A 144,179-nucleotide genomic window follows, 5' to 3' on the forward strand; every position below is an offset into this window, starting at 1 on the left:
TGAACCTGCAACGTCCCAACACAAGGTGACGTACACTAGCTGCTCCTACCAGACAAGCAGAGCCCCAGTTTGTGCAAACTTCTTACCATGATGAGCCAGATCCTGTCCATCCACACGCAAGGCATAAGCCCGACATGATAATAAGGATAGATCAACCAAGCTCAGGATCAGTCCCTTTTAAGCTGGGTATCAGGTATCAGCTCTATGCCCATGTCAGAGTAGTTCTAATGTGCCAATGTAACACCAATGAATCAACCATAGTTACTGAAAGCTTCTACAAATCCCGATAGCTAGCTTGGAGAGCTTGAAACTGCACCTTTCTTCCAAATCTCAAATATAAAACTGAAGTTCATTGATAATCGGAAATGCAGTCATGTTACAAGGGTTGAACAGTTGTACTTCCTTTTTCAAAGTTATATTTTTATTATAAAACCTACACACATAACGACCATTTTTGGTGAAAAATCTTTACAAGATGCATTCAAGTAAAAACACAGAATTGATCAAACTTTCTGTGTTAGTTCCCATCATTTCTAGTGCCGCTTAATGTTTGCTTCTTCCTATGTTTCCTAATTGCTTCATGCTTCTTTCAATAAAACATTTCTTAAGCATCTTTCTTGCTTCACATGTTGCGAATCTATTCTCGCACCCACTTCTTACTCTGTTACTTGTAGGATCAAGTATAAGATTGCTAGTGTTAATAGAAGGCAACAGCCGTGATGGGATCCAAAACCACTAAAATCATCTTGAAACAGCCAGAGTTACAATTCAAAACAAAATAAATAAATAAACAAAACAATCTAGAACACATTATGATTTAGTAGTTGATTCTCACTTTTATCAATTCAAAATTTGTAACAATAGCTTATAAGGCTTCTATAAAAATTTACCGCTAAATGAAGAACACTAAGAAGAAGATGAATAGGGAACTACCCAGCCTCCCACCTTGCAACGAGATGGAATTCCATCATCAAGAATCAATAAGCCCTTGTCTAAATTTGAGCTTCATGACTTGCTTCCAAAACCACGTGGACTTGGCGTTGTTGCTGTTGAATCCACAAATTGCCTCCTGGATTCTGCTCTCTTCCTTCTTCTGGCCGACCCAGGAGGTGCCTGGCAAAGAGGAAAAGAAAAATATCCAGACTAGTAGGAATTTCTACTCAGAAATATAATGCAAATGTGCATGCGTGCATGCATTTAAGCATTTTTCACCAAAGTAAACCACTAGATGAGCATACTACACTGTGTATAGTATATGATGTCTGTGTGTGTGTGAGTGAGCACATGCATGTGCACATGCATACACGTATGCACTAGCATTTGTGGAGAAGGACAAACACGGGCGGCCACCATATAAACATTTGAGAAATACAACACTATCAAACAAAGAGGATGCACAAACCTTTTGTTCAGCTTTAAGTGCCTCTTCAAGATTGCTCAATGCGGGAATCGATCCACCTTCCATGGCTCCAAGCAAGTTCTTCATACGAACACGCATTTGGAACAGTTGGGCTACCAGTTGGTTCACCTGAGATTAGTGGTCATTAAGATAACAGTGCTTTTGTTAAAAAAAACAAAATCATTTCATAGCTAAAAACAACCATGATGAGTTTAATTAAGATAGCTGGACTGGTTAGAGTGGGACTATCCTAAAAGAGGGGATAAATGTTCAAATCCCATTAGATGCTATCCTGCCTATCCAAAAAAAGGATAAAAACTACATGTCTCACTAAAACTGATATGAAGCTAATCTACTTGGGGCAGGTTAGTGCAACAATATTCAAGAGAAAAGTTGTAAGGTCAAATTCGTAAGAGTACCTGTTGTTCTGTTTTCCCTGATTCAGCTGCAACTCTTTTTCTCCTTTCTGGTGATTCTGCTAACAATTCAGGTTTTTCTCTTTCCTCTGCAGGTTTGCAACAAATAAATGAAAGGCCAAACTCTCTCTCTCTCTCTCTGTCTCTCTCTCTCTTACACGTTTCATTTATAGATGCATTCCACCTATTGGAAAATTTGGCGTTTGACATAACGAAGTTACCAAGAGGTTTTCTTATAGCACCCTTTATAAGACCATTTTATAATTTTTTGGGGCATGTAGAATTTTGGAGTAATATAGGATCTCTGATTCATCACATTCTACTGGGATGTTCAGGGTTCTTATCACATTTCGTGTCCACCATAAGCAAAGTTTCCTGCAAGACTGGAGAATTCAGGTTGTAAATGTAATGAAAGAGGGAAAAACAACACAATAAAATGCCTCTTATGGGCTTACAAGAGCTCAAGAACAAGGACCACTTATGGGTCAATACATAAACACATTCACACAACCCACTAAAGGGCAAAAACACAAGTAAAAAATATAAATATTATTGAGAATCAGGGTGCTTGAGAAAGCATAACCCATCCAAGGAGTAACACCCCTTTATATATACATAAAGGCCCATATATAGTCATTGGGAGCTCCCAACGACTATATGTGGCTTTTTACCAAAAAGCCCAACACAAAATAGTAAAAAACAAAAAACAGAAAAATAAAGAAAAGAAAAAATATAAAATAACCAATGTGCCCCTAATGGGCACAACCTATTACACATCTATGAAAAGACCAAAATATCCTAATGGGTATTACTTATTACATCATATATATATATATATAAACATATTTATATGTATATATATGCATGCATATATACAATTTAATACTCTCTCTAAAACTTACAGTGTGATCACTGAAAGTTTGTCAAGTAAGGCTAAAATCGGGAAGAAGGAATCGCTTTTGTGAAGAAATCAATCAGCTGGAACTCCGATGCTGCATAAGGCAGGATAATAGTCTTCTTAAGGCATTATTCACGAACATAGTGACAATCCATTTCAATATGCTTGGTTCGTTCATGAAATGTGTAATTGCCGGCTATGTAAATGGCACATTTATTGTCACAACATAACCTTGAGGGTGATTGCATATGCACCCCCATGTCTTCTAATAATCTTCTCAACCATACAATTTCAGATGTCGTGATAGTCATGGTGTGATATTCAGTTTCGGTTGACGATAAAGACACCTGCTACTTTTTACATTTTCATGATACCAACGAATCACCTATAAACACACAAAAACCCGTAGTTGAGCATCTATCATTACCTCCCCAGTCAGAGTCAGTACATGCAATTAATTCAAGTAGAAAGGAAAAAGTCAAAAAAAAAAATCCTTTATAAACAAAACTTTGTAAATATCTAATAATGTGCATAACACTCATGTGCACAGTTATAGGTGAATGCTAAAACTGCATGAGAAATGTTAAGTCGGGTGATCATTAAATAAATAAGGGCCCAAATCATCTGTGGATAAGGAGTGGGGTCTTTCAAGGGTGTCCCATCATTAATCTTCATCTTTGCGTTGATAACTTCAGGAGTATCTATCCGCTCTTCATATGTAATGTCACACATAATAATCCCAGTGGTAAACTTGGATTGAGTCAGGAAATAATCACGAGCCGAATATGCTATCTCAATCCCTAAAAAATATCTAAGGAAATCTAGATCTATCATTTCAAAACTTTATTTCAAAATATTTTTGATATAACTAACTCTCTGTTTATCTCCTTTAATAATGATCATATCATCAATATAGATAATAAGAATAACAACACCTGCATCATATTGCTTAACAAACATAATAGTGTCTAAATCTATCATACCAGGCTTTAACAGTCTCTTTTAGACCATACAAAACTTTATGGAAGAACCTTTCATGCTGGAATTTCATATCCTCGTGGGGGATCCATGTATACTTATTTTTTTAATTCACCATTTAAGAAAATTATTTTTGACATCCATCTGATAGATGTATCAAACTATCAATTTCTAATGGCAGCTACAACTATAAGGGTTCTAACAGAGGTCATCCTAGCTACTGGTGCAAAGGTTTCATCGTAATGTATATCATACTCTTGAGCATAACCTTTGACAACTAACTTAGTATTATATCGTTCAAGGGAGTTATCACTCTTGGTTTTAACCTTGTACACCCATCTACAATTTATGTACTTTTTTCCTTTAGGTAAATCTACTATTTGTCATGTGTTAGATTTTTCTAAAGCATAAACTTTCATGTTCATGGCTTCTATTCATTCAGGATGGGTTTTGAATTGTTTATAAGAATTTATTTTAGCTAAGCAGGCTCTATATTAAGGGAAAAAAGACTCATAGGATACAAATCTATCTGAGAGTCTAGATTCCCTAGTGGATCTCCTAAGGGTATCTCTTAAGGGTATTAGATTCTTGTGACTTAATGCTAGAATATTTGTCTAAGGCATTGGGTTGACTATCATTGCCCCTTCTGCTATATTGAAGAATTGGATGGTTACTTCTATTTACATCATGAATTACATCATCAGGAATATTTAGTTGAGGCGCTATATTTAAAATATCAATACTTAAAGAATTTTCCTTATCTTTATGAAGCAATTCAAACAATAAAGAGTAATTACTAGCTTTCTTAGGTACATTTCGATCCAAGAAACTTTCTGTTTTAAAAAAAGTCACATTTCTAGAGATATAAAGTCCATCATTATGAAGATCATAATATTTAAATCTTTTTTTGGGTTTCTTCGTATCCGAGAAAAATACAAGAAATTGCACTAGGGGACAATTTGTTAATTTTGTTGGTAAGAACAAAGCATTTGCATCCAAAAATTCTCAATCTAGAATAATCAGGAAAAGTTTTGTAAAGTTTTTCAAGAAGGGTAATATTGCAAAGCTTGATAGAGGGAATAGGATTTATGAGATAAACAACAATAAGGGCGGCTTCGACCCAAAATTCCTTTGGGACATTTTTTTAAATGAGAAGTGTTCTAGTAGTTTATATGATATGCCTATGTTTTCTTTCTACTAAGCCATTTTGTTGAGGAGTATAAGCACAAGATTTTTTGTGTATAATTTCATTTAGTTCTAAATACTTTTTTAAATCATTTGACATAAAATCTCCCCCTGAATCAAAGCGGGCAATGGTTATATTAGACTTAAATAAATTTTTGACTAAGTTATGAAAGGATTTAAAAATTTTAAATACTTCATTTTTGTGCATAAAAAAATAAATCCATGTGTATCGAGAATAATCATCAACAAAGATTACATAATAAATATAACCACCCTTAGATACAATTGGTGTTGTACCCCATACATCTGAATGTATTAATTCAAGTAATTTATTAGCAAAAAAGGTTCTCTCGAAATGAATGACCTTCATTTTTCCAAGAATACAATAAGTGCAATCAAATTTTTTATTACAAAATTTTCTCAAATGGGGCACATTGGATAATTTAGATATGCTAGGATGACCTAGCCTTTGATGCCATAAAACAATATCAAAATCTTGTACATTGTAACAAAAAGTATTTTTGAGAATTATCAATCGATCCATGTAGTAGAGATCTTCTCTATGGCCTTCCCCAATCTGCATCTGAGACTGAAGATCCTGCACCAAACACTGGTCCGATGAAAAGGAGATTCTATGACCATGATCAGTTATTTGAGAAACGAAATGAATATTGAAATTGAGTTTTGAAACCAATCTAATTTTTAGTATAGAAAATTTTGAAGAATTTTTAAAATCACCAATCCCTGACATGGTTCCAACAGATTTGGAATCTCCATTGGTTTCATTCTTATCCTCGGATAATGCATTTACGCTTGCCGTTCTTCGCTTATCCTTTCCTTCAAATTTGGGCCAATAAGGCTTAATGTGCCCCAGTTTTTCACAGTTATGGCATATAATCTTCTTCCTTACTTTATCATTGTGTTGCCCCCCGAAGTTGGGTCTTGTGAAGTGAGGAGGTTTGTAGGCATTAGTATTGGCACTGGGTCTTTGGACCGCTAACACATCATCTTTAGGTTCCTTGGACTCGATCATGGTCTTCAATCATACTTTGGCCAATACTTCATGAGTTGGAGGCTCATCTTTCTCACAATGAGTGACGGTGACCCTCACATATTCGAATTCGGGTCTAAGGCCTTGCATAAATTGAAAAAATTGCTCTTCTAAGATTTGTTTTTATCTTAGACGAGCATCATTGTGTGTGTCCCAAATAGGCTCTAATTTCTCCATTTTGTCCCAAAGTCTTTTTAAGGATCAATATTACTCACGCACACTTTTGTTACCTTGCGTACACTTATAGATCTTGTTACATATTTCTCATTCATGAGCAACATCTCTTTGTGTATATGTTTGCTTGATAAAAGTTCAAGCCTCATTCTCTCTTTCAAATTTCAAGATATTCTCACATGGCTCCTCACACATGCTTCCCATTAAGAGAGAGAGCACTTTAGCATGACCTGATAGGTATTTTTATAATCCAAGAGAGTTTTATCTCTCTCATTTCCTTTGAGGGTCTCTTCTTTAGATGTACAATCTTCTCCCAGAACAACTTTGGTAAGAATAGGTTGAGGTTCCGAAGTAGAATCATCAACCAAGTGCCACAATTCTTTTCCAACTAGAATTCTCTTTACTGCGGTAGCCCACATGTTGTAGTTGGTCCTATCAAATTTGATGGAAACAACGGTCACAACTTCCTTGTGAGCCATGAAAGCAAAGAGAAAAGAAAAGGGAGATAAGAAAGGAGTTGAGGATGATTGATGGCACGCTTCCTAAAGCAATGAACTGGCGCTCCTTCGATCTTCACGGTCCACCATGCTATCTTTAAATATAAATTACAATCAAAGAGCATCAAAGCTTCGATACCATGTAATGAAAGAAGAAAAACAATACAATAAAATGCCTCTTATGGGCTTAAAGAGCATAAGAACAAGGACCACTTATGGGTAAATAAATACACACATTCACACAACCCAGTAAGGGGAAAAAACACAAGTAAAAAATATAAATATTATTGAGAGGGAGGGTGCTTGAGAAAGCATAACCCATCCAAAGGGTAACACCCCTTTATATACACACAAAGGCCCACATAGTGCCGTTAGGAACTCCCAAGGAGTATATGTGGCTTTTTACAAAAATTCCAACACAAAATAGTAAAATAAAGAAAAGGAAAAATACAAAATGACCAATGTGCCCCTATTGGGCACAACCTATTACACATATGTGAAAAGACCAAAATACCCCTAATGGGTATTACCTATTAAATATATATATATATATATATATATATATATATATATATATATATATATATATATATATATATATATATATATATATATATATATATCATGGTTGCCAGTTGAAGAAGCGGGACCGGGAAGCGAGGTACTTTCAAAATTTTAGGAAGCGGAGAGCGTGGGACCACTTAGGAGCAAATCGGGAATCGTCTCGGAAGCGACCCAGAAAGCGAACCGGAAGCGACCTAGGAAGCGAAGGGGAAGCGAAAAAAATAAAATAAAATAAAAAAATACAAAAAAAAAAATTGAAAAAATGGGGGAAGTGTGGGGGAAGCGCGCTTCCCATTAAAGGGAAGCATGTTTCCCATAAAAGGGAAACACGCTTCCCATTTAAAAAGGGCACTTCCCCGCGCATTTCGAAAGCGCGACGTTCCGCGCTTCCCCACGCATTTCGGAAGCGTGACGTTCTGCGCTTCCGAAGCGCGCTTCCCCACTTACCTAGGCGCTTCTGGTAACTCTGATATATATACAACTTAACAGTAAACAATGGTTAACATGTTTGTAGGCTCAATATGCAACCAATATTCTGATAAAGTAGTGTTTTGGGTCTGGATATCATACCAGACCCGTATCCACCTGTATAGTCATTATGTACCACTTTATATTGTTTTATTTCATTCCGGGTCTGGATATTGTACTAGACCTGGACCCATACTGTACACTCAAAACATATTAATATACCCTCTTTAGGTCACAATTTCACATTAAGGAAATCATGACAACCGCAACCCCTACTCTCATCTTCTTTTCTCTTTCTCACAAAATAGGTTCTGGTGAAGAATCTCACATGGTATCAGAGTCGAGATCCACATAGGGCTTGAAGGGGCTTCCAAAAGGTACGACCAGAGGTTTCTCTTTCGTTTTCTTCATCTCACCTTCTTTCGTTTTCTTCATCTCACCTCCTTTCGTTTTCTTCATGTCAACTTCTTCTCTTTCATTGTTCGGAGGATTCACGTCTCACGTGAATCCCTAAAATCATCACGTCTCACGTGAATCTCTTAAACTACCCTAATTCTTACTACGTTTCACGTGAATTTCCTGTTTCACGTGAATCCCTAAAGTCGACCCATCTTATTCTTCATTTGGGATATTCAGACCTAGTCGTGTTCTTGCACCAAATCTGAACATTTCATCTCTGTGCATTCTCCTTTCACGTGAACCGGAATATTCAGATATGAAATTGCATCAGATCTGAAATATTAAGTTTTTTTGTTCAGATTTTTTTTTTGACAACAGATTTCAATCTGTTTTTATTTCTATCAAGCGTCCCCCACTTTATAGCATATTTCTTCTTGCTGTCACCATCTGCGTTTTGCCTGAAAACACAGTTAGTTCCAAATTTTGTTCAACGTGTGAGAGCTCCTTATTGCGTCAATCACAAACCTTATAAAAAAAAGGGGGGGATGGGAAAATTTTAGGTCTGGTTTCTCTTTAAATCTAACAGTATCTGATCATCAGGTCCTAGAAGGTTGCTCAACTTCAAAAAAAAAAAAGGGGGCCGACCAGCAAACTTCTCTGGCAGTAGACTGGGCACTTCCTGAATAGCCTTGTTTAATTTTTGCATTTCACACTTCGTGAATATCCTTGTTAAATTTTTTATGGATTCTCATTCTTCTCAATTGAATCTTCCTTCGAGTTTCCTCAACCAGCTTGTTTATGAAAAGTTAACCACCTCAAACTTCTTGATTTGAAAGAGACAAATCATTCCCTTTATAAGGAGCCAAGGTCTCTTAGGTCATCTGGATGGAACCACTCCAGTCCCGCTATAATTTGTTACGAGAGAAGAGAAAGATGATAAAGGGGCAACTTCAATTGTGTATGTCAAAAATGCAGAATATCTTAACTGGGAAAGGAAAGACCAATCAGTAGTTGCATACATTACCTCTACATTATCTCAAGAGGTTCTTGTTGCAATTCTCGACAATTGTACAACCCTGTAACTTTGGGAGAAATTGGTTAAGACGTATTCACAAGTTTCACAGGCGAGTATGGTTTTTCTCAAGAGGGAATTTCAGCTATTGAGAAAAGATTCCATGACCATCATGGAATATCTCAACAAGATGAAGACTATCACAGACCAACTTGCAGTTATAGGATGTGCCGTGAGTGACAGTGATATGGTGCAGTAAACTCTGAGTGGATTGGGACCCGACTATAATATGATCGTCACTTCACTATTATGTCTGCCTGCCCTTCCTACTTTTGATGAGTTGAGAGCTAAACTGATTCAGTATGAAATGACTCTGAAGGGATTTTCTCAAGAAACACATGCTCATATAAATTCCCAAGAAGTCTTTGCCACAGGAGTGACTTATGGTCGAGGACGAGGGCAAGGGCGAAATGGACACGGAGGACGTGGATTGCTTCCCACTCCAAATATCTTGACTCATACTCAGGGACAAAGGCCAATCCCCACTTGCTTCCTCTGCAACAAAAGGGGGCATATCAAGGCGAATTATTGGTACAACCCTGAAAATAAAGGAAAGGCTCCACAGACAGAACAGAAAGCAAAGCCCACTAATATCAGAGACAATGGAGAGATTAAAGATTTGTTAATATTTGTCCTCTCAGAATTGAAATTAAAACAGAACGATCAAGGCACATGGTTCGTCAACTCAGGGGCAGCAACTCACCTGACTGGTGATGCAGGTAAACTTTTTAAACCTATCCCTTATTTTGGCAAAAGTAACATTGTCACTGGAGATGGATCCTATCATCCTGTTTCCCATGTTGGAAAATCTGTCATTCCCATGTCACATTCTACTCTTGAACTTACTGATGTACTTCATGCTCCAAATATCAAGAAAAATATTGTCTCTGTTTCCAAGCTTGTTGATGATAATCATGCTTCAGTCGAATTCACTCCCTTCTCTGTGCAGGTCAAGGACCTTCGCACGAGAGAAACATTCGCTGAAGGAAAAAGACGGGGCAATATGTATGTCTTTGAAGAAGCTCCATGTCATCCCGTCCGCCCTATTCATCTGGATTCGAAGTCTTCATTAGAGTCGTGTTCCTTCCCTTCAGCAAATGTTTTTAGTATTTCTGAATGTAATAAGCCTTTCTTATGGCATAGTCGATTAGGACATTGTGGGAGTCATTTTATTGAGAAACTTGTTTCTAATAATCTTATTCCAAAAGAAAGCCTCAACGTGGATGAGAAAAGCCAGAAATGTTCCAGTTGTTCTTTATGCAAAAGTCATGTATTGCCTTTTTCATTCTATTAATAAGAGAGCTTCAAAGCCTTTTGAGATGATATGTTCTGATCAGAGTTACCGGAAGCGCCTAGGGTAAAGAGGAAGCGCGCTTCCCCGAAACGCGCTTCCGAAGCACGAAACGTCGCACTTCCGAAGCGCAAAACGTCGCACTTCCGAAGCGCGAAACGTCGCGCTTTCGAAGCGTGAGGGGAACCGTCCCCCTTTTTTGGGAAGCGTGCTTCCCTTTTATGGGAAGCGCGTTTCCCTTTTATGGGAAACACGCTTCCCATTTATGGGAAGCACGCTTCCCCCTCGCTTCCCCATTTTTTCCATTTTTTTCGCTTCCCCTTCGCTTCCTAGGTTCGCTTCCTAGGTCGCTTCCGAGACGGTTCATAATTTTCTTCTAAGTGGTCCCACGCTTCCCCGCTTCCTACATTTTTGAAAGTGCCTCGCTTCCCGCTCCTGCTTCCCGTATCGCTTCCCGCTCCCGCTTCCTCAACTGGCAACTCTGGTTCTGATGTATGGGGACCTGCCCCAGTTGTCTCTGGATCTGGGAGCATATACTACCTAATCTTTGTTGATAGCTACTCTCGATACACCTGGATATATTTCATAAAAAATAAGTCGGAAGTTTTCCTGTTGTTTCAAAATTTTCTTTCCTTAGTAAAAAATCAATTCTCTGAGTCTATCCAATTCTTTCAATGTGATGGAGGTGGGGAGTTCTCATCTAGTGACTTTATTTATTTTCTTCAAAATAATGGGATAGGAAGAAGGGTGTCCTGCCCACACACACCTCAACAAAATGGGATTGCTGAGCGAAAACACAGGCACATCGTTGAAAGTGCCATGAGTATGCTCCATGATAGTAATCTTCCCATTAATCTGTGGACAAAAGCCTTTCATTCCGCCGTACATGTGATAAATAGATTGCCTATGGTTGTTCTAGAAAATAAGTCTCCTTATTACTGTCTTTTTGGAGCTCATCCTAGTTATTATGATTTGCGTGCATTTGGATGTGTTTGTTATGTGCATATTGATCGGTCCCTAAGAAACAAGTTTCAGGACAAGGCTCAGAAGTGTAGATTTGTGGGATATGCCGACGACTACAAAGGATACAGGTGTTACGATCCCGTCAACAGACGTATCAGAATCTCAAGAAATGTCATCTTTGATGAACACAATTTTGATCACAAAGTTGCCACAATGGATATGTCCTCTACCATGACCGAAGTTTATTATCCTTGGCTGAATTCAGAACTTTTTGCTAGTTCCAATGAAGTCTGCCCTCCAGATTGTGGGCAGCAGGAAAAAGAAATGTCTGAGACTATTGGCACATCGGGATCACAACATTGGGAAGAAATATCATTTGTATCGGGCAGATACAAGGGCATTTACTATGCTAGACAGAGAACGACAACGCCAAATCTTTCAAATCACACCTCAGCAGCTTCACCTACTCCCTCTCATACTCTTGAGGTCAGAAGATCCAATCGCATGCGACATCCTATTGATAGGTGGGTCAACTATAACAATTTCTCTTTGGACTTTCAATTCTTCTTAACTGCTCTGAATAAGGAAGATGAACCTATCATGTACTATCAGGCAACTACTTCCACTAAATGGGTAGAAGCCATGAATGATGAAATGCAAGCCTTACATGAATGTGGAACCTGGGAAATCGTTCCCAGACCACCTGACAAAAATGTTGTTGGATGCAAATGGGTCTACAAAATAAAGTATAAGCCAGATGGAACCATTGAACGATACAAGGCGAGACCGGTTGCAAAAGGATTCACTCAAGAAGCAGGACAAGACTATGATGAGATATTCAGTCCAGTGGTGAGAATGGGAACAATTCGAATTATTCTTTCCTTGGCCGTTGAGCATGGATGGAAGCTGAGTCAGCTTGATGTTAAAAATGCATTTTTGCATGGGGATTTGAAGGAGGAAGTCTATATGGAACAACCACCTGGATATCAAGAACAAAACTGTAAAACCCATGTGTGCAAGCTAAAAAGAGCTATCTATGGCCTAAAACAAGCATCTTGCTCTTGGTTTGACAGCTTCTCCCTTGAGATTCAGAAACATGGATTCTCACGCTCCCTATTGGATCACTCATTATTCATTTTTAGAAGTCAGAATGTGATCACTCTATTGTTAATTTATGTTGATGATATAGTTATCACAGGAAACTCTGAAGATCACATCAAAGAAGTAAAAGATCTCTTAGGTCAGAGATTCAAAATGAAAGATCTCAGAGCCTTGCGCTATTTTCTTGGCGTAGAAGTCGATAGCTAGGCTCATGGCTTGATTCTCACTCAACACAAGTATACGATAGATGTTCTCAACAAGGCAGGTATGAAAGACTGCAAACCTTTAGCCACTCCAAGTGTGCTCCACCACAAATTAAGTGCTCATGATGGAGACCTGTATGAAGACCCCACCAGGTATCGCAGTCTAATAGGAATGTTACAGTATCTCACATTTACTCGACCTGATATTGTTTATTCAGTCAATTAAGTGTCTCAATTCATGCATGCACCACGTACTGGGCATATGGAGGCGGTTAAGAGGATACTCAAATATTTGAAAGGGACCATTGGAGATGGGTTGATATATTCTTCACAGTCGTCTGGCAAGAATGTGCGTGAACTTATTGTATATTGTGACGCAGACTGGGCAGGAGATCCTGATGAGCGAAGGTCTACATCAGGATATTGTGTTTTTATTGGGAGAAACTTAGTCTCTTGGAGTAGTAGAAAACAAAAGGTTGTTGCTAAATCAAGCACTGAAGCTGAGTATAGATCCATGGCTGCCGCTACTGCCGAAGTCACATGGGTCAGGCACTTACTGACTGAAGTGGGAGAAACGATCTCTCCGTCTACCTTGTTGTGTGACAATCAAAGTGCTCTCAATATGTCATTCAATCCAGTACACCACAGTCGCGCTAAGCATATTGAGATCGACCAACATTTTGTGAGACAAAAGGTTGAAGAAAAAGAGATTGAGGCTGAATTTGTTAACACTGAAAGACAAGTTGCAGACATTTTTACCAAGGGCTTGACAAAAGATCGTTTTTGGACGCTTAAAGGCAAGTTGTTCATGGTTCAGAACCATGATCAATTTGAGGGGGGGTGATAAAGTAGTGTTTTGGGTCTGGATATCATACCAGACCCGTATCCACCTGTATAGTCTTTGTGTACCACTTTATATTGTTTTATTTCATTCCGGGTCTAGATATTATACCAAACCCGGACCCATATTGTACACTCAAAACATATTAATATACCCTCTTTAGGTCACGATTTCACATTAAGGAAATCGTGACAGCCGCAGCCCCTACTCTCATCTTCTTTTCTCTTTCTCACAAAACAGGTTCTGGTGAAGAATCTCACATTGCATACCGGTGCACACATGAGTAAGTGTTTATCTTTATGGAGATCCTCCAGAAGTAGAGAACCTGGTTTACTGAAACCTAACAATGTAGTTAACAAGAATCTACATTTTCCTACTTTGTTTTCTCCATTTTTGACAATATTGTGGTCATAGCTATGTCACATGACATGAATATGGCCATGTGTGGTATAACATGCTATATAAGATGGGTACATCAAAATGCCCAACATACCTGTGTGGATGCTGATACTTTAGGGTACTGGTACTGGGAGCTTTTAACTGCTTTCACATATTACATGTACTGCATATCTTAGATAGATATAATACATACATGCATACATATATATATAGGAAAACATAGAGCACAAATTATTATATACGAATAACACTACACATTGTATATGTGGAAGCGCCCAAAAGCACCCACCACCAGCATCCTGAAGTACCATGTTGACACAAGTATACTGGGCATTCAAGTACCAACATCACATAGGGTCACAGGAGCCCTCAGTTCTGCGACACTGGACTGGCAACTTCCAATTCTAGTGAACGATTTTTTTTTGTGATCAAACTAGGATTACATTCTATTGTAACCTGAGCAATTTCATTCAAGAGAAACACTATATGGTTTATATTAGTCACATAGATGGAAAATGATCTTGCAGGTTAAATGAGTTAGTGAACGTAAGGATCTATATACAATTCTAGTAGACTGTTAGGCAATCTCAAACTGCAGAGGGATGCAACACAATATTGACCAAATCAAAGGGGTATGCTATTCAGTGCAAATATCTAGGGAGGAGGCACCAAATGATTTGAAGCAAGAAACCTTTGGTCAAGCAACAACAGAATTTATGAGCTTTTCTTTGGATTGTTCCCAGTAGTGTAACTTATTTGAATATGGCATGACTGACAAAAGTATGATCTGAAGGAAAAACAAAACAAAACAAAACACACCTGGAGTCATTGCATTAATCATTGCTTCCATGATTTTCAAACTTTTCTCTGCTTCACGAATTTGTGCTGGAGTCACCTGTATCCATGCATAAACACAAAAATAACAAGCATAGCTATTAAGTTGATAACTAGGAGTAAATATTGTCATTGTTATTTACAAATTGAATAATTAATTTCTAGAGATTTATTGCCTCCCAATCAGTCAAGATGAAATAGACAAAAGGATAATTGACAAAAAAAAAGATGATGAAGAACTGAGACTAGGCATAGGCTGCCATTAGGGGTGGCAATCGGGTCAGGTTGGCGGGTCAGCATACCTCAACCCGAACCCGACCCGTTTATTAAACGGGTAACCCGACACGACCCGCCAACCCGCTTAATAAATTGGTTGGGTCGGGTAAACGGGTTGGCGGGTTAGCGGGTCAGGTTGGCGGGTTGGCGGGTCGGGTTGGGGGGTTGACCCGCCCGCCTAACCCATTTATTAAACGGGTCAGCCGAGTTGGCGGATTGGCATACCCCTAACACGAACCCGACCCATTTAATAAACGGGTTAGGCGGGTCGACCCATTTATTAAACGGGTTCGGTTTTGCCCAACCCGAACCCGCCTAAGAGTCGGGTTGGCGGGTCGTGTCAGGTTTTGCCACCCCTAGCTGCCATAAAGGAACATTGAAACTTATGGATTGTTTCTTCATTTAGATTGGAATTGTTACTTGAACTAAGAATAATTTTATGAGTTAGGACATAATACAAGATATAGTGTATTGACTTGAGAGACCAATGTACTCTTCACTGATGGCATTCCTAACAGCTCCCCAAAAATTGTGGTTGTGCATAACCATAGACAGTTTGTCTTTTAAAAACAACGCCATGCTGATTTAGAAGACTCTGTAGACAAACCTAAGATATGATGCTGATTACTGACAAACTAAGGATGAACCCCTTCTTCCTCTACTTTTTCACAAAGTGATAAACTTGTTACCCAGTCTTTTCATGTTGAGCATTCCAAGATATCACTCTCATACTTCATCCACTAAATAGAAGAGACACCGATTTTTAGATGAACAATGCAAACATATGTCTAATTCACAATACTTCAACAGTTATTTTAGAGCATCTCTTCCTACTTGAAAAGGAGATCAAGTGATTTTCAAGATAAAACAGTAGAGAAGGTTGTAGATCTAGCTGTCCAGTCAGCATATAATAATGAAACTACAACCAACATCAAGATATCCACCTACTTTGGCTTCATTATATATTAAACTGTTTCTAATCATTCCTTTAACACACCACAAAATCCTTTTAACCACCTTCATGTCACGAATTGCTGCATTTATCAATTAGAAATCATCCAAGATTTGCACATCACTGCGGTCTAACCATGCACATCATGATCCAGAACTTGGCCGTATTTTGTATAAGGTGAATCAACTGTATTCCATAAATGTTCTCCAGCATGATTAATCTAATAGAATAAAATGAAGCCCGGCTAGGATAGATCTGAAAGTCATCACAGAACTAGGATATGTGTATAGCCACCTTGATCATCCAATCTCACCCTATTCCCATGGTGAAATGCAACCATATCAATTGTTTGCATAATCTATTGTAACAACACCACCAAAATGTTCAGCATGTTTCTTTCAAAAAAAATATGTTCAGCATGTAAGCAAATCATACCTTTCCCATGCCTGGGATCATCCCAATTACACGGGTCATTGGACCCATTTGTGCAACAGCACGTGTTTGCTTCAGGAAGTCATTGAAATCAAATTTTGCACTCATTATTTTCTTCTGCAACTCCTCAGCATCTTCTTGATGCATCTAGTTATTAAACCAAATCGGAACAATCATATGTCTTCTCTGAAGAATATCATTAAAATAGGAAATGGAAATGTTACTTACAACTTCTTGTGCTTTCTCAACAAATGAAAGAACATCTCCCATTCCTAGGATGCGACCAGCCATACGATCAGGGTAAAAAGGTTCAAGGTCTTCCATTCGCTCTCCTCGTCCAACAAGCTTAATTGGTTTTCCTGATACCTGCAATGAACAAAGAATCAAACATGAGGGATTTTACAGATCATACTAAATTTTTTATCATGCCACTTAAACCAAATTATTGCATACATTGAAGTTCAAATAAAGTTAATGATTTTCCTTCTCATACAAACAAAATAACTCCTGCGTAATGAGCTACTGCTTTTTTCATACACAACTCAAACAATGTGATCCCAATATATTTTGGTGCCATAGGCATGATAAACAGAGAGAAGTAATATCTGGACTACCAATTGGTAATTTTAACTGAAGGAGACTGCAACTGTCCTCGGAAAAGTTCCAAAATTGTTTTTCTCATATCCCAGTTTACTTTTCCCCTAGGCATCCTTACAAAATTTTTGAGATTTTAGCTGTGAGTGAACCACATAAATCAGTAGAAAGAGTGCAACTCTTAATCCGAAAGAAAATGGATAATGATCAAACATTTGATTGATATCAACTGCACAAAAAGGGGCCAATGACAAAAAGATACACCTAGAAAGCAACAAATTATAAGAATATCAAAAAATAATGCTACTTACCCAATTTGATAACCAATAAAATGCCAAGAACCCTCCTTTTCCAATATAAAAATACATATGTAGCTACACATGATTCAACAAATATCAAATGTTTTACCAACTGATTATGAAGTCTTAGGTAAGTAAAAAACTCAAGCTTATCTCTGAATGAATCTAAAGTTGACCAAAATAGGTTAGAACCTAGACAGACTCTAAACCAATTGACTTGTCTTGAAAAAACAAAGTTTCTAATTTGTTTAAACCTTTTCTTTTATAATTATAAGTGCTTTTAACCATGGATGCTTCCAGGGGTTTGCTCTAAGGTCACAAAACATATATTACATGCCTTGCCTTGAACTGGAGAGCTTCCATCCTCACCAAACAAATTTACCATGTTGAAATAACACTGATCAACTTGACCCTAGTGAAAAGTATGTGGGGAAGAGGTGAGTTTAAAACATATTTCTCTACATGTACGTATTGTATGACATATAAATGCACTCTTCAATTTAACATTCAATATAATTTTAAAAGCATGCAATCTAGCATTGACAACTAGCAAAAAACAAAGCGAGTATGTTGGGTTAGTAGTCAATGATCTTACATTCTTTGAATGAAGTACAGGCAATAACCTAAGAAGTTAGCAGTTCACCTTAATTTCAGCTATCCATAACTAAATGAACTTTGGCTAATGTCTGCAGCAATTAAAAAGAAAAAAAGCAGGGTTTTCATCCAAGCTGTGATAAGTATCTCCTGTTTTCTAAACATATTGTTATTTTTCCTTCACATTTTTCCCCAAAGAACTGCTATAACATTAGGCATTATCAAAATATAAAAAAATGAATTTATCACAATATTATTGTGGTCATAATAGTACCATGAGAACTTTTGGTACCATCCCCAACTTGTAGGTCCATTTTCCTGTAACTTGCTACTTCCTTTCTCTCTTAAGTTTGCCAAGAATTTCTTGAGCCTTTTGTGAGAAAAGTAACATCTACAACTCCCAAAATATGATACCTATGGTATGGCTCCGAACTCATTAGTTCATTTTCCCAATGTGCATCAAGATGGGTACGGTTTTTGACCTTCTGTAGTCAGGACTCTTACTTTTGGAGTTTTTTCTTGTCATTACCTTTGGTGATTTGCTTTTCTTTCTTTAGGTGTTTATTTCATTGTTCTATCTTGAACCCTGAAAAATAAAAATGAGCATCACAAATGTGTGACCTGGAACGGAATAACACAAAAGTAAATAAATGTCACTTATGCACTTGCAAGGACACAAACAACTAAGAAGAATACTTGATCCAGCCACACTACCCACACAAGGGTCAAAACAAATGTTCTTGTATTGAATGAAATGCTCTAAAGGCATTGGAATATACATGGGCTTGAAGCCCTATTTACAATACATAAGAGGCAAAGGGAGCAGCCCAACTAGCTCCCAACGTTCAGCTCCAACCACTAGTTGGAGCTGCCCAATCACATCACATTATTACATAAAACAAAAAATAAAAATACACAGTTAGCCCCTAATAGGCTGACGCCTATTATTGTAAAACCCGGCCTTTTTGAGAAAAAAATGGACCCCGGTTGGATCCAGATCCAACCCGGATTCGGACCCAAACCCTCATCCCCTGCTTATAAATAAGCACGAAGGGGGTTTTCCTTTTACGCAAAAGAGGAACCCCCCCCCCCCACCACCACCACCACCATTTATCTCTCCCCGACGCCCCCCATCCCTCACTCCTCTCCTCCCTGCGTCTCCCCTCTCTTCACGACGTTGGCAACACCCAGCTGGCCTCCTCTCAAGTGAGTCCCCCCTTCTCTCCCTTCTCTCTCTGTTCTCCGATGAGAGCGCCCGCCATCCTGCCTTTTCCCCCTCTCTCATTTTTCCTCGTTTTTTGTAGGGAGGGGCGTTGCCTCCTCCCTGCACTCTCTCCCCCTCTCTGTTCTTTTTGTGAAGGGTGCCCGTAGGAGGTTCCCGACCTTCTGCCTCGCCCTCCCTCTTCTCTCAGTCTTCCTTGTGAGGATGCCGACAGGAGGTAGCCGACCTCTTGGCTCCCACTCTCTCTCTCGCTATTTCATTTCACAGGGAGGGGCGTCGCCCCTCCTTGCTCTCTCTCTCTCTCTCTCATTTAGCAGGGGAGGGGCGCTGCCCTCCCTGCTCGCTCTCTTTCTCTGTTCTCGATGACATTACGTCAGGAATAATCAAGATTCAAAGAAGAAGGCAAATTTCAACTTCTCCGCCAATGCCGGCCGCAGTGACTGCAAAAATAGCAAGGGCAACCATACAGGTCAGAAAGAAAAGTCTTCAAAGAAGAATGAAAAATTGAGTCAACAGAAAGAAAAGATAAAGCGGGATGGTTGGGGTGACGATCGCCAGTTTACTCCTCTTAAGCAGCCTCTCGATGAAATCCTTGAATATATGTTGACCAAGGAATTGGTAAAACTCCCCAGAGCCACAGATCCTCCCACAATCATGGAAAGATTCATGGACCAATTCTGCAAATTCCATCGGGCAGTAGGGCACGATACTGACCATTGTTTCATCTTCAAGAACATCGTTCAAGACTGCATTGATAAAAATCTCCTCGTTGAAGATGAAAAGAAGAACCAGTCATCCTGACTTAGCTTTTTTCTCAATCATTGATAAAACCCTAACCCCTTTATAAACTTTCTTAGAAGAGAAGAGAGAGTAGGATTAGATGTGTTGGAGGAGGCTCTCTCTCTCTCCCTCCTTCCCTCTCTTCCTCCCAACCGACCGGTGGCCTCCATTAGAAACCGAGTTTCTCTCTTCCGTGGGCTGTGGTGTAGTAGAGGGTACCAAGATTTTTGTGGGACTCTCCTCTACACTGTGAGCTTAGGAAGAGCTCCCTTCATCGTTTTCCAACAAGAAGGTGAGCAAAATCCCTTTGTAGTTCCATTCCTTCATGAAAAAATCGTGTGGTAGTATAAAGCCGCATTTTCCCTTCTTGCATCCCTTTTTTTTTGGAATGCAAGGGAAATGGCTGATCTTAGTCGTTCTTCCTTTTGTGAATGAATGTTTCTTTAAATCATTACAAAAAAAAGGATAAATGAGATGCTATGCATGCTAAAGGTTCATGCACGAGAACACACGATTTCCTTTGGTTCAAACTCGTTGCAACGCAATAGCCATGGCCGGACTTCTCAAAAAAAAAAAAATAGAGTGTGTGTGGGTGCGCCGTTTGAGGTTCACCGGGCAAGGGCTTTGGGTACCGAACCAACAGAAGTTCGGCCACCCCATGGGCATCGACCGTTTGAAATTCCACTAGAGGGGGGTGAATAGTGAAATACGATAAAGATCGATAAATAAAATAATCAGGCAATAAGGCACAACACATAAAACACAGAATTTATACTGGTTCGGTCAGTATCCAGACCTACATCCAGTCCCCAAGCAAACCACTTGAGCTTTCCACTATAACATCCGAGTCACCGGATAAATAGTACAACACCCTCTTCCTCAGAGGTCTTCTTCTCTCAACAGAGAAGGGGCACACCCTCTTCCATAGAGGTCTTCTTCTCTCAACAGAGAAGGACAACACCCTCTTTCACAGAGGTCTTCTTCTCTCAACAGAGAAGGGCAACACCCTCTTTCACAGAGGTCTACTTCTTTCAACAAAGAAGGAATACAGTGAATAACAGAGTTACAATACTTCCTATAGAACTTTCAGAATGATATGAATGCACGAATGAAGAATTCTCAGAATGTTCTGTTTGTCACTCAGAGGATACTCTTTGTCAAAGAGCTGGACTTGACTTTTTCTCTTTTCTTTCTTTTCTTTTTCTCTTTTTTTTTCAAGGCTCTCTTTTCAAATATCGAATAGGAATTTTTCTCGTTGTAAGCTCACACGTCTATTTCATTCCATTGTTTGAATAGTTTATTTGAGTGTGTTTATATAGCTTTTAAAAAGTAGTCGTTACATTTTGGAATTGTAACTTTTTGAAATGTGAAATGTTATGTCATTTCAAAAATATCTTTTAGAGAAGTTCGAGAATGCCTTTTTCCATAAAAGTAAAATAGAGGGTACACTAGTCGTTGTAATATTTTAGGTAATACATATTTTATGTAAAAAGTCTATTTCTTACAATAGTACATTGAACGTTGGGTTGTAGTTTTGTCTTTATTCTAATTAATGATTTGAGGTACATAAGTACTTCTTTACTTTAAATGAGTGTAAGTACAATGAGTGCTTTGAGATATTTATTTGTACATAGTCATGTCAAGTGTTTTCTTTATGTTGTGTTTTTCAAAGTCTTCAGAGAGAATGAGGACCAAAAGAAGGTCGACATTCTTTGAGAAGGATATTAACAAGGATTTGTTACAGGAGGTATTTAATGCTTTGTAAAGAGAATGATGACTTCAAGTAAGTCGACATTCTATGGTTTTGTAAAAAGGTAACTAGAGTCCTTTCAAAAACATATTTTATTTGTTTTTCTTTTGTGTAGCCGATTTATGTTTTTGTCTTCTTCTTGTATTAGAAACATTTCTTTAAAGAAGGTAACTAGAGTCTTTTCAAAAACATATTATATTTGTTTTTCTTTTGTGTAGCCGATTTATGTTTTTGTCTTCTTATATTAAAAAACATTTCTTTAAAGAAGGTAACTAAAGTCTTTTCAAAAACATATTATATTTGTTTTTCTTTTGTAGCCGATTTTATGTTTTTGTCTTTTTCCTACATTTCTTTTTCATGTTGTCTTGTATATAGTGTAAGGTACAATTATTACATGACAAAATATCTTTTTCATAAAGGGTTGTAAGAAGGTACAATTATTGGTTTTCAAAAAGGACTTTTTTGAAACTATCGTATACTTTTATGATATAGTGTTTATGAATGAGTATGTAATATGCAATATGCAAGTTCCTGAAGGTTCTGTTACATATGACTCTAAAGAAGAAAAAAGTCTTCATCTTGAGGTAGCCGATCTCTTTATTTGAACTTTAGGAATGCATGGCTCATCAAGCTTTTTCTTCAAGGAGTATGATTGCACCATAGTTGTACTTGAACAAGAAGTCTCCATCCTTATTGGGTTAGATATCCTTGCATCAAATACTCGTTAGATTTATGACAAAACATATTCAGTCATAATATAACATTTTTCAAGAGGACATATTATCATATCATATAAAATCAAATGAGACAGTGTATCATATTATGTGACATCAAAACAAAGTTTCTCAACATTCTCCCCTTTTTTGATGATGACAAAATATGCTCCCCCTGTCAAAAAGACATTATGCATAGAAATAATAGTATGATAAAATATTTGAAAAAGGTTTAAAGAGAGTATTTCTCCAATAATGGAGACAGGTTTTCTCCCCCTTTGTCATGGACAAAAAGGAAGGGATCAGAGTAAGAGAGTTATTACAGACCAAATATTACAGTCTAAAAGTAATTAAAAGTTATTACAGACCAAAAAAATGAGTTTATCTCGAAGGTGGAGGAGGTGAATATGTTCGGTCGGCACGATTCCGCTTGCGAGTCTGCTGCAACAGGGCTTGATTACGAAGGATACGATCCTGAGAGTGCTCGATATCCATCATAGCAGAAAAGTAATTGAAGGAGGATGTTGGATCTGCTTCATCAGAGTCGGGCATGTGCAGGGACCGTAGATTGAAGGTGGTATCAGCGAGGACCTGAGAGGGACGGAGGATGACTTCGTTGTGAAGGGGTACTTTGAAGTATTTGAGAATGGGAGTTATGAAACACCCAAAAAGAAGAGGCTCGAATTTTTGATAACGAATAAAAAGGTCGAAAAGAATGGATGACCAGTTTATCTGAAGAGAAGAAAAAATTGCGTAGATAAGAAGAGAGATTTTTTGAGGAACTAATCCCTGGCGGGGAAGCTTGGGATAGATGTTGTGGAGAAGAATATGGGCAAGTAGTTGAGCATGAGGTTGGAGATTCCTCATGTGCCATGGAAGTTGGTAGCAGTTGGTGCAGAGAAGTATTTTTCGAAGTACCGATCGTTCGATTGGTACTATGGTGTTAAGGTCGGTACCGGTGGAAGGTAGGTTTAGAATTCTACCTAGGTCGGAAGCATCGAAAATCATCAGCTTTCCTCGGACTTTGCTGGTGATTGTGGTTTGTTCATGATCAGTAGAGAAGTTGGTATAAAACAGTCGAACTAGTTCGGGATAATAGGCAGCTTGGGATGAAGATCCTAGTAGAGGTTTGAGTTCAGGGAGATAGGTGTCTAAGTCAAAGAGCATGAAATCGTCAAAGTTAACCAATTTACCTTCATGAATGGGGCGAGAGCATAGTAAGTTGTAATTGTGAAACAAATCTGGATACCTTAGATCTGCTGCAGTAATCACATTGTTGGAGGAGGAAGAGGCCATTGCAAGAGTTTGTAAGGAAAAAGGAGGACTAAGAAGGGCGAGTTTGAAGTGGGTAATAGTTTGTAGGATGATAGATAGACACGAGTGGAATTGGTGTGTGATGAACCAATCCATTAAATAGAGGAATGAAAATAATTTTGATAGGTTTTGAATGACATTGGAAGTGAGTGATTTTTAGATTTTAGTCAAATAAGAAAATCCGTGAGGAGTAAGTTAAGAGACTTGTGAATGACAAATCAAATCAATGTTTGAGGATAGTGTATTATATTAGGTTGAGAAGGACATAGTATTGAAATATATAGTATATATATAGATTTTACTATGGGTGAGTTTATCGACTAGTGAGAGAAGCCATTAATAGAGTATGGGGCAGAGTTGCCAGTCGAGGAAGCGGGAGCGGGAAGCGATACGGGAAGCGGAAGCGGGAAGCGAGGCACTTTCAAAAATTTAGGAAGCGGGAAGCGGGGGACCACTTAGGAGCGAACCGGGAAGCGTCTCGGAAGCGACATAGGAAGCGTCTCGGAAGCGACATAGGAAGCGAACCGGAAGCGACATAGGAAGCGAACCGGAAGCGACCTAAGAAGCTATAAATTTCTAAATTGTAAATTATAAGCTACAATGTTCTAAACTCTAAGTCTAACCTTAAAATTAACATAATCCACTACTTCACTTCATCATGCAAGATTCAAAATAAAAGTATACCAAAAAAATATTATAAGACCATGACAAAAAAGTAACATAAAAGTTTTTAAGTTGGACAACTCCAACTACATCATAAAAAAATAATAATAATTCAAGACTTCATTAATCTGTCATCTTTCTCTTCCCCTTCAAGTCAACAATAGATCGCGAACTTTCTGCATCATCACGTGCATCTTGTCCTCCACGACCATGTCTTCTGCTCCTTCCTTCATTTCCTATAATGAATACGTTAAAAAGTTAAAATGTTCAAAAACCATAATTTAAAATATAAAAAACACAATATCAACATACCTTGCCTAGGTCTCCGGCTAAAGAAACGATCAATCCGACCATGAGGAACTGATGGTCGCTCTTGTATATCTGCAGTTCTACTAGCTCTGATGGATTGATTTGTATCCTCTTGAACTTCATTTGTACGTATAATTATTGGAGGTAATGGAGCTCTTGGTTGTGCATCTTTATGTTTGGATTTGGAAATAGTGCTTGATTGTTGTGCACTATCATCCAAATCTCTCCATCGCATATCCTCTAATCTCAACGTATTTTCTTCTACAATAGGAAGTTCTGGATTGATATCCCATTTTCGACTAGGCCCTTCTTTATAGCGATTGTTGCACCTTTTATAACAAGAATATAAAATATGAATGTTAATAAACAATCAATGATAAAAAAATAGAAAAAAAATACCAAAACAAAAGTACAACACAGTTTAATTATACCTGTCAATCAATCGAAGATTGGAATGAATATACACTAAGGTATCAGCACGATCTTCATTGAGCCTATTTCTTTTAACATTGTGAATGTAACTATAGGTGCTCCACACTCTTTCTGCAGAAGATGTGCTAATAGGTTGAGATAAAACCTTAATGGCTAATGCTCTCAACTCCGGTGTATCACCACCATAAAAACGCCATCAATTAAGCACTGACATTGTAGGATTCAGTGCATCTATTCGTGCTGCATTTCGGCTAAATCTTCCACTTCTTGATGCAAAAGCCACAAGTTGTGACCTATAAAGTGTAGATAACTCTTCATTTCCAGAAGATATGACTTCAAGCGCAAGCATTGCACCGTCTAAGATATCATTATCTTTTTCTGCAAAAAAAAATGTTTAGTAACTATAACAAGAGAAATGCAAATGAAATAATAAAATAATTAAATCATTTAACTTTAAACTTTATTAAATAGATAGAATTAATTTTTTACCAGGAGAAACTCGTTTGACCCCTCCTGCTGCTGGGATTTTGAGATACTCCGACTCGTAATATTTTGGAGTAAGCATGTGGGCTAGACTATGGAGAGGCACATTCATTCTGTCCCATCTATTTGAGACAATCTTATGAATCTTTTCATATAAATCTGGTTGTCCTTTTAGATTGTCTTTGATTTCCCCCAACATGTTGTCCATGCCTTCATACACTTCACCAATTATAGGGCCTTCCTGATCACAAAATTTAATCATCTTATAGATGGGTTTTGTAATCAATAATGCTAAACGTACAGAATCCCAAAATTCTTCATCAAGAACAGTTGTTTCTGTTGTAACAGCCCTTTTTTTCATAATTTCATCCGTGCATGATTGCTTCCAATCACTCCATCTATCTGAAATTACTGTGAGCCTTAAGCTCTCCCTCACATCAAGCAAGCGTTTCAAAGTAGTATAATGTGAAGCAAACCTTGTTTTTGCAATCTTTATTAATTCTAATTTTTCATTGCTTCTAAAGATTGCTAGTGCTTTTGAATGATTTGTGATATACTTCACAATTTCTTTACTCTGCAAATATGTTTCTCCCAACCAATGAAACTCATGTGCCAAATCCTTGAAGATCAAATTAAGTGTGTGCACAACACAAGGTGACCAAAAAATATACTTGTACGTTTGTTTTAATTCTTCACCTGCTAACTTGCAATTTGCTGCATTGTCTGTAATCACTTGCACTACATTAGAAGGCCCCACAAGTTTAAATCCCGTTTTCAAAAACTCGGCAATGTTTGCAGCTGACTGTTGCACATTAGAAAAATCGCTTGCATATAAGAACATCGAGCCAAAACAGTTTGAGGCAAGTATATTTATCAAGTGTTTGTTCTTGATATTTGTCCAACCGTCTGAGACAATGGAAACTCCAAACTCCTCAAACTTTTCTCGAAATTCATTTAACTCCCTGTGAACACACTCTTTCTCACTGTCAAGCAACGTTGTTCGCGCTTTTTCATATGATGGGGGTTTATATCCGGGCACTTTACTAACTGCAGATATCATCTCTTCCCAATATGGTGATCGAAGCACATTGAAAGGTATGTCATTTGCACACAAAAATCTGATAATTTTGTGATCTACATCATCTCTTTCTACCTTTTTAAAGGTATCACGAATATCAACTGTTTTTCGGCTTCCACTAGATGATGTAGTAATACTAATAGGCTTCTTTGGAGTATCAATTCTTGATCTCCTCAACTCAAATGCACTTGATGAAACCTCCACTCGACGAACTTGCCTCTTAATTTTTTTTGCCAATTTTGCATTTTTTGCAACTTCAGGGCAAAAGGCAATCCCAACACTTTGTCCCTTTGGAGATCCCATGAGATGTGCAAAAACTCGAGTATATGACCCATGATAAATATTTTTGCAGTGCCTGCACATAAAAACTTGGGTTCCACCTTGCTTTCCTTGCCCACTCTTCTTTTGTTTCAATACATGGCGCCATAACACTGTTGTTTTATGCATGCTAGGTGGTTCATCATCTTGGTCATCTTCAGAATAGTAGTCATCCAAGTCATATTCTTCTTCATCTTCCTCATCAAAACAATTTTCGTTTCGGTCCTCAAACTGATATGGACAAGCAGAAGACCTCTTCTTGCCCTTCCCAACACCACTAGATGATTCATGCTCCAAATTGTACAAAGAATCGTCATCGTCATCAGAATTATCGTGATCATAGCTTGAGATGGTCATTAATGAAGCAAAGAACATGCAAATATATCTGCATCATAAAAGTATCAGAATCAACCTAAAACACTTAAAAAAAGCTATTATTAACAGTAAATAATGGAGAGTGAAGAACACAAAGCATGGGGATGTAAACAAAAGACTAAGCTAAAAAAGGGGGGGAAATTACGTGCAATCTGACTATCACTGAACTAAATACTCAAACAGGCACTTCAAGTTCTAATAAGAAACAAGCAACATAAATAACTGAGAATATAGAGAGCGAGAATAGTTTGATTGAACTGCTAAATCAGATCAAGAACATATAAATCCAGTTTTCTTTCAGGACTCCACTAAAGTTCAATACCCGACTCATTGGGAAATTCTCCAAGTACCCATCAACTTAATTTTGCACAAATGGAGAACATTAAAGTGCTACCAGCCTTGGCAAACATTGATCTCTGAGACAATAGACTTAGAACTGAGGTTCTAAATCATTACAGTTATCTTCTTCATGATAATGTTCATTTACTATTTGTACCAGGCACCAGCTCACATCCTCCAGCAGCTCTCAGCCTCTCACTGTACATCGGACTGAAGAAATAGCTTTTAAAATGTGGGAACAGCACACTCAAATGCTCTCCAATAAAACAATAATATTGCATATTATACCCGTTATACACCAATTAGTAAAAAAATTATTCATCAGTGTAGAATAGTTAAGATCATTAAAACCATCAACAATATCATGTTATCTCTAATGATACTTCCACCCCATCCGGTGCACTGATTTTCTTTGCCAACTGATGAAGTATAAAATGAACTTCCACATACATTATCACCATCATATCATAAACAACTGAAGAGTTAAATAAGAAGCTACAGCACATAATGGCCAATGCAAATTAACAATCCAGCTATATCAGAAAAGTTTTGTGACGAATGCATACCATCTGTTTAGATAAGAAGTTAATATTACATTGCTTACGCTATCAATAGACTAGTATCATGGAGACAATAAAAAACAACCCACTGCTTCATGCAGAATGAATAAAAAAAACGGCTGCGATAATGAATCAGAAACTAAAAAAACTACAAACAAACCCTTGATCTACAGTAACAAAAAAACCCTTGATAGTTATGAGAAATAGACGAGTCAAAAACCACAGTGGTTGTCAACATCGTCTGAAAAAAGGGAGAAAGGGGGGAGGACATAGGGCCACCCTCTGTCCCTATCGCCCACTGTGAGGAAAAGAGGGGGCGGAAGATAGAGGGTGTTCCTCTGTCTCCACCCGGCACCAGCACCAGCACCATGAAGAAGAAGTGCGAGACATGGGGGGTGCCCTTGCCTCAGCCACCAGCAGCCATGAGAGAGTCACGGACAGATATACACCCCGAAAAAAAAAACCCTGCGATAGATCTACACCGAGAAAGAAAAAAGAAACCCTTGAATTTGATCACTTTCCCCAAAACTACCCTATTGGATCCCACTGGTGGAGGGGAGCTCGCACGACAGAGAGATAGAGAGAGTGACAGAGCGTGAGAGAGGGGGATAGCGTACCTGAAGGTGAACATCTTCATCTTCGGAAGTCGGTGGAGGCCACCGGAATTTTTTGAGGTCGCCGGAACTCGGAGCTCGCCGAAAACTCGAGAGAGAGAGAGAGAGAGAGAGAGAGGAGTCAAAACGCGTGAAAAAACAAAACCCTAAGCCCCTTTTGATTTTATTTTTTCACGGGTTTTATAAAATACCCATTTTAACCTCGGTAAAAAATATAAATTCATGTGTAAAAAAAAAAAATTAAGGGCAAACTCGACCTTTCCATAATAGCGTCCCCCTTTAAAGGGGTACGCGTACCTCTTTAAAGGGGGACGCGTACCTCTTTAAAGGGGTACGCGTACCCCTTTAAAAGGGTACGCGTACCCCTTTAAAGAGGTACGCGTACCCCTTTAAAGGGGGACGCGCTTCCTCAATTGAACCTGCGCTTCCCCTCGCGTTTCGGAAGCGCTGCGTTTCGCGCTTCCGAAACGCGTCCCGGGGAAGCGCGCTTCCCCTATTCTATAGGCGTTTCCGGTAACTCTGGTATGGGGTGTCATGTTGAAGTAAAAAGAGTGAATGATTTTTGAAAATAATGGCCTAATAAAACAAGCAACTTTTTACTTTATGTGGAGGTATTCTAAATTCGTGAATGGAGAGTTTAGAATAGGACAACCCATGGGGTATGAGTGAGAGGCAATAATAGTTTTTATTTATATATATGGATAAGCGTGAAAAGGAGAGTGAAAGATATAAAAAGATGATACGGATATGTAGAGAAGAGAGAAAGGTTATAAAGGACAACATTTACTTGATTTAGATATGACATAAAGTAGAGTTAGAATAAATAAAGTTTTGCTTGGATACAAGACTTTAATGATTCTCGATTTTAGAGAGATATACAATGTAAGAGAGAGGCATGGTCACGGATGGAAAGAAATGTCATGATTGCTTATTTAATATAGAAATAGTTTTTATGGAAATAGGTCATAGGGTGATCATGTGATGTGTACTTTGAAAGATATGACATTTTGAAAGAAAAGAATGACTTAAAAAAATGTGTCATGATTAATGTGTTTTCATATTTGTAATTTTTATGAGTATACGTAAATATGAGGACACACTTTGACTTTGAATAGTGGTAAGAGAGATGATGAGACAAAAAGATATTCATGAGTGAAGAGTAATAATTCTTTTTATAGGAAGTATTTTTATGGATATGCGTGGAAGGAGTAAAAGTAGACATAAAGAAAAGTGAGATGACATATATGGATTTTCGAGTAGGATAGGAATAAAAAACAAGAGAAAAATTCATGATTGATATGAGATGAAAGACATAAAATAAAGTTATGATTGACATGAATTAATGTTTATTTGATAAACATATTTTTAAAGAAACTCGATTGGAGAGAGATATAAAATATATGAGAAGGAGCTACGTATAATATAAAGAGAGAGAGATAGATAAAAAAGGTGATACAAAATGTACTAATGGGTGGAGTACAAGTGTTTTTATGATACTTTTTGCAAAAGATGTAAAACATAAAGAGGTGATAATAGATAGTTCGTTAGGCTATGATATAAAAGATGATATAGTAAAAATTTACGTGAGATATAATAGAGTGTACGTAATCTATGATATAACAAATGATATAGCAAAAAAAATTACGTGAGAACATAGCAACTAGATCTTTTAGAAAAAGGTAAAAGAACAAAAAAAAAGTAATCATTCGATTTTAACTAATGAAAAGCATGAGTTCTCATAAACTAATATGTTATCAAGTAGAAAGGTGAAACAATTTATCGTAAGAGAAGTTTTCACAAAAGGACAAAAATAATAAAGGAGTTATGAGATGTTGTGATAGCTTTTAATATAATTGGTTTTTATGGATATGAGTGAAAGGAGATAGGACAAGGAGTCATAATGGATGTGTACTTGAAAGATGACAAGTTGAAAGACATAAAGCATGTGTCTTATAAGAGTTTAATGTATACGTGAATATGGAAACCTAGTTTGACTAACAAAAATCGATAAGAAGAAAAGCTATTTAAAATAAGATTTTAACAAAACTTATAAGAAGTATTATAATAAGTGTGATTAATTTATAAGTCACTTAGTTTGCATATTCCTAGTTCTCTTCTAATTCGTGTAAAGTCTTCATGTTTCAATGGTTTAGTGAATATGTCTGCTAACTGTTGATTAGTGGGTATGAATTCTAGTTTGATTATGTTGTTTAAGACTTGTTCTCTTAAGAAGTGGTGTCTTATTTGAATGTGCTTAGTTCGTGAGTGTAAAATAGGATTCTTAGATAAGTTTATAGCACTCGTATTATCACAGAAAATAGTTGTATTTTCAAAATTTAAACCAAAATCTTTTAAGGTTTGTTTCATCCAGATAACTTGAGTACAAGCTAGGCTAGCAGCAATGTATTCGGCTTCAGTAGTTGATAAGGATACACAGTTTTGTTTCTTACTGAACCATGATACTAATGAGTGCCCTAGCATATGACATGTTCCACTTGTGCTTTTTCTGTCAGATTTACTTCCAGCAAAGTCAGCATCGTTGTATGAGATTAGATCAAATGTAGAGGATTTTGAATAGAATAATCCAAAATCAACTGTCTTTTAAATATCTCATTATTCTTTTTACAGCTTTAAGATGTGATTCTTTTGGATTTGACTGAAATCTAGCACACAAGCAAACACTGAACATAATATCTGGACGGCTAGCAGTTAAATAAAGAAGTGATCCTATCATACCTCGGTATACATTTGTATCAACAGACTTACCATCTTTATCTTTGTCCAAAACAGTAGTAGTGCTCATAGGAGTAGATTTTGAAGCAGTTGAGTTCATGTTGAACCTCTTCAGAAGTTCACGAGCATACTTAGATTGATTGATGAAAACTCCATCCTTGGTTTGCTTAATATGCAGTCCAAGAAAGTAGGTGAGTTCTCCCATCATACACATTTCAAATTCTTTCTGCATGGACTTAGAAAATTCTTCACAAAGAGTGCTGTTAGAAGATCCAAAGATGATATCGTCGACATATATTTGAACAATTAGGGTATGATTATTCACTACTTTAACAAATAATGTAGAGTCTGCTTTGCCAACAGAAAAACCAGTTTTTAATAGAAAGGTTTTAAGTCTATCATACCAAGCACGAGGTGCTTGTTTTAAACCGTATAAAGCACGTTTGAGTTTAAAAACATGATCTGGGTATTGTTCATTTTCAAATCCTGGAGGTTGTTTTACATAAACTTCTTCATTTATAAAACCATTTAAGAAAGCACTTTTAACATCCATTTGATATAATTTAAATCCATATAGCTTGCATATGCTAAAAACATTCTAATAGATTCAAGTCTAGCAAAAGAGCAAATGTTTCATCAAAATCAATACCTTCCTCCTGGTTGTATCCTTGAGCTACTAGTCTGGCCTTGTTTCTTATAACATTACCTGTTTCGTCTAGCTTGTTTCTGAAGATCCATCTTGTCCTAATGATTGGATGATCCTTTGGTCTAGGTACAAGATCCCAAACATCATTTCTTTGGAATTGATTCAGTTCTTCAGTCATGGCTAGCATCCAGAACTCATCAATGATGGCTTCATCAATCTTCTTTGGTTCAAGTTGAGAAATGAATGCCATGTTTGCAATCCGTTCTAGCTGAGCTCTAGTTTGAACCCCCTTTGTTAGTTCTCCCAAAATCTGCTTTTGAGGATGATCTTTGATATCGACAAAGGTTCTTTGATGATCATCTTCATTAGACTTAGCTGTGTTATCTAAAAATAAATTTGTACTTTCAACATCATCATCATTAGTTTGTTTATGAACAGATTGATCAATAGATTCACAAAAACTAACATGCATAGATTCTTCAATAGTATTATGACTCTTATTGAAAACTATGTATGCTTTACTATGACTCGAATATCCTAAGAATATGCCTTCAACAGATTTAGCATCAAACTTATCCAGGCTATCTTTTGTGTTTAGGATAAAGCATTTACATCCAAAGACTTTAAAATAGTCTATTCTTGGAGTTCTGTCATAGAATAGTTTATAGGGAGTTTTATTTAATAAGGGTCTAATGAGAACTCTATTTGTTATGTAGCATGCAGTATTAACAGCTTCTGCCCAAAAAGATTTAGCAAGATTATTGTGTTGGAGCATAGTCCTGGCAGATTCCTGAAGGGTTCTATTCTTTCTTTCTACTACACCATTTTGAGGTGCAGCTCTAGGAAAGGCAAAGTTATGAGAAATACCATGCAAGTTACAAAAATTTTCAAAAAGTTCATTTTCAAATTCTCCTCCATGGTCACTACGGATTTTAACAATAGAACAAGATTTTTCGTTTTGTAATTTTTTACATAAGATTTCAAATTGACAAAACGTGTCACTTTTGTTTTTCAAAAATATTACCCAAGTAAATCTTGAGTAGTCATCTACAATAACAAAAACGTATTTATTGTGATTATGACTAGCTACTCTAGAAGGACCAAAAAGATCTAGGTGGAGAAGCTCTAAAGGTCTTTTACTTGAAATGATATTTTTTGATTTGAAAGATGATTTTGATAATTTTCCTAATTGACATGCATCACAAAAGTAATCCTTTTTAAAAGAAATTTTGGGTAACCCACGTACTAACTTATTTTTAGCCTATGTCACAGGGACTCGGCAAAACAGGTGCCGCACCCGCGTCGACGCGACGCGACGCGGGATCGCGTGCGGCACCGGGTGCGGTCAACACGACCCTAGGTGCGGTCAACGCACCCAGGGTCATTTTTGTCCAAATTTTTGGGCGAAAAAAAAATTCCCCCCCCCCCGATGAAAAGGAGGATTAGGGCAAAAAAAATTTTTTGCCCTAATCTCTCCTCTCTCTCCCCCAGAGCTCGAGCTCTCCCATCGCCGCCCCCAGCGCCGCCGCCCCCAGCACCGCCTCCCAGACTCCTCCTCTCGGCTCCTCCTCTCGGCTCGCAGGTATGTCTCTCACTGTCTTCTTGGGTCGGCTGGGGAGGGGCCGAGCACCCGCCCCCTCTCTCGGTCTCTTGTTGGGTCGGCAGGGGAGGGGTTGAGCCTCCCCTGCTCCCTCATTTTTCGGCACAGGAGTTGCCGAGCCCCTCCCCCATCTACCTCTTTTTTTTGGGTCGACAGGGGAGGGGCCGAGTCCCTCCTCCATCTGTTTTTTTTTTTTTTGGGTCGACAGAGGAGGGGCCGAGCCCCTCCCCCATCAGTTTTTTTTTTTTTTAGGTCGACAGGGGAGGGGCCGAGCCCCTCCCCCATCAGTTTTCTTTTTTTTTTGGGTCGACAGGGGAGGGGCCGAGCCCCTCCCCCATCAGTTTTCTTTTTTTTTGGGTCGACAGGCGAGGGGCCGAACCCCTCCCCCATCTGTTTTTTTTTTTTTGGGTCGACAAGTGAGGGGCCGAGCCCCTCCCCCATCAGTTTTCTTTTTTTTTGGGTCGACAGGGGAGGGGCCGAGCCCCTCCCCCATCTTTTTTTTTTTTTTGGGTCGACAGGGGAGGGGCCGAGCCCCTCCCCCATCTGTTTTTTTTTTTGTTTGGGTCGACAGGGGAGGGGCCGAGCCCCTCCCCCATATGTTTTTTTCTTTGGGTCGACAGGGGAGGGGCCGAGCCCCTCCCCCATCTTTTTTTTTCTTTGGGTCGACAGGGGAGGGGCCGAGCCCCTCCCCCATCAGTTTTTTTTTTTTGGGTCGACAGGGGAGGGGCCGAGCCCCCCTCGCGCTCGCTCTCTTGTTGGGTTGGCAGGGGAGGGGCTGAGCCCCCCCTTCTCCCTGTATTTTCGAATTGATTTGAAAATTGTAATGTATTTTTTTTTTGTGTTTTCAGGATAAAAATGACGGATAAAGGGAAAGGACTTGCGTCATCCTCATCCCAACATGTGAGTTCTGCTGCTAGTTTTGCTGATAGTTGCAGTGGGATTGATGATGTGGGGCCACTATGGGTACATGTAGATAAACTTGCAAAAACTGGAGAAGGAGGTGGTGGAAACAAAAGATTTCGATGCAAGCTCTGCGAAAAAGATTTTGTTGGGTCTTACACAAGAGTGAAGGCTCATTTGTTGAAGATACCAGGACATGGCATTTCAGCTTGCAGAAAAGTTGATGAGGCAATGCGAAGGCAATACAAGAAAATACAAGAAGAATATGAGAAGAGAAAGGCAATGGCCGATTCTTCTGCACTCAGTGTGCCATTTGCAAGCCACCAAGAAGATGCTGAAAAAAAAAAGAAAAGTCAATCTAGGAGGTAGAGGAACGATACAAGCAGCATTCAATACATATGGAAGAGAAGAATTGGATAGAAAAGTTGGGAGGTACTTTTATTCTGGTTCACTCCCATTTAATGCGGCTAGAAATCCTTATTGGAAGGATTTAGTAACATCCTTGGCAAATTGTAATTTGAGTGGTTATGTGCCTCCAAGTTCAGAAAAAATACGAACCACACTTCTTGCAGAAGAGAGGGCAAACGTGGAGAGGTTGCTAGAAATTAAAAAATATTCATGGGAGCAAAATGGAGTTTTCATTGTGTCTGATGGATGGACAGATATTCAAAGGCGTCCATTAATCAATTTCATTGTTTGTTCGCTTAGTGGCCCAATATTCTTGAAAGCAGTTGATGCATCTGGGGAATATAAAAATGCAGAGTATTTGAAGGGATTGTTTATAGAAGTGATAAAAGAAGTGGGTGATCAGAAAGTGGTACAAATCATTACAGACAACGCTTCGGTTTGTAAAAGTGCAGCGTTGAGTTTGGAGAGTGAGTACCCTCAAATTTTTTGGACTCCCTGTGTAGCACACAGCTTAAATCTAGCCCTAAAGAGCATATGCAACCCCAAAGAAGAAGAAAATTCGCAAGCATATGCTTTATGTTCATGGATTGAAGATTTAGAAAGAAATGTCAAAAGCATTAGGAATTTTGTTGTTAACCACCATCGTGCTAATGCTATATTTAATAGGCATTCTGATTTGAAATTGTTGAAGGTCGCTGAAACACGTTTTGCGTCCATCATTGTGATGATGAAGAGGATTAAAAGAGTGAAGAATGCTTTGATTAACATGGTGACTGATGAAAATTGGACATTCTATCGTGTTGATGATGATATGAAGGCTCAAGAAATTAAGAAATTCATTCTTGATGATGAGTTTTGGGACAGAGTGGTATACTTCTTTCAATTTACGCAACCTATTTGGGAAATGTTAAGAGAAGTTGATAAGGATGAGCCCATGCTTCACAGAGTTTATGAAATGTGGGATAATATGATTGAAAAAATACAAGCTATAGTTTTCATGCATGAAGAAAAAAATCCTGCATTGGATGATTCAGATTTTTTTAATCATATTCATTCAATTTTAGTCAGAAGATGGGATAAGAGCAACACTCCTTTGCATTGCATGGCACATTCTCTTAATCCAAAATATTATGCAAATAAGTGGCGGGCTGGTGGTATTGGTCGTGTCCCTCCAAATTTAGACCCAGAGCTATCAAGACATAGAAATATGTGTATGACAAGACTTTTTCCAGAAGCACATCTTCTACATCAAGTCACACAAGAGTTTGGAAAATTTTCATCTTCGAGATTATATGCACCGGCATTATTCGCGAGAGAAGAAGATAATATAGATCCTATCACATGGTGGTCAACATTTGGATCGGAAACACCTCTTCTGCAACGTCTTGCATTAAGATTGCTATCGCAGCCTGCTAGTTCATCTTGTTGTGAAAGAAATTGGAGCACATATTCTCAAATCCACAACATGAAGAGAAATAAACTCACCAGCAAGCGTGCAGAGGATTTAGTATATGTTCATTCAAATCTTCGATTACTTTCGCGAAGCAATGATGAATACAGGTACTAATTTGCTCTCTTAGTTATTTGATTATTTCTTAGTTTTCATTTAAATATACTTGTATTGTATTTATCATTTTCAAATTGGGTTTATAATGCAGACAAGGAACATCCAAATTTTGGGATGTAAACCCAGAAGAGTGTGACTTCGAGGGAGAACATGAATTCAACGTAACAAACATGGATTTAGCTGAGCCCAGTATTCCTTCTAATGATGCATTTGATGATGAAGAAGAAAATTATTAGCATCCATTACTTCATCAGGATCTACTTTGGTATGCAATTTAGTTCTTTTATGCATACTTATTTGATTGATATTTAGGTCGATTTATGTAATTGCTTTACTTATTTGATTGATAATTTGATATTTAGGTTGATATACTGCATGCATGATGAATCATATTATGAGTTTATGACAATGTTTACTGTTAAATGTTAAATTGTTAAAACTTCAAAATTTTATATATATATATATATATATATATAATTTTTTTTTACATTTTTGCCCCTGCCGCACCCTCGCACCCGGGTTTTTTGGAAGTGCCGAATCCCCGCACCCGCACCCGCACCCGCACCCGCACCCATGTGACATAGTTTTTAGCTAATTTAGACATGTAATTAGAATTTACATGACCCATTCTCAAGTGCCATAAATGTTGAGAGTCATTATTAGCTATAAGACAATGTTCTGTGATGTTTTCTAGGTATAGTTCATATATATTATTCTTTCTTATACCTTTTAAGATGATGTTTTCATTGGTGTCTGCTATGAGGCATGCATCATGATTAAAGCTAACATTATAACCTGTGTCACACATTTGACTGATACTTAGTAGGTTCTGTTTTAAGCCTTTAACAAGGAGAACGTCTTTGATAAGAGGTTTATCTATGTTACCAATATTACCAATACCAATTATCAAACCTTTGTTGTTATCTCCAAAGGTGACGGTTCCTCCTTCTTTATGATGAAGAACAACAAAAAGGTCTGGATGTCCTGTCATGTGCTTTGAACATCCACTATCTAGTATCCATCTGTTCTTCTTCTTTGGAGCCTGCAAAACATTAAGTAAATCTCTTTTTTGGTACCCAATCGGGTCCTTTTTTGTTAGACTTTGGAACCCATATCCATTTGGATTTGGGTTTGTCTATATCTTTAGAGGAGTTAAAAAGATTATCATTATAATACTCCTTATTTGGTTCAGATGAACTTTTCACAAACGTGGTCTTTTGATTCATACAAGAAGGCTTTTTGAAATGAGAGTAGCCAATACCATTCTTGTAAAAAGAGACTTTCTGAGAGGATAAGAGTTTATCCAAGTTCTCTTTACCTTTAGTAAACTTGAAAACCGTTTTCATGAGGTTCTCAGTTTTACTTTTTAGCTCTGAAATTTCTACTTGCAGATTTTTAGTTTTGGAGCTAGTAGAAGAAATTTCAGACATAAGCATAAGATTTTCCTTTTTCAACTCAAAATTTTCACTGCTGAGTTTTTCATTCTCTTGGGAAAGCTTTAGATTTTCAGATTTTAAATCTTTGTTTTTGAAACTCAATTTTCTAGATTCTTCAAATAGTTCTTGAAAAGCATCTAGAAGTTCTTCAAAGGAAAAATCAGAGATTTCACTTACCGAACTTTCGTTTGCCATGAAGCACATATTTGCAGTTTCGGCTTCATCATCACTTGACTCTTCACTAGTGGATGGTTCTGAATCATCCCATTGAGCATGCAGAGCCTTTTTCTTGAAGAACCTCTTCTTTGGTTCCTCAGTCTTGGACTTTCTTTTGAGAAGGGGACAGTCACGTCTTAAGTGGCCTGGCTTATTACACTGAAAGCACATGGGATCTTCTTTAGGATCTTTTTTTTCCTTGTGCCTGTTTGGAAGCCGGTTCCTTCTCATAAAGCGCTGGAATTTTCTGGTAAGTAGCGCAATTTCTGATTCTTTATCTGAGTCTTCATTCTCAGATAGGGCTGGGAAAGCTAGAGTTTTATTTACTGGTTGCTCTTCTTCCCTTCTTTCTTTCATGTGGACTTCATAGGCCATAAGATTGCCTATTAAGTCGTCCAAAGTAAGCTTAGATAAATCTTGAGCTTCTTCAATAGCTGTAGTCTTTTTCTCCCAATCAGTTGTGAGAGATCTCAAGATTTTCTTCACCTTTTCAGTCTGGGAATATGTTACACCCAGAGATTTCAGATCGTTGGTGATGTTGGTAAATCTGGTAAACATCTCTGTGATGGGTTCATCTTTGTTCATTTTCAACAACTCATATTTTCTAACAAGAGATGAAATTTTGGCTTCTTTCACTTTGTTGGTTCCTTCATGAATAACTTCCAAAGAATGCCAAATATCATATGCAGATTCACATATAGATATTCTATTGAATTCGTTTTGATCAATGGCACAATATAAGGCATTCATAGCCTTTGCATTTAGGTTTGCCATTTTCTTTTCTTCATCAGACCATAAGCTATAGTCTGCGGATGGAGATGTGTATGGATGCTCAACAATTTTCCATACAGCAAAATCTATGGATTTGAGAAATATAGTCATTCTGCACTTCCAGTATCCATAGTTGGAGCCATTGAAGAAAGGTGGACGGGATGCGTGTTGACCTTCAATATCACGAGCATAGGAGGTAGATGTCATTTGTGCTGGAATACTTGTTACGTCGAAACCAGCAAACCTGCTCTGATACCAAATGAAATTCCACTAGAGGGAGGGTGAATAGTGAAATACGATAAAGATCGATAAATAAAATAATCAGGCAATAAGGCACAACACATAAAACACAGAATTTATACTGGTTCGGTCAGTATCCAGACCTACATCCAGTCCCCAAGCAAACCACTTGAGCTTTCCACTATAACATCCGAGTCACCGGATAAATAGTACAACACCCTCTTCCTCAGAGGTCTTCTTCTCTCAACAGAGAAGGAGCACACCCTCTTCCATAGAGGTCTTCTTCTCTCAACAGAGAAGGACAACACCCTCTTTCACAGAGGTCTTCTTCTCTCAACAGAGAAGGGCAACACCCTCTTTCACAGAGGTCTACTTCTTTCAACAAAGAAGGAATACAGTGAATAACAGAGTTACAATACTTCCTATAGAACCTTCAGAATGATATGAATGCACGAATGAAGGATTCTCAGAATGTTCTGTTTGTCACTCAGAGGATACTCTTTGTCAAAGAGCTGGACTTGACTTTTTCTCTTTTCTTTCTTTTCTTTTTCTCTTTTTTTTTCAAGGCTCTCTTTTCAAATATCGAATAGGAATTTTTCTCGTTGTAAGCTCACACGTCTATTCCATTCCATTGTTTGAATAGTTTATTTGAGTGTGTTTATATAGCTTTTAAAAAGTAGTCGTTACATTTTGGAATTGTAACTTTTTGAAATGTGAAATGTTATGTCATTTCAAAAATATCTTTTAGAGAAGTTCGAGAATGCCTTTTTCCATAAAAGTAAAATAGAGGGTACACTAGTCGTTGTAATATTTTAGGTAATACATATTTTATGTAAAAAGTCTATTTCTTACAATAGTAAATTGAACGTTGGGTTGTAGTTTTGTCTTTATTCTAATTAATGATTTGAGGTACATAAGTACTTCTTTACTTTAAATGAGTGTAAGTACAATGAGTGCTTTGAGATATTTATTTGTACATAGTCATGTCAAGTGTTTTCTTTATGTTGTGTTTTTCAAAGTCTTCAGAGAGAATGAGGACCAAAAGAAGGTCGACATTCTTTGAGAAGGATATTAACAAGGATTTGTTACAGGAGGTATTTAATGCTTTGTAAAGAGAATGATGACTTCAAGTAAGTCGACATTCTATGGTTTTGTAAAAAGGTAACTAGAGTCCTTTCAAAAACATATTTTATTTGTTTTTCTTTTGTGTAGCCGATTTATGTTTTTGTCTTCTTCCTGTATTAGAAACATTTCTTTAAAGAAGGTAACTAGAGTCTTTTCAAAAACATATTATATTTGTTTTTCTTTTGTGTAGCCGATTTATGTTTTTGTCTTCTTATATTAAAAAACATTTCTTTAAAGAAGGTAACTAAAGTCTTTTCAAAAACATATTATATTTGTTTTTCTTTTGTAGCCGATTTTATGTTTTTGTCTTTTTCCTACATTTCTTTTTCATGTTGTCTTGTATATAGTGTAAGGTACAATTATTACATGACAAAATATCTTTTTCATAAAGGGTTGTAAGAAGGTACAATTATTGGTTTTCAAAAAGGACCTTTTTGAAACTATCGTATACTTTTATGATATAGTGTTTATGAATGAGTATGTAATATGCAATATGCAAGTTCCTGAAGGTTCTGTTACATATGACTCTAAAGAAGAAAAAAGTCTTCATCTTGAGGTAGCCGATCTCTTTATTTGAACTTTAGGAATGCATGGCTCATCAAGCTTTTTCTTCAAGGAGTATGATTGCACCATAGTTGTACTTGAACAAGAAGTCTCCATCCTTATTGGGTTAGATATCCTTGCATCAAATACTCGTTAGATTTATGGCAAAACATATTCAGTCATAATATAACATTTTTCAAGAGGACATATTATCATATCATATAAAATCAAATGAGACAGTGTATCATATTATGTGACATCAAAACAGAGTTTCTCAACACCGTCGACCTGCCCTCTTGTAGTGGCACTGTTCTTGAAGGGAACGGTCTGCAACCAGGTGGTTGCGCACTCCCCTTTTTGTTTTGCTAAGCCCACCCCCTGCGCCCTTTGTGATTTCGGGCTCGACCTGATAGTCGAGCCCACCCCACCCCCTTTATGCTTTCGGGTGTTAAAATGTAATGTAAATTATGTAATACAGTTAGTTATATTCTAGTTAGATTGTAATTAGGTTAGGTTAGGTTTTACTTCTATTTTTTAGACCTCTTTAGTAACATGTGATTTTTGACCAAAGTCAAAAAGCACCTGTAATTGAGAGTTGTTGGACCCCCAACGACTCTATTAAGAGCCGTTGGGAGTCCAACAACTCCCTCCTGGCTCCCACTTGTGAGCATTATATATATGGGGTAAAACCCCCTTATAAAATCACTTTTTTGTGTGGGTTTCATCCCACTTGAATGAAATATTATTTTTGCCTCTTTTTGTGTGCACTCCTTTGAGCATTTTGGTTGTTGAGTGTGTTTTGTTCAGATCCTTTGTGATATTTATTTGAAGTTTCAATTGTGAACTTTATCTTCTTTCATGGTATCAAAGCAAAGGGCGTGATCAATTTTTTTGTCTCGTTGCATTGGGAAGCATGCCACTCAAGCTTTGGAGAAGAAGAGGCGTTCTTCTTCAAAGAAGCATGTTCCTCTATAAAAAAGACAGCGACCTCAGGGTAATCCTCAACCTAGGCAGCAATCTGGTGATGTCTGCCCCAAATGCAAACGGATGCATAGCGGGCAAGCTTGGCCTCGCGAGACAAGAGGTTGTCTATATTGTGGCAAGATGGGCCACTATATACGGGAATATCGCAAGAAAGAAGTCGACGACCACAGGCGGAATGGCGACGTGCCCCAGCTGTAACGCCCCGAAATTGTAACCAAGATTTTTGAGGATTTTTTTTTTTTTTAAACGGAAACAACTAATGATTACAGGGTTAAGTATTTCAGAACGATACAGGAAAGTAAAAGCAAATCACACCATTTATTCTTATTTCAAAAATAATAGAATCAGAGTTTCACATCATGAGTCTCAAAATAAAATTGTCCAATCCCAAAGAAAGTAGGACCGCCAGGGAACAAGTAGATCAAGTCTTGGTCAGCGCCTCATCCTGCGTCGCTCATAGAACTACTCTGTGCCTGAAAATAATAAAAATTATAGGAATTAGACTACCACGTCTAAGTAGGAAAACTGTACTCTTAATGCAGGTATGTCATGAATCTAGTATGTGAGGTGTAAATCTTTCAGCTTATTAAAAAATCACACAAGGTAGAGTATGCATCAGCAGTAACCGACATATATCTAAACAGGCATGCAGATTATACAGCAGTTATAATTAAGCAATTTAAACATTTCATGCAACGACAACAATTAAACAAGGCATTAGAACATGTTATGCAACATAATAATTAAACAAGTATTTAAGCAATTAACCATTTTATGCATCACAATGACAGTCATGCAATCATTCGTGTAGCAGTCCCAATACGGATTTGATTATCTCATGTCTACTCATTTCAGGGCGTCATTTAATCACAATTTCAGAACATGCTGGAAAAATATAAACCGGTCTCACTAGTATCTCCACTCGCGGTGATACCTAACATGTACTAATTTATGTTTATCTTGTCTTATCCCGTGGGTACACACGGGCCGAGGCAACCATCACAGAAAAGAACGTTCGGGGGTATGTTATTCAAAGGTGTTTTATTAACCCGAACATTCTAACTGTGACTGAAATCCCAAGGGAGCGATCCGTGACCGAGAGAAACTCCCAAAGGCCAAAACCAGAACAGGATGCATCCCTAACTTCTGCAGAAGAGTAACGAGCTACCACCTAGGACATATTGGTAGTCTGGGTCCCCCCAACTCCGAGGACTGGGGACCAACGAGTCACTTTAGCTCGAAACAGTAAACATGTCCCCGGAACTTTGTACCACCTACCCTCTCCAAGGTAAGCCCAAAACTGAGTGGGTTAATCTTTTCATTTAATTTATTTCCCGAATTACAGGGCATCTACCCCACTTCCTTCTACTACCACAGCAGTAGAAAATCCCAACCTTAGTCAATTCACCAAGGTTATAGAACAGTCCCAATCCTTTGTCATATTGATAGCATAACCCACCCAAATTGCTCCGGTGTCTTTGACTCAGTCAAGCAACAATATATATATTTTTTTTTTCATTTTCATGTGGATTCACATCATAACTTCGATGGCCTATGCAAGACCCTCAATATACTGGCTGGACATTCGTATGTCCACCACAAACCGACCCATAGATTCGGTTGTCGAAACCCTATTATTATTACTGCTTTATTCTTTAATAGTAAATGGCCGCCACCCCTCCATGTATAAAAAAAAAAGGCATGTATTTGAAAACTCGACCAACAAGCAAAAGCACAGTTGGTGTCTTAAGATTCAGTGACAATACTATATACACTTCTCCCAATACACCCTCATTTGAACATCCCCCACGATATGCAGTTTTTTTTTTTTCTTTTTATTTAATAATTTCAGAAATTATGTAGGGTCTGAACATAGTACTTCAGAAAAATGCACAGTTTCACATACATGGGAATATTGACGAATAGACCTCTAACTGGCCATTCGAACCTTCTAGATGGTGCACACATAATAACATTTGAATATTTTAAGGAATATGTAATTTGACCAACATAATTTATGCAGCAACTAAATATCAATTTATCTTCCCAAGCTACTTATGCAGTGAACACCAAAAATTTTCATGCAGCTTATTATGCAACTAATCCTCACATTAAATTTCCCAGTTACTTTGCAGCTTATTCTATAACTAAACATCCATATAAATTTACTAGTTACTATGCAGTTTAATATGCAACTAAACATCAATTAAGATTACTATATACTGTGCAACTTAACTGGTAACTAAATATCAATGTAAATTTCCAAGTTACTACACAGTTTCATATATAACTAATTATCAGTTTGAAATTACTATGCATACGGTTGCTCAATTCTTAGCTTGAATGTGCAAATCTATAACTCTGTGAATAACTATTAAATCTAGAGATATCATTAAAAATATGAATCTTGAGCTGGTTACAATGAAACCTCATTTCAACCACCAGACCTAAAGAAACATTCTAACTATGTGTTTCCCTGTACCACTGGGCAGAATATAGTCATTGCATAAATGGACGAAAATCATAAGTTCATGAAAGTAGTCAACCTCAAAGTGTCAGTTTTCGCATTAACACAACATACTATATTCAACCTGTTACTTGTTGACCCTAAGGTGCTACTACAGTTAAGCAAGTAATAACAATTACACTAATTCAAACCAAGTTGGGTGTTCCTTCCGGCAAGTCAACATCCAACAGGAAGTTCGTTTTTATGATCAGCGATAAGATGGTTGTTGGAGACCTTAAGACCCAAATCTCAGACTTTAACAACTGTCATAAACATAGCCGATTCTCTAAACTTTGTTATTTTTATCAAAAATCAGCACATGAAACAGGGATGGAAATAGACTCTAATGACCAACATAAACAGATCGTACTCCCTGATTATGAGTCTTTATACATCCAAAAACAATCGGACTTTCTTTAACATAAGATTGAGCTAGAAAAAAAATCCTAATCCGAGTTTATTCCATGCTAATATTGCAAAACCCCCAAGTCTGAAGTGATTTCCCACAGTCATCGGAAAACCCCCAAATGCAAACCCCACTTCATGCGATAATGAGCTTTCTTTCTCAACTGACCCACATACCCGGATGCACTCAACACCAAACAATAAAAGTACTGAACTCCTACCATTTTCCGGCGAGGGTGTTGCGGCATCCACTGGAGGGGTCGGTCGGCCTGGGCAGCACCACCACCGGCGAGGTCGGCTCTTCACGGCAAGGCCTCGAGCTGCGGCTTGGGATTGGAGGGAGCTTCGAGGTTTAGAAAGGTAGAAAAGAGTGAGAGAGAGAATGGGACAGAGAGAGAGAGAAGAAAGGGTTCGGGTCCCCCTTTGTAGGTGGGTGACCTTCCAAAAAGGAAGGAAGCCCGGCGGCTGCGGGGTGCTTCCCCACCTCCCATCATCTTAGGTGTTAGGGTTCGGCTGAACCCTAACACTCGTTATCGCAGGGTAGAGGGTTTCCCCTCAAAAGCATTTTATCGGGCAACCCATATCGGGTTGCCCCCCCTTATTAACCCCTCTTTAATTTTTTAACGGGGGGGGTGGATCGGGTCCGGGTTCGAACCACGACCCGAAATGCTGGACCCAAATTTGATTTGGGTCCGGGTCGCTTAAACAGCAGTGGACCCAAAGGTTGGATCCACTTGGGTCTGAACCGAGTATTTGAAGTATTTAATTTCTTTAAATATTTAATTATATAATATTACTAAAATATTCTAATATCCGAAATTTTCTTTTGGGTCCAATAACGGATCCTAGGCCCAAATCCACATAATTCTTAAGTTTTTAGTGTAAAATTTGTGGTTCTTACACCAGCCCCCTCAACCACCTCAGCAACAGCAACAACCGCAGTCGAGCGGTCAAAAGAAAGCACCAGGGCGTGTTTATGGCACCACGGTCGAACAACTGACCAAAGAAGAGCTCGTTAAAGGTACCATCATGGTCGCTAACCAAGCAACTTTTGTACTTTTTTATTGTGGTGTCACACATTCGTTTATTGCTGTTAATTTCGTTAAACAATTGCAAATACCAGTAAAACCCCTGAACAATATGTTGGGTTTACAACCCGATCGAGAAGAACACAGTTTGTGCAACCTACATACCAGATCTGAACGTAGTCTTAGCAAACCAACATTTGCCTGCCTATACGATCTTGCTTGATATGACGGGATTTGACGTCATACTAGGTATGGACTGGTTAAACAAGTATCACGCCAAAGTCTTTTACCGCGATGGGAAGGTTGTGTTGTCTCCGCCAGGAGTTCCTATGGTAGAGTTCAAGTTTTCTAAGTTTGTCCTTGCGAGTCGGATGATATCCTTATTGAAAGCACATAATTATTTACAGAAGGGATGCACTGCCTTCTTAGTCAGTGTCGTTCAGTCTAAACCAATGCTTGTTTTAATCGAAGATCTGGAAATGATTCAGAAGTTTTCAGATGTGTTCCTGGAAAAGCTATCAGGACTTCCTCCACCTTGAGAGATAGAATTCAAGATTAAATTGCTACAGGGCACTGCGTCAATCTCTAAAGCACCATATTGGATGGCGTCAGCCGAGCTAGAGGAACTCAAGAAGCAGTTGCAAGAGCTGATGGATCAGGGATTCATTTGTCCAAGTGTTTCTGTAAAAACCCCATTTAAAAAAAAAAAAATTGTTTTGGACCCGGGCCGGGTCGGGTCCGGACCCGACCCGGACCCATTTTTTTTTCTTTAGGGTTTTAAGTAACCCGACGCAGAATCCCGAGCGCTGCCCCCTCCCCTCTTCCCCCCCTTCGTTTTCGGGTTGATTGGGGAAACCCACCGAGGTTTCCCCTTTCATCACCCCCCCGAGCTCTTTATGAGCATCGCTGGAGGGCGAGGGGAGGCACGCCTCCCCTCTCGAGCTTCCTCCCCCGCGCCGGTCTCCTTCCCTGTTGCGCCCGCCGCCGACGCCGGCCACCACCCCCAGGTACGCTGTTCTTCCATCTTCTCCTCCCTCTTCTCTTCCTCACCGCCCTCCCTGTCACCTCGCCGGGAGGCCGGCCGGCGGCTCACAGCCGCTGCCGCGGCCTCCCACCGCCTCCCTGTGCCATCGGGGCCCCGATAGGTGGCTTACGCAGCCCCTGTCGTCCCCTTCTCTCGCTGGGGATCGCCGGAGTGCCGGCAGGAGACCTGAGGCCCCTGCGACCCCCCCCCCCTTTTTTTTCCTTTGCTGCCACCTTGTGGCATTTGGCAGGGACTGACCCCCCCTGCCATCTTCTTGCTGTCGGCAGGGGTTGGCCCCTGCCGACCTGTGCTTTTGGCAGGGGCTGGCCCCTGCCATCTTCTTGCTGTCGGCAGGGGTTGGCCCCTGCCGACCTATGCTTTTGGCAGGGGCTAGCCCCCTGCCATCTTCTTGCTGTCGGCAGGGGTTGGCCCCTGCCGACCTGTGCTTTTGGCAGGGGCTGCCCCCCCCTGCCATCTGCTTGCTGTCGGCAGGGGTTGGCCCCTGCCGACCTGTGCTTTTGGCAGGGGCTGGCCCCCTGCCATCTTCTTGCTGTCGGCAGGGGTTGGCCCCTGCCGACCTATGCTTTTGGCAGGGGCTGGCCCCCTGCCATCTTCTTGCTGTCGGCAGGGGTTGGCCCCTGCCGACCTGTGCTTTTGGCAGGGGCTCAGCCCCTGTCATTTCATGCTGTTGGCAGGGGCTGAGCCCTGCCACTTGGTGGTTGTCGGCAGGGGTTGGCCCCATGCCGCCACGCTATGTTTTGGCAGGGGCTTGTCCCCCCCGCCGCTTGTCTGTTTTCGGCCAACAGGGGCACACCCCTGCTGCCTCTCTTTTTCCTATAGGCAGGATTGTCCTTCTTTTTCTCCGCATTATAATTAACATAGCACTGTTGCAGACCTCGCATCGGACCCCCCGCTCTGGCTCCGCGTCCCGAGCCTCGTATCATCTACACGCGTAGACGCACGCAGCTGCACGACATCCCGAGGTAGGGGAAAGTCGCACGATGGGTTTGTAAGAATGAAATAAAATTATAAGGTTTGTGTGATAGAATAATTTATTTGGCATGCATTCTCACTCGTAGAATTTCCTAACTGGTGATTATCTGTGTTGTGTTTCTGCATCTGTATTCTTTTGAAATTTCATACTTATTGTTGAAGCTCTACGAATAGACTCATTGCTAGAAAGACCTTATTCCTGTCTTTTCGCCTGGCTCACTGTTATAAGTTACTATAAATGCCTTATTGATTATTGCCTGATGAATCTTGGAGGCGACTTCTTGATTCTTAGTATTCGAGCATGCCAAGCATAATACAGACATTTATAAAACCTTGTGATAGGTTATCTATCGAGAACCCCCAAATTTGCTTTGGTAATTAGACCTGAAGAAAAGTATGATACAATAGTACGGGAGGTCATTCAGTATCTCAAAGTGATTAAGAAATTCCTTATTGATATCCATGAGATGATACCGGCCTCCCCAGGCCCCTCTGCTCAGAGAGCAATTCATGTTATGTATGAACCGAAAGAATCATAAACCATTATGTTGCCCTCTCATCGTAGTTGTACCCCTAGGAAGGTACGATCGTACTTTTGGAACAAGTACGTCCCATGTGGGTTACGATGGTGGGATGATGAGGTTGTGGCAACCTCGATGAGTGCAGTTAGCAAAATGCTGAGATCACATAAAAGGTGACCTTTCGCCTTCACAGGCAAGATGCTCGAGTGGGTCTAATAGACCAGAGCATGTAGGATGGAGCGGCGGTTAAGAAACCCCCGTCGTACCCATCCGATCTTCACGGTTCATCAAGGGAGAGGATGGATGGTACAAAGACTCCGATGGACAGGTTGTTAACAACCACCCCACGGGCAAAAGACTCGGTTTTCCCCAGTCATCGGAGTTAGGGGAATTGGGATTACCATAAGTTATCCTAGGTGGTAACTCCCAGGCACTTCTGCAGAAGTTGGATGCATCCATGGGCCACGAATGCCTTTGGGGATTTACTCTCTTGGTCACTGACCGTCCCCTTAGGAGCGGACTCAGTCAGCCATCCGGGTTAATGAAAACACCTGACATAATAAACCCCCGGATCGGTCTCGGCTGTTTCTACGTTTCGCGTCTGTGCGTACCCACAGGACAGTTAATATCAGAACTTAAAGAATATATTCAGGAATAGATATAGATGGCTGACACTTACACTGCTTTTCTTTGTACTTATTACATTTGTTAGAATAGACTAGAACTGCTTTAATTGCTTAAATATCATAACTGCTTATCTCATGAATGTCCTGTTTTATTTTCATTCTACTTATCTGTTCGTGCACCTACTAGTTTGTTATGAAACTGACCCATTTCATGGGCAGGTGAGGAGTAGGACTTCACTGGCGGCCGATGGCGTGGTGCAACGTGGATCAAGATTCATCTTCTTTCTGCTGATGGCTTGGCTCTGGGATTTTTGGAGTTTTTTCTTAGATTTATTGAACTTTGGAATAAAATGCTCATTTTGTAATAAACTGCAGATTTTAATCGATTGCCTTATTTCTTAAATTCCTTTAAGATGTTGTACATGTGAATGATGGTTTTTCAGCTAACGTACCCAGGATTATTGACTTGTGTTCCTTTCTAAATGTCTTCCGCTGTTGTTTTTTTTAAATATTAAACTTTAAATCTTTGAAAGGTTTTTTTTCGATAAGGTTTTCGAAATCACAAGTCGAAATTTTGGGGTGTTACAGTTTCGCCTTGAGGAGTACCGGTATTGTTCGTGAAAAAGAAAGATGGATCGTTGCGGCTATGCATAGATTACCGGATGCTCAACCAGGCTACAATAAAGAATAAGTACCTGTTGCCTGGCATCGAAAATTTGTTCGATCAGTTGCAGAAAGCCAAAATCTTTTCGAAGATCAATCTTAGATCTAGGTACCATTAACTCAAAATTAAGAGTGATGGCATCTCAAAGACGGCCTTTAGATAGGTCTATGCCATCAAGACCCTCATTCACATTCTCATGTGCACCATGAGTGTCCTCGTTGTCACTCTCATGCACATCATGAATGTTATCACATCTTTCATGTTTATTGACAAGGTAAAAAAGAAATGAATAGTCACAATGCTCTTGGATTTTCTCCTTACCAAACCCTTTTCGTTTTCAAGAAAAGTAACATTTCTTGAAACATATAATTTGTTCATTTTAATGTCATAACATCTATATCGCTTTTGATTTTCGGCATAGCCTAGAAAAACACAAAAAATTGCTTTTGGGGAAAGTTTGTCATTCTTGTTGGTAAGGACAAAACATTTATAACCAAAGACTCAACCTTTTATAATCGAGAGATGTTTTAAACAATTTTTCAATAGGAGAAATGTTTTCAATGTTTTTTTAAAGTATTTTATTTATCAAATAAATCGTCGTAAGAGTGGCTTCGCTCAAAACATTTTTGAAACATTTCTTGATATAAGAAGTGTCCTAGTGGTCTTAACAATATGTTTATGCTTCCTTTCGGCTAGTCCATTTTGTTGAGTATAAGGACAAGATTTTTGATGAATAATCTCATGTAATTCACGATAATTTTTGAACTCTTTTGACACAAATTCTCCTCCGGAATCGGTTTTAAAAATTTTAATATTGGTTTTAAATTGAGTCTTTATATAACAATGAAAATTTTTAAAACAATCAAATACTTCGGATTTGCATTTGAGAAAATATATCGAAGAGTGTCTACTATAATCATCTACAAACACAACATAATAAGATACTCCTCGTTTGGATATAACCAGAGCCAGTCCCCATACATCCAAATGTATCAACTCAAATGAATTTTTAGATATAAAATGTTTAAGCTCAAAGGGCAAAGATTTCATTTTACCAAGAATGCAATCTTCACAAACAAAATCTCTTTCTTTATAGCTTGCAAGAAATGAAAACAAATGTAATTTGGACATACTAGGATGCCCCAGTCTTTTGTGACAATTTTTTATATCTTTCTTTCCACGAAATTATAAAATGTATGTTTTGATAACTCAAGATTGTCCATAACATAGAGATCTCTTTTATGGCCTCACCCATTTGGCTTCCCGGACTGGAGATCCTGTATTAAACAATCATTAGATGAAAACAAAATTTTATATCTATAATCCGCAATTTGAAAAACGGATAAGAGGTTTAAATTCAATTTTGATACTATTCAAATATTTGATATAAAGAAAGTTTGTTGTTTTTGAAAAACCCCAAAACTTTTAATTTTTAAGGAAGTTTCATCGACGGTTGAAACATAAGAATTATTTGGGTTAGTATGACATTCAGATAATATGGACTAATTTGAAATCATATGAAAATAAGCACCGGAGTCAAGGATCCAATAAGTCTTACCAGAGTCACCACTTGTGGACACGGCCGCCCTCGAGAAGGAAGAAGCTTGATTTTTGAATATTGGTTGTAGTGCCTCCAGGAGTTGCGCCAAAGATAATGAGCCGACGCATTTTGAGTCGTCTACACCATTTCTTTCAAAGGATGGTCCCACCGAAGACACCCTTTTATGATCTCTTTGATCGACTTTCCTTCTTTTGGGACAAAAAGGCTTGATGTGTTCCGGTTCATAGCAATGGTAACATATTATTTTGCCACCCTGCTTGTATTCATGATCACTTCTTTTATCACTTTGACTTCTTCCATAGTCATTGAAATTTATTTCATTCTCATTATTTTTTACAAAGTGAAGAGATTTATAACTCCTAGTGTGATTTTCGGTCTTTGACATAGCAAGCACATATTCTTCATCCTTTGAAGCGGATGGTTTTTTCAACTTATTTTCCTCCATAGTTAACTCTTTAAGAGTTTCAACTATGGTAGGTACACCTCCTCTATGAAGAAGGGCCAACTTGGTCCCTTCAAATTCAGGTCTAAGCCTATTAACAAATTGATAGAAATGCTTTATTCTAATTTATTTTTCACGAAGTTCTACATCTTGGGGGCAATGTCATTTTGGCTCTAGAAGAACCAATTCATCCTAAAGAAGAGAGAGGGCATTGTAATATTTTTCAATGCTCATCTCTCCTTACGTCATAGTACTCACTTTACTTTGCACATTGCATATGTGAGCAATATCCTTGAGACTATATATATCTTTAAGATATTTCCATGCATCACTAGTGAAGTCAAATTTTGCTAAGCTAGAGCACTTGCTGATGTCAACACTATTGATGAGCCATCCAATTATCTTGGAATGATCCATCCTCCACTCTTTTCATTTTTTCTCATATTCGGTGATGGCCTTAGACATTTCTTCTCCTTGAAGAGCCACTTCCTTTCCATTTTCATTCTTGGTAAGTATAAGTTTAGGCTCTCTTTCGGTACCATCAACCAAACCCATAAATCATTTTCCCATATTTTGTGTTTCACTATGGATGCCCACATCACATAGTTAGGTTCATTGAGTCACACAAGAATGGAGACGATCACTTTTCTTTCATTCTCCATGTTTTACAATAATGAGAGAGAGAGAGAGAATGAGAGAGAACGGAAGATAACCAAAGATTTGTTGAGGAGATCTTTGATAGTGCGTTTCCCGATGCAATGATCCCACAAACCGATGCTCCACCAATCTCACGTTCCTCCTCTTGGCTTTTCTGAATTAATAACAACTCAAGAGCATCAAAGCTCTGATACCATGTGTAATAAACTGGAAAAAAATTTGAGTTTGGATTCGGGTCGGATCCGGACTCGGACTCGACCCGGACCCAAATGGGGGCACCGCCTCCCTCGCATTTTCTAAAGACACCGAGAAAGGGGGGGGGGGGTCAAATACGAAACCCCTTCCCCTCTTCTTCCTCTTTCTTTGTCTCTCGCTGGAGACCCCTATCGACTCGCCGCCACCTGCGACCTCCCTCCGACGTCGACATTACCGCCGCCGGCGACCACCAGGTACGCCCCTCCTTTCCCTCTCAGTCTCTTCTCTCTTCCTCACATCTCTCTCTATGGCCACGGGAGGGGTCAAATCCCCTCCCTGTGCCCTCTTTTAGCAAAGGAGGGGCTCGACACCCCTCCCTGCCTCTGTTACGGTAGGGGAGGGGGCTGAGCCTCCTCCCTTCTTTCGTTACGGCAGGGGAGGGGTTGAGCCCCCTCCCTGCTTCCGTCACGGCAGAGGAGGGGTCGAGCCCCTCTTTCCTGTCTCTTGTCACGATAGAGGAGGGGCCGAGCCCCTCCTTCCTGCCTCTTGTTACGGTAGAGGAGGGGCTCGCCCCCCTCATCTCTGTTCCCTCTGTTACGGCAGAGGAGGGGCCGAGCACCCCTCCTCTCCGTTCCTTCTGTCATGGCAGAGGAGGGGTTGAGCTCCCCTCCCTGCTCCCTATATCGGCAGGGGAGGGGGTCGAGCCCCTCCCTGCTCTCCTGTCTGCAGAGGAGGGAGGGTCCAGCCCCTCCCTGCTCACAGATGCGGCATGGGAGGGGGTTGAGCCCTCCCTGAACCCTCACCTTCTCCGTGTTCAGCCGACCGACAGGGGGCAAAGCCCCCCGTCCTCGCCGCTTGTCAGCAGGGGGACCCCCCTGTCTCCCTTTTCGGTTCGATCGACAAGGGGCAGAGCCACCTGTGGTTGTTCTTTCACGTCAGGCTGGGCGGGGCAGAGCCCCCAGCCTGTGTCTTTTCTACGATCGATGGGCACGATGGGAGTGTTACGACAATGAAGTCATACATGATACTTCAAGTATGAACAAGTAGAATCAACTGCATTTCAGCTAAGGCTATAAAGAAATTGAAGAATTCGATGAAGAATCTTTGAAGACTAGTGTGCAAATGTCTAATTCATTAAAAGTCTTAGATTCTTATAAGAGTCTTACTTAGAGTGCATATTTAGGTTGCATTTCACCTTAAAAGTCTTTTGAAAAAAACTTTTCTAAAAAGAACCCTCTTGAAAATCTTTCTAGAAAACTCTTTTCTTAAATTTTCATGTTTATTAGTCGACCAATAGACTTACCAGTCGACTAATCCTTTCGCGCCATATTTTCTAAAAAGTCATTTTTGTCAAATTAGTCGACCGAAGGTTTTATCAGTCGACTGGACAAAATGTCTGTTTTCTAGAAAATTAGCAGCAGTCGACTAATGGTTTTATCAGTCAACTGAACAGAACATGTGTTTTCTGAAAATTTAGCAACAGTCGACTAATGCTTTTATCAGTCAATCGAACAGAATGTTTGTTTTTCAAGAAGATTTTAGCAGCAGTCGACTGAAAGGTTTTTCAGTCTACTGATGATATTATCAGTCGACTAATTTTTCTCTAGTCGATTAAGTTTCAAAAGTTCAAATTTTCAAACGGCTCGATTAACAGATCAGTCGACCGACGATAACTGTCAGTCTACTAATAACTAACTATTTGTCGACTAATTGATGTTTCAGTCGACTAATTTTGCCGTTTTCTTGAAACTTCAAAAAGGCGTGTCTTTTCATTTTTCAAACGTTTTGATCGTTCAAAAATGGACGGTTTTGACACCCTTTCATACTCTCAACGTATGGAATCTTTCAACTATAAATATGAGTGCATTTTACACTAAAAAAAAACAAAAATTCAATCAATTTAAATCATTTACTTCTTGCTTTTCACTCATATTCATTCAAGTATTTGTTTTCTCACTCACTTGATATTTTCACTTCAGTTTCTCACTCAAATCACTTTGAGAGATAGTGAATTCGTGAGTAGAGTATTTCAACAACCTCAAAAGCCAATTGCATCTCATTCGCATTCAAAAGAAAGGCTCATAGGTTGTTTTGTAAGTTGTTACTTATTTTCTATAAAAAGGACTCCTTGGTTTAAAGGAGTTGTTTGCTTTCAGTAGGGTTGTTAATGAAAGTGGGACCGGTTTTGGTCTGTGTGATCTTATAGTTAACAAGGTTGATAGTGGAAATCTCAAGCGGGTTTTGCTTGGGGACTGGATGTAGGTCGGGATAGACCGAACCAGGATAAAATCTTGTGTTCTTTGTGTGTTTGCTTTTCAAATTGCAAAATCCTTTAATATTCCGCAGATAATTTTTAAAAGCACTATTCACCCCCCCTCTAGTGCTCGTTGCCTCGATCCTAGTGCACTTTCATTTGGTATCAAAGCAGGTTTGCTATTATTTTGATTTGATCATCATCTAGCATGGCAACTACAACATCTCAGCACAAAGAAGGATGCTCCTTTGTTCGTCCTCCTCTCTTTGACGAAACAAACTATGGTTACTGGAAAGTAAGAATGACAATATTCTTGCAATCCATGGATCTAGATATTTGGAGAATTGTTTCAGAAAAGTACCAAACTCCATCAACTGATTTCAGCCGATGGACCGATGAAGAAAAGAAGACTGCTTCACTTAATGCCAAGGCAATGAATGCATTATATTGTGGCGTTGACAAGGTAGAGTTCAATCACATCTCTCAATGCTCTACAGCAAATAAAATCTGACATACTCTTCTCGTGACTCACGAAGGTACGTCAAAAGCTATGTCACATGGGTGCGGGTGCGGGAGCGAGTGCGGGTGCGGGTGCGGGGATTCGGCACTTCCAAAAAACCCGGGTGCGGGGGTGCGGCAGGGGCAAAAATGTAAAAAAAAAATTATATATATTGGTATTGGTAATATTGGTAACATAGATAAACCTCTTATCAAAGACGTTCTCCTTGTTAAAGGCTTAAAACATAACCTACTAAGTATCAGTCAAATGTGTGACACAGGTTATAATGTTAGCTTTAATCATGATGCATGCCTCATAGCAGACACCAATGAAAACATCATCTTAAAAGGTATAAGAAAGAATAATATATATAAACTATACCTAGAAAACATCACAGAACATTGTCTTATAGCTAATAATGACTCTCAACATTTATGGCACTTGAGAATGGGTCATGTAAATTCTAAGTACATGTCTAAATTAGCTAAAAACTATGTCACATGGGTGCGGGTGCGGGTGCGGGAGCGGGTGCGGGTGCGGGGATTCGGCACTTCCAAAAAACCCGGGTGCGAGGGTGCGGCAGGGGCAAAAATGTAAAAAAAAAAATTTATATATATATATATATATATATATATATATATATAAAATTTTGAAGTTTTAACAGTTTAACATTTAACAGTAAACATTGTCATAAATTCATAATATGATTCATCATGCATGCAGTATATCAACCTAAATATCAAATTATCAATCAAATAAGTAAAGCAATTACATAAATCGACCTAAATATCAATCAAATAAGTATGCATAAAAGAACTAAATTACATACCAAAGTAGATCCTGATGAAGTAATGGATGCTAATAATTTTCTTCTTCATCATCAAATGCATCATTAGAAAGAATATTGGGCTCAGCTAAATCCATGTTTGTTACGTTGAATTCATGTTCTCCCTCGAAGTCACACTCTTCTGGGTTTACATCCCAAAATTTGGATGTTCCTTGTCTGCATTATAAACCCAATTTGAAAATGATAAATACAATACAAGTATATTTAAATGAAAACTAAGAAATAATCAAATAACTAAGAGAGCAAATTAGTACCTGTATTCATCATTGCTTCGCGAAAGTAATCGAAGATTTGAATGAACATATACTAAATCCTCTGCACGCTTGCTGGTGAGTTTATTTCTCTTCATGTTGTGGATTTGAGAATATGTGCTCCAATTTCTTTCACAACAAGATGAACTAGCAGGCTGCGATAGCAATCTTAATGCAAGACGTTGCAGAAGAGGTGTTTCCGATCCAAATGTTGACCACCATGTGATAGGATCTATATTATCTTCTTCTCTCGCGAATAATGCCGGTGCATATAATCTCGAAGATGAAAATTTTCCAAACTCTTGTGTGACTTGATGTAGAAGATGTGCTTCTGGAAAAAGTCTTGTCATACACATATTTCTATGTCTTGATAGCTCTGGGTCTAAATTTGGAGGGACACGACCAATACCACCAGCCCGCCACTTATTTGCATAATATTTTGGATTAAGAGAATGTGCCATGCAATGCAAAGGAGTGTTGCTCTTATCCCATCTTCTGACTAAAATTGAATGAATATGATTAAAAAAATCTGAATCATCCAATGCAGGATTTTTTTCTTCATGCATGAAAACTATAGCTTGTATTTTTTCAATCATATTATCCCACATTTCATAAACTCTGTGAAGCATGGGCTCATCCTTATCAACTTCTCTTAACATTTCCCAAATAGGTTGCGTAAATTGAAAGAAGTATACCACTCTGTCCCAAAACTCATCATCAAGAATGAATTTCTTAATTTCTTGAGCCTTCATATCATCATCAACACGATAGAATGTCCAATTTTCATCAGTCACCATGTTAATCAAAGCATTCTTCACTCTTTTAATCCTCTTCATCATCACAATGATGGACGCAAAACGTGTTTCAGCGACCTTCAACAATTTCAAATCAGAATGCCTATTAAATATAGCATTAGCACGATGGTGGTTAACAACAAAATTCCTAATGCTTTCGACATTTCTTTCTAAATCTTCAATCCATGAACATAAAGCATATGCTTGTGAATTTTTTTCTTCTTTGGGGTTGCATATGCTCTTTAGGGCTAGATTTAAGCTGTGTGCTACACAGGGAGTCCAAAAAATATGAGGGTACTCACTCTCCAAACTCAACGCTGCACTTTTACAAACCGGAGCGTTGTCTGTAATGATTTGTACCACTTTCTGATCACCCACTTCTTTTATCACTTCTATAAACAATCCCTTCAAATACTCTGCATTTTTATATTCCCCAGATGCATCAACTGCTTTCAAGAATATTGGGCCACTAAGCGAACAAGCAATGAAATTGATTAATGGACGCCTTTGAATATCTGTCCATCCATCAGACACAATGGAAACTCCATTTTGCTCCCATGAATATTTTTTAATTTCTAGCAACCTCTCCACGTTTGCCCTCTCTTCTGCAAGAAGTGTGGTTCATATTTTTTCTGAACTTGGAGGCACATAACCACTCAAATTACAATTTGCCAAGGATGTTACTAAATCCTTCCAATAAGGATTTCTAGCCGCATTAAATGGGAGTGAACCAGAATAAAAGTACCTCCCAACTTTTTTATCCAATTCTTCTCTTCCATATGTATTGAATGCTGCTTGTATCGTTCCTCTACCTCCTAGATTGACTTTTCTTTTTTTTCAGCATCTTCTTGGTGGCTTGCAAATGGCACACTGAGTGCAGAAGAATCGGCCATTGCCTTTCTCTTCTCATATTCTTCTTGTATTTTCTTGTATTGCCTTCGCATTGCCTCATCAACTTTTCTGCAAGCTGAAATGCCATGTCCTGGTATCTTCAACAAATGAGCCTTCACTCTTGTGTAAGACCCAACAAAATCTTTTTCGCAGAGCTTGCATCGAAATCTTTTGTTTCCACCACCTCTTTCTCCAGTTTTTGCAAGTTTATCTACATGTACCCATAGTGGCCCCACATCATCAATCCCACTGCAACTATCAGCAAAACTAGCAGCAGAACTCACATGTTGGGATGAGGATGACGCAAGTCCTTTCCCTTTATCCGCCATTTTTATCCTGAAAACACAAAAAAAAATACATTACAATTTTCAAATCAATTCGAAAATACAGGGAGAAGGGGGGGCTCAGCCCCTCCCCTGCCAACCCAACAAGAGAGCGAGAGCGAGGGGGGCACGGCCCCTCCCCTGTCGACCCAAAAAAAAAAACTGATGGGGGAGGGGCTCGGCCCCTCCCCTGTCGACCCAAAGAAAAAAAAAATGGGGGAGGGGCTCGGCCCCTGCCCTGTCGACCCAAAGAAAAAAACAGATGGGGGAGGGGCTTGGCCCCTCCCCTGTCGACCCAAAAAAAAAAAAAACAGATGGGGGAGGGGCTCGGCCCCTCCCCTGTCGACCCAAAAAAAAAAGAAAACTGATGGGGGAGGGGCTCGGCCCCTCCCTTGTCGACCCAAAAAAAAAAAAAGATGGGGGAGGGGCACGGCCCCTCCCCTGTCGACCCAAAAAAAAAAAAAGAAAACTGATGGGGGAGGGGCTCGGCCCCTCCCCTGTCGACCCAAAAAAAAAAATGGGGGCGGGGCTCGGCCCCTCCCCTATCGACCCAAAAAAAACAACAGATGGGGGAGGGGCTCGGCCCCTCCCCTGTCGACCCAAAAAAAAAAGAAAACTGATGGGGGAGGGGCTCGGCCCCTCCCCTGTCGACCCAAAAAAAAAAAAAGATGGGGGAGGGGCTCGGCCCCTCCCCTGTCGACCCAAAAAAAAAAGAAAACTGATGGGGGAGGGGCTCGGCCCCTCCCCTGTCGACCCAAAAAAAAAAAAAAACAGATGGGGGAGGGGCTCGGCCCCTCCCCTGTCAACCCAAAAAAAAAAACTGATAGGGGAGGGGCTCGGCCCCTCCCCTGTCGACCCAAAAAAAAAAAAAGATGGGGGAGGGGCTCGGCCCCTCCCCTGTCGACCCAAAAAAGAAAAACATATATTTGAGGGGCTCGGCCCCTCCCCTGTCGACCCAAAAAAAAGAGGTAGATGGGGGAGGGGCTCGGCAACTCCTGTGCCGAAAAATGAGGGAGCAGGGGAGGCTCAGCCCCTACCCTGCCGACCCAACAAGAGACCGAGAGAGGGGGGGGGGTGCTCGGCCCCTCCCCAGCCGACCCAAGAAGACAGTGAGAGACATACCTGCGAGCCGAGAGGAGGAGGCGAGAGGAGGAGTCTGGGAGGCGGAGCTGGGGGCGGCGGAGCTGGGGGCGGCGGCGCTGGGGGCGGCGGAGCTGGGGGCGGCGGCGCTGGGGGCGGCGGCGCTGGGGGCGCCGGAGCTGGGGCGGCGATGGGAGAGCTCGAGCTCAGGGGGAGAGAGAGGAGAGATTAGGGCAAAAAAAATTTTTTGCCCTAATCCTCCTCCTTTTCATCGGGGGGGGGGGGAATTTTCGCCCAAAAATTTGGACAAAAATGACCCTGGGTGCGTTCACCGCACCCAGGGTCGTGTTGACCGCACCTGGTGCCGCACCCGCACGCGATCCCGCGTCGCGTCGCGTCGACGCGGGTGCGGCACCTGTTTTGCCGAGTCCCTGTGACATAGGTCAAAGGTAAAAGAATCTAAAATTGCTTCTTTAGTTCATAAATTTGAATTGTTCAAAATGAAGCAAAATGAATCTATATCGGACATGGTAACTAGAATGACTGATATAACTAACACTTTGAAATCCCTTGGAAAAGAATATTCACAAGTGGATTTAGTCAGAAAAATCCTAAGGTGTTTAACTCCTGAATGGGAGAGAAAAATCACTGTTATTGAAGAAGCAAATGATCTCAACACTCTCACTCTTGAAGATTTGGTTGGTAACCTAATGGCATATGAGGTCCAACTTCAAGACAGACAAGAAGAAGAGCCTAAGAAGAAATCTCTTGCTTTTAAGGCTACTTCTGACTCAGAAAATTCAGAAGAAGATGAAGATATTGCCCTCATCACAAGGCAATTCAGAAGATTCATCAAAAAGGGAAGATTTCAAAGAAAGGTAAAGAAAGCAGATTCTTCCAATCCAAATGAAGTCAAGTGCTTTAACTGCAAAAAGGCATGACATATCAAGAAATATTGTCCTCTTCTCAAAATCAAGCCCAATGACCAATTCAAGAAGAAAAAGGCATTTCAAGCATGTTGGGATGATAGTGACTCCTCTTCCGATGAAGAATCAAATGAAGAAGTTGCTAACATGTGTTTTGTAGCACAAGAAGATTCGGTAAGTCAATTTGACTATGATGAATTATTTGAAGCATTTAATGATTTATATGCTAAATTTAAGAGTCTAAGTTCTAAAAATAAAGAGTTAAAAACTGAAAATTTAACTCTTGACTCTCAAAATAAAGTGTTACTTCAAGAGATAGAAGATCTCAAGAAGGAAAATTCTTGCCAAGCATTTGAGATAAAAGAAATTGGAGTTAGAACCAATCTCTTACAAAAAGAACTATCTAGTATAAAAGAAAAATCAAATGATCTTCTTTCCATAGTCACCAAATTCACAAATGGTAAAGAGAATCTAGAAAAACTTCTTGGTTCTCAAAGATGCTCGGTTAATAAAACCGGATTGGGATATAGCTTCTTTGATACTCAAAATAGACCAAATTATGTGGTGAAAAATCAAAGACATTATTCTCAACCATTTGTTCATAGAACTAAACTTTCTAGTTCCAATAGAAATGCATCTAATCATGGAAACTATAATGCTTATAAGCCTAGACATGATTATTCTAGACATGCTAAATCCTTTTATAGAAAGAATTTTTATTATCAAAGGAAACCAAAATCCATATGGATATGGGTTCCTAAGACTAACTCTCATGGACCCAAAAATAGAAAGGGGTCAAATGCTCTGTTTTCTAATTTTGTTGTAGGTACACAACATAAGGAGCAAATGGATATTGGACAACGGTTGTTCCAAATATATGACTGGAAGGCCGGAGTTATTTTCCACCCTCCAAAATAAGGATGGAAGAACCGTCACCTTTGGTGACAATAACAAGGGAAAACTAATAGGTATTGGTAATCCAAAATTTCCCTTAATAGAAAATGTTCTTTTAGTAGATGATTTAATGCATAATTTAATATCTATTAGTCAATTATGTGATAAAGGTTTTCATGTTTCTTTTGAAAATGATTTATGCTTAATTTCTGATTTTCAATCTAAAAAGATCATTTTTAAAGGTAAAAGAAGGAACAATGTGTATGAACTATATCTAGATGAATTACCCACTTTTAATGAAAAATGTCTTATTGTTTCAAATGAAATTCAATGATTATGGCACAAGAGACTTGGACATGTTAACTTTAAAATTATTTCAAAGTTATCCAAGAATGATCTTGTAAGAGGCCTACCTAGAATACCATATAAGAAAGATCACTTATGTGATGCTTGCTAAAGGGGTAAAGAAATCAAGAGTTCTTTTAAAGCAAAAGATATTGTTTCAACAAAACGTCCTCTTGAACTTTTACATTTAGATCTATTTAGACCATCTAGAATTCAAAGTTTGAATGGTATGCTTTTGTTATAGTAGATGATTATTCTTGGTTTACATGGGTAATTTTTCTAAAAAGCAAAAATGATGCTTTTTCGGAATTTTCTAAACTTTGTAGAAGAATTACAAATGAAAAATCTACATCTATAATTAAAATTCGTAGTGATCATAGTGGTGAATTTGAAAATGAATCTTTTCTAAAGTTTTGTGATTTACATGGTATATCTCACAACTTTGCTTTTCCTAGAGCGGCTCCACAAAATGGAGTTGTTGAAAGAAAGAATAGAACTTTGCAAGAATGTGCTAGAACCATGCTTCAAGATAAAAATTTACCAAAATACTTTTGGGCTGAAGCAATAAATGCAGCATGTTATGTTTTAAACCGTGTTCTTATTCGACCAATTTTACATAAAACATGTTTTGAATTGTATTATGATCGTATACCAAAGATCTCATATTTCAAAATTTTTGGTAGTAAATGTTTCTTGTTAAATACCAAAGATAATCTTGATAAGTTTGATTCAAAATCAGATGAATCAATATTTCTTGGATATTCTTCTAGAAGTAAAACTTATCGTATTTTCAATAAAAGAACATCTTGTATTGAAGAATCTTTATATGTTGCATTTGATGAGAATTGTGAGCAGATTATACCTATAAGCGAAGGAGAAGAAGTAATACTTCAAGAAGAACCCTTGATAGAGAGTACTTCTCAAGAAAATATTCCTCTTCAATCGGTTTGGAAAGAAGTTCCTAATCATCCACATGAACAAGTTATTGGTGAAATAAAAAGTGGTATTCAAACTAGAAGGCAATTAGAAAAATATATTGCAAATGTTGCTTTCATATCTAAATTAGAACCAAAGAATATCAATGAGGCTTGTGATGATGAATTTTGGCCATGTCTGAAGAACTTAACCAATTTACTAGGAATGATGTTTGGGATCTAGTTGATAGACCAAAGGATCATCCAGTAATTGGAACAAGATGGGTCTTCCGAAATAAGCTGGACGAAAATGGTGAAGTCATTCGTAACAAAGCAAGGCTAGTAGCACAAGGCTATAATCAAGAAGAAGGCATAGATTTTGATGAAACCTATGCACCAATGCACCAGTGGCTCGATTAGAGTCAATTCGAATGATGTTTGCTTTTGCTAGTTACATGAACTTCAAGTTATATCAAATTGATGTTAATAGTGCATTCTTAAATGGACACATCAATGAAGAAGTTTATGTAGAGCAACCTCCAGGCTTTGAAAATGAGAAATATCCAGAAAAAGTCTACAAATTGAAAAGAGCTTTGTATGGACTCAAACAAGCACCAAGAGCGTGGTATGAAAGACTACGAAATTTTTTAGAACAATCTGGTTTTTTCATTGGTCGGGTAGACTCCACTTTATTTATTAAAAATCTTAATTCAGATATTCTTATTGTGCAAATTTATGTTGATGACATAATATTTGGTTCTACTAATGATTCTCTTTGTAAAGAATTTGCTAAAGCTATGCAGGAAGAGTTTGAAATGAGCTTGATGGGCGAATTAAACTACTTCCTTGGACTTCAAATAAAGCAAACTGAAGAAGGAATCTTCATCAATCAGACTAAGTATATAAAAGAACTTCTCAAGAGATTTAGGATGGACTCATCGAAATCAAGAAGGAATCCTATGAGTACAACTACTTCTCTTGATAAAGATGAAAATGGTAAAAGTGTAGATACTAAGCTCTACAGAGGTATGATCGGATCTCTATTATACTTAACTGCTAGTCGACCTGATATTATGTTTAGTGTTTGTATGTGTGCAAGATTTCAAGCTAATCCAAAAGAATCTCATTTAACTGCAGTAAAACAAATTCTTCGTTATTTGAAAGATACTTCAGATTTCGGTTTGTTTTACCCAAAATCATCTTCCTTTGATTTAGTTTCATATAGTGATGCAGATTTTGCAGGAAGTAAATCTGATCGCAAGAGTACTAGTGGAACTTGTCATTTCTTAGGAAATTCTTTAGTCTCTTGGTTTAGTAAAAAGCAAAATTCGGTGTCACTCTCAACAACTGAAGCAGAATATATAGCGGCTAGTTTAGCATGTTCACAAGTACTATAGATAAAACAGACCTTAAAAGATTTTGGTTTAAATTACTCCACAACAACTATTTATTGTGATAACACTAGTGCTATAAATCTCTCAAAAAATCCTGTTCAGCACTCAAGAACTAAGCATATTGAAGTTAGACATCATTTTATAAGAGATCATGTTTTAAAAGGAGATATTTCGTTAAATTTTATTTCCACTAAAGAACAACATGCCGATATCTTCACTAAACCTCTTAAAAATGAAGATTTTATAAGAATTAGGAGAGAACTAGGTATTTGCTCATTTTTTGATTTGTAAAAATATTGTTTTTTGAACAAAATCTCAAAATCGCACTATATTAGTCGACCGATAAAATTTTAATCGACTGATGTTTTAAAATTTTAGAATGAATCGACTATATTAGTCGACCGATATATTTCTAGTCGACTGATGTTTTTAGAATGAGTCGCACATTCTTAGTCGACCGATAAAGTTTTAGTCGACTAAAATTTTTTTTTTAAATTTTAAATGAAGGGACCCGATACCCCTTGGATTTTTTTTAAAAAGCCGTCTTTTTTAATAGGCATCGTTTCACTTCAATTTCGTACCTTTTCGTTTTTCTTAAAAACGAAAACCCTCTTTCTCTTTTGCCTCTCTCTCTTCCAAAAAATCCTCTGTGTCGTTCGATCCCATCTTCGCTGGGATTTTCTTGCCGTGACAGGGAGATGCCAGAATCTTCTAGGTCGTGATCTTGAAACGCCGGAATCCTCTTGCAGTAACTGGCGCATCTTCAAAACACGTCGGAACCCTCTTTCCGTGAGAGTGTATTTTCCGCCATTGCTGGAATCCCCTTGTGGCCGACTTCACACTCGCCGTCAGTCATCGTATCCTCTGTTTCTGTTTCACAACGTCGGACAACGTTCGCCTTCTGCCAGAAATCGTTTGGAAGCCGACATTTTTTTTTGGTAACTCTGTTTTTAATCATGCCTCGTACGAAGTTTGCATCTGCAAAAGGTTTAGGTTATCCTCCTACACCTTCTTCAAGACATGGTTTTTCACTCAGATTACTCAGAAATCCTCTTTTGTATAATACTTTTGGATCAATTTCTGCACTACCTATTTTACCAAGCCGAAATGTATTGTTTCACCTGTTTTCTCGTTACAACATAAGAGAATTATTTCTTGGAATTTCACATTTTTTTGATGCCTGTGCAGATACCCTTCACTATCATTTTCTGATTCACTTGTTTTACACGAATTTACAAATTAATCATGAAACTGGAGTTCTTTCTTCTCTTGTTCGTGATGTTGAAATCGAGTTTGATTCGAAACTACTTGGAGAAATTCTTGAAATTTCACCTTCAGACACTCTTTTCAACACTATTAAATTAAATAATGAAAGAGTTTTTGAACAAATTCTTCTTCCAGGTGCACCTCACTGTCCTCCTTTCAAAAATACTAATCTTCAAACTCGTGCACGCATTGCTGGACGAATCCTTGCCCACAATGTTCTTCCTAAAACTGGTTCTTTTGATTATTATTCCACAGATCTATCTACGGCTCTTTATGTTTTATTTGGAAATATTTCTGTAAATTGGGCAAATGTGTATTTTACAAATTTGTGGAAACAAAAACCATTTCTTCCTTATGGATGTCTTCTAACTCGTATTTTTAGACATTTCAAAGTTCCCTTAACAAATGAAAAATATATTGAGCAAAAAGAGTTCTTTGATCAAACAATTTTTAAAAGAATGAAAATTAAATATCTGCCTCCTTTAAATGTTTATCAAACTGAACCATCTGATCCTACTGAACTATCAATTTCTGAACCTTCACCTTCTGCGACACCTTCATCTCATGCAAAAAGAAAGAAATTTTCTACAAATCAAGACAATGATGAAGTTATGCAGAGACTGGAAGCTTTGAAGCTGCATCAACACACTTTTCGTGAAGATGTGACTCAACAACTATCTTCGATTCAGAAAGAGATTACTTCAATCAAGGATTTGCTCAACTCACTTTTCTGATCTTTGTTGTCTAAACTTTCATACTTTATGAGTTGTAATATTTTAAACTTGTATCTCTATTTTGCTTATGCTATTTCTGCCCTTATTCTTTTTTATTATAACAAAGGGGGAGAAAAAGATAAAAAGATAAAAGATAGCATTACATTGAATTGCAGGAGATCTTGCAAGAGAAATGTGAAATTAAGAGAAAAAGTAAGCTTTGAATGAATACATTTGTAAATGCATAAAGTAATGATGAATGGAAATGCAAACCAATCAATATGTGATATATGTGCTTTGAAAGTACTAACTTTTATTGTTTTGCAGCATATTGATAGGGGGAGTAAAATCTCCATCTATGCATCTAAATGCTTCATCTTTGATTAAGTTTGTCATCATCAAAAAGGGGGAGATTGTTACGACAATGAAGTCATACATGATACTTCAAGTACAAGGTTTTGATGATGAACAAGTAGAATCAACTGCATTTCAGCTAAGGCTATAAAGAAATTGAAGAATTCGATGAAGAATCTTTGAAGACTAGTGTGCAAATGTTTAATTCATTAAAAGTCTTAGATTCTTGTAAGAGCCTTACTTAGAGTGCATATTTAGGTTGCATTTCACCTTAAAAGTTTTTTGAAAAAAACTTTTCTAAAAAGAACCCTCTTGAAAATCTTTTTAGAAAACTCTTTTCTTAAATTTTCATGTTTATTAGTCGACCAATAGACTTACCAGTCGACTAATCCTTTCGCGCCATATTTTCTAAAAAGTCATTTTTGTCAAATTAGTCGACCGAAGGTTTTATCAGTCGACTGGACAGAATGTCTGTTTTCTAAAAAATTGGCAGCAATCGACTAATGGTTTTATCAGTCGACTGAACAGAACATGTGTTTTCTGAAAATTTAGCAGCAGTCGACTAATGCTTTTATCAGTCAATCGAACAGAATGTTTGTTTTTCAAGAAGATTTTAGCAGCAGTCGACTGAAAGGTTTTTCAGTCTACTGATGATATTATCAGTCGACTAATTTTTCTCTAGTCGATTAAGTTTCAAAAGTTCAAATTTTCAAACGGCTCGATTAACAGATCAGTCGACCGACGATAACTGTCAGTCTACTAATAACTAACTATTAGTCGACTAACTGATGTTTCAGTCGACTAATTTTGCCGTTTTCTTGAAACTTCAAAAAGGCGTGTCTTTTCATTTTTCAAACGTTTTGATCGTTCAAAAATGGACGGTTTTGACACCCTTTCATACTCTCAACGTATGGAATCTTTCAACTATAAATATGAGTGCATTTTACACTAAAAAAAAAACAAAAATTCAATCAATTTAAATCATTTACTTCTTGCTTTTCACTCATATTCATTCAAGTATTTGTTTTCTCACTCACTTGATATTTTCACTTCAGTTTCTCACTCAAATCACTTTGAGAGATAGTGAATTCGTGAGTAGAGTATTTCAACAACCTCAAAAGCCAATTGCATCTCATTCGCATTCAAAAGAAAGGCTCATAGGTTGTTTTGTAAGTTGTTACTTATTTTCTATAAAAAGAACTCCTTGGTTTAAAGGAGTTGTTTGCTTTCAGTAGGGTTGTTAATGAAAGTGGGACCGGTTTTGGTCTGTGTGATCTTATAGTTAACAAGGTTGATAGTGGAAATCTCAAGCGGGTTTTGCTTGGGGACTGGATGTAGGTCGGGATAGACCGAACCAGGATAAAATCTTGTGTTCTTTGTGTGTTTGCTTTTCAAATTGCAAAATCCTTTAATATTCCGCAAATAATTTTTAAAAGCACTATTCACCCCCCCTCTAGTGCTCGTTGCCTCGATCCTAGTGCACTTTCAGGGAGGACTGGGTTTCTTCCCGCCGCCCTATGCTTACTGGGTAGGGGAGGACTGAGCCCTCCCTGTGTTTTGTTTCTGCTTGGCAAACAGGGGCTCATCCCCTATCTTTGTTTCTTTTTGCAGGACAGAAGAGGGTCGTCGCCGCGACCCTTTTTCAGAGATGGCGGAGGACGGAGTCCCCTACCCCTCTTTACATTCTTGGCAGGTAGGGGCGAAGCCCCCTACCTCCCCCTTAGTGGCTAGCAAGGAAGGGCCTCGCCTCCTTGCTCTCTTGGCAGGTAGGGTGAAGTCTCCCTCGTTGTTTTCTTCAGGCAGAGGTGCAACCCCCTGCCTCCTGTTTCTTGCACTTATGGCAGGTGCGCAAGGGGACGATGCCCCTGCCTCTGCTTTCCTTACGTCAGGACGACGACAGTGCCCTCGACCTTCTATTTTTGGTGGTAGCTTGCTAAGATCGTTACTTTTGCAGCTCGTGCGACGGATCCTGATCGCGCTCCGCGACCCAAGCCGTCCATCGCTTACACTCGCAGACGCCAGCAAGCTTGCAACTCTCAAAGGTAGGCGAAGATTGCAAAGAAGACTTGGACAATTGAATTAAGTTCAATTAACTAAAAAGGATAATTAAATAAATATATATGCATATATATATATCATATATATTTATACGAGTACGCATTTAACTCAAGGACGCGGTTTTGCGATCCTTGTCCTTTACCTTGTTGTCGCGCATCGCTCGAAGGTTCTGCGTTGCACTCCTGTTTACAGCCTTTACTTTGTCGTCGCGCATCGCGCGAAGGTTCTGCGTTGCACTCCTGTTTCCAGCCTTTACTTTGCCGTCGCGCATCGCGCAAAGGTTCTGCGTTGCACTCCTACTTACGGTCTTTACTTTGCCGTCGCGCTTTGTGCTAGGCTCTTGCTTTTGCATATGTGTTGGTATTGTCTTGCTATTGCAGACGTGCAGGTCCTTGCTCTTTGTGTATGCTTTAAAGGCATCCTCGTGGAGGATGCAAGAGGCATTTACCACTCTCCCTCTTGCGACAAGAGTTCAGTCAGGAGCGAGCGACACATCCTCGTCTAAGGAGAGGGATACCTCGCAAGGATCCTGGCTCTTCGTGTGCGCAATCCTGCAGAGTCGACTTGAGATTTTAGAGAGCTGCGCAAAAGCATCAAAGACTGCTCCAAATCGAAGCATTTGGAAGGATGTGACTGGCTGGTTCTGCTCACCTTTTTGGCATATCTCGGGTGATCTCGAATTGGGGGTTCGAGCGAACTTCTTAGCGGGTGTTCTGTTGAGAAACTTGTATCCCGTCTATCGAGGTCGGTATCGAGTCATGCGAGACATGTAGATACCCCGATAGCGGATATGATTCGAGATAATCACATGCATAATGTTGGCACAAGGTACTGCTGTTTCAAAAGATAAAGTAAAGTTGATAAACTTTACATCTTTGTGAAACACTCCTGTTGAGACTTCTATTGAGGAGTTATACCCCTTTCATCCTAGAGTACTTGTAGTCGTGCACGACACGTCTAGTACTGCGATGATCGGATGAGACGGTCGTGCGACCTCGAACAACGCTAAATGAAAAATGTTGTAATCACATAAATGGCCTCACATTCGCCTTCACAGGCAAGATGCTCGAATGATTTAAAGATCACAGCATAGAATGGGTCGTTAGTTAAGCAACCCCTAACGTACCTATTCGCTTCTATGTGTCTGTCAAGGGAGAGGACAGAGCGGTACAAACTCCAATGGACAGGTTGTTAACAACCACCCTACGGGCAACGATCCGGCCTCCCCAGTCATTGGAGTTAGGGGAAAGGGGCTACATTAGTTAGCTCAACACTTCTGCAGAAGTTGGATGCATCCGTGGCACAGCCTCCTTTGGGGAATCCTCTCTCGGCTAAAGCTGTCCCTTTGGAGCGAACTCAACTAGCTATTCGGGTTATTGAAAATACATAGAATAACAGACGCCCGAACTAGTTTCAGTTGGTTCTACGTTTTGCCTGCGCGTACCCGCAGGTTAGTAATTATCGAACATAAGGTCTGTTCACACAGGTCGTTGGGTCGGGAGATTCGCTTGCACTACTGACTCGCTTGCACTACTGATTCACTTGCACTACTGACTCGCTTGCACTATTGATTCGCTTGCACTACTAATTCGCTTACTTGCTCGGTAGTTCAGTATGTTACTCGTTGAGCTGTGCACGCCCATCAAGGCGTTACTCTAGTTGGTTAAACTGTTTATGCAGTTCTTTGCAGAGTAATAAAGAGTTTCTCGTACTAGTTAAATGCTTATAATAATAGCATTATGTCAGTTGCTACATATTAGCATGTGACTTGCTTTATCCCTTGGTCGAACTGTTCGGTGCTTATTGTAGCGTAGCACTTGTTGACTTGCATCTCTTATGATTGATGTGATTGCATACAGCTCGTAATCTACGAACTGGTGGCAACTAGGATTGATGTAGCCGCTTGTCTTATAAGCTGCTTACATGTTGTGATATAACTACTGCCGTACGATTGCTTATGAATGGCTTGTGATGAAATGGTTTATGCCTTACGATAAATTAAATTACTTGTTGATGGACTGAGCCATTTTATGATAATTATATGTTTTACGAGCATTGTTATGAGTGCTTGTCTTATTCAGTTGGTTTGTTTGGCTGACGGGTAGAGTTAGTTACTCTTCACCCATAGAATCAACTGGATTGCCACATCTGTGCGTTCTCACGTGTCATTTACGCATGCTTTGAGGGCCTATTTGAGGATTACAATATTCCTTGTGGCAACAATACGATGCGTAGGATTATGTGCTTCTATGTGAAGTGATACGATGCATATTGCTGATATGCATGCTTGTGCCCATATTGTGGCTACTGACCCCGAGGCGGTCAATGGTTCAGAGCAGTCGATTAATGACGCATGTATCACCGAGTAGGGTGTCTGTCGAGGACCTGATCTCCAAAGGATTATCTACGGAGGCGTGTATGATCAAGACCAGGTACCCGACTAGAGTGGTAGATCCTTTGTGAGGATGTACACTGTCCACGAACGGGTAGCCGCAAAAGCGGTGAACTCTTGTGAGGAAGTGTATGGTCCAAGACCAGGTATACCATCTAGGGCGGAATTCCTTGTGAGGTTATACATTTCCCAGACCAGGTGATCCGGCGTTGATCTTGTTGTTTGTATTAGTGGCTATCGACCCTGAGAGCGGTCATTAGTGTTGATGCGTGTATCACAATGATTTTCATTGGATATGGCATTTGTTGGGGACCGGCTTCCCAAAGGTTTCGCTGTGGGGGTATGTATGATCAAGATCAGGTACCCGATTAGAGTGGTAGATTCTTTGTGAGGATGTACACTGTCCACGAACAGGTAGCCGTAAAGGCGGTGAACTCCTGTGAGGAAGTGTATGGTCCAAGACCAAGTATACCCTCTAGGGCGGTAATTCCATGTCCGGTCATATATCTCTCGGATCGAACGATCCGACGTGGATCTTGCGTTTTCGCTTACCATAAAAAGTTATAGTGAGCTGTGACGATCTTCTGAGATTGTTTGTGATAACCAACTATGAATTCATAGTTTCGGCTTTCTGTTTTAGCATGATTTACATGCAGGACTCAGATGTGAGAATCAGACCGTTAGCGATTTGAGTTAGGGATTACGTTTTGGACCTTCTATGGAAGGGCGAGCTTTTCTAAGGAAGTATGACGCCTTAGTGAGTCATAACCGGTGACAGTTAGCCGCGTAAGACTTTGAGAGATGAGAATAGATTAAGGTTGTACAGGACAAAGCGTTTGTTAGAAGTAGTGAGCGATAAACGATGTCCTGATGGTGATTAGATGCATAGACCTCGTTCTAGGAACGAGAATAAGCTAGTTGCGTGGTGGTTCACAGCCTACGATCAATTGAATCGTATGTTGTGTTTGTCAGTTGCATTGCTTACTTGCTTTGAACTGCTTACTGTTTGCACTACTTATTCGCTTGTACTACTTACGCGTTTGCACTATTCACCTGCTTGCATTGCTTACCTGTTTAACTGCATAACTACTTTAAACTGCGTAGCCTACTGAATTAAATGTACTTAATTCAGTTTCTTGTAGTCTCTCTTGTGCACCTACTAGTTTTTCGCGAAACTAACCCATTCTATGGGTACAGGTGATGATTAGGTACACTACGAGCGATGGCGATTGCAAGATGGCTTCAAGACTTCTTCTTCCTGCTCTTAGCTCGCATCCTCGACGCTTTGGATTTGTATCGGATTTCCCTTGAGATACTCGAATTTTGCGAGTTTTGGTTCTTTTAGCTAACGTGCCCAAAGTTGTCAGCTTGCCTTCTGATTTATCAAAGAAAAATCTTTCGCTGATTTCATAAACAAACTTTGAAGGAAAGAGATATTTCTAGTCTCTTGCCTGTTTTTCTGAAAAGGTTCGCAAGTTTGAAATTTGGGGCGTTACACCATGTAATGGAATAACACAAAAGTAAATAAATGTTACTTATGGACTTACAAGAACACAAACAACCAAGAAAATACTTGATCCACCTACATTACCCATACAAGGGTCAACATAAATGTTCATGTATTAAATGAAATGCTCTAAAGGCATTATCATATAAGCCCTATTTATAATACATAAGAGGCAAAGGGAGCAGCCCAACTAGTTGTTGGGCTTGTGATGTTGGGAGCAGCTCCAACAGCTAGTTGGAGCTGCCCAATCACATCACATCATTACATAAAACAAAAAATAAAAAGAAATAAAAATACACAATCAGCCCCTAATAGGCTGATGCCTATTACAATGTAAAATGACCAGAATGCCCTTGATGGATATTCTGGTTTATATATATATATATATATATATATATATATATTTGAGGGCTACTCTTAACATGCCCTGCTACAATGTTGCTTAAAAGAATAGTTCATGTTGATAATTGATAGAACACAAACTACTTGCTTCAAGAATCAAGAACCACAACATAAAACTTGGATTATACATCATTTTGTTGTCATCATCATTTAATAGGGAAAGCAAGATAGTAGAAATCTATTTCAAAATGGCATTAAGACTTTAATAGGCTAAGATGTCTTATCAAAATTTCACATGTGCCCATGTCAAGCCTCCTGACATTGTTATCTAGAAGTTTACTTTTCAAACTACTATTTATCATTATTTTACATTGAAATCAGACATTTACAATGAATGTGAATCCATGATTCACGAAAGTAGGGGTCCAGTTGCTTTCACACTGTAATAGCAGTTTCACAAATACAAAAGACCATATTTAGCTCAGGACACTTCCAATTTCAGTTTGACATTATAATGGCAGCTAAGATAAAATGAGATGTCACTGACATTGTAATGGACAAATTTTTAAGTTGATGTACAACGGTGGTGTACAAGAAATGCCAGAAAAAGGCTCTAAAATGTTCACCTCAATGGTTTCTTGACAGGGAAAGTGATAAACCAAAAGAATATTAAAATTGGAACCCCTTTTAGTGAAGCAAACATATTGAAGCATAATAAAGACATATACTACATGATATGTACAAATTTGGCTTGCCAAAAGATGCTGGGAAAGTTGCCACTAAATAAGTTTCACCTACTTGATTTTCATGAAATATGGATGACTAAACTGAATTATGAACCAGAGAAAGTATAACATGAAACATCCCAACTGGATAAAAGGAAATAGGTGAGAAAATATTAATGTCAAAAACATCAGCACGGTAGTAATTTTTACATGTAATAATCAAGCAAACCTCTTTCACACTAAGTGCTGCTCCACCTCTAGAGTCTCCATCCAGCTTTGTTAGGATGGCGCCAGTTATACCAATCTCAATGTTGAATGTTGTTACCAAAGCTGCATAGGCAACAAAAACAATTGCTTGATGAAGAATCAATAAGAGGTGCTAAATTTGATAAAACTTGTAAAGATTCTATCATGTTCAACATATCAACAATAGGAAAGATCACATTCTATTGATGCAAATAAATGTTAAGGAATGCATTGGAGCAATTAGGGAAAATGAGGAGCCACCTTTTTTTGGGTCAAATTTAATTGAGAATCCACTTTACAGAAAAAACATAAAACCTTAAGGGGATTGGTCTCCAAACAAGAATATGGTGTTCACACATCTTTCATATTTATTCATGGTAAAATTCATAGGCTTTTCTCAGTTTTTGTGCATAGGATTGAAGTTTTGATTCTTAAACAGGACAATGATCTTCTCTGTGGCATCAGGCACATAGAATGTTTTATCACCAAACATGACATACTTCAAATGCTAAGTATGGTACTCAAAAATCGAATTCTTTTTATAAATCCCTATGTCAAACAAAGTGCCTGCAAACTTCATATTGGGAAAACAAAGAAGCATATAGGCTTGTTAGACAATGATCATGTAGAAAAACTAGCAAAGGTTTGACCTAGATGATGTAAAAAAAAATTACAATGGTAGCAGAAGGATATGTTAGTCTAGGTGCTAGCGTAGTGGTATCTTTCTGGTAGTCATTTATCTGTAATACTGTAATATGTCACGTAGTGGCAGATATGTAATATTTGTAGCATGTTAGGGTAGTTATGAATTCTACCTACGATCCAAATAGGGTAGAAGTTGATTCAATTGTAGTTAGTTTAAATAAATCTATCTATGGGCTCAAACAAGCTTCACATGTGTGGTTTGAGACTTTAAGTATACACATTCATGAAGCCACGAGAAGCACCAAAATGAAAGAGCAATGGAAGAGGCAAAAGACCAGAAGCTTCATTGATTCTAAAAGAAAAGAAAGTTATAACATATATGGGTCAACACCCTCATTACAATATCTTGACTGAATATGGACCAAAATAATACTCACATATTGACTACAATAGACTTAGAGCTAAATTATACAACTACCCTCTATCATACATACTAATACAAAGAATGGGCATTACCCACAGCCACACTACATAATATTGCATTCCTTAACAAAGTACGCCATTGTGTTCTTACTTCTCTACCTCTTGGTTCTATTTGAAGTTATTGTGATTATCCTCTTTCTATTCTTTATGATGAAATGCATATCACTATTGTATTAGTCTATGTTAATGATATTACATGAAGTGATCATGGAAGAATAACAAGGCTGAAAAGTATCCTCAATACCAAGTTTCATATGAAGGACTTGGGCTCCTCAAAGTACTTTCTTGGAGTGGAAATGAGCAAATAAGACAGCCTTGATTTTGAGGCGTCAACATGTTAAGATGTTGGCACTTCAAAAAAAAAAAAAAATTGTCCATGTTTCTTAAAACCCTATGTATAATTTGAGGGGGCATGTTAAAGATGCTGTGAATTTGTAAGGGTATTATAAGCATGTGCCCTATTAATATGTTGTAGTCCTTTATGTTAATGTACAAGGGCATTAATAATTCAAGATATGACAATACAATATAAAAAGCCCATTCAGCCACAACCATCCATTTTCTCCATGCTCTTTCTTATTCTTCTTCTTCTTCTTCTTCTTCTCTTTAGTTGTAGGGCACCCATCCCGAGGCAAACTTTGACAATGGAGATGACATTGATGGGTGATTTGTGGTTTGTCAACAAAAGATACCTAGTTTTGAAAGCACAAATTCATGAGCACAAGGTCACACTTAGCCCATCCACGCTGCCCTTTACACTCCCTTAAGTTATCCCAACAAGAGGGGTGAAGTTAGTAATGAAAGGAAAGATGGCCTCGGAGGTTGGTGAAGAGATTCCCTTTTCATAGAATTTTCTTTCCTGTCTATTCTAAGAAGGTAGGAACTACAACCTATGTGATGCTTCTTTGGCTGTGATATCCACGTAGAACCTGCTAAAATTATCAAAATGAATGACAAAAGCTTTTGGCATGATTCCTCTGTACTCTGGACCCTACAATCAGGTTTTCTCCTTCTCCCAATGACATGAAGTGAATCATGCAGAAAATGGCTTAAACAAGGATCAGAGAACCATAAAAAATCAGAAATATTTGGAGTTATACAAATGAAGAAATGAAGCAAAATGTCCTACGATATGCCTCTTAAAAATATTTTCAATGACTAAAATACGCCATCACCCGTTTGCAGTGTTACAACTAACCACCTTTAATCTATTTTAGAGAGACGAGAGAGAGAGAGAGAAGCAAAAACGAGAGGAGAGAAGGGAGAGAGAGAGAGAAGGAGAGAGTTCAATTCATCATTAACCTTAATCACCTATTTAAATAGGTGATTAGGTTGAACGTGATTACAACTAGGCATACGTAATTATGTTAAATTACGTATGACCACCCCCAGATTTATGATCCCCTTCAAGCTGGAGCATATATCTCTATCATGCTTAGCTTGCTGCAACATCTTGAGAAACCTGCACTTGCCCGGCTTGGTGAAGACGTCTGCAACTTGGTCTTCAGAAGTCACATGACTAGTAGAAATATGCCCCACTTGCACTAAGTCATGTATATAGTGACAATCAACTTCAATGTGTTTCGTTCTCTCATGAAAAACTAGATTGTTAGCTATATAGGTGGTTGCTCGATTATCACACATCATCAACATTGGGGATGGAATCACCACTTGTAGATCTTTTAGAATGGACCTAACCCACATCATTTCAGCAGATGTTTGAGTCATAGCTCTATATTTTGATTCAGCACTGAAACGAGCTACCACAGTATGGCCCCTGCATAGTCTGCATCTGAGTAGGGAATTATATCAAGGTTGGAGCTTTGTTTATATAGCAATCCCTTACCAGAAAAGGATTTTAAATACCTGAGAATCATCATAGCTGCCTGCCAATGCGCTCGAGTAGGTTTGTCCATGAATTGGCTCATCTTGCTCACAGCTAAGGAGATATCTGGACTTGTTACAGTGACATAAAAGTTTACCAACTAAGGATCTAAAACTTCTACTGTCAATAAGTTCTGCTTTTTCATCATACATATGCAGTTTAGGATCCATTGGTATATTGGCTGGTTTGGCACCTAACATCCTTGTTTCCTGCAGTAGGTCAAGTACATACTTTCCCTGTGATAGAACTAACCCCTCACGGTTTCTGGCCACCTATATGCCCAAGAAATATCTAAGAAAACCGAGATCTTTTGTGACAAAGTGCTTCTGAAGATGAATCTTTGTATCTGAGATGTCCTTTGCACTACTCCCTGTAAGAATAATATCATCTACATATACAACCATAACTACAATACCAGCGGAGGTTTTCTTGATAAACAAGGAGTGATCTGAAGATGACCTGTTGAAGCCAAATGCAGACATAATTTCAAATAACTTCTGAAACCATGCATGAGGACTTTGTTTAAGACCATATATAGCCTTCTTTAGTTTGCACACCTTGCTACAGTCCCCCTGAACCTCAAACCCGGGAGGTTGCTGCATGTACACAGTCTCAGACAGATCTCCATATAAGAAGGCATTTTTCACATCTAACTAACATAAACTCCATCCATAATGAACAACTACAGATATGACCAACCGAATAGTCCCAAGACGGGCTACTGGAGAAAAGGTCTCAAAGAAGTCAACTCCATATGTTTGAGTATACCCTTTAGCGACCAACCGAGCCATGTACCTTTCGATTGAGCCATCCAAGTTATACTTAATGGTGTAGACCCACTAAAATCCAATGATATCAGCATCAGTGGGAGGAACAACCAAATCCCATGTGTCGCATGAGAGCAAGGCATCCATCTCAACCTGCATCGCTTGCTTCCACTTAGGATCTAATAACGCTTGATGATGATTAAGTGGGACAGAAGTGGCAGATAAAGCAGAGATAAAATTCTTCAAGTGAACCCCAAGTCATGCCTCAGTAACAAACTTGGAGATAGAATGTAATGTGCATTGTCTTTTACTTTTCCTGAGAGCGATAGGTCTGTCATCATCAACATTAGACATCTCAATATTTTCAGGAGAACTTACTTCTGAAGAAGGCGGTGGTGTAGGTGCTGATTCAGGTGGTGATCTGCGAGTGTACACCAGAGGAGGATCATGATACCGAGCAAATGTGGGAGACTGAGAATGAGAGATAGTCTTAGAAAACGACTCCAAGGGAAAAGGAGGAATGGGAAGAGGTACGGCATCACCCTGTTCAACATGCAGTCTAGATGCAGTGGTAGAAAAATAAGGAACAGATTCAAAGAAAGATATATCTGCATTAACATACTCTCGACGGGAGATGGGATCATAACACCGGTAGCCTTTTTGATTTTTTGGATATCCAAGGAAGACATACTTGATGGCTTGGGCAGATAATTTATCACGGTTAGGTCCAAGTTTATGAACAAAGGAAACACATCCAAATATTTTGGGAGAAATCGGGAACAATGGAGCATTAGGATAGAGAATTTGAAAAGGGATTTGTTCTTCCAAAGACAAAGACGGCATCCGATTAATGAGATAACAAGCAGTGAGAATAGCACCCTCCAGTATGAGGGTGGCATATTTGATTGCAACATAAGAGTGTGAGCTACATCTAGAAAACGCCTATGTTTTATCTCAGCAACGCCATTTTGTTGAGATGTATGGGCACAAGTAGTTTGAGGACGGATGCCACGATTTTGATAAAATTGTAACAATTCATTGGACTTGAACTCGAGAGCATTATCAGTGCGGATAATCTTGACAAGAGAATGAAACTGAGTATTTATTTCAATGACAAAAGACATAAGAATGGCGGCAACCTCCGACCTTTCTTTTATTAAGAAAACCCATAACAATCTGGAAAAATCATCAACAATAACTAAGTAATAACGACACTGAGATCGACTAGGTACTTTACTAGGTCCCCGTACATCAACATGCAAAATCTCAAACATTGCTTGACTCGATGGACTCTGACGAGAAGGAAATGAACTTCTTTGATGTTTGCCCAATTGACAGGCGTCACACTGAAATGAATCAAACGGAGAAATATGAGGAATAAGTCTACGAAGCTTTGGCAAAGGAACATGACCAAGACGAAAATGCCACTGATAGGTACTGGAAGATGGCTCAGACACAGAATTCATGGATCCAAACGGCTGATGTAGATAATAGACACCACCCTCCTCATGGCCTCCACCAATCATCTTCCCCGTCAGCAAGTCCTGAAAAATACAACACACAGGATCAAATATCACCCTACAGTTATTCTCCTTAGCAATACGACTAACAGATAGTAAGTTCCGAGGAAATGAAGGAGCACGAAGGACATTAGTCAATTGAAGTGTGGGGGATATAGTAATGTTTCCCTGGCCTACAACAGGAGAAGATCTCCCATAAGCAAGTATAACATTGCGAGGTTCAGCAATAGGATGTAGCTTAGAAAAATTATGGGAAGTCCCACACAAGTGTCTAGAGGCACCCGAATCAATAATCCATCTACTACCTTGATAACTCAGGCTATCACCTGTAGAGCATGTCACATCAGCAACAGGCATAGGAGCACTCGAACTAAGAAGCCGGTGAGACACCAATTCATCATACTCTGCACAACTGAGAATAACCGAATCGCTGAAGGAGGTAGTGGGGTTCTCTGTCTCGAGTTTAACAAGTTGAGCCTTGGACACATTCGATTTAGGTGATGGGATAAGAGGTCAACCAGTCTTATCCCAGCACCTATCTTCAAGATGTCCAAGTTTACCACAATATGTACATTGAAGCCTTCCTCTTCCTCCAGTACTGCGACCGCGACCTCTTCCTCGAAAATTCAAGAAAGTACCTCTTCCACGACTTGAGATGATTGCTAGGGCTGATGCCTGTGATTCAGATTGAGTTTGAAGAAGAGTGATGGCAAGCCTACTCAGACAATTATAGGCTTCTGCAAGAGTAGGAACATCAGAACTAGTTAGCATTTGGACTTTGGCAACTGAGAATTCCGATGACAACTCTGTAAGAAATCGGGCAACCATAGTCTGCTCCTGATGAGTCTTCTGTTTGGTGAAGCATAAGGGTCTGTGTGCATTTAGCCTCTCAAAAGCAGATTCAACAGAGGCATAGTATTGGGCTAAAGTTTGATCTCCTTGCTGCAACTGATAAATCTCCTGCTCAACTTGTAGAATATATTAGAATGTGGAATATGGATTGGATATGGATCCGATATCGGATCCATATCCATCCACGAGTTTTGCTTTAGTTGTATTATAATGTAACATGTGTTACTTATAAGGGGCAATTTTGTCCCTGTAAAAGATAATTGTAACCCTATACTAATGAAGCATTAGCGCAGCAACCAAGACACTTTTGGGCTGCCGATTTCTCAAGAAAGGTTCTCTCTCTCTTTCTCTCTCTTTCTCTCTCTTTCTCTTTCTCTCTCTCTCTCTCTCACGTGTTTTCACATGGTATCAGAGCACGCTATATTCCTGGGTGAAAAAGGATCTTCCTCAGGGACGTGAACAGCCAAATCCTATTCCTCGACATCAGTTCACGTGCACTAGCCAAGATCTGCTGCAGCAAAGGCCGAGTTCTCCTCATTTCTTTCAGAACTCGTGATTCTGGTCCTCCTCAGCAACGTACTCGTGATTCTGGTCCTCCTCAGCAACGTGAATTAGTTCACGTGAATCAGGTTCTCTTCCTATTCCCCTATTCCTCTCTGTCAACGTCTGCTACCTGATTTGTCTCCTTCAACTTTTCTTTTCCAGCAATTGGTTTCACTCAAAAAAGGGGGCCGAGTTCTTCTTATTCATCGTGATTTCACCTTCTTTTCTTATAGTTCTCCTTATTCCTCTTAATTCACACACAACAACTTTGTAGTTTTTTTTTTTATTCCTCTTAATCCACACACAGCAACTGCTGTAGTTTTTTCTTATTCCTCTTAATTCACACACAGCAACTGCACTTCTTTTTCTTATTTCACACACAACAACTGCTGTAGTTTTCCTTATTCCTCTTAATTCACACACAGCAATTGCAGGTCACTTCTTCTTCTTCATTCATTCACAGTTGGTCACTTCTTCTTCATTCATTCACAGTTTACACAAAAAGGCTGAATTCGTTCCTTCTGGTAACAATTTCTGTCATAAGCTGCGTCACTCTATTCTTTGTTTTCAGCCACATCTCTGTCATAAGCCTACAAATGGATTCTTCAGGCAATTCTAGTCTTTCCTCCAACTTCCTGGGGCAGCTGGTTTCGGAAAAACTGAATACAAATAACTATTTGACTTGGAAAAGGCAGATTACCCCTTTTATTCGCAGTCAAGATCTTTCAGGTCACTTGGATGGCTCCACTCAAATACCTTCGGAATTTGTCACCACCAAAGAAAAAGGGGATGGAGCAATGTCAAGCACCATTCGCAATCTTGTATTTACTGCTTGGATGAAACGTGATCAGGCTCTCGTCGCATATATCACTTCCACATTGTCGCAAGAAGTTTTGGTTTCTATCCCTAATGATTGCACATCTAAAGTATTGTGGGAAACTTTAGCTCAAACCTACTCTCAGATATCAGAGGCTAAGGTGTTGTTTCTCAAGCGTGAATTTCAGCTTTTAAAGAAGGGAGCAATGACCATTATTGAATTTTTAAATCAAGTCAAAAGCATCACAGATCAATTAGCTCTTGTTGGATATCCAGTGTCTGATAAAGAAAAGGTGCAACAAACACTGAATGCCCTGGGATCAGAGTATCATGTACTTGTCACTTCTTTATTATGCTTGCCTTCGTTGCCCAGTTTTGAGGAATTACGTGCTAAACTCTTCCAATACGAGATGTCTTTGAAAAGCATATCTGATGCTTCAGCAGGGCAATCATCTACGCATGAGATTCTTGTCACAGAGACGTTTGTTGATCGTACACGGGGAGGGCGTGGCAGAGGCAAGGGAAATCCAATCCAGGGTGGACGTGGGATACTACCTACACCAAATTCTAATGCCAATTTTTCAAAGAATGTTCCCACATGCTATCAGTGCAACAAGCGAGGTCATATCAAGGCCAACAGCTGGTTCAACCCACAAAATCAGAATAGAATGCAAAACACCAGAAATGTTGGTACATCAGGAACTGCAGGTACGTTCCGAGTCAGTGAAGATGCTAAGGATCTCCTTCTATCTGCTATGGCCAACTTGAATCTGAAGCAAAATGATGATGGAATATGGTATGTTGACTCTGGGGCAGCAACCCATGTCACTGGTAATGCAGGTAAGTTCTCTACTTTGACTCCCTATTTTGGAAAATCTAATATTGTAACCGGAGATGAGACTCACCACCCTATTTCGAACATAGGCAATGTCGTCATTCCTTTGTCTAAGTCATCTATTCATTTATCTGATGTTGTTCATGCACCAAATATAAAGAAAAATATTGTATCTGTTTCCAAGCTTGTTGATTCTACCAATTCTTCTGTGGAATTTACTCCTACTTTTGTCTTTGTCAAGGATCTTTAAACGAAGGAGATGTTCGCTAAAGGAGAGCGACGTGGAGACATGTATGTCTTTAATGAAGATCCAGCCTCCAGTGTCCTGAAGCCCCAGTCTGATCTTGTCTCCAAAAGTGTCCTAAGTACATCCAAATGTAATAAGTCATATCTCTGGCATTCTCGTCTTGGTCATTGTAGTCAAGTCTTTATTTAAAAGTTAGTGTCCAATGGTCTTCTTTCGGAGTCTGTTTCACCTTTATTGAGGAATAAAATATGTCCCAGTTGTCAGGTCTGCAAAAGTCATGTACTTCCCTTTCATCAAATAAATAAAAGAGCTTTTATACCTTTTGAGATAATATGTTCAGATGTTTGGGGCCCAGCTCCTAATCCTTCCTCTTCTGGAAGTAAATATTATATATCCTTTATTGACAGTTTCTCTCGTTTTACCTGGATATTCTTTATGAAACACAAATTAGAGGTCTTTTCCATTTTCCGTCACTTTCATGCCTATGTTAAAAATCAATTCTCTCAAAATATCCAAATTCTCCAATGTGATGGAGGTGGTGAGTATTCCTCTAAAGAATTTTTAGATTTTCTCCAAGATAATGGGATGCATCGTAGAGTTTCTTGCCCGTACACTGCACAACAAAATGGAATTGCTGAACGTAAACACAAACATATTGTGGAAAGTGCAATGAGTATGATGCATGGGAGTAACTTACCCATTAGTCTTTGATCTGAAGCCTTTCACGCTGCCATTCATGTGATAAACCGCCTTCCTATGCCTATTCTTGAAAATCAATCTCCCTATTATGTTCTCTTTGGTGCACATCCCGATTATAATGAGTTACGAGTTTTTGGATGCACATGTTATGTTCATATTGACAAATCCATGAGGACTAAATTCCAAGACAAAGCCTCTATATGCCAATTTGTAGGTTATGCAGATGAACACAAGGGTTACAGATGCTATGATCCTGCCAATAAGAAGATTAGAATTTCCAGAAATGTTGTTTTTGATGAAAATAATTTTTTGGGAAAAGAAACAGATGCCAATCGTGAACCTACTGGTTCAGTTGCTAATTGGTATGATCCATGGCTTAGTGTAGAACTTATTTCACATGCTGCCGAGCATACTATTCTGTCTCCTAAAAGCATACATGGTGAGACAGTTTCAGATGATGCATCACAAGCACAGTCTCTAAGATACAAAGGAAATGTGTATACCAGGAGATCTAGAGAGCAAACGAATGTACCTGCTAAAGAACACATTGCATTGTCTAATGACAGAGAAGCACCAAGAAGATCAGGCAGGATAAGGCATCCTATTGAAAAGTGGGTTAGTTATGACAACTTTTCTATGGACTTTCAAATCTTTCTATCCCAGATTGAAAAACACGATGAACCACTTGGTTTTCATCAAGCTATTCAATCCAACAAATGGATTGAAGCGATGAATGAGGAGATCGAGGCACTTCATGAATGTCGAACATGGGAGATAGTTGGTCATCCTTCAGACAAAAATGTTGTTGGTTCCAAATGGGTTTATAAAATTAAATATAAACCGGATGGTAGCATTGAACGGTACAAGGCGCGTCTTGTGGCCAAGGGTTTCACTTAAGAATATGGTCAGGATTATGATGAGACATTCAGCCCAGTGGTGAGAATGAGAACTATTCGCATTATACTTGGCCTGGCAATTGAACATGGGTGGATCCTCAGTCAGCTTGATGTTAAGAATGCATTCCTTCATGGGGACTTAAAGGAAGAGGTCTATATGGAGCAGCCTCAAGGTTATGCAGAGGGAAGCCCAAAAGAATATGTATGCAAGTTAACCAGAGCTTTGTATGGATTGAAGCAAGCTTCTAGGTCATGGTTTGAAAGTTTTTCCTTAGAAATCCATAAACATGGTTTCTTTCGTTCCCAACTTGACCATTCTTTGTTCATATATAGGAACGGTACCACTATGGTTTTCTTACTCATATATGTTGATGATATTGTTATCACTGGTAATGCTCCAGACCACATTCAGCGAATTAAAGTTCTATTGAGTATGCGATTCAAAATGAAAGACCTTGGGGAGCTGAGATATTTTCTTGGAGTAGAGGTAGATAGACAAGGTGATAAAATGTCATTAACTCAACATAAATACACTCTTGATCTTCTAGCTAAAGCAGGAATGACAGATTGTAAACCTCTACCCACACCCAGTGTTGTTAACCAAAGGCTCAGTATTTGTGATGGTGAGTTATATCCTGATGCAGTCAAGTATCGGAGTTTAGTAGGTATGTTACAATACCTTACCTTCACTAGACCAGACATTGTGTATTCTGGCAATCAAGTATCTCAATTCATGCATGAACCAAAGACTGGTCACATGGATGCTGTCAAACGCATCCTTCGCTATCTAAAAGGAACGGTGGGTGATGGACTCACATATACTCAATCTTCATGGAAATCACCAAAACATGACATACTAGCCTATACAGATGCAGACTGGGCAGAGGATCCAGATGAGAGAAGGTCTGTTTCAGGATACTGTGTTTTCATTGGGAGAAATCTTGTCTCATGGAGTAGCAGAAAACAGAAGGCTGTGGCAAGATCTAGCACAGAAGCAGAGTATAGATCTATGGCAGCTACCACAGCAGAAGTGACCTGGATTAGGCATCTTCTTACAGAGATGGGAGAGGATATCTCAAATTCGACACTTATGTGTGATAATAGAAGTGCTATACAAATTGCATTCAATCCTGTCCATCACAGTCGGACTAAACATATTAAAATCGATCAACATTTCATCAGACAAAAGATAGCCGACAAAGAGATTGAACCAGTTTATGTGCCTTCAGAAGACCAAGTTGCCGATATGTTTACAAAAGGTCTTACAAGTCATCGTTTCTGGTATCTGAAGAACAAGTTGCACATGGTTCAATCCCATGCACAACTTGAGGGAGGGTATTAGAATGTGGAATATGGATTGGATATGGATCCGATATCGGATCCATATCCATCCACGAGTTTTGCTTTAGTTGTATTATAATGTAACATGTGTTACTTATAAGGGGCAATTTTGTCCCTGTAAAAGATAATTGTAACCCTATACTAATGAAGCACTAGCGCAGCAACCAAGACACTTTTGGGCTGCCGATTTCTCAAGAAAGGTTCTCTCTCTCTTTCTCTCTCTCTCTCTCTCACGTGTTTTCACAGAATATGACTCACATTAGTTTCATGAGAATATGTATCACGGAGATTGTCCCACATTTGTTTAGCTAAGGTGTAATAAATCAGTCTATCAGCTATATGAGGTTGTACATTGTTCATTATCCATGACATCACGATGCCATTGTCTTCGTCACAAGTGACATATTTTCCTGTTCTTTCAGTGGGTTCCAATTCCAACAAGACTTGTTTTTCCGATGACCCAAAACCGACATCATGAAGGTGTGAGACCGCCTTGCATAATTAGAATCATCTAGCTTAACTGAAGATCCATATGAAAATGGATTTGCAAAGGCCTTATATTCACCAATGGCCTCTCCTTTTTTGTTATTATCTAAAGCACGTGACTCAGCCATAAAAAAATTTCCTTCACCAGGGACAACAAAAAAATTTTAACAATCCAACTATTTATGTGCAACAAGAGTCTCCTGCATACTTTGTTTCGAGATCACTACCACAACCACAAAATATTAAACAACGACTATCGACTTCAAGATTAGAACAACTACCATTTAATCTTCCATAGCAATGATCTGATCGCAGGCATTCAATAGCGACTGATCACTATTTTTAGATTTGATCGCCGACTGCAATAGTTCAACTGCATCCATTAAAAATATTTTAAGCCCAAGACAATATCAATCCGATCTAACCATGATCTATTTAATTTTTTTTCGATCCAGTCGATGTCTTCAGATATGATATCTTCTCCTTATGCTTCACGATGATCAAACACGATCTACAATCAGCAGCAGCTTCTCCACGATCAGCAACTGCAGTGTCTTCAAGATCCACGAGCAGTTCACGATCCACACATTCGATCCTTCTTCACGATCTACGATCAACAGCAGCAGCGTCTTCAAGCCACAAGCAATTCATGATTTCAGCAGCTTCTCCACGATCAACAACTGCAGCATCTTCAGGATCCACGAGCAGTTCATGATCCACGACATCCGATCCTCCTTCACGATCTGTGATCAGCAACAGTATCACCGTGATCATCAGCAGCAGAGTCATCCCAGAAGGGAGACCCGCTCTGATACCATGTTACAACTAACCACCTTTAATCTATTTTAGAGAGATGAGAGAGAGAGAGAAGCAAAAACGAGAGGAGAGAAGGAGAGAGTTCGATTCATCATTAACCCTAATCACCTATTTAAATAGGTGATTAGGTTGAACATGATTACAACTAGGCATACGTAATTATGTTAAATTACGTATGACCACCCCCAGATTTATGAATATTACTTTTAACATGCAGCTATACATAGGATGCATAAGCACTACTCAACACTTGTGGAAATAAAGTTAATAAACCATGAAATTCTATAGATTTACTTACTACAGACCTCATAGGATGACACAAAAGTAGTTATGGTACCTGCAGCTTCTTGGCCAGTCATTGCATCAACCACAAGCAAAACTTCAGTTGGTTTGACTGCTTGTTTCACTTCCTTCAACTCATCCATCATGGATTTATCTATCTGGTAAAGAACGACATCATAAATACCAGATATTTGCCAATCAAACAACAGTTCTAATCCAATAAGAAATATCCAGCGTGCCAACAGACCAACTTTCCAAGGATACATCAGCGATAAGACTGCAAGAAGACATGGATCTTTTTGGAAATATTTAAATTTCACAGTTTGGAAATTATCAAATATGAACTCTGTTTGAACATCAAAATTCATGTTGTAATGATAAAACTAGTTGAATGCTAGAGATTTGAGGAGTTCCTGCTATGTGCATCTCCAAGAGAGATAAGAATAGCATATCCTAATGAGCATAATTAACTACCAAATGCAACTCCTACACTATAGTAATTAGTATAGGTAACTTGGGAAATTTCAGCCACCAATTCCATAAACAGAGCAAGAGGGGGAAAAATCCCTTAAAAAATCAAGTGTTGGAATGCACACCTGAAGTCTTCCAGCAGTATCCACAATAACAACATCAATATTCTTCTTCTTTGCCTCTTCAAGGCCTTGTCTCGCTATATCTGATGGCTTGGTATCGATTCCTGCCGCATACACAGGCACATCCACCTGTCACAGACTTATGGCTTAAATAAGATGAAAAGGCCATTTACTAAAAGGAAAAAGAGAGCAGAATAACCAAAAATATACAAAGATGTCATTGATGGCAACACTGCTGCATCACAAAAGCAACTGAACCTTCTAAACAGACTCCTTTAAGACAAATATATATTGTTTAATCTTCACCGTTTGCCTAGACAACTGAAATGCACTTTGCATTCAAAGCCAGATTTAATTTTAATAAGGTAACAACCAAACAGCCAACACTAGTGCTACTGCACGAGTGATCTGAACTAAGCTCAGGTAGGACAGCTTCAAACATAGTGTAAAAATCCATCCATCTAGAGACATGAATCCTTACTGAGGCCATGAAGCTGCCAGTCTTATTCTATTATACTGGAAGAAAGAATCGTCCCCAAAAATACAGCAGTTATTTAAGTGTTGTTGAAGGTGCAAATGTAGAAAAGAAAAAAAGGAAGAATGTTAAGAATTTAGAATTTCCTTTAAATTTGATCAATTTTCTTGACAACAATGTAATCTACTGCAAATTGCTGATGTGTTCACGAATAATGATAAGTACCTTTAATATCGTTTCATGAAAATATCACGATATTTTCAAAAGGTATTGGAGATACCATGATATTAAGTGAACTACATTGACCATGCATGAGTTTCTGAGAAGATTGCACCAATTTGAAATGACTAAATGAAAGAAAGTGAACACATTTAATTAAAAATGTGCATAATACCGAAATAGCTAAAGAATAACAGATCAAATTCTAATCTTCCGCAAACATATTTGATCCAAAAGCATGCACCAGTTTATTTGTTGATAGACACAATGCCAAACTTGTGCTCTTAAAAGGATCTAGAAGAAAACACTTTGCCCTATTTTGGTCAAAATTATTTCAACTTATTTTGAATTGTTTTTGCTAGTCCAATTATTCATGCCACAGTTAAATGGATGCTGATTCTGATTAGGTTTGGCCACAGATACATTTTCACTTAAGTGTGCAATGATAAGTAGATTGGCATGTACACATAACACACTTCATGATTCTCCTCCATTGCAGTACCTTTGCAAGATGTTCATGTTGATCCCACTTTCTCAGCTTTGATTAGTGATTTGTCTTCCGCTAAAGTAGTTGCCATCATCTTCTGAATCATTAGTTTCAACTTTCAACTATTATCTTACTACCATTTTGCCTGATACTCTAAAGTAACTCATTCCATGGATAGCAAATAAGGGTATCCATTTGGTTCCTCTTTCCTGACCTTAAGATACAATAATCTACAATTTTCTCGGCTTCTTTTCTCCTTTAGTTACCCTTCTCAACTCTCCTCAAGATTGAATAAAATTTGGGAACCTCTCTGGCTTTGTGCTAGAACGTAAACAGCAGAAACCATTTTCCAGGTAACTGATCAAAAAGTTCAGAGATAAAAAGAAAAAGAAATCAGCAAATAGATTTCATCCATCCAGGGAAACCTCAAATTGGAGCTGGCGACAACTACCCTGGTCAACTATAAGGAAGAATCAAACCTAATTGTAATGGAATAACATAAAAGTAAATAAATGTCACTTATGGACTTACAAGAACACAAACAACCAAGAACACTTGATCAAGCCACACTACCCACACAAGGGTCAAAACAAATGTTCTTGTATTGAATGAAATGCTCTAAAGGCATTGGAATATACATGGGCTTGATGCCCTATTTATAATACATAAGAGGCAAAGGGAGCAGCCCAACTAGCTCCCAACAGTCACATTTGTGACCGTTGGGAGCAGCTCCAACAGCTAGTTGGAGCTGTCCAATCACATCACATCATTACATAAAACAAAAAATAAAAAGAAATAAAAATACACAGTCAGTCCCTAATGGGCTGACAGCTATTACAATGTAAAATGACCAGAATGCCCTTGATGGGTATTCCGATATATATATATATATATATATATATATATATATATATATATATATATATATATATATATATATATATATATATATATTAGAGGGCTAATCTTAACACTAATCAGGTACATCCAGAACATGCAAACAGAACAAGAAACTAAAGTTACAACCAGTGTTATAAAAAATGCGCCTTGAGGCACAAAAGGCGCACCTCGCCTTGAGGCGCGCCCCTATGTGCCTCAAGGCGCAAGCCTGAGGCGCAAAAACAAAGATTTTTTTTTTTACAACAAGATTTCTAAGACATAATCAACAAAGTTTTTGTAGGTTAATCTCATATATTTTCCAGCTATTTCAGTTATGTAATAAGCTTCTTAGTATATTACTATATTTTAACTTTTGTTTGTTAATCTCGTATATTTTCAGTTATTTCAGTCATGTAATTAGTTTTTTAATATATTTTAACTTTTGTTGGTTAATCTCATATATTTTTCAGTTATGTAATCAGTTTTTTAGTTACTTTTTATATGTTAATCTCATATTTTTTAGAATAATCTCATATATTTTAACTTTTGTAGGTTAATCTCATATATTTTTCAGTTATTTCAGTAATCAGTTTCTTAGTATATTTTAACTTTTTTTGGTTAATCTCATATATTTTCCAGTTATGTAATCAGTTTTTAGTTACTTTTATATGTCAGTCTCATATTTTTTAGAATACTCCCATATATTTTAACTTTTGTAGGTTAATCTTATATATTTTCCAGTTATTTCAGTTATGTAATAGTTTCTTAGTATATTTTACCTTTTTTTGGTTAATCTCATATATTTTCCAGTTATGTAATCAGTTTTTTAGTTACTTTTATATGTTAATCTCATATTTTTTAGAATAATCTCATATATTTTAACTTTTGTTGGTTAATCTCATATATTTTCTAGTTATGTAATCGGTTTCTTAGTATATTTTATCTTTTGTTGGTTAATCTCATATATTTTCCAGTTATGTAATCATTTTTTTAGTTACTTTTATATGTTAATCTCATATTTTTTAGAATAATCTCATATATTTTAACTTTTGTAGGTTAATCTCATATATTTTCCAGTTATTTCAGTTATGTAATCAGTTTCTTAGTATATTTTAACTTTTTTTGGTTAATCTCATATATTTTTCAGTTATATAATCAGTTTTTAGTTACTTTTATATGCTAATCTCATATTTTTTAGTACTTATTTGAGATTTTCTATTTCTTATTGGTTGTTATTTCATCAATAAAGCATTTCTTTATTTATTTGTATTTTTAGATATTTTTTATAATTTTTTTAAAGTTTTCAATAAAAAAAAATTGAGGCTTACGCTTTACGCCTCGCCTCGGTTTTTGGTGGAGCGCCTCGCTACGCCTCAACGCTTTTCACAACATTGGTTACAACAGTGCATATAGCTAATTGTATTCAAAATTAGAGTTGGCTACATCAACAATGTGCCATAAGTTCATATAAGCACAATAATGCCTCATATTATAGACATTTACTGTTGACACAGCATTAGTAGTTAACTTGGAAAGAAGGTCAAGTAGAGGGGCTTAAAGGAGATTAGAATAAAAAAAAATTAGCTAGAAGATTACAGAAAGATTTCCACAGGGAGTGGTAATATAATAAACAAAAGATACTTTGATTACTGCATAACAAGCTTTGATATGCTTACATGGAGAGGGGATGATATCTCTTGGCTCAGCTTTTGTAAATCAGGAATGGCTTCTCTCTATATTAAGATGGGGTCCAACTTTCCTGGGAATATCCTTTGGACTTTGTCATTTTATTCTCCTATTTTATTAAGGGGGTGAGTTACCTTGTCAGAGCCCCATTCTCTCCCTCATCAACAAGCTTTCTCTTCTATGCTCACAAAAAATCAATATTTATGTACTGGTATAGAGCAAAAAATCAAGGTCTAGGAGTAATATCATGAAGGCAAGCCAATGTTTCATCAACAAGCTCTTTCAAATTGAATGGACATTCTTATAAGATTACCAATATTATTATCTGATGCCACCAGAAACAAACAAAAAATAGATCAAATGTAGATGAGATATATATTCACAAAATGAATAGAACTCTTAAGTATTAACTGTGATGCAGATAAATGAGAAAATAAGGAATGCTATTCAAGATAGTTCAAGCATGTGCTACATGTCTGTGACTAGGGATGCACACGAGCCGAGCTTGGGCTGGCTCGGCTTGGCTCGAGAAGAAAAACTGGTTGTTCGAGCTCGGCTCTTGAGCAGAGCACCTTTAATTTTAAAAAGTTTTGGAAATTGTGTAAAACACTTTTGAAAGAGAGGAAAGTGGTGGGATTTGAACCCATGCCACTTCCAAAAGTGACCAACAACTTATCCGTTAGGGTAAGTCCCCTCTTTGTGTTCACATTATGAACAAAGTTATACACCTATAAAATTTAATTTCTTTATATAACTATGTGAGTCGAGCTTAATCAGGCTTACCGAGTTGGACTGCCTGTTCAAACTCAGCTCGTTTATGTGTACTGAGACTGAACCCTTGTTTAAGTTCGGCTCATTTATTTTTTCAAACGAGTTTGAGCCGAGCTTAAACGGGTCGAGCCTGAGCTAGCTCGGCTCGTTGTGCATCCCTATCTGTGACAGTAAAGGAAGTGAGACAGGTTGACAGAACCAAGAAGAAGGGATAACCAACATGAAAGAGTATAGATCGACACACAGGTTAGAGTCTATGTCACACGAACTCGGCTCCAAGGTCGACGCACCCGCGTTGACACGCACTGACACGGGTGCGGCTCGGACTCGGTCAACCCGACCCTGGGTGCATTTTGGTCCATTTTTTGGATTTTTTTTTTTAATTCTGGGCTACAGAATTTTAAAAAAAAATCTTGGGGGGGGGGGGTGCTGCCCCCCTATAACCCCCCCCCCCCCTCCTATAAGGAAAAAAACCCTGAATCAGGCTTCACAACTCATTGTTAAAATGTATCATTCAATCTTTGTAATCTTATATATATTTTATATATATAAAGGATGATACATATACATATATGATATATATGCATATGTATCTTCCTAATTATATATATAAAATATATATTTCTCTATTATTAGGCATAGGGGTAGTTAAGTCATTTTTTCTTTTTACGCATATTTCATTTGGAATGTGTTTGTAATTTTATTTTTATTTTTTTTATTTTTTCATTTTTATGGTTTGCGCCGCCTAGGGAGGCTCCCCAAAGAGTCATTGGGGAGCCCCCAACAGTCACAAGGGCTCCCAACACGAATCCTTTGGGAGCCCCCTATGTGGCTCCTCTCTTGTTATAAATAGGAGTCTCCCCCTTGTAATTTATTCACCCCTTTGGAGGAGCTTTTGCTCCATGTAATGGGTGTTACACCCTTCCTCTCTTCAATAATATTAACTTATGCCTTATAAGCATTTTTGCCCCATTGTGGGTTTATGTGTTAGCACATTATGTGCTTGTGTTTTCCCTTTTAGTGGGTATATTCGCACTTCATGTGCATGTGTATTGGTTCATTATTGAACCTAATATATTCAAAGCCGTTTCCTTACATGGTATCAAAGCGAGGTTGGGATCGAGTTGTTCTTTGTTGCATTGGGAAGCGTGCTATTCAAGAAATTTTAAAGAAGAATGGTGAAGTTCTCGTTTCTCGCTTTTGCTTCTTAAAATTATTTGGTATGCATTATATTTCTTTAAGTATTATGCATTATGAAGAATTAAATATGTTTTTGCATATGTGTTTCTCTCTTTTGCTTCTTAAAAATATTTGGTATGCATTATATTTCTTTAAGTATTGAGCATTATAAAGAATTAGATATGTTTTTGCATATGTGTTCTCCATGTCATTATGAGTTTGGATTCTTAACAATTCCATTGAACTTTTTATATTATTCTCTTTCGTATGTCTTTTCTTGAAAAATAAGTTTTTTAAAGAAAGTTATGTTAGAAGTAAAATGTTTGTGAGAGATGTAGCATTGCTCACATACTCTCATCATAATTATTTCATATTAAAGGTATGTGTTAACACTCTAAAATGTCCTATATGAGGTTTTTTCATAATAACATGTGTCTTTGAAAAATGATGTTTTATTTTCCTACCTAATGAGTTCTTTTTCATACAAGCAATGTTTGATTAAGAAGGCATTTTTATAATATCGGTTGAATTAAGTTTTAAAAATGATCTCATAAAATATGGTTATTCTCTTTTCATTCTTCAATTCAATTTCAAGAATATGTTTTATTATAAGATTTATGGTCTTTATTAATGTTGCATACTTATTACATATGTTTTAAATATTTCATGTTGTGTTTATTTAAAACATATTCATGCCATTGGTTATAATCTATTAAGTCATATAATATTATGAATTTTTGTTTATAGATTTATGCCATAACGCAATCCTAGTATTCTCTTTGGGATTTTCTCCACTTTAATAAAGTTTTCCCTCTTCCTTTCGTATGTACCCTCATTTGAGAATTTTGTTTGTTGGATCTCTCTTTGAAAGGCCTTTTGATCCTTGTGAATCTTCTTATGAGTATATACTCTTTGAGAAAATTTCATGATTGTTATAAGCTTCTTTTTAATATTGGTTTTTTATGAGATTTTTTAAATATTACCATCTTTGTGAAAGCTTGAGAGTCTCAAGCATTTGCTCCTTTTATAAAATACATGCATTATTGCATGTTTGCTATTATTATGCTTTTTGCGTATTTTGTTCAAGTGTTGTGAGAGTGTCTTCGTACACTTCTTTTATAAAGTATTCATGCTTGTATGTGTATTGTCTATTCATAGACATTTTCACATGGTACTCTCTTTTCAATAAAGAGATGATATATATTGCCTTCCTTAGGGCTTGCTTTGTCCCTTAGTGGACTTGTGAGATTGTTTCTTTTATCATTATAAGTGCTTCCACAATATCTTGTTACATGTTGTTCTAAATTTGCTCATTTAAGATTATTGCCATTCTACATCTTGGTATGCATATAATTGTAATTTATAAAGGCTTGATTTGATTCTTGGATTATTCCAAATCCGTCCTCACACATGACATTGCTTAAATATTTCATGTTGTGTTTATTAAGATAATGATCATGATTGAACATAATTTCGTATTTATGCAAAATTATTATAAGGCATATTGTTGTGATTAATTATGTTGGACCTTTGAATCGGCCCTCTTTGTAAAATCACATATTTGGAAAATGATTTCCCTATGTGTTCATTGCCTTTTTATGACATTTATTTTTATCCATCACAAGTTATATGATGCATCAATCCTTTTTGTATGGCCTTATCGTTATATTAGAGATGATTGTTGAGGTGAGTTAAGGCCACCTTGTGTTATGTCATTTTAGATTGTCCAATTACCATATTAAAGATGGTTGTTGAGGTGAGTTATGGGCACCTTGGGACTCTAGAATGATTTGTTATATGATCTCTAATTATGAGTGTGTCACTCATTTTCTTTTGGCCATTGATCTTATGGATGCTCTTATTTATATATAAATGTGATGGATATATGGTGTCTTGGAACCTTAAATGTTTTAAGGTATATTTAATTCAAGGGTGTTGGGGATTATTGCCCAACCTTTTATTGCTTATGAATCTTATGAGTGCATTTGCACATTTGTGATTTCGTGTTTTGTGCTTTTGTGCACAAGTGTTCTTGGTATGTGTATGTTCTTACATTTATATCGCTCCATCGATTATAGTATCTTGTTAGAGATACTTTTACATGCTTTTGTGCACAAGTGTTTCAAGTGTTCTTGTTGTGCGTATGTGCACATATTTATTTTCAAAATATTGTCCAAGGTTTTATTTATATGTTTGTCATTACAAGTTTTATTGCCTCAAAAGTCTTCTCCTCTTATACCTCTTATCTAAGTGTCATCATATGTAGACAAGACATATTATTACACCATTGTGTATTGGTAGCCCTTTGTTGGCTTTGTTTTCTTGGTCTAGTAGCTGAACACACTTGTCTTGAGTGTTATTATATGTAGACAAGGCACGTTGATTCACACCATGGTGTGTGATTTTAGTCCATGTTGGCATTTGTGTCCTTGTTCTAGTCGCTGAGATGTATGCTCATGGTTGGCTTCTTTCACTCATTTCAAGTGTCATTTTATGTAGACAAGAGATGTATTGTGTTTTAGCCCATGGTTGGCTTGATACTCTTGTTCTAGTAGCTGAACATACTTGATCTTGAGTGTATTTTTACGTAGACAAGAGATGCTTTTGGTCCATGTTGGCGTGTATTCTCTTGTTCTTTTACACACTGTTGTGTGTGTCCTTGGCCTTTAATGGCATTATATTTATGTTCTTGATCTAGTAGCTTACACACTTGATTTGTGGGTTTTGAAGGACTAATGAGGTAGTTGCTTGTAATGGATATGAATTATTGTTGAAATTTGTGAAATTTCATTCATATTTTGTCTTTTAAAGATACAAGTGAATCATATCATTAATATGCATATTTTAAAATCAAATTGATTTTTTGGTCACCTTTTATATTTGATATGCAAAATGAGTTTTTGTAATTGCAATCATTTGAGTGAGATGTTCCTAAATGTGTAAGGTTCTCTACTCAAATAACTCTCATTTTTTTTGCCTCTTAAGTGGACTTAAAAACTTTTGAACTCTTGTGTTTTATACACTCTTTTGAGCATTTCCCTCTTGAAATTGCTTTCAAAGGACTTGCTAAAATCAATAACACTTGTCTTTCTATCTTATCGGTTCATATAATATTACTTGACTAAAGTATGATTGGAGCATGATCATTAATGACTCCTTTAGGTGTTGATTTGTTTCATGATATTATATGCATATGCTCATTATGGCCTTTTGGCCCTCATTCAATAAATTATGTGCAACTTATGCCTCTTCGTAGGCTTCTTGTGGTGTCCCTTGTGGACCATTATGTTATTCCTCGTTATGAGGTTATGTTTGTCCAATGTTGGACTTTATGAATGCATTATGCATTCTTGTAATTTGTTTCTGCTCCCTCTTCAACATGGTATATGATTATGAAAAATTGGTTTTCTAAAATCATTTTGCATACATAAATAATTATCTTGTTCCATCAAATCCTGTGATGAATTATGCATAGAATATCTTTTTGCACCATTACTTTTGGATGAATTATATGATATGATTTTTTGGTTAATTCATCTTATTTGGAATATTTCACTTGATTAAAGTGCAAAGATATCTTTTACTTGGACCTCTTCTTGATTTGTTCCACAGGATCTTGAAGATGAGAGGAAAAGAAGTACCTTGGATAGATCATAAAAGGTGCTCATCGTTAAAGACTTTGGAGGAAGACATTTGCAAATTTCAATGGCATTCGGACTGAAGGCTCTTGAAGTCTTGAGATTCTTCCTCTTGCATTCTTCAATCTTTTCGTTCCCCCACGCAAAGTTTGAGGGGGGGTGTTAAAATGTATCATTCAATCTTTGTAATCTTATATATATTTTATATATATAAAGGATGATACATATACATATATGATATATATGCATATGTATCTTCCTAATTATATATATATAAAATATATATTTCTCTATTATTAGGCATAGGGGTAGTTTAGTCATTTTCCCTTTTTACGCATATTCCATTTGGAATGTGTTTGTAATTTTATTTTTATTTTTTTTATTTTTTCATTTTTATGGTTTGCGCCGCCTAGGGAGGCTCCCCAAAGAGTCATTGGGGAGCCCCCAACAGTCACAAGGGCTCCCAACACGACTCCTTTGGGAGCCCCCTATGTGGCTCCTCTCTTGTTATAAATAGGAGTCTCCCCCTTGTAATTTATTCACCCCTTTGGAGGAGCTTTTGCTCCATGTAATGGGTGTTACACCCTTCCTCTCTTCAATAATATTAACTTATGCCTTATAGGCATTTTTGCCCCTTTGTGGGTTTATGTGTTAGCACATTATGTGCTTGTGTTTTCCCTTTTAGTGGGTATATTCGCACTTCATGTGCATGTGTATTGGTTCATTATTGAACCTAATATATTCAAAGCCGTTTCCTTACACTCATCACATGTCTCCTAATGGGCACAACTTTGACCGAGTCTTTATTTATATATATATATATATATATATATATATATATATATATATATATATATAGCCGAGTCCCCGTGTCCAAAATCTTTGAAATTGCGCTGCACCCGTGTCGCACCCGCACCCGCACCCATGTGACATAGGTTAGGGTTCACAAGTTGAGAATAGGGAAATGAGAATGTCCAAGTGCGTGGATAGGAAGTTGTTTGATGATAATGTATGATTGGAATTCTTGACAATCAATGCACCCAGTCCAACAACTCCCAGTGTTTATGCAGGCTAAAAATGTGATCTTTCCCATTATTAAATTTGAACAACAGATGCGGCAAATATGCACATCAAAATACTTTTTTTCTTTATATAATATTAGCTTAGATTATTATAGATGGAACGCTCGACTTCACAAGATACACATCATCTAACAGACTAAACAGTAAAATCTGAAGCACGCACAAAGACATGAGAGTCTGCAATACCTGTTCACCTAGAATCTTAAGCTGATCAATTGCTGCTGGCCTGTATATATCTGCTGCAATGAGCATGCAATTCTTTCCCTGCAGTTACATGATATCTATAGTCAATCTCAAGAAGGATCAACCTATGCATACAGAAGATGGACCTTTACGGAAGATTTCTCAAGACCTGCTTCTTCAGATAGAAAGCCAATTTTGCAGAAACAGTTGTTTTCCCAACTCCTTGCAATCCTGCCAGCAAAAACACTGTGGGACCAGATTTTGCAAATGTAAGCTCTGATACTTCCCCACCCATCAACTTAACCAATTCATCATTTACAATCTGCATGAACCAAATGTTTAATTAGTTCCAAACAACGTCTGCATGGTATTGTCATCTACATTTAGGATACAATGTAGTTTTCCATAACAGCCCGTATGTCCAAAACCATGCACCAATATCATAAGGTCATTCAGAGTTTTCACACAAATTAGAAAAAAGTTCCCTATTTGTCCTAATCCATATGTAGCATATACAAGGTCTATTCTAGAGCAAAATCAATGCAAGTAGATGTGGTTTCAATTCTAAAGCATAAACGATGTAGGTAAAGGTAACCACATCTACCTTTACCAATTGCTGATCAGGTCTAACCCCACGAATCAAGCCAATGCCAACAGCTTGCTCACTGACCGCCTGAACAAACCTCCTAACCACAGGCAAGCTAACCTGTGTAAAATAAAAAATAAAAAATAGTCAGTTGACAGAAAACAAATGGTAAGGTTACCTAAAAGCAACAAACTTACATCAGCTTCCAAAAGAGCCCTTCTAATATCTCGCATAGGTTCAACAATATTTTCCTTGGTCAAAACATCTGGAACAAGATACAAGTTACAAAGGGGAATAGTGATAGTTTCAAACTTCTTCAGATGCACTCCATGCTTCATTTATCAATCAAAAGCTACAAAAAGTAGATTGTGTATGTGAATGAGTGAAACGGAATATACTATAATAATCACTCATTATAAAGAGAATATAGGACATATCAGGATCCTTTTAACTAAAAAGGTCAGGAGCAATCAGAATACATCTAAGAACAACCTATTGAACACAAAATATGTGTGTTTAGAGACTTTAGACCAAATCATGATATAAAGCCGTATAGAAGCTTGTTTATATTGCTAGCAAAAGCAATTCGCAAATAGGACCCTTGCCAGAGGCACCTCTCTTTTTTTCCCTGTTTCTGATAACTATCTCGCAGCACTAGAAAACATTCACAGAAATTCTCATATTATATCTGAGAACTGTGGTTCACATAAAAAGTGAATAACAATTGGTTCACCACTTTTGGTGATTTTCTCTGATCTGCGTTCCTTTTATTCTTGTCATAGCCAGGTCATGGATAAAGCAAGTGTGCAATTTGATTTGATTCATTTCAAGTCCTACTATTACGGTCAGGGATATCATCTTCGCCATTTTCTTGATATGTAAATTATGTATAGGTCAGAATCAAGCTTACGTAACAAACCACTTTGTTACTAACGTATCATATCTTTGTCTTACCCACCTAAGATGTACGGCTGACAATTCACTAATTCTCTCAGAGCAATGCCTCAAGCTTAACTACGCTTTAATATCTTCCCCAGGCTATAGCTTTCCTCTTATACCTCAAGCTTCATAGTTCCCTAAATCTCAGTTCTCAAGCTTCTTCAGTTCTTTAACCAGAATGAATCATCCACAACTAAAAAAAAAGGTCAATTTTCACATGGAAGCATGCAAATTCTTAGAAAAACTACGGAACGAGTCTCAAAACAATAAAGAAAGAAGCCATGATTCTAAACCCACTAACCTTCCTTCCGGAGCTTGGACCAGGCAGCCTCAAGGCTGCTGGTAAGCTGCCCAAACATCTCAGCACGTATGCTCAATCCCCCTTCTCGTCTAATTCTCCAACTTTTAGCATGAACCCATCCCCATGTCACTCCCTGAAGAAACCCCCAAAAGATTGAGTGTCCAAAACTTCAAAATTCTCATCAAAAGAGATTGACACAAGCCAAAAACGAAAAAAGAAGAACTTGGGGTCTCATAATATACCCAAAAGATTTCTACTTACCGAAAATGCGCCATTCCTTGCAGACCCAATTGAGATAGTAGAGATTGGCGCGCAGAATGATGAGAAATGGACGGGCTTTCTTGAGGTTTTTGGATTGCAGAGGCTTCCTGGAACCGTCTGTGTGGATTGGGGAGCTAAAGAAAGAGACAAATGGCGACAGGAAACGGTGGGAAGAGAAATTGCCTCCATGGATGCACTGTGTGTGTGTGTGTGTGTGTGTGTGAGAGAGAGAGAGAGAGAGAGTCTTATCTGAAGTGGAACAGAATCCTACTAAATTATTTATATGAGAAGTGAATGGGTGAGTTCAGCATCCATACGTTACCGAATGAGTGCAAGTATTACACCGTTAATCTTGAAATCCAACGTACAAGAATGACGATGGTATATATCTGGTCCATGGACAGCCATTATCCTCAACAGGATCAACGATCCGCCACACTTAATGAGCTCGTTAAGAGCTCAATCATATTTAAGTATAATTTATCAATCTTATATAATGTCGAATACTTAAAAAGTTCGACAGAAGGCCGAAACAATTTCCGCGGATTTTTTTTTTTTTTGAGAAATTTTCAAATACCCCCGAACGTTTAGGCACACCAAATTTTTCAGAGTTTGCAAATGCCCACCAAAGTTTTACTTGGGTTAATCAAATTACTCTAATTTAATTAATTTGATTATATATATTTTTTAAATAACCATACTATCCATATGCCTCGCCACATGAGAAAGCCTAGTTTGTAGGAAACTTGCCACATGCCCGGAAGCCAGATGAGCAGCTCGTTATTCCGCTCAGCTCGATGAGCCGAGCTAAGAGCCAGCTCATTTAAGTAAACAAGTGCAGCATGAACATGGCAAGCTCTACTCTTATAGGCACGTTTTATATATAATATATTTATATATTACATATATTATATTAGAGAACTTAACATATTAGGCTTCATTTCTCGTTCTGCCCCATTCTGCCCTATGGTTTTGGAGTGTTTTATGATAAATTGAATCTTTATATGTTTAGCATACTCAATTTGGTGTGAATCGACTCTTTGGATCATGTTTTGATTTTGGATCACCAAAAAAACCTATATACAAGTCATGGTGATCCAAAAGCCTGTTCCCACTAAACAAAACCTATAATCAAATCTATGATCTTAGATGTGAAAAAAATACCAAAAAAAGGGATTTTGAGAGTGCAGAACTAGAAAGTGGGCATCCCCAATACCTTACTCATTATATTGTGTATGCATGTTATATACGTTTTATGCATATATTATATATCATCAAGCTTAAAAAAACACATAGAAAACAAAATTTTCAAAATACAAGCCAGCTCTCAATTGGCTCATAAAGAGCTCGGGCTCGGCTCGTTCGCAGGTTTACCAGCCCTGGTTAAAGGTACAAATCTTATTTTTAACTATTTAGATATTATTACATACCAAAGGGTGTATCGTTGAACGGAAGGTTGGATGTGTGCTGCGTGTGGATGTGGCATAAAAAAATGCCGTTTAACAGAAGTCACGGACAGAAAAAAAAATAGTGGCGGTTAAGACTGCCGCTAAATGGTATTTCAGCATAAAAAAAGGAAAATTTTCAAATAGCCCCCAAACTCTTCAGTCTAATTCAAGCACACATCAAAAGTTTGAAAGATTGCAAATTCACACCCAAGTTTTTACTTGGGTTAAACAAATTGCTTTGAATTAATATTGGATTGTTTTGGGGTTAACACTAGAGTTAGTTTGAAATTATCATTTTAAGATAAAATTACTAATTTATTCTTATTTTAGAAGTTTGACAGTAGGACCTAGGTTTAAAATGATACTTAAACTCATGACCTCTTTAACATAAAATAATTTTGTAACCACTATACCAAATTCATAAATGTTAGACAATTCAAAATACAAAACATATATATATATATATGTGTGTGTGTGTGTGTGTGTGTGTGTGTGTGTGTGTGTAAATTATAGAAAATCAATCAACCCACTAATAGTATAACAGGGTATGTTTTTTTTAAAGGCAAATTGTGGTTACGCAAACCGTTACCAGTTATTGTAAAACCTATAAATTTTTAAGAGAAAATAAATAAAGAAATTACTTTAATTTGAGTTAAAAATCCATTTTTATCTTTTATTGTCAATTTTGTGTGTTTTATATGCTTACTTTTATCTTTCTTATAATAAAGGGTAAAATGGTCATTTCAACCATTGCTATAAATAAAATGTTATTAAAATATTCAAAGTAATCATTTTAATAAATAACAAACTCAATTAAGCATTGTGGAGGTGCTTGGAACGTAACGGGACATATTCTGATGGTTCTCAGAATGATTTAGTAAAAAGGGCATTTTAGTCATAAAATTTATTTTGAAAATGTTTTAATAGAATAAAGTATTATCTTTAAAACCAAAAATTTTGTCTAAAATAGGATTATTAGCCACCAAATAATTTCATCCTAGTGATTAGTTAGTTTTATTTTAACCATTTCATTAAAAAAAATAGTTTTAACCTATAAACTTTGTTTTTTTCTTTTTTCACGTGTTTATTTTAGATCCTCGGCTCAAGCCCGAATCGGACCCAAACCGAGTCCAATCCGGACCCGATGACACCCCCGTAAAGCCCATGCAAAACCCTAAGCCTTAACCTAACTACTTTTTTTTGTTTTGTTTCATTCTTTTTTCCCTCACACAACTGAGCGTCTTGTTCTCCTTCCTTCCCCATCTGCGGTCTCGGCAGAGCAACGCCATCGCCCACCCCCCAGCCAACCACTCCATGCCGCCATCGTGACCACCACCACCTCTTTTTCTTTCCTTTCCCGTTTACAGACCTGTCGAAGCTGCGTCGTCACCGACACCTCTAACAATCGATGACCTCCTCTTCCCCTCCTCCTCTTTCCCCTTTTCTTCTCCTTCCCTTCTCTCTTCTTCTCCCCTTTTCTTTCCTGTTGTCGTTCTTGAGTGTCCCCTTCATCCGAGCATCGACCAGAGGTTGTCATCACCCATTTTTGTCGGTCTTCCATCCCGCAGTTACTCTTTGTGTTACCTTCCACAGCAATCTTCGTCGGATCTTCGGTCCACATCTCAACGTCAATAGGGTAATCCCCATGTTCTTCCTATTACTTTGTTTGTTCTTTTTCTTTTTTCGGGTTGGGATTACTCGCGTTGTAACTCTGGGTGCTGAGGCATTGAACCTGAAGTTGTAATGTTGTTCTTTCTTTTAAGGTATTCATTTTTGTTCTGGTAGAGTTAGGTGCTTAGGGTTTTTTACATTTTGTTGCGATTATGTGGGATTCCTTTTTGTTCTTTCAGGTGAAGCCAGGGTTTGGTATTCAGCCTTTGCTTTTATTGTTGTAATCTCTATCATGTTTTCGGGGTGATTCGGGTTTTTTGGGTCTTACAGGTGGACTCAATGTAACACCCCAGATTTTCAAAATAAAGCTAAGTTGAAAATTTTATGAATTTCTTTTTTTTTTCTTTGCAGCGGAACTTAGAAAATGTTTTAGCAGCGAAAATAGACGATAATGAGTCATCGATTTTAGAAACTCCGAGAAAGTCACAGGTATGTGGCCAAGCTCTCATTGACCACCAAAGTGTTTCATTTATCAAAACAACTTGCTTATTACAAACATCACTACTTGAAAAAGTAGTACTTAGTTTTAATGAAGGAAGGAATACAACACTGTCTAGAGAAACCCTGGAACTCGATGTCGCCTTGCTCCGTATATTGCAACGCAAGTTCAACACCTGAAATCCCCATTAAATAGAGTGAGAACCATTGCTGGTTTGGTAAGCAAGCATTCATCCATACATTCATTCAAGCATCAACTCATGCAAAAGACCACTCAGGGTCACAGTTCACAACAACGACGCTCAAGTCTCCATGACTTGGCGTATATCGCGAGAGCTTCCTTAGGGCTTCGAGTTGAACACTTCGGTCAAGTCTCCATGACTTGGCATGAGCCTTTTTAGGGCTGTGATTTGAATATCTCGCTCAAGTCTTCACGACTTAGCGTAAACCACTTCAAGGCCTCCTTTGGGATGTTAAGCTCAAGTCTCCATACTTGGCACATCTGTATCCCACGAACCTAAACGCAAATTTCTCGAGCTTTGCTTAGTCGTGCAGATACAACACGGGTATTTGCCCTATCGGTTTAGTAGTATACCGATCATGACACATTCATTAAGGTTATGCAGAACTTGACACAACAATGTTCATTCACTCATACATTCATACATCACTGAATATAGAGCTAATACATTGTTTTGATATTAGTGGTTCAACCCCTGGTATACGGGAGAAGTTTTGCTCAGGCATCAACGTGATGTTCTGGGAGTTGATTATTCAATATATTTTAGATACCCCAGAGGCTTGTTGACCTCATCCATGTTAGGGCGATAGAACTCATACCAGAATAACCCTAACATGCTGGTTCAGATGCATCATCTACTATAGTAGTTGGGTTCAATCCTTAGATATTTAAGGATAACCACGACCTCCAAACCTCTTGAGTGATGGGAGGTCTCTTGAGCTCTATATAGTTCAAAATCAAATACATGTTACTCACAGTTGTACCATCACTGTATACCACGGTGAGCAATAGTCCTGAAGGGGTCTATCGGTCTTACGATTACTTGTCAGATATTTGCATGCCATTAAGGCAGCCAGTGCCTCCCGCATTGAGGACATATATACCTGACCCCATTTAGTATTTTTCCTAACACGGTCATCAACAGCAGGGTTCTTAGACCTTAAGTCTTATTCATATGCATGCTTGACTCTACTCTTGGTATCAACAGTCATCGTGAGCACCTCACCTCTTTCAGGTGGACAGCGTACTCCAGCTCTTTGGCCTTTACGAGTTTGGTTGTGTAACAATATCTCAATGAGCATGCATATGACACGATCTCAACGGATCGACTGCTCAGCGTATATCCTCGCAACAAGCACTTGGCCTTGCCAAGGCACAACAATTACTCTGGCTCTTTGACCCTTACAAGTAAAGTGCCTGTGAACACCCCAAATTTTTCAAAGTTTTGTAAAAATGACCCTTTTGCCCCCAACCCCGTTTTCTGAGAAAATCAAGTCATTTCTTCAGATTCTCTGAATTAAAATTCATATCGATATATTCAAAATCAACTCCGGATCCGAATCCAGCACTTTAAATCCATAATTCCTCAAAATCCGGATCAAAAACCCATTTCTGAAGAAATTTTCTCAAAATAGCTCTTAAATTCTCAGAAAAACTCCCTTTTGTAAATATTTTTGCAAAAACACCAAAAAAATTAGTTTTAACCTTTGTTTTCTCACAAACTCTAGGATTTTATTCTAAAAATACAAAAAAAATTTGAAAAATAAACCAAAAAACCAAAACAAATTGAAAAAATTTCGAGAAGAAGCAAATAAGTTTAAAACTTTTAAAACAAGAGATGCTAAAGACCTCGGAAGCACCTTTTTGTAAAAATTTGAAAAACCGAAGGGGGTCTTTTGCAAAACCCTCTTTAGGGTTTTCCTTCGTGAGGAAGAAAAGAAAAAGGGTCGTCCCCTCCATTTTTTGCTCTTCACTCTCTCGCCACTTTCCCCTCTCTCTCTTTCTCTCTCCTCCATTGCCAATCGCCCATCGCACCCTTTCCTCCCGTCGATCTCTAACAACCTTCTTCTCGGACCTCCTCTTCTTCCCCTATAAAGGAATCGCATAGGGGAACCCTAAAATCATCCGTTATCACCCCAGCACCCCTTCTCTTCTTCACGCATCTTCTTCCCTCCTTCCTCTTCCAGCTCTTTCTTCCTATTTCCTTGGTTTTTCCCCGTTTGATCGAAGGAAGTCGACGAAATCTTGCAGTAACCAGCCTCATCGAACCTCCTTCCTCCTTCAAAGTTTCTGCAAATCAGAAACTCTGCTGAGATCAATATCTCTCCTCTGAACCTCCAAAGAAGGATCCGACGATTTCACGGAGCAAAGCTTAGGCACCCTCAAGCTTTCATCAGCATTTCCTCCCCCTTTTCTTCAGGACTTCTGCAAATCGGGTAAATTTTTCCTTCCTTTCCAATCTTCCTCTCAGTTTACTCGTTTTCTTTTTTTTTTAGTTGCCATTAATGCATCATTGATGGTGTCGAGTTGCTTATGCAAACGTCGACCCATCAGATGCTACAACAAAGAGGAATGTCCGATTCCAACATTTGCTCCTTTTTTTTTAATTTTGTTCTTTTCTTTTAATTTAAGTAATTTAAATGTCGACTGATTCAGTATTTTCTTGTATTCAGACCCCATTTTCTCTTTTATTACAATTTCTGATTTCTTGCAGATTCAATTTCTTGTTTTAATGATGTTTGATGATCATTCTTTCTCTTAGACTGTAGATTTGGGGTTGTGTTTTTATTATTTATTTGTTGTCATTATTTCGAACCGAGATATAGTTGGATTTCTAAGCAATTTTCCTTTGATGCATGTTCTTGTGTTCAGTGTCATTTTTTTTTATCTTGCAACCTCACGTAATATGTCACTTGCGTTTGGATCAAATCCAAACGACTGAGCATCAGCACTTCGTAGGCCCCAACATCTGCAGTGAAGTGCCTCGATCGGCTGAGCAAAAGCTGGGTTCACAATTTGATTTATAATGAGGGTGGATTCTACGTTGGCTTAATTCCATTTCAAACCATGGGTCGGCATCACTTTCTGCTTCATTTCACCTGCGAATTCCCTATTTCAGCATCACTCGTTTATTTCTACATGCCTGTCTTATTTCAGCTGCCTGTTATATTACTCATTTACCTTTGATTTCTAGTTTTAGATTTCATTCAGATTTATTCCTTTCATGTTCAGCACTTACTCACGAATCCTAGTACCCATTAGCATCATTTCATCATCCGATTTAGTATTATTTCTGATGTAAGTGATAAATTTGGAAACGTTCTGTTGTCTAAAAGGTAAAGGGATCTATATAAACCCCTGTTCATTATTGCATTCCATTCATTTGCCTCAATTTGTTGATAGACCTAGCCATTTGTGTTGTATTATCATTTATGTTGTGATTCATTTACGTTGTATAACCATTTATGTTGATAGATCTGTATAAACTTTAATGGATTGACTTATGGTTCGTGCGAATATCTACCTGAAGCATGACACTAAAGGGGCGTGGGTTTGCTGAAAATATTTTGTCTAAAGAGGAATGGCATCATCTCAAGATGTGCCAGAGATAACATTTAAACAGGAAAATAAAATCATATAGTTCCCTACGAAGTTGAGCAAACTGTTGAATCGATCTCATGCTGGTCTCGTTACCTCTTGTTGCTGATTTCATATGATAAGGATAACCACCATTGTTGCAGGAAGAACGACCTACAATTAGTTGTTATGATGAATGTGATTATATAAGTGTGTGCTAATGTATTTGGAAGTGCCAGGTGATTCCACAAGTGCAGGAGTTCTGCACAGAATTTGATCAAAGGTGAAGGTTATTAGTGTCGGAAAATAAAGGATTATTAAGCATGTTGAAGCTCATCCGAACTACCATAAACATTTGTCCTGTTCGTCAGAGGCTTCAGATGAATATTTGTAGAACCTCTGGTTGGTAGATTGCCATTTAATCTTATTAAGAATTGTTTCAATTTTCTTTCGCTTATTCTTTCTTTTTATCATGTGAAGTATTATGTGTTTACTTTTTTTTTATGGCTGGAAATGTAGTCCAGCATTTTAGTTTCAGTCTGACTCACAGAATGTTCCTGCCACGGTACTTTTGTATATATATCTCCTAAAAACAGTTCGGTTATTGTTGTGCCCTTGTGCAAAATGCCTTTATTCAGATTAGTTTTCTTGTTATGCTTATCACCATGCTTCAACTCGAGGTTTTGTGAGCATTTTAGTTACTCCTTATTCTTTTCTTTTTTTTTAGTTTGCAGCATACCTTTGTCGTTTATCAGCATTGACATATTGAAGATTTTCAAATTGAGTGCCTTATGATTCTCTATAATGAGCTAAGTTAATGAAAAAGCCCCTTTTGGAAGCATTTTAAGGAAGCTGCTGAGAAAGAGTTTCAAGAAATTGTTCAAATTTTCAGGAATGATATAAATGGCTGGGCAATATCCTGAAGGCTATAGGGCTACAAAAGGCCTTTGATGTTGCTAATTGATGAAGTTAACCTAATACCTCAGTCTCTCCTTACTCATTTTTTTTTAAGGGCCATACCATGCCCAAGGTATCTACTGCTATACTGTGTACAAACCATCACTCCTTGTGCACCACAAGTACCCATCTCAAAACTCTTCATTTGCTGATATGAGATCAGACTTTCATTTCCTGCATCATACTACCTGTCACCATTTCATAACAAGGCAGTTCCTTCCTCCACATGCACACAGCTATACTCATGATTTCATTTCATGTTCATCACCTTCAACTACTATCTGCTACCCACAGCATCTACCTTCTAGCATATAATACCTTCTGGACCCCCAGCTGTATCTCTTGCAGCAGCATGCTGCACGACTGGTTACGTCTCAGCACTTGGGCTCTTTTGCGTAAGTGTTTCACCTATCACACTTTTAACCTCCATCACATACATCCTACTGTGTATGATATACATAGCAGTATAACCTGCTATATCACTGCCATGACTCGCCATATCCTCAGTCATTACACTTTTTCTCAGCAGTTCCATTGTGCACAGTCTATTACACTTCCCCCAATTCCCAGCATAATTTGTCTTCTTCTGTTTGAACTATTACAACCCAATTCCAGTTATGTTTTACCTGTTGTAAACCCACACCCTCTTCACTAGTACCTTCATTACACTATTAAACTGCTGTGTGCATATTCACACAATTCTGTTCCTATTATCTTCCCCATTTCTTAGTATTTGTTAGATACCTACCTTGCCACCATTGCTTTGTAGAAAATCTGTCACTGCATCTTGTGTTGGTTGCCATCACATTGGTGACATCCTTGTGTTGAAGCCTTACAACTGTGTGCACAGTTGTAATATCCATACTGCCTCCTAATTCTCCTCCTTCTTGTTTCATAAGGAATGATATATGTCATATATATATATACACCCATATGAATCTACACATAGGTATGTATACAGGTATACATCATCTCCTACTTTTTCCATTATAAATATTTTGGCACATGAGTACCTCGCATTTGGTTCATTTGAAATATGCAATTTTCTTTTGCTTCCATACTAACTATGATGTTTTGCAGGAAAATATCGCCATTGGGATTTGTATTTTCAATTCTAAAGTATTGTAATGCGAATTTATATTTTCCGCTTTAGATAGAATGTATGAGCATTATAAATATCATGAATTACTTGTTTTTCATGCATTTTGCCTTTATTTTTCAAATTCTCACAATGGTGAAAACACGAATGGCACGTGCACCATTTCGTAAGAGGTAATTGATACTAAGTTGATGATCCACATCAATGGCCATAGTCAGGGTGTGGACAAAACTTAGCATTTCTATCTTTTACCAAAATAACACTGGATCCACACTGGGTCCATTTTTCAAAATTCATCATATTTTTCTTAAATATTTTCTTCTTTTATCAGAATTTAACTTAAAATTAACTCAAAATAATATACCAATGGCCATAGTCAGGGTATATTGAGGGTTAATTTCATTTTAAATTCTTCAAAAGCACCAAAAGATATTTTATCCTTCATTTGAATTTAGATATGACTATTATATAATACACTCAAATGACCATAGTCAGGGGTGTATTATATCATTAGTCTTATTTAAAGAATGAAATATGATTTTCAAATCCAATTTCAACTTATTCAAATTCATTCATCATATAGGATAGAATTGCATCATGTTTTCAAAAAAACTTCTTTTTCAAAATCCCAAGTGTTTCTTCTTCTTCATCAGATCTTATTCAAATCCAATTCGATCTCATTTCAATATTCAAAAATTCAATTTTAAAGTCCAATTCAACTTTGAAATTCCAAAATCATTTTTCCAACTCAAATCAAAAATTCAAATTCAAAGTTCAATTTAACTTTGAAGTTATTTGCTGATTTCAAAAGTAAGTCCATCCCCTTATCTTCAGTCAAGGTTTGGATTTGAATCTCAAGTTTAAATTTGGTTTTTTAACCCAGATTCATCTTTAAAGGTCCTATTTGGACTTCTCAAAACCCAAATCCAAAGTCAAATCCTAATCTCAGCTTGGATCCAGATTTCCAAGTATGAATCCAATTCTACTTTGGATCTCAGACTTCAGATCCAAATTCCATTCTAAGATCCAGAATCCAATTCTACTTTTGGATCTCAGATTACAGATCCAAATTCCATTCTAGGATCCAGAACCCAATCCTACATTGGATCTCAGACTTCAGATCCAAATCCATTCTTGGATCCAGATTTCCAAGTATAAACTCCATTCCACTTTGGATCTCTAATTACAGATCCAAAGTCCATCTTAGGATCCAGACTCCAATTTTACTTTGGATCTTAGACTTCAGATCCAATTTCCTTATAGGATCTAGAATCCAATTTTACCTTGGATCTAAGACTTCAGATCCAAATCCATCTTAGGATCCAGAGTCCAACTCTACATTGGATCTCAGACTTTAGATCCAAATCCATCTTAGGATCCAGAGCCCAACTCTACCTTGGATCTCAGACTTCAGATCCAATTCCATCTTAGGATCCAGAGTTCAAATCCACCTTTGGATCTCAGATTTCAGATCCAAATACTATCTTGGATTCCAAATCTTGAATCCAATTCCATTCAAAATTCCAAATCCAAAATTCCATTTTAATTCCAATTCTTAAAACCAATTCCATTTCATTCCAGATTTCAAATCAAGTTCCCATTTCAGATCCTAAATCCAAAATTCAACATTGAACTCTATTCCGAATCCAGATCTCGGATTCGGATTTCATCTTGAAATTACAACTTTTAAATCAATTCCATTTTTCAAATTTTCCCAATTCTATCTTTCCTACTGATTCAATTCCATTTTCATTTCTATTTTTGACTCAAAGTCCATTTATGACTTAGAAAATTTCTTTCTTCTTCTTTTATCTCAAAAACTTCAAAAACCATCTCTTTCCAAATCCAGATTTATCTTCCCAAGCTCTTGATTATTCTAAAAATTTAGAACTTTAATCTTAAATTCTAAGTTAGGAATCATTTCTTCACTTTATCAATTTCACTTGGAAATTCTTCAAAATATTTTCAAAAAGAGCATACATCTTTGCATATTGCACAAGCATGATTCATTGTGCATTTAGACTTAGAAATAATTTCTTAGATAATTTCTTAGCAAAGTAAAAGGCATAAATTCGACCCTTGGTTCGATTACCCCTGGTAAAGGCGCCAGGAACGGTCGAACCTCGTACCGACGAGCGGATCCCGTCTCCCGATTTTCCCACAAATATTTCAAAAACGGAGGCGAGTTATTTCAAATATTTTCAAAATCAAGGTCAAGTGAGACCCGCAAAAGAATTCCTCTTCTCTTCTCTTCTTTCTTTTCTCTTCTCTCTTTCTTTCTGTCTTTTTATCTTTCTCCCTTCAAAAAGGAGGAAAATAAGAGGTTGGAAAGGAAAAGAGAAGGAAGAGAGAGAATATTACGGGAGGAAAAAAATTTCGATGATCATAGTGCCCTTACATGCGAACATGAAAATGAGTCATTCGGCAGCGTTCCGACAATAGGGCATCCTCGTGCCATTCATCCAGTTCAGGCAATTCTTTTGCCAACCATTTCAACAACACTTTTCTTGCTTTAGTGGCAAAAGTGTGATGACCCTTTCTATGTTATAGAAAGTACTTGTCAGAACTTGGGTAGCACCTCCTCTTTATGACAGAGTATCATGCTTCGCTCTTTCTGAGCTTTGTTGAGCTTTTTTAAAAATTTCAGCAACATTTCTCCTCTTTGATGGAAAAATCGCTACGCTTAACTCAAGGATGGATACTGTAAAGCCCGTGAAAAAAAAAATGTGTCTGACTCGTGTCAGACACGTGCCCTGCACATGTCGGACACGTGTCGGGGGTCTGGGCTTGTCGGACCCGGATCCGAGCTTGACCCGAGCCCGAACCCGGACCCGGGTTCTCGAACTCTCGAGAACCTGCGTCTTTTAAAAAAATGCAGGCGTCTTGGGCGATGGTTCAAAACCCTCTCCCCTTCTCTCTCTCCTCTGCTCCAATCTCCCCCCTCACGCTGCCGCAGGCGAGCGATTTCGTCCGTCCGCCTCCCCTCCAAGCTTCGGTGAGTCCCCGATCGCTGCCCCTTCTCTCATCCGCTCCATCCCTCGCACGGCTGCCGGCGAGTAGCTCAGTCCGACGATCCAGCCTGCGAGCTTCAGTGTCGCCACCTTCCCTCTCTGTCCGACGATCCTCCCTCGGCCACCTCTTCGCCTCCCCTCTGAGTTCCGGCGACCCAGTGGCCTCCGAGCACCGACGACTCGCCGCCGACCTCTTCCCCTCTCTGCTGCTCCTCTCTGCGTCTGGCAGACACTCCGACAACCCTTGAGCTTCGGCAGCGCCACCACCCTCTGTCCGGGTGGCCTCAGCCGACGGTAGCCCTCGGCCCTCCAGCCTGCAGACTCCCCTGTTGTTGCGATCTTCGGAGGTATAACCCTCCCCTCTTTTCTCATGTGTGCTGGGTGGATCGACAGAGGGAATGAGCCCTCTGTCATCACCGCTTGTTGGCATGGGGCTAAAACCCCCCTACCACCCTTTGTTGTTGGTCGACAGGGGGATGGCCTCCCTGTCGTTGGCTCTTCTTGGCAAGGGGTTCCGCCCCCTGTCACTCTTTTTGTTGTTGGACGACAGGGGGGCTGCGCCCCCTGTCGCCTCTTGTTTTGGCAGGGGGTTACCCCCCCTGCCTTTTTGCTCTTGGTCGACAGGGGGCTGAGCCCCCTGTCGCCTCTTGTCGGCAGGGGGTTACCCCCCCTGCCTTTTTGCAGTGGGTCAGCAGGAGGACTGAGCCCCCCTGCTCTTTTGTTTGGTTCTCGGTAGGGAGAGGGGTCCCCCTGCCTTGATGTTGCTTCTCGGCAGGGGGCTTCGCCCCCTGTCTTCTTTTGTTTGCCGGCAGGGGGCTAGGCCCCCTGCCTTCGATTGTTTCCCCTGCAGGGGGAGGAGCCCCCCTGCACCATTCTGTTGCTCCTCAGCAGAGGGCTCTGCCCCTTTGCCTCTTGCATTGTGCCGGCAGGGGGCGATGCCCCCTGCCTCCTGCGTTGTGCCAGCAGGGGGCGAAGCCCCCCTGCTTTCCTGTTTTCAGGCAGGGGCTTGCCCCTGCATTTCGGTGTTTGCTCTCCGGCAAGGGGCTTTGCCCCCTTGCCTTGTTCTTGCTGCCGACAGGGGGCTGCGCCCTTGTCTCGTGCTTTGGCAGGAAGTGTTTCCCCCTGCCTTGTTGCGGCAGGCATGGCGGGGAGCCTTTGCTCCCTCCCCTGCCTTTTTCTTTGTGTCTGGCAGACAGGGAGCTTCTGCTCCCTGCCTCTGCTGCTGTTGCCAAGCAGAGCTGAGGCCCCTGCCTCTGGCACTCTTGTCTGCAGGATGCAGAAGCTCCTGCCTCTGCCTCCTGCAGGCAAGAGACCTTGTTGCTTCTGTATATTCGGCATATACTAACGTTCTAAGCTCTCCAGGTTGAACGGTGGATCCAGCTCGCCCTCTGTGGCTCGAGCTCTTGTTTGCCTACGCTGCATGTGTACGAGGACCCGCAACCCCTTAAGGTAGGGGATTCTTGCGTGAAAGGACAATGAACTGATAAATGCTAAAATAAGAAAGATAACTAAAAGAGGTCGATATATGTATACGTATAATGTATATATGTAGGTATTTACCTTCAAGGACGCGGTTTCGCGATCCTTGTCCTCTTTACTTTCCTGCACTTTCCTTTCTGTCGCTGCCGCGCTATATGTGCCTAGGCTTTCCATTCTTTCTTTACATTTCATGTCTTTTAATTCAAGGATGCGGTTTCGCGATCCTTGTCCTCTTTACTTTCTCGCACTTTACTTTCCTGTTGCCCCGCGCTTTGCGCCCTGGCATTTACTTGCTTATGTTGGCCTTGTTCTCCAGGATGCCTGGTCCTCCTTTACGTTCTTGCACTTTACTTCCTGCATTTACTTGTTGCCCCGCGCTTTATGCGCCATGGCTTTGCTTCTGCTTTACTCTTTGTACTTTACTTTCCTGTGTTGTCGTACTTGCTCTTGCACTTGCCTTTTGCTTGTGTTTGTCCTTACCTTGCCGTTGCTCTGCATGCATGTATTCTTATCTTTGTCGTATGCTTCTTTACTTGTTTACGCTTATCGATCTATCGAGGTGCAACCCCATGCCTCGTGAGCCATCCTTTACACTTGCGTAGTCAGTATAGGATCTCATACCTCACGAGTTGCTTACGTAGTTGTCTGCTTGTGCGCCACAATGATCGAGGTATGATCATCATACCTCGTGAGTAGCTCTAGCGTTCTACCCTCGCGGTGCAGCTCCGTCCAACGAGTCTTGCCCCTCGTTTTGCCTTTGTATTAGTATGTGCATGAGTTTGCTTCTTGTCATCTTGCACTCCCTGAGTGCAGCTTCGAATGTATAGTGTATATCGTTACACTTGTCGTACAGGTCACGACACACACTTATGCACTTCGGTTCTCCAAAGACATTGTCTTAAGTGCAAACCTATTTTCAAGATGTATGGCTTGTAAAGCAGAGGTAGCGGCCGAACCACCCAAATCGATGTATTTGGGTTAGATGTGAACAACCTTAGTTTGTCTATTCGATACGACTTAGATTACCTTGTTTAGGATCTTGTGCACGAGTAGGGCGGGGATCCTAGCGAGGTACTTGCGCCATCACTAGATCGGCGTTACCTCATCTCTGATACGAGACCTAGTTTCTAGGCTTTCTGGTTCAACCATGTTTGTAGCACCTTCCTTCGTGAAGGTATTGTTGGATCTCTTACGAGGGATCCATGTTCCTCCTCTAGTAGTTGTACCCTTAGTCACGTACGATATGTTTGGACTACGAAGAGCAGGACGAGAGGTCTATAGTAACCTCTAAGCGTGTTTTGACACATTAAGCTAATCCTGTTATGTTGATTTTCGCCTAATAGGCAGATTGCTCGTGATTGTCTAAAGGACCCGAGCACGATCAGCTGGAACTAGAATGAGTTCACTACGGGCTTCTATAAAGTAGAAGCATTGAGATTTCCTGCGAGAGATCCATACCCCTCTCATCGTGGTTGTACTTTTGAACAGGTACGTTGCGTACTATGATGAGTAAGATGAGAGGCCTATGTCTGCCTTGAACATGCAATGGCATGTGTTTGAGATCACAAGAGTGGTGTTTCTACCCTCACTATGGATTGACCCCTTTCATCATTTGAATAGGTACGATGCGTATTGCGGTGAGTAAGATGTGAATTATGTGCTTGCCTCGAACGCGCAATGGCGCGTATAACTCACCTAAATAATAATCATGCGCCTTCACAGGCAAGATGCTCGATTGGGTTGAAAGACCAGAGCATGAGAATGGGACGGCGGTTAAGAAACCCTCCGTCGTGCTCATTCGGGATGGTTCATCAAGAGAGAGGATGGATGGTACAAAACTCCGATGGACAGTCATTAATGGCAATCTCGGGCAAAGATCCAACCTTCCCCAGTCATCGGAGGTTAGGGGAAATCCTTTGGGCCACTTCTGCAGAAGTACGAATGCGCATCCATTGGTTCTTTGTTTGCCTTAGGGGATTTACTCTCTTGGTCACAGACCGTCCCCTTAAGAAGTGGACTCAGTTAGTCATTCGGGGTATAATAAAATACATAGCATAATGGACCCCAGAATCGATCTCGGCTGTTTCTACGTTTTGCCTTGTGCGTACCCACAACTGCCTGCTCAGTAATAAGACAAGATATAACTTATACACATGATCATGAGATATGCATGTTGTGACGTGCATTGCTTGCTTGCTTGTTAGCTCGGTAGTTCGGTATGCTACTCGTTGAGCTGGGTACGCCTGTCGAGGCGTTACCCTTGTTGGTTGAACTGCTTACGCAATTCCCTGCTTAGTAATAACTAACTTCTCATACTAGTTGATTGCTTATCCTGTGTAGCTTATGTATTGCTTATGATGCAATAGCTTGTGCATCATGATTAATGTAATCACTTGTCGATGGACTGAGCCATCCTATGGTACTTGTATATATATTATGAGTGTTGTTATGAATACTTGTCTTATGCAATTGCTTTGCTTGACTGGTGAATAGAGTTAGTTACTCTTCACCTGTTATATCTGTGAGATTGTTATAGTTGTTTGTTTAGCTCTATAATCCTCCTTGCTCTTGTACGTAGCTGTTTGCCTTACTAGAGCTTTGCTTACTGCACAACACTTTTGATTAGATCTGCTAGTCTTGTTTGTTCCTGCTTGAGCTAGCGTTTATCTTGCTTATTGAAGCCTTTGCTCTTTTTTGTTCTTTGCACCCCTACTAGTCTGTTGTGAGACTGACCCATTTTCATGGGCAGGTGGTGAACAGGTTGGAACAACTTGCGATGGCATGATGACGCGATGCATTCAAGACAATGCCCTTTCCTGACGTTGCGCTCCTGGGGACTCTTCTGATAGATGTGGTATAAGGTTTTCTTGAAAGCATCTCTTTTGATTAGAACTCTGGATTTCTAAAACTGTATTACCAAAATGTGGTTCTTCTTTTCATTTCAATAAAATATATATTTGAATTGCAAATCGGTTTGTAAGGGGAAATCTGCTTTTGGTTGTAATGTGCCCGAGGTCTAGGGACTTGCTGTTTTGAACCTGATCTTCCGCTGAACTTTTGTTTTAAACTCTGATAAATGATTGATTTCAAAGCTTTCAACCTTTTTCATAAAAGGTTTCAAGTCCACGATTTTGGGGCGTTACAGCTTTTGGTATCAGAGCAACAGAGAAAGTGGTAATCCTTGATCATCCGCCATCTGCATCGCACTGTGAGTATTATTTTCTCTTAACTTATTTTATATTTATTTTAATTAAAGAATGTGTTTTTGCTTAGATGTCGTTCAATAAACTTATCAAATCTATAGACGCATTAACCGGAGCAGTTGAGCAGCTCCAAGCGATGGTCCAGAACCTGGATCATAAGGTTGATAGGTTGGTTTGCACGAGCACCAATCTAGAGCGAAGTGTCAGCCCTCATGTTTTGTCGGATCCTACGTACCTTCGTACTCTCGATGGTTGTTATTTTTGTGGAAAGATGGGGCATTCTGCTGAAGTATGCCACTTTAAGCAACATCGCGACAGAAAGTCTGCCGAAGATAGTGCTGACAACAAGCGTCGACCTGCTAAAAGACAGAAACTAAGCGAAGAAAATGAGCCTCAACGACCGTTAAACCCAAAGTGTCTGAGATGCGATCGTGTTCACCGTGGACAGGCATGTCCCCGAGCCTCTAGTGGCTGGTTTTATTGTGGCAGGTTGGGCCACTTTATCCGTGATTGTCGCATAAAGAAGGTAGATGACCTTCGGTGAGTGGGCAGTACGCCCCAACCTCCTCAGCAATAGCAGCAGAACACATAGTAAATGTCGAATAGACACCTTTGATAGTCTTAGTTTAAGGCTTTTTGTGTGTTTTGTTACGCATTTTTGTCAAGTCAAAGCTTATCAATGGAATTACGTGTGACTTTGGTGTCTTTGTGATCTTAATAATTGTGATGCTTATTAGGTGAATGACGTGTCACGCCTACAAATGATCAGTTTTAACCTTTAGGTGTTTGACTTATGCGCCTACAAAATCATTAGTTTAGATCATTTAGATGAATGACACCTCACGACTACAAACAATTAGTTTTTGATGTTATATCACGCCTACGTAACTGTGTTGTAGGGATTCGCATTATGATTGGTTGTGGGATTACATCATATTTGTATAGCATGATTGATGAATATCATGAGTATTGGACTAGAGATGTCTTGTAGATATATGCGTGTGTTTCACGCTGAAGTGGTCGAATACGATGTGCTTCGAGGTAAGAATTGTGGATGCATATGATGATGCAATGATCAGAGTATTTGCACATACAACTTGAATCCTGTGAATTTATTGAATTACGTAGGAGCTACGTAAGTTGAAGTTAAATTGATTCATAATACTTTATCTGCGTGTTTCTGTGTATAGAATCCATGCTTTGATTGCGCATACTTTGAGGTCCTATTTGAGGATATTATGTTTCTTGTAGCATTGATGAGTTGCGTAGTGTAAATCTTCTATGTGATGTGATTGATATGTCGCGTGATAGAATTGTTGAGAGCATTCGATGAATAATTATATTTGATATTTGATTATGGTTCGTGGAACCTTGTTGGAAGAATGTGTGATTCTGTGTTTCGTTCTGCCATGTGAAGTGATACGATGCATATTGTTGGTATATATGCTTATGCCCATATTGGTGGTTGTTGACCCCGAGTGCGGTCAATTGTTTTGATCAGTCGATTGTTTTGATGCATGTATCACTGTGTATGGCGCCTGTTGAGGATCTGGTCTCCAATGGATTATCTGCGAGAGGAGGTGTATGACCAAGATCAGGTGACCCTCTAGAGTGATAGAATTCTATGTGGACGTGCACTGTCCAAGACCGGGTAGCCGCGAAGACGGTGAACTATGAGGAAGTGTATGGTCCAAGACCAAGTATACCATCTAGGGCGGTAATTCTTTGTGAGGTCGTAAATCGTCCCAGACCAGGTGATTCGGTGTGGATCTTGTTGATTATTAGTGGCTATCGACCCAGTGAGCGGTCATTTGTGCTGATACGTGTATCACAGTGATTTTCTTTGATTATGGCCTTTATTGAGGTTTGGGTTCCCAAGGGTTTTCTGTGAGGGTTCGTATGACCAAGATCTGGTAACCCGGCTAGAGTGGTAGAATCTCTGTGAGGATATACACTGTCCAAGAGCGGGTAGCCGCGGAGATGGTGAACTGTGAGGAAGTGTACTGTCCAAGACCAGGTATACCATCTAGAGCGGTAATCCCTTGTGAGGTCGTACGTTTCCCAGATCAGGAGGTCCGACGAGGAACTTGTGTGACTTTGATTTCCATGAAAGGTTATGGTGAGCTGTGTTGATCTTCTGATATTGGTGAGTATAGCCTGTTATGAATCTATAAATTTAGCTTTCTGTTTTAGCATGATTATATGCCCAACTCAGATGTGTGAATCAGATCTTTATTGATTTTAGATCTTGATCATGTTTTAGACCTTCTGTGGAAGGGTGGGCTTTTATGAGAAAGTATGTCGCCTTAAGTGAGTCTTGATAGGTGGCAGTTGGTCGCATAAGGCCTAGAGAGAGTATAGATTGTGGTTATTCATGACGCAGAGTTTGACGCAGAGTTTGTTAGAGTTTGCGAGTATGACACACGACGTCTTGATGATGATTTAGAGACCCCGTTTAAGGAACGCAAGCTAGAGCAATGTCTCGTTTTGTCTCTTCATCCCTTATCAGGTCAAGTAGAAGTTAATGATTAAACCTTTCCTTTGGTCTTTTACTAGACTCGTGTTCTTTGGTGACTCATCGTGTCTCTTCATCCTTGAAGATAGCGAATAAGCATTTTTATAGTCTTCTGCTAAACTCCTCTTTTTATGGCTCTCCATATGAACTCTTGCGAACTCTTGTGAACTCTTGCGAAGACAAGCTATTAATGAATTCACACATACGTTTTGTTCGATCAAGTTGTTGATTTCGAACCTTTCCCTGGGACGCATTATGTGTTGTCCTGATCTCTTCAGAAGCTTATGTGTTTGGGGGTTCATGTGTATTCGTGCATCCTAATCTACCTAGTTCCCTTAGGCTGCGGTCTAGGCAGATCGCCTTCCTATGAAATTTCGAGGACGAAATTCTTTTAAGGGAGGTAGGATGTAAAGCCCGTGAAAAAGAAAAAAAATCGTGTCCGACTCATGTCAGACACGTGCCCTGCACGTGTCGGACACATGTCGGGGGTCTGGGCTTGTCGAACCCGAATCCGAGCTAGACCCGAACCCGGACCCGGGTTCTCGAACTCTCGAGAACCTGCGTCTTTTAAAAAGACGCAGGCGTCTCGGGCGAGGGTTCAAAACCCTCGCCCCTTCTCTCTCTCCTCTGCTCCGATCTCCCCCTCACGCTACCGCCGGCGATCAGAGACGCCAGCGAGCGATTCCGTCCAGCCGCCTCCCCTCCAAGCTCCGGTGAGTCCCCGATCGTTGCCCCTTCTCTTATCCGCTCCATCACTCGCGCGGTTGCCGGCGAGTAGCTCAGTCCGACGATCCAGCCTGCGAGCTTCGGCGTCGCCACCTTCCCTCTCTGTCCGGCGATCCTCCCTGCGGCCACCTCTTCGCCTCCCCTCTGAGTTCCGGCGACCCAGTGGCCTCCGAGCACCGGCGACTCACCGCCGACCTCTTCCCCTCTCTGCTGCTCCTCCCTGTGTCTGGCAGACACTCCGACAACCCTTGAGCTTCGACAGTGCCACCACCCTCTGTCCGGGCGGCCTCAGTTGACGGTAGCCCTCGGCCCTCCAGCCTGCAGACTCCCCTGTTGATGCGGTCTTCGAAGGTATAACCCTCCCCTCTTTTCTCCTGTGTGCTGGGTGGATCGACAGGGGGGCTGAGCCCCCTGTCATCACCGCTTGTTGGCAGGGGGCTAAAACCCCCCTGCCACCATTTGTTGTTGGTCGACAGGGGGCTGGGCCCCCTGTCGTTGGCTCTTCTTGGCAGAGGGTTCCGCCCCCTATCACTCTTTTTGCTGTTGGACGACAGAGGGGCTGAGCCCCCTGTCGCCTCTTGTTTTGGCAGGGGTTACCCTCCCCCTGCCTTTTTGCTCTTGGTCGACAGGGGGCTGAGCCCCTTATCGCCTCTTGTCGGCAGGGGGTTACCCCCCTGCCTTTTTGCAGTGGGTCAGCAGGGGGACTGAGCCCCCCTGCTCTTTTGTTTGGTTCTCGGTAGGGGGAGGGGTCGCCCTGCCTTGATGTTGCTTCTCGGCAGGGGGCTTCGCCCCCTGTCTTCTTTTGTTTGCCGGCAGGGGGCTAGCCCCCCTGCCTTCGATTGTTTCCCCTGCAGGGGGCGGAGCCCCCCTGCACCATTCTGTTGCTCCTCGGCAGGTGTAAACACCCCAAATTTTCACTCACCTCCCCGACAGTTCCACCAAGCATCATCATTCAACCTCTGGGATCGCCAGAGGGCAAAATGGTCATTTTCTGAGCATGGAACCTGCAAAATTTCAGATTGCATCTGCAACTCTCAATTTTTCTCTATTTTTATCTCAGATGTTCAAAATTTTACTCCTGACAGGAGACAGACATCTCCAAAGTCTTGGTTCAAGATTCTATTGCATAAGACATGACATTGCATATCATTGCATGAGCATTTCAAATCACTGCACTGCACAACATGTCATTTCGAGGTCCAGAACTCTTGATTTCAAAATTTTCAATCCAGATTAGAATTTCAACTCTTTTCAAAATTGATTTCAAAACCCTGGTGTAAACACCCCAAATTTTCCACATCCATTCTCAAACAATCCTCCTCAGGCAGTGCCAACCCTATTAGGTCAATGTAGGAGTCAAACCCCGAGTCAGTTTCAGAAAATTACCATTTTACCCATTTTTACTAGGAAAATTACCATTTTACTCCTAGGTCATCCCAGACCCTAGTCAGTTGGAGTCAACAAAGCTCACTGATCAGTTCAGAACATTTAGAATATCAGTCATTCCAAAGCTCATCTGAGCTCACAGTGAGAAGACCATTTTCATTTCTGACAATTCTTGCCAAAATGGGATCATTTCTTCAGAAATGAGCTTATTTCTCGCTCAAATCCAAGCCAATTGTCTCTGAGTCAGTCATTCATAGTCAGTTATACTCCCCAGAGTCTAACTTGAGCTCACCAGAAGTTCAAGCGCTCTAGTTTCAGTTCAAAACCATTTCCAAGTGTCCAGGAGCCCATTTTAGTCCATTTCAGCTCTTTCAACTGAAATTGAGTCGAGTTCAGCCAATTGAGCTAGTGTTCAAGCTTCGATTTTAGTTCACCTCAGTATTACTGACCTTTGTTTCAGCTCAAACCCAGTTCAGGTTCGTAATTCACTTCATTCCAATGACCATTCCATACCATTTCTCTAAAAATGACAGCTTTTCTTGAAAATTCAGTTGGAAAGGTCAGTTGAGTCAGTGTCCGGTGAGTTCATTTGAGTTCTGAAACTCTAAAACCCAGCTCAATCCAGTTCATTTCAGTTGAATCCAGCTCAAACCCTAATTTTCAGTGTTACTCTAGCTTGGTAGAGTTCAAAACCATTTCTTCAATCATTTTGCAAATTTTATCAGTTTTTATACTTTTTAAACTGGTACAGCTGCCAATCGGGGTCTAACATATAAAATTCTCCATTCAGGGTCTGCATTTCGCATGTCATTTCTCATCATTTCATATCATTTCTTAGCATTTCATAACATTTCATCGCATTTCATTTCATTTTCGAAGTCCAAAACTCCAGTTTTATAAATTTCAATCCAGATTGAGTTTTAAAAGTTTTAAGAAATCAATTTCAAACCTCGGGTTTCCAAAATTGACATTTTCACCCCGGAAGTCTAAATTTGGAAATATTTTCTCAAGAAAAATAATCTGGATTTCTTTCAAAATCAAATTTTCAAATTTTATACTGGATTTGCTTCACAATGAGCTATTGAACTTCAGAATCTGAGCTCGTTTCAAAAACTGCCAAAAATAGCTCATTTTTTTTGGAAATATTTTCTTGAGAAAAACAATCTAGATTTCTTCCAAAATCAAATTTTTAAATTCTATACTGGATTTGCTTCGCAACGAGCTATTAAACTTCAAAATCCGAGCTCGTTTCAAAAAATGCCAAAAATAGCTCATTTCGTTTGAAAATATTTTCTCGAGAAAAACAATCTGAATTTCTTTTAAAATCAAATTTTCAAATTCTACACTGGATTTGCTTCGCAATGAGCTATTGAACTTCAAAATTCGAGCTCATTTAAAAAACTACCAAAAATAGCTCGTTTTGTCTAAAAATAGATTTGGAAGCATTTTCTCGAGAAAAATAATCTGGATTTCTTTCAAAATTATATTTTTAAATTCTACATTGGATTTGCTTCGCAATGGGGTATTGAACTTTAAAATCCGAGCTCGTTTCAAAAACTGCCAAAAATAGTTTGTTTCGTTTGAATTTTTTTTGAAAAGACTATTTTACCCCTCAAATCGCCAAAATGAATTTCAAAATCAAAATTTGGACCCGCTCTGAGATGGCCCATTCATTTGCATTTTTATTTTATTAAAAAAAAAAAAAGATGCTTCTTTTTATTTGTTTATTTTTGTTTTTATTGATTTTTATTTTTATTTTTATTTTTTTATTTTAGAGAGGTGGGACCCACAAGGTGGTTGCCCAAACCTCCAGCCCCTCTATTTCTCCATTTCCTTTCTCTCCTCCTCTCCTTTCCCTTTCCTCCTTCCTTTCTTTCCTTCTTTCTTTCTTTTTTTTCTTTCTTCTTCCTTTTTCTTTTCTTTCTTTCTTTCTTTATTTCCTCCTTTCTTTCCTCTCCTAGCCATTCACGTACATGGGATTCATAGAATATCTTTAGAAACTTAGGTTTTGATTTTCATCAAAACCTAAGTTAGGATAAAAGCTAAAAGAAAAAGAGACGGCTGCTATCTAGCCCCATTGAACGTCTCTCTCTCTCTCTCTCTCTTGGTTTCCATTACACAACTTCTCACCTCTCTACAGCAGCTTCTCCTTCACCACCTCTCCTGGCAGCAGCAGCACACCATCTCACCAGCTTGCAGCTCTTCTTCAGCCACCAGAGGGGAGCACCAGCCAACAACCACTCCTCTCACTCAACGCCTCTCTTGCAGCCACTTGCACCAGTCAACCCACTCCATCAAGTTTCCAGTTGGAGCCTCCTCCACCTCCAGCTCTGTAGCAAATACTTCCAGCCATTAAGACCACCACCAAAGCTTCCCCATCTCCAGCCATTAAGACCACCCCCAAGCTCTCTGCTCCAGCCAACAACCACCAGCCGGTTCAAGCTCCAGCCGACGCCCCCTTTTGAAGCCTCCATCCCTTGAAGTCCAGCCGACGCACCTTTGAAGCATACATCCCTTCAGGTCCAGCTTTCTTCACAACCGGTTCAACTAGCACGGCTCCTTCAATCTTCTAACAGCCACATCAAAGTGCAGTCCTCTTTCACCAAGGCAGCCACATCCTCAAGCTTTAGTTCCAGCCGGTGCAAGCACAACCCAAGGTAGATCATTTTTTTTTTCCTTTTTTTTTTATATTCCTTCTTTTCATAAAAATATCATTGTGAACCCAGTCCCAAGCTGGATTCACATGTTTGATTTTATTTCATAAACCTATGCTTTTGATTTGGTTGTTAAGGCTGCATAAAGGAAAAGATTCGTCCGATGCATGGATCGGATCATTCCTTCCACAGCTAAAAAAAAAAAAAAACTATGATTCATATGCCCTGTTCATTTTTTTTTTTTTAATGTTCTCATATAGGTAACGTGTGCTAGGGATCATACGTTTTGCATTTAGTTGTTCGACATTAATTCTAATAGTTTAATTAACATATGCTTTTCAGTTCGTAAAGGCTGATTTGGGTGTCCAGTCCAATTATGATTTCATGCTCAAATTTTTGTTTAAAATTTCTGAGTTTTTCGTTATAGATGCATATATGTGTTTGTGATTCTCTGTAAAAAACCCAGATAGATTTGGGTTATGTAACTTCATTTCAAAAATCAAATCCCAATTCGGGTTTTGAACTTCTGTGAATTTTCAATTTCTGCTTTAGCAGAAAAGAACCTCTGGCACCACCCTCGTGGGAGATCCGGATCGTCCTACAAAAATCATAGTAGATTCATCATTGAATCTACTAATGATCTGGAAATTTTTAGGTTTTTCCAAGTAGTTTTGACCTCTATAAAAAATCGGATTTTACAGCTCCTTGGGAAAATCTCAATTTTCCTTTGTCAGGGTATAGATAGACCTTAATGCATCAAGTTCGCCAAATCTGTAACCTGTCTGCAAAAACTTTCAACATTAAAGTTTTTCCTAACATAATGTTCTGCAATTTTCCAAAATTTGGGAATTTTTGGATCTGTTTCATTATTTTTCCCGGATTTTCGCTTTCTGTCTAACAGATTCCAATGTCCAGAAATTCCAGAGATTTAGGTCTCTGATAACAGTGTAGCCTTTTCCAAACCGTAACCCGAATCCTAATAGTGTCAAAATATCAAATCTTCCTCTGTTTGTCAGGGACATTTTCCCACAATTTCATCCATTTTCCCATCGGTCTGCTATTTTTCCCATATTTTCTACCAAAACCTATCTGTTTCCTTCATTTACTAGAGTCGCCGGATTCCGATCCGACTTGCCGGAGTGGTACAGCTCCGACCATAGGTCAAAACCATAAAGTGTCAAAGGAACAAATCCTTGTATTACTGTCCTCTGTCATCTCATAAAATTTGGGAAATTTTTATGGAAGTTTGATATCCTAAATTCCCTTTAGAATCAATATTTTAGGCAAAAATCATGAAATTTAGGGTTTTTATTTGAATTTCCATATTTAAAAAATACAAAAAAATTAGATTTTCGAGCTTCATTCTGTTTTTAGGGTTATTTTAGGTGTCCATGCCAAATTTGGTTTAATTCCAAGTTCATTTGCTCCATGTGTTAGTTTATCTTTAAATTCAGAAGCGAAAATCAGGTTAAATTTGATATTTATGATATTTTCGCCATTTTAGGGTTTGTATCATGTACATAGGCATGTAGAATCATATTAGGGTTAATTTCAATGTCATTTGCATTTCACATTTTTCATTTTTGCAAAATTTATTTCAGAAAACCCTGGTTTCAAGGCCAGTCTTGTTATCGAGGGTATTTTGGTCATTTTGACCTAAATTTCGAAATTTCAATTTCTAATTATCCAAAATTTCATGCATATCATCATATTTTATCATATTATGTTTGATTTATTTCATTTGATTTTCAAAATTCTAAAATTTATAAAAATTCTTTCAGAAAACCCTGATTTCAAGGTCATCAGGGGTATTTTGGTCATTTTGACCCCAATTTCGAATTTTCAAGTTTTTTTTCAAAATTTATTCATTATTTATTATGTTTATATCAAAGGGGGTATGATTTGGGGTTTATATCTGAATAATATCCGATAATTTCCCATATTTTCGGATAAATTCAGAAAAACCTACATTTTTGTGCTAACCTTGTTTTCTAGTTTTGCAGGAACATTCAAGAAGAAGACTTAGCTTTTATTATTTTTTATTTCAATTCAATGTAACCTCAAATGTAATAATTTGGAATAAGAGTTACTTTTCTGCTTAGAATAGGGTTGCATTGCATATAGTTTAATTTATGCAAATTTCGATATTTGATGTATGATTCATGTGCATTTATTTCAAATCCACTATGGTTTACACGAATGACACGTGCACAAGCTTTTATGGAGTTTATAAACTCGGTGGGATTTATATTTATGGCCATAGTCAGAATACGAAGAAAACCAAGATTTATGATCTTTATATCAGCCACATTCAGCCTACACTCTTAGGCTAACTTCAAAAATGCACTGCATTTTTCAAAGTTTCAAAAGGATTTCCCAATTTCTCAATGAAATTCCCTTTTCAAATTCATATTCATTCATTCATATCATTCAAATTGCATTATTTTCAAACTCATTTTCCAATTTCAATTTCAGAAAATTCAATTTTCTCAAGAATTTCCAAGTCTTTCTTAGGATCTGATTTTCTCAAAATCCTAAGTTTTCAAATGACATTTCAAAGCATTTCCCAATTTCAAATCAAGATTTTCCTATGTTTTCGAATTCTCAAATTTCAAAATCCCAAGTTTTTAGAAATTCATTTTCTCATATTTTCCATGTTTTCTTGAGAATTCATTTTTCATTTCAAAAGTCATTTTCCAATAAATTTCTTAGATTTTCTCAAGATTCTCAAATCCATTTTCTCAGAAAAGCAATTCCAAATTTCAAAATCGATTTTCCAAAGTTCAAGTTTTCCTGAGAAATCACTTTCCAATGCAAATTTCTGATTTCCAATGAAATTCAATGATTTTCCCAAGGATTCAATTTCAAGTACTTTTCCAATCATTTTTCCAGCATATTTCAATTTTCCAAAGCAAACATCATATTTTTTTTAAACTTGCATTATTTTCAAAATTCCATAGCACAAGCCTGATTCTTTGTGCATTCTAGGAAAAATAGAGCATAATTTAGATACTTGAATCAAGTTAGAGCACATAATTGGTCCTTGGTTCAATTACCCCTGGTAAAGGTGCCAGGAACGGTTGAACCTCGTACCGACAGACGGATCCCATTCCATGGAATTTTCCCGCAAATTTTCAAAACGGAGGCGAGTAAATTTTCAAATCAATTTTCAAAACTTTGGTCGAGTTTGACTCGCAAATTCGTTTCTCTCTCGCAAGGGAGGGGAAAATTTTTTGCGATGATAACACCTGGGTCTTCAAAATTATCAATTCTTCCCATTTTACCCCCAGGACTCTGAATTTCAAAATATTTTCTCAGGAAAACGATCTGGATAGTTTTCAATATGGGTTTCAGCCACTTCACCTCAGATTTTGCCCTTTTGACAATTTCAAATATCTTCCTTTTACAAAATTGCCCTACAGGGGCCAACTCTTTCCAAAAATTCCTGTTTTACCAATTAGTCCAGATTTTATGAAAATTCCAAAAAGAAGTTGTTGTTTTATCCTTATTTCAGTAAAGAAGCAATGTGGGACCCACACTGAGGTGGTGTCACACAAGCTTTTCTTTTGAAAATTTGAATTTTGAAAAACCCAAAAATATAGGAGCCTTGTCCCCTGGATTGGTGCCACTTGTCTTTTCTCTCTCCTCCCATTTCCATGCCAAGTGTCAGTGTGGGGCTACCCTAAGAAGCCGCCACATGTCATCCCATTTATCTGCCATGTGTCACCCTATCCATCCTGCGCCATGTGTCATTCCAAGATTACCAGGAGATGCCAAGTGTCATAGGTTGTCCTGTCTAGAAAAAGTGGAGCTTGTCTCCTCTGAGGTGGCGCCACTTGAAGTGTGTCTCCTGCAGGGGACACATGTCAACCTCTCCCTCCTTCTAGAAAAGTAGCCTGACACATGTCTCTCCCTACTTTTCTCAGAAAAGTAGGAGACACGTGTCACTCCTAGATTCCTCCAGAAAAGGTAGGCTTGTCTCAACTGAGGTGGCGCCATTTGGAGTGTGTCTCCTGCAGAGGACACATGTCAATCTCTCATTTTCTCAGAAAAAGCAAATGCCATGTGTCATCCTCTACTCTTTTCAGAAAAAGCAGGTGACATGTGTCATTCTCTGCTCTTCTCAGAAAAAGTAGATGCCATGTGTCATTTCCTGTTCTCTTCAGAAAAGCTAGAATTCAAATATTCAAATCTCCTCATAGGTGGCGCAGATCCTGAACTTCACCTTTTCCATGTTGTCTGAGATGGCGCCACATGGCTTGGCCCTCCTTCTCTCTCCTCTGCCACGTGTCATTCTCTGCTTCTTTCAGAAAAAGAAGGTGACACATGTCTCCTTCTACCTCCTTCAGAAAAAGTAGAGGACACATGTCTTCTCCCTACTTTTCTCAGAAAAGTAGGAGACACATGTCACTCCTGGATTTCTTCAGAAAAAGCAAACCATTCAAAAATTCAAACAAGGCCTAGGTGGCGCAAATCCTGAGCTCTGATTTTTCCAGATGGCCTATGAGGGCGCCACATGTCCCTTGCCTATCCCTCCTGCCACATGGCATTGTAGGAGCCACCCTGAGGTGGCGCCACATGTCCACCCCCCATTCCTCCAGGGCCAACCTCCATTTAAAATTCAAATCCCCCATGAGGTGGCGCCATCTGAAGAACCTCCTCCAGCAGGCTGACACTTGTCAGGTATGAAACCATCCTAGACTGCCACATGTCCAGATCTCTTTTCATTAGAAAAAGTAGAATTCAAACTCCTCTGAGGTGGCGCCTTCTGAGCCCACTGCACTGTTCTTCTGACATGTGTCAAACACCTTTTGAGGTGGCACCATTCCAGAGCTCCCACTTGGCTTCATTTTCATTTTTTATTTTATTTTTAATAAGAGCAGCCCACCATGAGGTGGCGCCACCTGAGGACTCCCTACAAAAGGTGATTTTGAAATTCAAACTCCAAGAGAGCACCCTCTGAGGTGGCGCCATCTGGGAGCTTCCTGCAGAGAAAATCAAGCAAACCAAATTTTGAAAAATTTCAAATCCTGCTGAGGTGTCTCACCCACAAAATTCTCATTTTTTATTTTCTCAAAAATCAAAATAGCACCCCTGAGATGGCGCCACATGGAGGGCTCAGATTGAGCCTGTTTGAAATTCGAATTTTTTTCAGAAAGTTTATAAAAACAAGGCTCCACGCCCAGCAGGAGGGAGACCATTTTTTTTGAGAGAAGACCATCTTTTGAGAACTCTTGTTGGACTTGAAAATTTGACCTATCCTCTTGAGAATCCGATTTTTGCACTTTGGAATTCACGCCCCCTGTGGCTCAGTGAAGAAGACGGTGGGTCGATTTTGGTGAACCATCTGAAGCCCGGAGCGAAGGACGAATGAAGCTTATGATAGCCGCCCCTTTCAAGAGCTCCTACGCTGCCTAACGAAGCAAGGTGCACCTCTTTTTCGCTTGATTTGATGTCATAGTTCGATTCGAGAGTCGTTTGAAGAAAGAGCTCATCCGAGAGATGGATTTAGCTATTCTCATAAAATGACATACATAAAAATACTCAATTATGCTTCTTTGATGATTTTTAACATTTATGCATTTAGCTAGGTTTAATTTACATTTTATTTCATTCATTTAGCACATTTCATGAATTAATTAGGATTAATTTAGCATTTATTTCAATTCTGCTCATTTTCAGTAGGTCTCTGTTTTTGTCAGTCAGTCCACACGTCATTTCATGAATTTATATTTTATTAAAAATCCCCAAAAAATGACGGAATGCGCCCTTAGGTGTCCCTAAAATTGTGCGAAAAATTCGGAGGCATTTGAATTTGTTTACTATGGTAAACATTCAAAATGGCAAGTCGGGTTTTGTTACCTGGAAGGCATTTTGAAAATCATTTGTCGATTTGTAAAATCGAGATCTCCTTCATGGTATATCCGATGTTTGATCCGAAAGATGTTCTGAACTCGAGAGAATGTATATTTTTTAACCTGATTTTGTCAGATTTTTCTGAGTTTTTTGTATGTCTGACAAAAATGCGAGAGTTCGGGACACGTGTCAGAGCCTGATTTAGGCCTCTGAGATCTTGGATCGACTTAGGGCTATGGTTTCTCTTTGTGTGTTGCTCTAAATCCAAAACTGTAAAAAGTGAAAGTTATGTCCAAGGTGTCCTATGTTTGCATCTGAAAGCCTGTGATTTTTAGAACAGTGTTGATACCTGCTTCGGATTTTTCTTGTCAGTCCCCTGTTTGGTCACATTGGTCTGTTCTGTCAACTTAGGAACACAAAGTTATATTTTTATCCATGTTTTTGTTGATCAAATGCCAATATCATGAACATGAAAGTTGTTCAAGTAGATGTCTTGAGTAGCTATGATTAATTTCATAAATTTCCATGGCTGTTTTATAGTTTTTTAGCGTTTTACATCAGATTAGGGTGATTTTTACCTCTGTCAGAACTAAATCTCTGTTATTGAACTCACCATGGCTCAAATCCCGAGGCTGTAAAAACCAAAAATGTTACATTTCGGGTCCTTTAACAGTCTAAAAAATATCAGAAGTTTTCATGGTGTAAATCTTGCATTATCATATTAAGCATTGCATTTGGTTCGGATCCATAGGCAAAATCCACCATTTTAGGATTTTCTTTAAATTTTAGCATTTAAATCACATCATTTCGTGATTTTAGCATTCTAGGCTGTTTATCAGAGTAAGTAGATGCTTCATACCGAATTTGGTGCAATTTGGAATCTATTTGAGGTTCGGATTAGCCATAATACCAAAGCAGGGTCCCGCAGGACCCGGATCCAAGTGAAAAACAAGCGAAATTCGTTATTTTGGATAAATTGCAAAATGTCAAATTCTGATTTTACAGTCCTAATGTGTTTAGCAGCATGTCATCATGTCTCTTACTGCATTTCATCATCATTTGATTCAATTTGAATTTCAAAATCTCAATTTTACCAAGTTTTCCTTCAAAAAACCCTGATTTTAAAGGTATAACTTTGATTTTAGGGGTATTTTGGTCATTTTAACCCCATTTCCGAATTTCAAACTATTTTCTACTGAATTTCTTGCATTTTCATCATTTCAAATATCAAGGAAGCATGAGAATAGGGTTTAGATCCAATTAAATCCAATAATTTCATAATATTATTGGAAAAGCTTGGAAAAACCCACATATTTGAGCTAACCTTATTTCAAGTTTGGCAGGGATATTCAAAAGAAGGGGCTGAAGTCTGCAATTTCCTTTTATTTCATTTATTTAGTGATGTAATAATGTAAATTTTGGAATAAGATATTTAATTTCCTGCTTAGACTAGGATGCATATCATATAGTTTGAATTTATGCAATATCCTGCTTATATGATTCATGCATTGTTATTTCAAAGGCACTATGGATGTTCACGAATGGCACGTGCACCAACTCTTAGGGAGTTGATGAACTCGGTGGAATCCATATTTACGGCCCTAGTCGGAATATGGACGAGACCCAGATCCATCATCTTTCTACTAGTCACATTGAGCCTACACTCTTAGGCTATCTTAAAATGCACATCATATTTCCAAAGTTTTCAAAATCATGTGCATTAAATCAAATAAACCCTGAACATATTCATGGCCACATTCAGAATATGTGAAGGATTTACTTTGACTTAATACACATTTTTCCAACAATTTTTCTTAGAAAATCTTTCAAAGTGCATTCATTCATTCATATCATTGGCATCATGAAATCATTGGTTTTCTCATGATTTTCTTAAGAAAGTGGTATTCTTAAGAAATCGATTTCTCAAGAAACTCTAAGAATTTTCCAAAATCGGCTTTCCCCAAGTCAAGTTTTTCACAGTTTTCCTTGGAAAATGTTATTTTCTTAAGAGCTTCAAAGGAGTTTTTCAATATTTCTCCAAGATCAAAAAGCGATTTCCAAGTATTTCAAAGGTAAAATTCTCAGGATTTCGATTTCCAAGTTTTGAATTTCCTTCTCCAATGAGTTTTCCTATAAATTTTCCATCATTTTCCTAAGAAAACTCTCAAAGTCCAAGTTTTCCTAAGAAGTGTTTCCCTTTTCAAAGGTTCACCCTTTTCTCAAGAATCACTTCCATTTTTCCAGGATTTTCAACCATTCATGATTTTCCCACAACTTCATGAACTTTCCCGTGATTTCAAAAACCCTTTTTCACATGAGTTTTCCTGAGAAAGTGACTTTCAGCTTTTTCCTGAGAGAATCTTTTCAACTCCAAATATTTTCCAAGCATACATCATGTTTTCCCAAGCTGCATTTTCCCAAAACCTCATAGCACATGCCTGAATTCTCTGTGCATTTAGGATAGAACATAACTTCAATAATTTCGCTAAGTCAAGCACAATTTTGGTCCTTGGTTCGATTACCCCTGTTAAAGGCGACAGGAATGGTCGAACCTCGTACCGATAGGTCGAGCCCCATCCCATGGATTTTCCCGCAATTTTCAAAACGGAGGCGAGTGTTTCAAAACATTTTCCAAAATCCGGTCAAGTTTGAAGCGCGGAAGCGTTTTCTCCCTCTCTCTTCCGCAAGGAAGGGAAGACGGGAGAAAATTTTTGCGACGATAACAGGTTTGGCGACCGAGATGGGACCTGTCCTTGTCTGACCTAAATTATGCTTGACTTAGTTTAATTATCAAAATTATGTTCACAAAATGTCAGCTCTTTTACTTTCAATATCATGTGAGCCTAGGAGCCTAGATTCTGACCTAGCTGACATTGATTGCATATAGCTTAGGCATGGTTTGGTAGGACCATATTGAGGAGAAATTTTCATGCTCACATAGACTTAGGTCTAAATACAACTCTCCTCAATTTAGGATCTGAATGCAAACAATGTATGCTTCTTCAAAGATTTTCAAAAGTCTATCTCTCTAGGACTTAGAGCCATCTATTTCTTGCATGTGATCATTTTTTCAAAACTCCCTTACCTATCATTACCCGGTCTTCACGTTGCTGGGCTCTCTTCCAGAACCCTAGTTCGGGACAAAGCCTCACAACTGGGCCAATTATTTGGGTTAACACCCCCCTACCACGTACCGCGGGCCACATTCCGAAGTATATCGGTAGGCACTCAAGGATGTTGGAAAACCTTACCTTAGAACCGGAGTTGAAATTCTATGCCACGTACCTCGGATTTCGGTTCGAGTATATCGGCATAACTGAATTGGACAAAGATGATCTGAACTTAGAGTTAGGATTAAGGTCCTACAGCTGTTTTCAAAATTGATGCATCTAGAGTCAGCCTTTTAGGGAGTGCTGAATGCGCATAAATGTTTGTGCAGGATGTGATTGTATATGTATGATTTCCTTAATTTTTTATATTTCCCAATATTTTCCAACTTATTAGGCCTTTTTCAAAACATCCTTATTTTCCACAAGATATTTTTCTCAAACCCTGGATGATTTTCTCAAATACCCAATTTCTTTCAAAACCCCAGGCGATTTTTTCATTCTACCTTTCTACTGGATCTCGAATCTCCAGCTACATTTTATATCCTGCCTGCAAAATTTTCCAAAAAAAAATTTTCCCATATTTCCCTAAGTCTCATTCTGAGTCTTTCTCTGTTTTCAGTTCGATGGCATCCAATCAAGTCGATCCTATCTTTCCCGAAGGTCACATCTCCTATGAGGTGCGACAAGGTCATCTTGAACATCGAGCCCTCAACACCGGAACTTTCATTCCCCGGTGGTACTATTCTTGGCTAAAGAGCTTTTCCCGAATGTTCCTGGACCATTTGAGCGAGTGCGGATTAGAGCTGGCATCAGCAGTCGGAAAGCAGACCATCAATGGCAACCTAATCCATGCAATGGCGGAGCGATGGAATCCTCGGACGTGTACCTTCTGGTTCCCATGGGGAGAAATGACCGTCTTAATGGATGAATTTTCAGAAATCATGGGGTTACCAGAACCAGCCCGTCAACTAGGAGACCGTCTTAATGGATGTTTTTGAGAACAATGTCAAGGGTTTGGACCCCCGAGACTCCTTAGCTCGTATGACAGGCCGCCGATCTTGGCCCCTGATCCAGTTAGAAGGAAATGAATATGTTGACCTACTTGAGTTGTACCGCCAGTACGGGACCTTTATGGAAGTCAGTTCGCTATCAAGTACAGCTAAAGAAAGGATTCAAAATGCGATGGTTCTGTGCACTGTAGGATTATCCCTCTTCCCAGATGGACAAAACTACATGGACATCAGAATAATCCAGCTTATGAGAAGATGGGGAAGTCGGCAAACCAATCGCCTCTCTATAGCCATGGCAGCGCTCGCCTTCCTATATAGAGGTCTGACTCGATTCTCACTTGGAGAATCCATTTTAGTTGAAGGATGCATCTACGCACTTCAGTCCTGGTTTTTCCAACACGTTCCAGCCCGAGCAAGCTCTTTCAGATACAATGGTCAAGAACTCCTTTCAGTGGCGCAGTACCGGTCTATGATCAACAACATTCAAGAAGATGACGTAGTCTGGGACTATTTTGATCGGCAGTTGTCTCCTCCCTGATATACGTACGCTTATGGCAAGCGATTCAAGTTGCTGGGACCTTTCTTCTGCACTTATTACCAACCAGAGAGATGTGTTCGACAGTTCTCTCAAAGGCAGCAGTATGTTGAAGCCCGCTTGTTATCAGGAGTTATGGCAGAGTTTGATCTCACTTCCGCACAATGGTCCGGAGCATATAATTCTGCCCGCTACAGCTGGGATTCTTTTGTTTCTCTTAAAATCTTTCCTGGTCCTAGAGTGTCTGCCGACTATCGTGAATGGTGGCAAATCGTCTGTCCTCCACCTCTTTGTCAAGATCAATAAAATCTTATTCTTCTCATTTTAATAAAATTCTCTTTCTTCCTATTGTGGTTTGACGACCTCGCCTAGGTAACAAGGCATATTTCTATTGTTTATTTCTCTTGCAAAAAGAATAACAACACAATTGTCGTGATTCCCGCGACGACTCAGTAATGAGATATCTTTTCCAAATTGTCTACCATATTTTCAGCAAATATTTCTTCCAAAAGCTAATTCCTTCATAATCTAATCAGGTCTTTGCCCTGCAGAGAGCATCCATATCATTTGATGGTTGAGACAAGATCAGGCAAAAGAACCACGGCATCCCAGTACTCGTCAGCCTCGGAAGAAGAAATGGGTTCCCCTCGATCCGAGAAGAGTCAAGAGCAGCAGCAAGAAGATGACGGCATAGACCCTCAAATGTATGCCATGTTCAGAAAAATGATGAATAAGATGATGAATGAACAGCCCAGGACCAGCTCAGAAAGGGATCCATTTAAAGAAAAGTTCCATGGTCGCAGGAGTAAAAAGGCTCCCAAGAAGCGGATCCAGCCAGAGGAAATCTCAGATGAATCAGACTCCATTGAAGATACAGATGAAGAATATGAAGTGCCTCTGGCATTTCAGAAACGTGGCCAAAGTAAAAGTCGCAAATCAAAGAGCCGAGATAAAGAAGAACCTTTGCAAGCGCAATTCAAGGAAATGGCCCGAGTTGTCAAGGATCTGCAAGCCCGCGACAAGGGCAAGAAAGTCTTCACCAGTGAGGACTTCTATGACGGCTTAGAAGGGGATGATGATCTGGAGAATCTCCCCCGTAAATTCATCAAGTTCGATGGCTCTGGCGACCCAAAAGCGCATCTCGCCACTTTCTTTGCGGAATGCTCTCGGTTCAAAAGGGATAACCGAGCATTATTTCTATGCTTCCCCCGCAGCTTGGAAGGAGTTGCAGCCAAGTGGTATGCTGAGCATATCAACCCCATTGAGCTCAAGGAGTTCGACAAAGTTGTGAATCTCTTTATTGAACGCTTCTTGTTCAACACAGAAGCGCTGCCTACACTGAGTCATATCTGCAATTTAAGGCAGAATGAGAATGAAAAAGCACAGGACTTCATTCACAGATGGAGATCAACCTGTAATAAGATGAGAGATCCTATCTCGAAAAGGCATGCATTGTCCCTAATCCTCAACAATTTTTCGCAGCCGTTAAGAGGATTGATCTCCACAGCACCATCCAGGACCTTCATTGAGTTGACTGAACGAGCTGAATGGCTCGAACTAAGTGTGGAAAATGGAGTCTATGAAGGCTTTACCTTTTCCAAGAACAACTCCCAAGGTGAGCAGAAAAAGAAAGCTCACTTCACTTATTCTGCCAGCAACAGCAACAAAGGCCAAAATCGATTCAAAGGGCAGAAGAAAGATTACTGCTACGGCACAGGCAGTTCGAACAACAAGGATCAGAAAGCAAAGCCTGCTCCTCAGTACAGCAAGCCTCCTCAGCAGGATCAAGGGCCAAAACTGCGTGAGAAGACCAAACATGAAGGATGGAGCTATGACAGAAAGTTTACTCCTCTTGACCAATCACTCGAGGATGTGCTCGAGTACATGCTATCAAAAGAGATGGTTAAGTTGCCCAGATTGGCCGATCCCCCTGTGCCCATGGGGAAATGGAAAGATCAGTTCTGCAAGTTCCACAGGACAGTGGGGCACAACACCGAGAACTGCTTTGTTCTCAAAAACATCGTGCAAGATCTCATTGAAAAAAATCTTTTAGTGGAAGGAGAAGAAGAAGAGAAGATGGATATTCTCAATCAGCCATTTCCTCCACACACCACAGCAGTAGTGTCGGCACAGCCATTCCTACCGCATGAGCACATCAAGCCGTGTTCTGCGCAAGATCTCCAGGTTCAGTATCAGGTGTCGGTGCTACGACAGGCAACTCCAACTTCTAAGAAGATGGACCTAATCTCAGCATTCGGCAAGATGAAAGTCTCTGAAGCGCCTGTAAAGTCAGACCCCAAGTCAAAGGGAACTCCTGATTTCTTCAAGCAAATTATCAAACCCAGGCAGGAGAATTCAAGACAGAAGCCTCTGACCGCTTTATCCAATGTCTTCATCCTTGACTTGGCCAAGAATTCTAGCAAGCACCAGCAAGTACTGGATGATTTACTCAGGAAAATCAAGGTTAAACCCAGTACCACTCCTGAAGACATGGCACAGATTGTGAACTCCGCCATGACCAATGCACCAATCACTTTCTCGGATGAGGACCTTCCAAAGCCTCATTTCTTTCACAATAATGCTCTTTACATCGTCGTTCGAGTCAGAGGAATGACAGTACCGCATGTGCTGGTCGATGGAGGCAGTAGCCTCAATATTTGCCCTGAGATGACCGCAAAAGCGTTAGGGATCAAAGATGAAGAATATATTCCAGATCCCATCACTATCTATGGATTTGACAACCATGGTCAAACGGAAAAAGGGAATATATTCCTGGAGGTGTTCATCAACTATTCAGTGCATTCAGTGCTTTTCCATGTGGTTAACGTACCACCCACCTACAACTTGCTGCTCGGAAGGACATGGATTCACAATGCAAATGCAGTGCCTTCCACCCTACATCAATGTGTGAAGTGGTCAAAAGGTGGAATGATTACCACAATACTGGGAGAAGACCCAGAAGAAAGGCTCCCGCAGCCCATGATTCCCCGGCCATCATTCAATGCAGATATTTCCAGCATCAGGGAAAGTGAAGAGATCAGTCACGGAGAAAATCGAGAAATACTCCAGGCATCCTCAGAACTATCTCCACACACAGTAGCCACGACCCGATGGAAAGGTCCTCAATTCTTCAAGGTTGGAGGCCGAATCGACTATAGCACCATTAAGGATCACCCATTGTTTCCACAATTCATGAAGTCAAGAAAGGGATTTAAGTTACTCCTGAAGCATGGCTATCAACCCTTCAAGGGACTCGGCAAGAACGAAGATGGCCGCATCGAGCCAATGATCCAGAAACATCGTCCCCACAGAGCAGGACTAGGGTTTGCTGGCGGAAGCTCGTCAAAGAAGACTGTTTTTGTCAAAGGGGCACAATGAAGATCATTTGTTATTGTCTTTCTATTCTTTTCCAAATAAATGTCTCATTTTATCGATGTCATTGATAAATCAATAAAATTCCAAGTTTCTTTGTCTATCCGGATGCCATCTACTCCCTTTCTGTCTGTCTCATCATTTTATAATTCAATGCCATTTTATGCATGGTTCTCTTCAAATGATTGCTTGTCTTACTATAGGCCGATTTGTCTGAACCAGATTTCTTCTCCAAAATTTAAGAATGACTTCTCGGACAATCAAGAAGCTCGTTCTCAATCCCAAGGCCTTTTAGAAGTCGACAACAATTCACAGAATCAAAGCAAGCACCAGAAATGATAAGATTGCAAAGCAGTCAGATGATTGTGCAGAATACGATCAGTCTCTTCAGGAATTACCAGAGTTCGCCGCTGTTCAGAAGCAAGATGAACCATCTCTTCTAGTACAAGATCCAACTGAAGGTGTCAATATCGGTTCAGAGGAAGATCCCAAAATTCTCCAGATCGGAACCAGTCTGAGTCTGGAAGAAAAGAAAAGGCTTACAGATTTTCTCAAGCGGCATGAAGAAGTGTTCGCATGGACATATGAAGACATGCCAGGCTTAGACCCCAAATTAGTCGAACACCGTCTTGTCTTAAAGCCGGATGCTAAGCCAGTCAAGCAGAAGCTGAGAAAAATGGATCCCAGAATAGAACAACAAGTCAAAGAAGGACTTGAAGATTTGCTCAAAGCAGGATTTATCCGAGCTATTGACTACCCGGATTGGTTAGCCAATATCGTCGTTGTCCCAAAGAAAAATGGCAAAGTGAGGATTTGCATAGACTTCAGAGACCTCAATAAGGCAACTCCGAAGGATGACTATCCACTTCCAAGCATCGATCTTCTAGTCGATAGCACGACAGAACATGCCATGTTCTTTTTCATGGACGGATATTCCGGCTACAATCAGATTAAGTTGGCCGCCCGCGACCAATCAAAAACTTCCTTTACTACGCCTTGGGGCACTTTCTGCTATACAGTTATGCCTTTTGGGCTCAAGAATGCTGGAGCAACGTATCAACGGACAATGGCTGTCATCTTTCACGATCAGATGCGCAAAATCATGGATGCGTATGTTGATGATATTCTCGTGAAATCTAAAGAGGAAGAAGATCACCTCGAAGCACTTGATCAAGTCTTTAAGAGACTCATTCTTTACAAGTTAAGGCTTAACCCGCAAAAATGTGTCTTTGGAGTCGAATCAGGCAAACTGTTGGGTTTTCTGTTCAGCAAAAAGGGAATTGAAGTTGACCCAGCCAAAGCAAAGGCTATCATTGATATGCCACCCCCGAAGAATCTCAAAGAACTACGTAGCCTTCAAGGACGTATGCAGTCAATCCGGCGATTCATTTCCAATTTGGCGATGAGATGTGAGCCCTTCAACCACTTACTCAGAAAAGGAGTGAAGTTCGAATGGGGGCCAGAATGCCGGCAATCGTTCGATCGAATCAAGAAGTATCTTCTTAATCCTCCCATCCTGAAGCCGTCAGAATTGGGAAAACCTCTTTTATTATACATCTCAGTTAATCAAGTCGCATGCGGTGGATTCTTGGCGCAATACAAAGAAGGCAGCCTGATAGAACACGCCATTTATTACGTGAGTAAGACTTTCATAGATTATGAAAAGAGATACTCTCAAATAGAGAAGACCTGCCTAGCTCTGGTATGGATGTGTCAGAAGCTAAGACACTACCTGTTGGCATCAGAGGTCAAAATCCTGTCTAAACTTAATCCCCTCAAATACATCTTAGAGCAGCCTTTCCTCAGCGGACGAGTCGCAAAATGGCAAGTCTTACTGATGCAGTATGACTTAGAATATGTCTCGCAGCAATCAATCAATGGCCAAGCAATTGCAGATCAATTGGCGGATTTTCCTCTGGCCGAAGAAGTGAAAGCCGAAGATGACTACCCTGATGAGCAGATTTGCAATATCCAGCAATTTCCAGTCTGGAATTTATTTTTCGATGGTTCTAAGAATATGGCGGGAATAGGCATCGGAATCCTATTAATCACTCCAGAAAAAGAAATGATTCCGTTTTCTCTCAAGTTAGATTTTCAATGTACCCACAATATGGCTGAATATGAAGCTCTGATTCAAGGTCTAAGGATTCTATTAGACTTCAATGTCAAGAGAGTACATGTCTATGGTGACTCATTACTTGTTGTCAATCAAGTTCGAGCTGAATGGCAGGTCAAAGATCAGAAGTTATTTCCCTATCAGAAAATTGTTTCAGCGCTTGTCTGCAATTTTGAAGAATTTCAGTTATTCCACATCAAGAGAGATTTCAATCAAGTGGCCGATAGCCTAGCCAGTTTAGGCTCCATTATGACATTCAGAAATGGAGAATCTTGTCGCTCTTTTGAAATTGGCAGACTTGACCAATCTGCTTTCATTCTAGCGGAACAGGTAAACCAGGCTGAGCAAAGGAAGAAGCCTTGGTATTACAATATCAAAACTTTCATAGAAACTGGTGAATTTCCTCCAGAACTCTCAAAGAAAGAGCAACGAGCAATCCAGCGTGTGTCCACTCGATATTTCATTTTGGCCAATGTCCTCTATCGTCGAGGTTTCAGTTCAGAGTATTCCAGATGTTTAGATGAAGATGAAGCCAAAGAAGTCGTGCGAGAAGCACACGAAGGCATTTGTGGCGGCCACGTCGGCTACCAAACCCTTGTCAAGCAAATCATAAGAGCAGGGTACTACTGGAAGACTATGCAACAAGACTGTTATCATTATGTGAAGAAGTGTGTACAATGTCAGATACACGCACCTTCTATCCATGCGCCAACAACATATTTACAATCCGTTGTTTCTCCATGGCCGTTCTCCATGTGGGCCTTCAATGTCGTAGGTCCCATCACTCCTTCAGCTTCAAATGGCCACAAATACTTCCTTGCCGCAACAGAATATTTCACCAAGTGGGTAGAAGCCATCAGTCTCCGCACAGTAGAAGGCCGACACGTGGTCTCTTTTATTCACAAGAACATCCTTTGCCGTTTCGGCATCCCACATGACATTGTGTCAGACAATGGCAGTCATTTCAAGAATGAAAAGATGAAGACATTCTGCTCAAAATTCAAGATCTATCACCATTTTTCCGCTCCATATTATCCTCAAGGGAATGGTCAGACAGAGGCCACCAACAAGATTTTAATTCGTATCTTGGAGCGAATTGTGGAAACAGGCCGTGACTGGCATGAGAAGATCCACGATGCACTATGGGCCTATCGGACCACCATTCGTACACCAACGAATGCTACCCCATCAGAACTGGTCTATGGAACAGAAGTAGTATTGCCGCTACATGTTCAGAAGCCCGCTTTGAAATTTGCTTCACTTCTGCAATTACCTCTTGATCAATACCAGCAGCAGCGACTAGTGCAACTAGACTTACTCGACGAAAGAAGGCTAAAAGCAGCAGAGCATGCTCAATCCTATCGTCAGAGAGTAGCCAGGCAATATGAGAAATCTATCATCGAAAGAAGATTCAAAGTCAATGATTTAGTACTTCGATCCACAGCTTATCTCAAGCATCGTCCCGGCGGCAAATGGTCGCCAAATTGGGAAGGTCCCTATGTTGTCAAAGAAGCATTACCCCGCAACTCATATCGGCTCATCAATGCCGATGGGGTAGAATTGCCAGATCCTATTAATGCTCGACACTTGAAAAAGTTTTATACTTGAAACATTTATTCTCCTCTTGTAATTCTTCCTATTTTCTTCAAATAATGATCAAACTTTCTTTCTCAGTTACACTGGGGCATTTTTAAAGTTTTGCTTTGTATGTAGGCAGGATAAACAAATTCCTCATTTCACGCACTTGTGCATTCATGTGCATCAATTCATATTCAGTTGCATCCAACTGCATTAACAACAATCTGGTCAGTATTGGGATTTCAACAAACAATCCCATCACAATTCCTAATGATTCAAAATTGAAAGGTCATCATCCAGACTGAACCAAAACCCAGCACTCGAACTGGTATTATTTCAAAATCCAGTATTCAAACTGGTACATTTTCAAAATCCCAACTTTTCAGAAAACCGAGTTTCGACTCGGGTTTTTTTTATTCAAATCATTTTCTTTTGTTGATCCGAGTTCCGACTCGTGATCTCTATACCTTGTTTGAGCCCTGACTCGAGCTCTTTATTTTCCTTTGTTGATCCGAGTTTTGACTCGTGATCTCATTACCTTACTCGGACCCTGAATCGAGTTCATCATTTTCTTTGGTTGATCCGGGTTCCAACTCGAGATCTCTTTATCTTATCCAAGCTCTAATTCAAGCACTTCATTTTCCTTTGTTGATCCGGGTTCTGACTCGTGATCTCATTATCTTATTTGAGCTCTGATTCGAGCTCTTTATTTTCCTTTGTTGATCCGGGTTCCGACTCGAGATCTCTTTGAGCTTGTCATTCTCTTTTGTTGGTCCGGGTTCCGACTCGAGATCCCTTTATGCCTTTGAGCTCAGATTCGAGCTCTTTATTGTCATTTGTTGATCCGGGTTCCGACTCGAGATCTCCCTATTCATTTTGAGCTCTAACTTGAGCTCTTCATTTTCATTTGTTGGTCCGGGTTCCGACTCGTGATCTCTTTACATCAGTCGAGCTCTGATTCAAGCTCTTCATTTTCTTTTGTTGATCCGGGTTCCGACTCGTGATCTCTGTATTTTATTCGAGCTTTGACTCGAACTCATTATTCTCCTTTGTTCATCCAAGTCATTTCAATCATCAGAGTCTGTCAATTGCTCAAAATTTGATATTTTGCCCTCCAAATTCCAATTTAAATCTTCAAATCAGGCAATTCTCGAATTTCGACCTCCGGATCACCCAATCTCCAATTCTCAATTTCAATTATCAATTTCCTATTTTCGACCTTCGGGTCACCCAATTTCCAAATTTCGACCTTCGGGTCACTCAATTCACAATTTCGACCTTTTGGTCAACCAATTCTCAAATTCGATCGTCAGGTCATCCAATTTAGACCTTCGGGTCATTCAATTTCCAGCAACCAATTTTCCAATTTTCAATTTCGACCTTTGGGTCAATCAATATCAATATCCAATTTCAATCATTTTCTCTTGCGAGAGACCCTTTTAGGGAGAGTTCGAGGGAGCTCGTTCTTTTCGCATGCTATACAATTTGTTCACTTAGCCCCTTTTTAGGGAGAGTTTGAAGGGACTCGCGTCTTTGTGAACCGTTTGCAAAACAATTTCCAATTTCACACAAGGAACCCTTTTTAAGGGAGAGACTCGACGGAGACTCGCTTTTCTTGTGACCCCCCAATTTCATACTAGGCCATTTTTGTCATGAAGGACCCTCTTTGCAGGGAGAGTGTGATGGACTCGTTCCTTTCATGACCCAATTTTCAGACCTCACTATTATCGGCCCCCTTTCCATAAGAGAAGCCTAATATTAGGGAGCTTTGACGAAAGCTCAATTTCTCTTCGAAAGTTCGTTTTGCAAACACCTCCTCTTCAGGGAAAAGAGGAGTATTTCCCAATTCCCATTCAGGTAAGGGCTAAGCTTGAGTCTCTCTTTTTGGGGAAAAAGAGAGGAGAATTTTCGTCACGGATGTGTTGAGCCAGACTTCAGATACTAACTTTCACCAAGGATTTCAAGAAAATTTAGTCAATTTGTCAATCAATTGTTGATTTCAGAATCTTTATTGCACTAATCTCTATCTCAATTTACCTTCAGCATCACTTCCAAAAGAGTGAAGCTTTTGCGAAAAGAGATTCAAAACTCAAATTCTTTCTATTAGCCAACCAAAAGGATGAAGGATAAATCCTCAATATGGCCAGAAAAGAAGATTCAATGTTATTGAAAAGCCGTAGATGATCGATATTGATCGCAGTCAATGGCGCATCTTTAAAGGATATTCTTGTAAGGATGAGGCAGTGGACATATCCTGAGTGCTAGAAAAGAGAGAATTCACCCAAACCCTGTCTCCTCAGAATCACCTAAGCTGCAATTAAATATCCGCAAAAGGGATCTCTCACCTGTCGTCAAGATGAAGGCGAATTAGGCGAGTAGACCCCCGGGG

The 144,179-nt window shown here is 39.1% G+C and overlaps 4 protein-coding genes across 4 annotated transcripts; 1 reads left to right on the forward strand and 3 right to left on the reverse strand.

Moving 5' to 3' along the window:
- Window positions 1-717: 717 nt before the first annotated feature.
- On the reverse strand, window positions 718-100,235 carry LOC149837839 (signal recognition particle subunit SRP54, chloroplastic-like). Its single transcript, XM_090006217.1, has 15 exons — window positions 100,029-100,235; window positions 99,768-99,900; window positions 98,725-98,792; window positions 98,546-98,647; window positions 98,111-98,263; window positions 97,945-98,022; window positions 87,346-87,471; window positions 86,805-86,907; window positions 73,620-73,720; window positions 16,622-16,759; window positions 16,397-16,540; window positions 14,719-14,794; window positions 1,819-1,904; window positions 1,403-1,528; window positions 718-1,113 (listed from the first exon to the last, which is right to left on the reverse strand). The coding sequence occupies exons 1-15, from the start codon at window positions 100,215-100,217 to the stop codon at window positions 1,006-1,008; spliced, it is 1,731 nt and encodes a 576-aa protein (XP_089862343.1). The 5' UTR covers window positions 100,218-100,235; the 3' UTR covers window positions 718-1,005.
- LOC149837840 (uncharacterized) lies at window positions 24,034-25,252 on the reverse strand. The gene is made up of 4 exons (XM_090007513.1): window positions 25,063-25,252; window positions 24,635-24,960; window positions 24,195-24,558; window positions 24,034-24,159 (listed from the first exon to the last, which is right to left on the reverse strand). The coding sequence occupies exons 2-3, from the start codon at window positions 24,864-24,866 to the stop codon at window positions 24,446-24,448; spliced, it is 345 nt and encodes a 114-aa protein (XP_089863639.1). The 5' UTR covers window positions 24,867-24,960; window positions 25,063-25,252; the 3' UTR covers window positions 24,034-24,159; window positions 24,195-24,445.
- On the forward strand, window positions 35,653-36,966 carry LOC149837841 (uncharacterized). The gene is made up of 2 exons (XM_090006218.1): window positions 35,653-36,677; window positions 36,776-36,966. Exons 1-2 carry the CDS (start codon window positions 35,842-35,844, stop codon window positions 36,918-36,920), a joined length of 981 nt encoding a protein of 326 aa, XP_089862344.1. The 5' UTR covers window positions 35,653-35,841; the 3' UTR covers window positions 36,921-36,966.
- On the reverse strand, window positions 56,233-57,882 carry LOC149837842 (uncharacterized). Its single transcript, XM_090006925.1, has 2 exons — window positions 56,476-57,882; window positions 56,233-56,377 (listed from the first exon to the last, which is right to left on the reverse strand). The coding sequence occupies exons 1-2, from the start codon at window positions 57,309-57,311 to the stop codon at window positions 56,233-56,235; spliced, it is 981 nt and encodes a 326-aa protein (XP_089863051.1). The 5' UTR covers window positions 57,312-57,882.
- Window positions 100,236-144,179: the final 43,944 nt, after the last annotated feature.

This window comes from Nuphar pumila, chromosome 5 (assembly GCF_984573655.1).
Source record: "Nuphar pumila chromosome 5, dmNupPumi1.hap1.1, whole genome shotgun sequence".
Classification (NCBI taxonomy): Eukaryota; Viridiplantae; Streptophyta; class Magnoliopsida; order Nymphaeales; family Nymphaeaceae; genus Nuphar; species Nuphar pumila.

Bases quoted from the DNA above. Each gene is read 5' to 3' on its own strand.
- LOC149837841 (XM_090006218.1), top strand. From the start codon at position 35,842: ATGATGAAGAGGATTAAAAGAGTGAAGAATGCTTTGATTAACATGGTG. The intron at 36,678-36,775 runs GTACTAATTTGC...TTTATAATGCAG, and splicing joins CGAAGCAATGATGAATACAG to ACAAGGAACATCCAAATTTT.
- LOC149837842 (XM_090006925.1), bottom strand. From the start codon at position 57,311: ATGATGAAGAGGATTAAAAGAGTGAAGAATGCTTTGATTAACATGGTG. The intron at 56,378-56,475 runs GTACTAATTTGC...TTTATAATGCAG, and splicing joins CGAAGCAATGATGAATACAG to ACAAGGAACATCCAAATTTT.
- LOC149837840 (XM_090007513.1), bottom strand. From the start codon at position 24,866: ATGCGATGGAGAGATTTGGATGATAGTGCACAACAATCAAGCACTATT. The intron at 24,559-24,634 runs GTATGTTGATAT...TATTCATTATAG, and splicing joins TAGCCGGAGACCTAGGCAAG to GAAATGAAGGAAGGAGCAGA.
- LOC149837839 (XM_090006217.1), bottom strand. From the start codon at position 100,217: ATGGAGGCAATTTCTCTTCCCACCGTTTCCTGTCGCCATTTGTCTCTT. The intron at 98,793-99,767 runs GTTAGTGGGTTT...ATCTTGTTCCAG, and splicing joins GTCCAAGCTCCGGAAGGAAG to ATGTTTTGACCAAGGAAAAT. The intron at 98,023-98,110 runs GTCTTGAGAAAT...ATGTAACTGCAG, and splicing joins CTTTCTATCTGAAGAAGCAG to GGAAAGAATTGCATGCTCAT.